The sequence below is a fragment of the Crinia signifera genome, chromosome 7, assembly GCF_055691185.1.
Source record: "Crinia signifera chromosome 7, ASM5569118v1, whole genome shotgun sequence".
NCBI lineage: Eukaryota > Metazoa > Chordata > Amphibia > Anura > Myobatrachidae > Crinia > Crinia signifera.
This window is the reverse complement of record NC_139223.1, coordinates 91,320,632-91,464,810: the sequence shown is the minus strand read 5'-3', so window position 1 is coordinate 91,464,810 and position 144,179 is coordinate 91,320,632. Positions and strand designations below refer to the sequence as shown.

The 144,179-nt window shown below is 43.5% G+C and overlaps 1 protein-coding gene across 1 annotated transcript; it reads left to right on the top strand.

Annotated features, from left to right (window-relative positions):
• Positions 1 to 52,180: 52,180 nt before the first annotated feature.
• On the top strand, positions 52,181 to 108,500 carry CAVIN2 (caveolae associated protein 2). The gene is made up of 2 exons (XM_083153495.1): positions 52,181 to 53,004; positions 100,442 to 108,500. The coding sequence occupies exons 1-2, from the start codon at positions 52,507 to 52,509 to the stop codon at positions 101,219 to 101,221; spliced, it is 1,278 nt and encodes a 425-aa protein (XP_083009621.1). The 5' UTR covers positions 52,181 to 52,506; the 3' UTR covers positions 101,222 to 108,500.
• Positions 108,501 to 144,179: the final 35,679 nt, after the last annotated feature.

The window sequence follows — 144,179 nt, the reverse complement described above, 5'->3', positions numbered from 1 at the left end:
TCATTTCTCTGTCCAATCCTAGAAAATGATGGACTGAATCTGATTGGTTGCTATGGCCTATTGGTAATACCAGTAGATAAGCGGTGGCCGCTGCCGATGATGCGGGAGAGCACCGCTTATCGCTGACTCATACACACACTGAAAACAGCTCAAGCAACAAAACTTGATATGCTTTAAGCTCAACGTTGCCGTCTTGTATGGGCCTTAAAACTGTATGATGTGGCCACATCTTCACTGTGTTAATATTAAAGTATGTGCAACTTATTTTACAGATTATAGAATTTGTGGTTTATGAGCATTTTTTGCGAGAAAAGAATCAGTTAATAAGGAGCAGCCAAAATGATATTTCAGAAATATGAAATCGTAAACAGATGAAATTACAGCTTCCCAGTGAGTTATGGGGTAAGAAGCTTGCCAGATGTTTTGATCTGAATAATAATTTCCTAACAAGAGAATGAACATATCATTAGTAATTTTATTAATAAGTACTGCAGAAATGATGGTTTCCTGAATTAAGTAAGTTACTCTAGGACACCTGCTAAAACCGTGTTATTATATTAAAATAATTTGACAAAGTAAAGTGTCTTATTCTGTATGTAAATGCAGTATGTCGACATAAATACAACAAACATTGGGGTTATGGTATTCAGTTGGTATATCACACCCAATCTCCCATCTAAAGACAGGAGATCATAGGACAGTATTCAATTGACCTATTTTTTGCACATATCATGTTAACTACGGTCAGGTTTAGTGACGCATTCGCCCATTTAAGCTCACCACCCCTGGGGATAGCGAGCTGAAATGCTTGTGAAAAACTATTGAATACTGTGCATTGTGATTAGAGATGTGCGACGGGCACTTTTTCGGGTTTTGGTTTTGGATCTGGATCTCCCTTCGTGTTTTGGATCTGGATTGGTTTTGGCAAAACCACCCTTGTGGGTTTTGGTTTTGGTTATGGATCTGGATTTTTTTTGGAAAAATGCTAAAAATTGCTAAAATAACAGATTTTGGGCCTGTTTTTGCCCCTAAAGTATTATTTAGCTCAACAACATTAATTTCCACTAATTTCTAGTCTATTTTGATCACTTCATATAGTCCGTCACACTGGACACTGGATATAGTCCGTCACACTGGACACTGGATATAGTCCGTCACACTGGACACTAGATATATGCCGTCACACTGGACACAGCCCGTTACACTGGACACTGGATACAGCCCATCACCCTGGACACAGCCCCTGGACAATGGACACAGCCCCTGGACAATGGACACAGCCCCTGGACACTGGACACAGCCCCTGGACACAGCCCCTGGACACAGCCCCTGTACAGTGGACACAGCCCCTGTACACTGGACACAGCTCCTGTACACTGGACACAGCCCCTGACACAGCCCCTTGTATTATGGACACTGCAGCCCCTGTACACTGAGTGTATAGTCAGCAGCACTGCAGCCCCTGCGTGTGAGCACTGCAGCACCTAGTTTACAACAAAATAAAAAGCACAGAGCACGGAGCACGGAGCACAGATCCCAACCACCCTCTTCCCTCTCCTATAATGGAGTGAAGATGGCGGGTAGCACGTGCGTCTTATACAGAATCAAGATCCCGCGAGAATCCGACAGCGCAATGATGACGTTTTGCCTCGTTTTCGGTCTGGAATTCAGGCGGAAACTCCCGAGCCGGCTCGGATCCTGGCTAGGATCCTGACTCGGATCACTATATTCGGATCTGGCGGATCCCGGAGCTCCGGACCCGCTCATCTCTAATTGTGTTGTAGTTAAAGATGACAGATGCAGTTATTTTTAACATTGGTCTCTAACTATAGTATATGCAGAGCAATGACAAGTGTAGGTGATGTGATAATGGGGGACATTTACCAAAATGGATTCGTAGAAAAAAGGTGTATTCGTAGGCAGAAATACACCTTTTTTTTACGAATTTGTATTTTTGGGATTTACAATCCCAAAAATACAACAATTCGTAGTCCTAAAGATGAAACATTCGTATTTGTATTTACAAATACGAATGTCTACACCATCGATAGGATACGACAGAAATCACCATTCAAAAGAATGGTGGTTTCTGATTTACTAAGCAGCCGTACTGACAATACGGCTGCTTAGTGGTGTAAAACACCCACGCAAATACGACAGGAAAATAGAACACCATTTTCCTGTTCTATTTGCGTTTTAGCCTGCACGGATCAGTCAGATCCGTGCAGGCTTCAGTGTAAAAAAATAGAAAAATAAATAAATAAAAAAAAAAACGGCGTGGGGTCCCCCCCACAGCTATAACCAGCACCAGGCTGAAGGAGCCGGGGCCGGTAATTAAAAATCAGGGAGCCCGACAAATAGGGGTTCCCCGATTTTTAACAACCAGCCCCAGGCTCCAGGTCCGGGGCTGGTTCCCAAAATACGGGGGACAAAATGAAAAGGGGTCCCCCGTATTTTAAGAACCAGCCCCAGGCACAACCAGCCGGCAGGGTAATGTCACAGCCGGGGGACACTTATAATATAAGGTCCCGCGGCCAAAACATTCTCCCTACCGACCAGTCAGCCTGGCCAGGGGCCCTGGGGGAGTGGGGACCCCCCCAATGAAGGGGTCCCCCCCCTCCAGGACTTACCTGACCAGGCTGAAGCCTGGTGCTGTCCTCGATGCCCCTGGGCGGTGGGCATCGAGCTGATAAATGGTGTAAAAAAAAGATGAACCTATTGTTTTTTACTGTGGCACTACAAGTGCCAGCAAGCCTCCCCAGCAAGCTGGGACTTGGAGAACCACAAGTCCCAGCCTGCTGGGCATTAAAGGGCCCGCTGGCACTTGTAGTTCTACAGTTAAAAAAATAGTGCACAAAACACACTGACACACTTTTAAAATAAAACTTTATTACACACAAAGCCCACACATACTAATACTTACCTATCTTCTTCCCATAGGTCGCCCTGGTCCTGTGTCGGCGTCTTCTGGTCCTGTGTCGTCTTCTTCCTCCATGTCGACCGTCGCTGTCGCCGTCCGGATCCGACGAAATCCATTTGGGAAGCTGTGGAAGGAAACCATACTCACCTGTCCCAGCGCGACGTAGTCCAGGTAAGGGTCTTTGCAAAAAAACAAACCGACACCCGAATCCAAGCGGACACGACGGAGACGCACGTGTGTTTGTTTACATCGTGCGGCTCCGCCTCCCGAATGCCGCTATTGGCCGCCTTGCGGCCTAGCGGCTCCTGATTGGCCGCTAGGCCGCAAGGCGGCCAATAGCGGCATTCGGGAGGCGGAGCCGCACGATGTAAACACCGTGCGTCTCCGTCAGTCCGGTCTGGTTTCGGGGTGTCGGTTTGTTTTTTTGCAAAGACCCTTACCTGGACTACGTCGCGCTGGGACAGGTGAGTATGGTTTCCTTCCACAGCTTCCCAAATGGATTTCGTCGGATCCGGACGGCGACAGCGACGGTCGACATGGAGGAAGAAGACGACACAGGACCAGAAGATGCCGACACAGGACCAGGGCGACCTATGGGAAGAAGATAGGTAAGTATTAGTATGTGTGGGCTTTGTGTGTAATAAAGTTTTATTTTAAAAGTGTGTCAGTGTGTTTTGTGCACTATTTTTTTAACTGTAGAACTACAAGTGCCAGCGGGCCCTTTAATGCCCAGCAGGCTGGGACTTGTGGTTCTCCAAGTCCCAGCTTGCTGGGGAGGCTTGCTGGCACTTGTAGTGCCACAGTAAAAAACAATAGGTTCATCTTTTTTTTACACCATTTATCAGCTCGATGCCCACCGCCCAGGGGCATCGAGGACAGCACCAGGCTTCAGCCTGGTCAGGTAAGTCCTGGAGGGGGGGGACCCCTTCATTGGGGGGGTCCCCACTCCCCCAGGGCCCCTGGCCAGGCTGACTGGTCGGTAGGGAGAATGTTTTGGCCGCGGGACCTTATATTATAAGTGTCCCCCGGCTGTGGCATTACCCTGCCGGCTGGTTGTGCCTGGGGCTGGTTCTTAAAATACGGGGGACCCCTTTTCATTTTGTCCCCCGTATTTTGGGAACCAGCCCCGGACCTGGAGCCTGGGGCTGGTTGTTAAAAATCGGGGAACCCCTATTTGTCGGGTTCCCTGATTTTTAATTACCGGCCCCGGCTCCTTCAGCCTGGTGCTGGTTTCGGCTGTGGGGGGGACCCCACGCCGGTTTTTTTTTTATTTATTTATTTTTTCTATTTTTTTTTACACCTTGCAGCCTGCACGGATCTGACTGATCCGTGCAGACTGCTAGAAATAATTCGTATTAGCGGCCGTATATACGGCCGCTAATACGAATCATTACACCATCGGAGGGTTACAAAGCAGTCGTATATGACTGCTTTGTAACTGATCCTCCGGAACACGACTTTGCATACGACTTAAACAGTCGTATGCAGTCGTAGGGAAAATACCAATACGAAAAACTAGGTTTTTCATATTGGTAAATTTCCCCCAATATCTCTATAAACAATGTGAAATGAAGTAATTTAGAAATGTATAGTGGGAAGCATCCTTATCACTGATTCAGCGTTATGTGCTAATCCATTCTTTGGATGGACTCTGCTATATATATTGGGTACTTATATGTTAGTTAGGCGCCCACTATATTTAGTACGCTCATACCCCCACTATCCATGTCGGCATGGAGTTGATTTTCTATAGTGTGGTGAGTGCAGTGAGCCAACGAGCCAGAAGCCTGGCGAGCACAGCGAGCCCCGCGAGGGGATGCGGAAAACTAAGCAAATAGCTTAGTGGGCACCCAAATAACATATTAGTACCATATATTGCTCTGTGCTGCTCTGTAGCTGAGCATATGCAACTTAAAGCACCTACAGTATAGGCATTTCAGAGTCGTAATCATCCCAGACACATCTCCATTTGTGTCTAAATTGGTGTAACTAGGTGCCGGGTAGACATTTTGTGATTGTGAAGGTGGAATTGCAGACTACTCAGAGGTGAGTGTAACATAGTAACATAGTAATTGAGGTTGAAAAAAATACTTGCATCCATCTGGTTCAACCTAATAAAGGACCCATTATGTGGTATAGATGTGATATCACCATTTTAGTATTACCATCTGTTCTAACTACGGCTGAATAGTGATTAGTTACTCTCAGGGCAGATGGTGACACCCTATCAGGACCTGGTGCTTTCCTTGGTTTGGCCATCTTGAACATCTCTTCAACCTCGACTTGAGTGACCTGGAGTGACTGGAGTTGGCTTTCGACATTTGGGGCAGCACAGAGGGTATGGTTTGGCTCACTTTTTCAAACCTGCAATAGAAGTTGTTCAGCTCATCAGCTAGGTCTTGGTACTGTACAAGGAGGTGGGTTTGAGTGTTTTCTTGTAGCTGGTTATAGATTGCGTTCCTTTCCACACAGATACAGGGTCATTAGTGGACAGGTCATTTGTCAGCTTGTCAGAGAACGCTTTTTTGCTAGCCTGATTTATTTTGTTAGGGAGTACCTGGCTCTTTTGAATTGTGCTCTGTCCACTGCTATAGGCCTCCTCTTTGGCTCGGCGGAGTTGTCTGAGCTGGGCGTTGAACCAGGGCTTGTTGTAGTTGAAGATGCGGTAGGTCTTGGTGGGTAAACACATATCCTAACAGTTGCTTATGCAGGATGTGATGGTGTCAGTCAGGTCATTCAGGTCAGTTGCCAAGGCTTCAAAGACCCCCCAGTCTGTGCAATTGAGGCATGACTGGAGTTTCAGCTTAGCCTCGTTAGCCCATTTCTTAACTGTCTTGATGATAGGCTTAGCTGCTCTCAACTTCTGCATATAGGTAGGGAGTAGGTGGATGAGGCAGTGGTCAGATAGTCCAAGTGCAGCATGGGGGATTGACCGGAAGGCAGACTTAAGGGTGGTTTAGCAGTGGTCAAGGGTACACCCTTCCCTGGTGGGGCACGTGACTTGTTGTTTGAACTTGGGTAGCTCCTGGATTGGGTTAGTTCTGTTGAAGTCACCCAGCACTATGAACAGAGAGTCTGGGTGTTTTTGCTCCATGTCAGATATGCTGGTGGCCAGGTGGTGCAGGGCTTCCTTTGTGCAGGCAAGGGGGGATGTACACCCCCACTAGGACAATTGAGGCAAATTCCCATGGGGAATAGAATGGTTTGCAGTTGATACATAGTATCTGCAGGTGAGGGCTGCATGATTTGCCTAGGATTGTAACATTGGTGCACCATCTATCATTGATGTAGAAGCAGATGTCACCACCCTTTGTTTTCCCTGAGAGAACTTTGGAGCGATCAGCTCTGTAGAGACCAAATCCTGTTACAGACACCATATTTTCCGGTCACACAGTAATCCAACTCTATCCAAATTTACAGGTTCTCTGATGTAAAGTATAGCAATGTATCCTTGTAAGCCTAACATACCCTACCTCCCCCCCTCCCTGCATGCCCCCCTTTCCCACTGACATGCCTCACTACCACCTCCCCCAACCCCCATCCCCCGAGACAAACAACACATACCCAGATCTGCAAAGGGACAATTGACATAATGGCTACTAGCAGGAGGTCCTCTCCTACTCCCATAATTATCCTCATAGACAAAAAATTAGGAAAGTCACTTATCAGGCACTTGGAATCCTGAATTTGCACTGTTGTCTCCAATTCACTTAGCACATATGAAAGAATAATTGAATGGAATAGTGAAGTACCAAAACACACCATTTAATAACAGCAATAAAACACAATAATTAGTTCCGTAGGAACTGAGATCTTACCAGTTCCAAGTGCACTTAAACACAGTCCCACAAGAGCGTTTCAGCTGGGCACTTTCAGTGTTGAGATTCCGATCCTGCAGTCTCCTCAAAGCTTCATACACAGTCCACCAACACGTTTCTTCCTTGTTTAAGTGCACTTGGAACTGGTGAGATCTCAGTTCCTATGGAATCCGGTAATCCTCAGTCTCTGTTTTGCTGGATTCGGCATGAAAAGCCGGCGGTCGGGATCCCGGCGTTCAAAATCCCAAAGCCGGAATCCCGAACGCCGAAATCCCGACAAAGGGGGAAGTGGATCGCCCCCCCTTGCGGGCTCGCTGCTCTCGCCACGCAGCGGGCCCAGTGCCTCGCTAGACTCTGCACACTAATTTATTCTCCCTCCGAGGGTGTCGTGGACACCCATGGGGGGAGAAAGTGTTGGGTTTTCGGCGTTCGGGATTTCGGCGTTCAGGATTCCGGCGTCGGGATTTTGAACGCCGGGATCCCGACCGCCGGGATTTAAACTGCATCCCGTTTTGCTTTGGGTAATTATGCACTTTATCTACAGTGCTGATGATTTTATATGAAGATGTGTTTTTAATTATTGTGTTTTATTGATGTTATTAAATTATGTGTTTTGGTGATTGACGTACTTCACTATTCCATTCATTTATTCTTTCATATGTGCTGAGTGAATTGGAGACAACAGTGCAAATTCAGGATTCCAAGCGCCTGATAAGTGACTTTCTTATTTTTTGTCTACTGTATGTGGTGTTTGGTGAAGGTTCTTTTGAGAAACCTTAGTGGGAAGTTCATTAATTGGCAGCTGGATGTGCAATAGACCCTTTCTTTACCCCATGTTCGCATTCCCATAATTATCCTATATGAACTGTCCCCCAGTGATATAACATTGTTAACTACTAGGTCCTTCCTACTAGGTCCTTAGATGAAAGCATCAATTAAAATGCATAATTTACACTTTACAACAAGATCCTTGCAGCCCTGTGGCTTAAGGGAGCCCATTGACAGTCACCATTCCACCACTTAACCAGAGAAATGGGGGAGAAAAAAAGAGGGAGGAGGAATCCAATAACCAGTTTAGGTATAATTAATACTACTACTCTTTAGGCCATTAACCCCCTTCAGCTTATTTCTAGAACCCTAGACCCTGCTCCTTGCTTTTATCTAGAGTTCATTGTATGCCCTTTCAGGAATTTGCAGTCCAGCCACTCTGCCACCTCCTTTGGCGTGAGGAAGAACTTGGCATTGCCCTCATGTATGCCACGCAGTTTGGAAGGAAAGATCACTGAAAATTGCAATTCTAGTTCTCTCAGATGTTTCTTGATGGGGAAAAAATTGTGCTCTTTCCCGCTGTACTCCTCCTGCATAGTCTGTGAAAACAGATACCCATGTATTATTCCACATAGTGGTCCTTTAAGTCTGGGCAATTTCAGAATAGTGTCCCAATTTTCACCATCTTGATATTAATGTTTTCAATGTGTACAAATAATATGATAGTCTAGCATTTTCAACCATTTTTCAAATTAGAAAGCATAGTGCAGTAAGTGAAGTGGCCTTTTTATTATACTGCAAGACATGGGATTCACAACTTAAGTGATATACAAGTAAAAGTATAGCGTATGCCACCGCTGAATGCGCAGAGTTGTTAACTCCAGCACGAAGATATTATTACTAAACCTATAGATTATACACATTAGCATAAATAGATCAGAATTTTGCTCCCATGACAAGTAAAGGCCAGGATATTCTCCTACTGGATAATAATTCATTAAATAAGAAAATATAAAAAGCTGGTAATGGGTCACAAATTCCATTTTTATTTGGTTGAAGAAAACAAATTGTACTGTAGTGGCCAATATGCTACTTTACTTAACTATAATTTCTTATTCACTCCATAGAAAAAAACTAACAAGAATACAAGAACCTCTGGTGTTGACCCACAACTAATAAATAATCATTTATAAAACCTCCTCCCACCAAAAAGGAATGTCCTTATTATACGGCAGAATACACTGTAACATTATAATTCATATTTCATTTCACCCTAGTAATTATGGCAGAGTGGAAATCTAGACCTTTCATAGAGTTTTCTTCTCCAGAACCACATTTCCCTTCTACTGCCCTTCATGATCCATACTCATTATGTAATAAGTAACTAAGTAGCAGTGTTTTATTGTTCTTATTATTATTCATTATTTATTAACAGTTTCTTATATAGCACAGCATATTCTGCTGCGCTTTACAAAAGGAGACAGTGATACAACAAACAGGGTATTTACAGACAGTCAAAAGGTAGGAGGGCTACCTGCTATCAATTGTGTCTACTGCATTGCTGTACAACCAGACACCTGTCGCCAGATTCCATTTTGACCTAGGCGTACGTTGGCTACTGTACCATAGCTGTAATGCCAGTGACATAATTATTCATTGTGAAAACATTTGATCTTTTGAGATGTCTTTTTTCCCCTTCTTTGTAACATATTTTTTTTTCAAAGGATAACATGCTGAAGACTTTAGTAGCGAGTGCTTTTAAATGACTATTGTCATAGCTTCCTCTTAGGAAACACATGGGTGTTAGCTTAGATGGCTTCCTGAAGAGTAATATAAACCAAGGCTAAACGATAGTCATCTTTTAATTAAAAAACAGCATGAGAAAACAAAGAACGTGCTTTAACCTTGCTGCTCTGTGTTGTTGGCTTCTGAATAATCCATTTTCTAGCACATAATGGAAAATAATGGTTCTCTGCATTGCGTTTTTGGCCCACATTTAAAAGCCTTTGTCTGTTAAATAGGAAATTTTTGTATTCCATCCATTGGAATGAGAAACAAGAGGGGTTTCAATGGGGACATATCTCATGATATGCCGTACTTGAACTTCACAAGACTTGGCCACAAGCTTATGTAAACTGTTTAAAATTCTAGCTATTTTACAGGCATATGTGTAACTTGAGTAAGGGCTCAAGACTGTCTTAACAAAATGAGGTGCCACAGTACATGAAACTAAAAGGTAGATTTATAGGCAGTGAGTGTGTGTAAGTGTGCATTACCTAATTATGTTTTATTACACTTTTTCATCTGTGCAAGTTTCCTCAAGTGTACTTTATATTATCTTTCTCTAACTTTGCCTAAAATCCAAATAAAATAAAACAATATTATAAAAGGAAGATATGTCAATAAGTTGCTGAGGAAAGTGAATTTTAAATGAATGTCATAATGCATACTTACTTTAACATGAGGATGGCATTCTTACAATATCCCAGCAGTAGGGATGCCTGCTGTTGTCAAAAGATCGACCCCAGCATCTTGATACCGAGAATCCTGAAAGGTGCTCCATCGAGGGCATCTGCGTGTACAGCAGCCCCTGTGTCGTTCACAGCAGGATCCAAATGTGACCACTGCTCTTCCAACGAAGTTCTGTGGTGCACACTCTGCTTCTGCAGGTCCAGGTAGTTTCCAATAGCCACAGAAGGGTAGGTGACTCTCCTGCATCCCAAACACTTAAGTGGGACCCACAGATGAACACTGATCCATGTTACAGAATCTTGTGAGTCTAAACCTAAAAGTTGGAGTTTGTCACACCAAACTCCAACTTTGCCTCCAAGCAACTAGGATGAACTTACACCTCCAGGCTCCACAGGTGTCCTAACCCTCTCCCCCTACCGCTTATACCTAAGCCTCCCTTGTAGCAGCCTAACCCAATGTCCCTTGGAGCATGATCCTAACCCTCCTTGCTAGTGCCTAAACCTAACACCTGTACCACGCAGTCTAAACCAAACCTTCCCACCCTGCAGCCTAACCCTAACCAACTTGTAGTGCCTAAGCCTAATCCCCCTCTGAAGCCTTACCTAACCTTCCCACCCATAGCCTAACCTTCAAATTTCCCCACTTGTGCCTAAACAAAAAAAAAACCTCCCTGCCACATGTTAGACCACTCTGCATACTCACCGAGTGGAATGCGGCTTTCGATATTCCAGTGTCAGCTTTCTGATCCCGACTACCCAAATCTAACTCTCTCTGCACATGTTACATTTGCCCAACCTGCGCTGCAACATGGTTTTGTCAATTAGAGAAAAACCTTGCTTTGTGATCCAGGGCGGGTTGCAGTAACATCCACTGCCCCCAGGGCCGGTGTAAGGCTTCTCGGCACTCTAGGCAAAACGTCAACATACAGCCCCCTCAAGAATGTAACTCCCAGAGGCAATGGAGATGCCAGCCTCTGGACTAACAGAACTAAAGGGGCACCTGCATGTACAGAAGCTCCTGTTCGGTTCACAATGGGATCCTAGTGTGACCGCTGCTCTTCCACTGGAGCTCTGCAGTGCACCCACATAATTAACTGTCTGTATCCTAGGATTCGGGACTCAGTGGTGTCCTCCAGATCCTGGCACCCTAGGCAGCTGCATAAAGCTGCCTAGTGGTAGAGCCGGCCTTGGCTGCCCCACTTTGCCACCCTCCACCGGCTACCACAGCAATACTAATTGCATATACTCTAACATGTGTGATTATTATCGCAAAGGTCAGATTTTGCTGTAAGAGCTGCCATTTGCGAAGCACCCGGCAGAGGGTGAGCGGGTCCCCAGCGGCCCCCTCCTCTTCCTACTCGGCTGAGTATGTCCATGCGGGGTGGCGGGAGTCCATGCAGGGCGGTGGTGGATTGGGGTTAGACGCCCATAGTCTTCTATGGGGTAACCCGGGGACGCGCATTGGGATGAAATCTGGATTGAAGACAGTTAACACTATTCTTATGCAAGCCTTCTCAGCAGTGGTGTAACTATAGAGGGTGCAGGGGGTGCAGCTGCTACGGGGCCCGGCGAGTTGGAGGGGCCCGAGGGCCCAGCAAGCCCCCTGCACCCTCTTGAATTTGTACTAACCCGGGCCAGACAGCGCAGCGGCGGTGGCGGGTTGCACAATGAAGGGGGAGGAGGGCCAGTTGATCCAGGCTCTCCCCTTTCCTACTCCCTCTGGTGGCACTGGTTCCGGGGCTCCACGTCACAACCTAGTGACCAGCCCCGGCGTGTAAACGAAACCTAACTGCTGCTATAGCAGCAGCAGCGCGCTGTGATGCTGAGGCACGCCGACGCCACTACATACATCTGCAGGGAAGCTAGCCACTGGAGCCGGGGCACGGCGGGCAGGAGGCACAGCACCTGTAGACCCGGTGGGAGGACGTCCGCGGAGATCCGGTGGAAGGGGAGGCCTGGCTGGCCCTGTATACCCGGCAGGAGACCTGGCCCTGGAGACCCGGCGCTGCTGGACTGGAGGTAACCAAACTTAACTAAAGGGAAAGTGGAAAGGTGAAGGGGAGGGAGCAGAGAAAGGTATAAGCGACACCCCTCTCCCCCTCCTTTCATTTACTGGAACATTGGGTATGGGATTATTGCCACTGTCACGATGCTTTCAAAGCCCTGGCTGACTTCACTCACTCTCTGTCTCCCCTTCTCTCTCTTTCCCTCCTTCTCTCTCTTTCCCTCTCTCCTGGTCCTCTCTCTCTCTCTCTCCCTGTTTCCTCTCTCTCTCTCCCTGTTTCCTCTCTCTCTGTCTCCTCTCTCTCTCTCTCTCTCTCCGTCTCCTCCATCTCTCTCTCTCTCTCTCCGTTTCCTCTCTCTCTCTCTCTCTCTCTCCGTCTCCTCCATCTCTCTCTCTCTCTCTCCCCCTCCTCCATCTCTCTCTCTCTCCGTCTCCTCCTCTCTCTCTTTCTCTCCGTCTCCTCCCTCTCTCTTTCTCCATCTCCTCCCTCTCTCTTTCTCCGTCTCCTCCCTCTCTCTTTCTCCATCTACTCTCTCTCTCTCTCCGTCTCCTCCATCTCTCTCTCTCTCCGTTTCCTCTCTCTCTCCGTTTCCTCTATCACTCTCTCTCTCTCTCTCCCCCTCCTCCATCTCTCTCTTTCTCTCCGTCTCCTCCCTCTCTCTCTTTCTCTCCGTCTCCTCCCTCTCTCTTTCTCCGTATCCTCCCTCTCTCTCTCCATCTCCTCCCTCTCTCTCTCTCTCTCTCTCTCTCTCTCCATCTCCTCTCTCTCTCCGTCTCTCTCTCTCTCTCTCCCCCTCCTCCATCTCTCTCTTTCTCTCCATCTCCTCCCTCTCTTTCTTTCTCCGTCTCCTCCCTCTCTCTTTCTCCGTCTCCTCCCTCTCTCTCTCCGTCTCCTCCCTCCCTCTCTCTCTCTATCTCCTCTCTCTCTCTCTCTCCGTTTCCTCTCTCTCTCCGTCTCCTCCATCTCTCTCTCTCTCTCCGTCTCCTCCATCTCTCTCTTTCTTTCTGTCTCCTACCTCTCTCTCTTTCTCTCCATCTCCTCCCCCTCTCTCTTTCTCTGTCTCCTCCCTCTCTCTTTCTCCGTCTCCTCCCTCTCTCTCTCTCTCTCTCTCTCTCTCTGTCTCCTCCCTCTCTCTCTCTGTCTCCTCCCTCTCTCTCTCTCCATCTCCTCCCTCTCTCTCTCTCTCCGTCTCCTCCCTCTCTCTCTCTCTCTCTCCATCTCCTCCCTATCCCTCTCTCTCTCTCCGTCTCCTCCCTCTCTCTCTCTCTCCATCTCATTTCTCTCTCTCTCTCTCTCTCTCCCTCCATCTCCTCTCTCTCTCTCCCTCCATCTCCTCTCTCTCTCTCCCCGTCTCCTCCCTCTCTCTCTCTCTCCGTCTCCTCCCTCTCTCTCTCTCCGTCTCCCTCCGTCTCTTCCCTCTCTCTCTCTCTCCGTCTCCTCTCTCTCTCTCTCTCTCTCTCTCCGTCTCCTCTCTCTCTCCGTCTCCTCTCTCTCTCCGTCTGCTCCGTCTCCTCTCTCTCTCTCTCTCTCCGTCTCCTCTCTCCCCGTCTCCTCCCTCTCTCTCTCCCCGTCTCCTCCCTCTCTCTCTCTCTCTCCCCCTCCATCTCCTCCCTCTCTCTTTCTCTGTCTCTCTCTTTTTCTGTCGGTCTCTCTCTTTCTCTGTCTCTCTCTCTCCCCCCTGTCTGTCTATCTGTCTGTCTCTGTCTCCCCTTCTCTCACACTCCCGTGTCTTTACCCTTCTTTCTTTTTCTCAGTCCCATGCATTCTTTAAAAAGGACGGCATCCCGCACAGTCACTGAACTTGGGCGACAATGCATTCTGCCCCTTGTCTCCCCCCTTACATGATGTGTGGCTCCGCAGCATCGCTATCGCCTGATCAAATAGAAAATGCAGGCAAGAATATTTTTTCTTTACTGTGTATTTGGCTGTGGCTCTGACAACAGTAGGGGGGCCCCGTTCAAGATTTTGCTATGGGGCCCACAGAGTTTTAGTTACGCCTCTACTTCTCAGATCAAATATTTGGCGGTAGGGATTGTGTAACTGTCACATAGATATCAATAAAAAGTAATATAGACTTTTCTTTGGGGATAAGAAATCATCTATACAATAAGCAGTAAACTATCATCTCAATGCAAGAACATTATTTAAGACAGTAATCTTCTTGTATAATGTACTGAGGACAAAGGAAGCCTAGGAAACTGCCAAAGCTTTTTGCTATTTTAGTTAGTGTAAGCAGAGTGTTAGGTTCCCTTACTATTTAGCATAACAAAGCTACAGCAGTGTTATGTCGGACAGAGCAGGTTTTGAAAACATTTTATTATTAATCTAATCACTGGGAGTTTTCCACAACCAGAATCCAAAGGCAACTGCTTTGCTGGTCTGATCTTTCAGCAAGTCCAATTATTATTATTTCTTATAGTATTGCTTATTCATAAGGCACCACAAGGGTAATATGTAACAGCACTAATAGGGATAAGAAGAAAAAATACAATATACAATATGCAACCTGTTACAGACAAATTCATAGTTTGTTACATATACAGTGGCTTTCAAAAGCATTCAAGCCCTTGCAAAGGCAACATATTTGTCTGTATTTTAAATGGAACCTAAGCTACAGTAGGTACAAACTATGGGATTTTTGTGGTTGCACCAAAAGCAGAGCTCTGAGAGGCAATGGAGGCATCTACCGCCGGGCTCCAGCTCCCAAGGGGGCACCTCTCCTCCCCTGCAAGTTTAAATCAGTTAATTGAAAGTTATTGGCTGAGTTCTGAAATACATATGTGTTCTCTCTATATATAGATAGCTAGCTAGAAAGATAGATGATAGATAGATAGATAGATAGATAGATAGATAGATAGATAGATAGATAATCTTGCTTCCAGTTCACTTGGACAAATTCATGCCACTGGATTGCGCCAAGAATAGGCCCCAAATATTCTGCCAGTAGATGGTGTCAATATTGGTGCTACACACTAAGCAATGTAAAAAAAAAATTGGATTTTCTGGTGAATTTGCATATGTCTGCCCACAATGGGGATGTTATAGTCACAAAAAATATAGGTAATAATGGCAGTTATCGAGAATGGCCACACACTACACAATGGCCTAATTCAGACCTGTTAGCAAAGCTGCAATTTTTGCAGATAAACAAAACCATGCTGAACTGCAGGTGAGGCAGATGTAACATGTGCAGAGAGAATTAGATTTGGGTGAGGTATTTTGTTTCTGTGCAGGCTAAATGCACTACAAATTACATTCAATTTGAACACACCCCACCCTAAGCTAACTGTCTCTGCACATTTTGGGGGAAATTTACTAATATGAAAAACCTAGTTTTTCGTATTAGTATTTTCCCTACGACTGCATACGACTGTTTAAGTCGTATGCAAAGTCGTGTTCCGGAGGGGGATTTAAAAAGCAGTCATATACGACTGCTTTGTAACCCTCCGATGTCGTATTCATTCATATTAGCTGGCCATATATACGGCCTCTAATACGAATTTTTCTAGCAGTCTGCACGGATCAGTCAGATCTGTGCAGGCTGCAAGGTGTAAAAAAATTAGAAAAAAAAATATATATATAAAAAAAAAAAAAAAGGCGTGGGGTTTCCCCACAGCCATAACCAGCACCAGGCTGAAAGAGCCGGGGCCGGTAATTAAAAATCAGGGAACCTGACAAATAGGGGTTCCCCGATTTTTAACAACCAGCCCCAGGCTCCAGGTCCGGGGCTGGTTCCCAAAATACGGGGGACAAAATGACTAGGGGTCCCCCGTATTTTAAGAACCAGCCCCAGGCCAAACCAGCCAGCAGGGTAATGCCACAGCCGGGTGGAGACTTTTTATACAAGTCCCCCCGGCCAAAGCATTCAGCCCTCTGGCCAGTCAGCCTGGCCAGGGGTCCTGGGGGAGTGGGGACCCCCCCAATAAAGCCCCCCCCCCTCCAGGACTTACCTGACCAGGCTGAAGCCTGGTGCTGTCCCCGATGCCCCTGGGCGGTGGGCATCGGGCTGATTCTGGTGTAAAAAATAGAAGAATAAACTATTGTTTTAAACTGTACAACTATGAGTCCCAGCAAGCCTACCCTGCAAGCTGGGACTTGGAGAACCACAAGTCCCATCCTGCGGGGCATTAAAAGGCCCGCTGGGTCTTGTAGTTCCACAGTAAAAAAATTGTTAAATAAAAACACACTGACACCTGTAAAATAAAAGTTGAATACATACATTACACACACACTGATACTTACCTATCTTGATCCCGTACGTAGGTCCCAGAGTCTTGATCCGGTGCCTTGTCCTGGTTCCGGATCCATGTCGCCATTCTTCTTCATGTCGATCTTCATGTCGGCGTCGCCGTCAGGTCCGGGTCCGAAGAAATCCATGGTGGACCTGTGGAAGGAAATCCAACTCACCCAGGTCCTCCATGGAAGTTCTTCTGGCTTGGTCCAGGGCTTCTTCCTTCTTCTTCCATCTTCTTGCTTCTTCTTTAAGCTGCCGGGCGACTCCAGCAAACTCCCCGTCTGTCAGAGCTGCAGAGATGTTTTCTCCTCGGCGTCTAGACTAAGAATGAATTCTAGCCAATCAGGAGCCGACTTTACTGGCTCCTGATTGGCCGCTAGGCGGCTCCTGATTGGCTAGAATTCATTCTTAGTCCAGACACTGAGGAGGAAACATCTTTCAGCCTGGTGCTGGTTATGGCTGTGGGGGGGCACGCTTTTTTTTTTTAATGTTTTTTTTTTTTTACACTGAAGCCAAATACGACAGGGAAAGCAAGGTGTATTTTCCTGTCGTATTTGCGTGGGTGTTTTACACCAATTATTCTTTTGAATGATGATTCCTGTCGTATTCTATCGATGGTGTAGACATTTGTATTTGTAAATACAAATACGAATGTTCCATCTTTAGGAATACGAATTGTTGTATTTTCGGGATTGTAAATCCCGAAAATACAAATGTGTAAAAAATAGGTGTATTTCTGCCTACGAATACACCTATTTTTTACGAATCCATTTTAGTAAATTTCCCCCTTTATATCTGCCCCACATGCAGGGGGAAATTTACTAAGATGTGTATTCTACTTCACATGTAATGTTGCTATGGGCAACCAATCAGAATCTACTTCTTATTTATTTAGCACCCTCTAGAAGATAGTAGACAGGATCTGATTGGTTGCCCATAGCAACATTACATGTGAAGTTAAATACACATCTTAGTAAATTTCCCCCGCAATGTAAGATGGTTTTGTCCATCTGCAAATATTGTAGCCTTGCTAACTGGTGTGAATTAGGCCCAATATCTGGACCTTGTGGCTGATCTTTTCTGTCAAATTTAACCGAATTGAAAATCAATGGATTAGCTGGAGTTTTTTTTACCTTCTTACAATTTTAACATGGAAACCCTGATGCTTACACACTACATAGAAAAACATGGCAATTATCCAATAATTGCTTAGTGCAGGGCCGTTTCTACAGGCGGACAAGCCGTGCAGCAGCCCAGGGCGCTGCACGGCTTGTCCACCTGTGTTAAACAGCCGGGGCGCCCCGCCGGCAGCTGAGCTCCCCCCAACGCCGCCGCCGCCTCCAAGTTCCTCGGCTCCCCCTCTAGTCTCCCCGTCCGCAACGAACAGGCGCAAGATGATTTCCCAGAGGAGGGGAGCGCATCGCGCGTCTCTCCTTCCCCTCGCTCTCTGTGTCATTGGGCTGTTAGCCAATCAGAGGAGCTCACGGGCTGGCAGCCAATCAGGAGCCAGCCCGCGAGGTATGAATGGCTGACAGCTCAGGGACACAGTGTGAAAGCAGCAGCAACAGCGGGCAGCGGCGGGGGACTGAAGGGGGAGACCCCGAGAGACAGTGAGTTGTGCTGCTGGCACTTTGGGGGCATGTGTGGCACTGTCGGGGCATATTTGGCACTGTAGGGGCATATGTGTGGCACTGTGGGGGCATATCTGGCACTGTGGGGGCATATCTGTGGCACTGTGGGGGCATATGTGTGGCACTGTGGGGACATATATGTGGCACTGGGGACATATATGTGGCACTAGGGGCATATTTGGCACTTTGGGGGCATATATATCTGGCACTGTGGGGGTATATATGGCACTGTGGGGGCATATGTGTGGCACTGTGGGGGTATATGTGTTGCACTGTGGGGGCATATCTGGCACTGGGGACATATCTGTGGCACTAGGGGCATATTTGGCACTGTGGGGGCATATATATGTGGCACTGTGGGGGCATATATATGTGTGGCACTGTGGGGGCATATGTGTGGCACTGTGGGGGCATATCTGCCACTGGGGGCATATATGTATGGCACTGTGGGGGCATATCTGCCACTGTGGGGGCATATTCGAAAACGGCATGAGTTGTGCGGCAGCGGCATGTGGGGCATAATGTGTAATAGGCATTACGGTGTGGTGAGTATTGTGTTATTGCCATCACAGTGTGGGGTGTAACGGGCATCATAATATGTAATTGTCATCACAGTGTGCGGCGTAGTGTGCGACAATGTGTAATTGTCATCACGGTGTGCGGCGTCATGTGTAATTGGCATCACGGATAAATAGTGTATAATGATTTAGTAGCCTGTCATTGTTTGGCCTTGATCTGTGAGGCATACTAGGTCACTGTGTGGGCCTTTATATTTTTATGTCACTGTGTGGCCTTCAGCCTGCCAACTAAAGTGCGGGAGTACAATGACAATTCTTGCGGTAACCAATGTCTGGACATGCAGGTTGCAAAGGTGAGATGTAAGGTAATTGTTTTCCTGCTAGACCACGCCCTTATATTAAGCCACTTTTAAAAATAAACCACGCCCTCTATTTCGGCGCGCCCAATTTCTTCTATGTCATGTTAACTTTTTTTGTGTGTGTGTGTGTGTGTGGGGGGGGGGGGGCACATTTTTATTCCTTTGCCCTGGGAGCTAAGTTGTCTAGCTGTCGGCGTCCGGATCCGACGAAATCCATGGAGGAAGCTGTGGAAGGAAACCATACTCACCTGTCCCAGGGCGACGTAGTCCAGGTAAGGGGTCTTTGCAAAAATCCTATCCAATCAGGAGCCGCAAGGCGGCCAATAGCGGCATTCGGGAGGCGGAGCCGCACGATGTACACAGAGTACCGTGTGGCTCAGCTATTCGGTCTGGTTCGCGTTCTCTGGGTTTTTTTTGCAAAGACCCCTTACCTGGACTACGTCGCCCTGGGACAGGTGAGTATGGTTTCCTTCCACAGCTTCCTCCATGGATTTCGTCGGACCCGGACACCGACAGCGACGTCGACATGGAGCCAGAAGACGACACAGGACCAGAAGACCAGGACATCAGGACCAGGGCTACCTATGGGATGAAGATAGGTAAGTATCAGTATGTAAGGGCTTTGGATGTATTTATTTTTAGTGTGTGTCAGTGTGTTTTATTTTACTATTTTTAATACTGTGGAACTACAAGACCCAGCGGGCCCTTTAATGCCCCGCAGGCTGGGACTTGTGGTTCTCCAAGTCCCAGCTTGCGGAGGAGGCTTGCTGGGACTTATAGTTCACCAGTATTAAACAATAGTTTATTCTTTTTGTTTACACCATTCCATCAGCCCGATGCCCACCGCCCAAGGGCATCTGGGACAGCACCAGGCTTCAGCCTGGTCAGGTAAGTCCTGGAGGGGGGGGGATCCCTTCATTGGGGGGGTCCCCACTCCCCCAGGGCCCCTGGCCAGGCTGACTGGTCAGTAGGGTGATGTTTTGGCCGCGGGATCTTATATCATAAGTGTCCCCCGGCTGTGACATTACCCTGCTGGCTGGTTTGGCCTGGGGCTGGTTCTTAAAATACGGGGGACCCCTAGTCATTTTGTCCCCGTATTTTGGGAACCAGCCCCGGACCTGGAGCCTGGGGCTGGTTGTAAAAAATCGGGGAACCCCTATCTGTCGGGTTCCCTGATTTTTAATTACCGGCCCCGGCTCCTTCAGCCTGGTGCTGGTTACAGCTGTGGGGGGGACCCCACGCTGGTTTGTTTTTTTATTTATTTATTTTTTCTATTTTTTTTTACACCTTGCAGCCTGCACGGATCTGACTGATCCGTGCAGACTGCCAGAAACATTCGGATTAGCGGCCGTATATGTGGCCAGCTAATACGAATCATTACACCATCGGATGGTTACAAAGCAGTCGTATCTGACTGCTTTGTACATTCCCCTCCGGAACACGACTTTGCATACGACTGAAACAGTCGTATGCAGTCGTAGGGAAAATACTAATACGAAAAACTAGGTTTTTCATATTGGTAAATTTCCCCCTTCATGTCTACATGCATGCAACTTTTGAGACTAGGGGGTCTAGGTACTAAGGGGATGATTCTGGTTCACACAGAGTGAACCAAATTTGGCCCCTGCCCCGATGGTCGGCATTTGCGCATGTGAAACTAGCCTCGATGATTTACAGTGTCACCGGGTCATTCGCAGCAGGGAGTCACCATGAAAACCCTGGTCATTCCCATGGGTACATGGGCAGGCAGCTGACGTCACTTGACATTTCAATATCATCAAACACAGATGGAAAAGACAGTAACAGTTATTGCTTATGAACACCTGCATGAATAAGCAATGTCAAGGAGTTTTAGGAGAACACAGAGATTTTGCTATGTCAATGTACAATGGGGCAGATGTATTAACAAGAGATAAATTCAAAGGGGATTAAGAGAGAATCACCTCCTAACTGCCATGTTACAGGCTATGTATGAAAAAAGTCAGTAAGGAGCTGATTGAATGGAAGTTTATCTCTCCTTTTCACCCTTGCATTTATTTCTTGTTAAGGCTTAATACATCTGCCCCAATGTTAGGTCAACAACTGCAAAATTCTCTATGGACACTAGATGGTGCATACAAGAAGTTATGTGCATTTGTCACATGACAAGTATTGCTTTCATTCTTTCTTTGTGTTTCTGTGTTAATATTGCATGATGCACAATAAAAACACAATATTTTAGGATTTTTATTAATTTTATATTTATTAATTTATTAATTCTGTCACTCCTTAAAATCTTGTCCACAGGATTTATATATTTACCAAAAGCAGAACATAGGAGATATCACAGATACAGTCTGTAGTCTTCTCCAATTTATCAAGTTCCGGAAAGCCAAGATGGACTGCCAGTCTCGGACTTGGGCTGCTTTTGGATCTGGCATTTGTAATGGCACATGACAAAGGTGCGTACATGCTAGTTACAGGGTGTGCGGACGCTGTTGATGGGGGTGTGCCACATGTAGGGGGCATGACCTTGTGCCACGCACACCCGCTTCAAAAGGGGTAGACAAATAGAGATCATGAAAGCTGTGCTGCTCATGGATATCTTGTCTCTGTGCCTAGACCGGGCCCATCTGGAATTTGTCAGGGCCACAGCAGGTTCCATGACAACTTTGTAAGGCTCATGGTGGACAACCAAAAACATCACCAAAATTACTTTCTTGTGCTTCAAGATAACCTATCCACATACAAGTCAAGGCTAATGAAACCTCAATGCTAGTATCCAAAGTGAAACCCACAACTGGTTGCACACTAAACAGGACAGCAGACAAGTAGCTCAGGAGAAACCACATCATTTACAACCTTAATTACCTCACCTCAAAGGAGGTTGTCCTGCATCTGCAGCACCAGCCAAAAAGCTGCCAGAACCTGTACCAGCTCCATGAGTGCGAGGGAATCCAATAGGTGTCATCTACAAAAATAAATTAATAACAAAACAATGAATGTTGTTTATTTGTGTTAATAACACTTTTCTATTAATGTTGGCAATGCTTAATAATTAAAACTTTTTTTTCTACATAACAATGTTTATTTACAAAGTATGAGTTAAACTCTCTGCAAGAAGACTATTTGGTTTGCTTCTCAATTTTAAGTCAATACTGAAGTATTTTTGATATATGTGAAGTTTAAGGAAATAACATAGATATATATTACACAAAGAGCAATGTACTTACTGTATTTTGAATTAGTTCAATACAAAGTAACATAAGTTCGAAAGGTAAAATAATTATGCATTGATGCATATCATTAGTACTAGACTACGTAATGTTTTGAGCACACATACTTGCCACAAATATTGGAGGATAGTTTGTAGCAAATGACATATTTTTACTTATTTTGTAGTGGCAGTATGAGCACAATACTAGATGTATTTTTGGTAATTGTGTATTTGCAGGGCGCCCAGTAAGCTATTTGCTTAGTGGGCTATTCTGCGTAGTGAAATCGCATCGCATCACATGGCACGTTAATTTATTCACTGCACCCTGGCATTGCATCGATCGGATTCATTTTTGCGTGCGATGTGATTTAGCACAACAACCCCAGTATATACGTCTATGTGATGCAATGGTATTTAGCACACCCCCACTATCCACGTCACCCCGAAGCGTGGCGAGCGCAGCGAGCCCCACGAGGGGTCACGTTACGCGTCTTTCCGGCCTTTTCATACCCCCACTATCCACCTCGGCGTGGCGTTGATTTTATAAAGTGTGGCGAGTGCAGCGTGCCACGGAGCCTGAAGCGTGGCGAGCACAGTGAGCCCCGCAAGGGGACACGGAACACATGTAAAGTAATCCGCATCCGCTCGCCACGCTTCGGGCTCGGTGGCTCGCTACTCTCGCCACACTTTCTAAAATCAACTCAACGTTGACGTGGATAGTGGGGCTATGAAAAGGTCGGGAGGACGCGTAAAGCACCCGCTCGCCACGCTTTGGGCTAGCGTGGATAGTGGGGGTGTTTCAGGAACACATTCACACCTGCCATATCATACATCTGAGACAGTAATGAGGACATGTGTTAACTGTTAACTGGATTTTACTTAATAATAAAGAAGAAAAAAATCAAATGAACAAATTACAATAATATCAATTTATCAAGCACAAAGACAATAATAAAACAGTAATTCTTCTGATTCTGCATCAGCCTTTGGGAGAAACATTTTAATATGGCAGCGCCACTTGCACTCCTTCATATTTAAGCGCATTGGGTGTCCATTAATACAAGTTTGTGTCAGTGGCAGCAAATGGTGCTGCTGGAAAAAATACACAGACTCCTCCTCTGTCTGCGACAAGTTGAACATTGTGACAGGTTCTGCAGCAGCCATTACGCAGTCACTTCACCTCACACTGAGTACAGTAACTGCGTGACAGGGACGCTGACTCTCTGCCCACGGGAACACTACCCTACTTCTGACTGACTACTCTATTTACGCTGGCCGCTCCAATACTACGCTGATTCTGACAGCGCCGCTACGCTAACTGCGTGCCATGCGATGCGATTTCACTATGCCTGTGTACATATTCAAATTGGGCGCCCTGCAAATACACAAGTACCATATTTTTATATTTCTAATATTAATTAATGTTGAAATAAACTGCTGAAGTCAATCAAATCAATGACTTGCTGCCTTACCTGTCCTCTTAATTCTGTACACCAACTGTCATCAGATGGTACTAACTCCACTTCTTGCTGTCTTCTTCATCATTATGGTGCAGATGTTGCAAACATGTCATGAAAAACAGCAGCAGAACACAAATTTAGTCACCTTTTAAGGACAATAAACAAAAAGCCACCAGATTTATCCAGACACAAGAACCAAGATTTCATTACCCCAAACATCACTGACTGACTGAGTGACCTTATATGCATGATTGTATTTGTGCTCAGCAGGGTTATAGGAAATGACAAAGTAAACAGAAGCCAGGTGAAACAGCCATACCCTGCATGACCTGAAACTGTAGTTAGAAATGTAGTTACAGAGGGGTAGATTTATTATAGCGGCGCTAAGAGCGCTGCTATAACACTCCCTGCTTCGCCTCATTAGCGAGGCGAAGCAGGAGGGGACACCGACAAGATCTACTAAGATCTTGCCGCTGAAGCGGGGGAGCGCTAACTCCCCCCTCCGGCGATGTCCCCTCCAGCTGACAGCACGTCAGTTAACACTGACGCGCTGTCTGCTTCTCCCGCGGCTGGCTCACTGCGCATTCGGGGGATCTCGCTACTCACTCGAGATCCCAGCGCAGCTCAGAGCCAGCAGCAGGGACAGCACTGTTCCTGCTGTAGGCAATGGGGCATCGCCGTCTGCAGCTGTCAAAGTCGATAGCTGCAGGCGGCGGAACGGTCAGCGATGCTGACCGTTCAGAAATTAAGCAGGAGGCAGGCACGCATGAAATATCGTAGCTGCGCTATGCCTCCTGCCCTGCACTGCCACACGAAAGACACCCGCTCGATGGGTGTCATAGATCAGGGGAAGCGCTATCCCCTGCAATAACGCACGGGGATAGCGCAGATTCCCCTGATCGCCCTTTCATAAACCTACCCCAGAGTGGTTTATGTGTTTGCATTACAGGGAAAATTATATAGACAGATACCCAGCAACCACCAGATACCCGCATTTGTCTGGCTTCATATTTGCCAAAGAAGGCTGACTGGGTGAGGAGGAAGGAGTCATGACATGCGCCAGGGAAACCTGCATCAACACTCTTGATTTTAAGATTTGCATCACAAATCACCTGCACATAAGTAGATTGCACAGGATGTCTATTGAGATAGATGTGTTAGCTCCTCCTTTGTGGTCTCATCAAAACATTTGTGCAATTAAATGCACCCAGAACAACAGACTAAAAGCTGTCAGTATCCAGAAGTTTATGCGGGTCTGACACAGAGTGTGAGGGTGCTGTTTCAGGGCTTAGGTCCAGTTTAATGAAAAAGTTAAGATTGAGCCAGCATATATATGTATGACCTAACCATCAGCCAAAGTGTTTAGGTTCAAATGATCCCTAAAAAAGGCCTTGCAAACCCCTCCCACTGACACACCTTCACCGCTCACCTTTTCCTCATTATGAAATGGGTTTGTTCCTTCTATGGCAAACTCATGGCTCAGTAGTGCGGTTCCCTCATTGAAGGCTGTTGTATTCACACTGTCCTGCTAGGAAATAGATGTTTTTCTTTGAATGGATCAGCAAAGGCATTTCTATGATGGGTGCGATGCGTACAGTGCACATGGGCCCCTGAGTCCAGGAAGGCCCACACTGCACACATGTTTCAATACATACCTTTCTGGAGTCTCAGAGTGAAAATGGGAACCATAATCCTGGAGACCTACTGTATTTGTGGGCAGAAGACTCTGGCACAATGTCTCTACTAAACCAAGGAGAGGAGGAGGCCATCTCATAGTCTGCATATGGTACACCTCCACTGTGAAAACACTCTGCCTCGCATGCTTTATCAACTTCCTTCCTTAAGTGATTTTCAAAGTGCATTTTCACATTTAGCCTGTGCTCAGCAGAGGCTTCCAACACCACATAACACTGCAGCTGCGGACCTCAGTCCCAGCTCAGTGATTCACATATATTAATACATTTAAAATATCTTTATTTATCCCATTTTGCCCAGCTCTGGGCTCCCTTGAGCCCTGCAGCCCAGCTGCAGGGGTTCCTTAACACTGGACTGGCTGCGCTGGGGAGCCAGCTTCCAACCAGCGATGCCCGGACTCTTGGCAGCGGTAGTTCCTAGTGCGCTGCTGTATAGCAGCGGCTTCTGTAGCGCTGCAGCCCGGGACAGCTTCTCCAAGCACACTGCTTGGCCATGCCACATTCCTTCTCCACTGGAGAATGGGAGGTTATAGCCGGACGGCACCAGGGTTGCCGGAGGGAGACCGGGGCCACGGCGCCCATACACAATGTGAATAAAACATTTTTTTACTTTGGCGCCAAGCACCCCTTGTCCAAGATCGCGCTGGGGCTGAAGGGGTTAACCCTTTCAGCTCCACGGCCACCATGCCCCACGTGTGCCGGGGTCTCTGTCCACAGTACTGTGTTCAATTGTACTGTGTACAATTCTGGTCGCCATATCTCCATATAAATACATTAGAGACTGTACAAAGAAGGGCAACTAAAATGGTGCATGGCCTACATCACAAAACATACCAGGAAAGACTAAAAGATCTTAATATGTATACTTTGGAGCAGAGAAGGGAAAGGGGGGACATGATGGAAACTTTCAAATATATCAAGAGCTTTAACAAGGTAGAGGTGGGAGACATTCTTCACAGCAGAACAAGAGGACATGCACTGAAACTAGAGGGAGGAAGATTCAGGGGAAATCTGAGGAAGAATTACTTCACAGAAAGAGTAGTAGATAAGTGGAGTAGCCTCCCATCAGAGGTGGTAGTGGCAAATACAGTAGTACAATTTAAACATGCTTGGGATAGGCATATTGATATCCTTACAAAAAAATAAGGATCAAATATGGTTTGAGGTAATGTTTAAAAAAGGGGCAGAATAGATGGGCCGCAGAATAGATGGGCCAAGTGGTTCTTATCTGCCATCAAATTGTATGTTTCTATTTTTCTATGTAACTGTAGTTTCAAACTGTAGCTGATAACTAGTAGTAAGGAATTACAGTATACTGTATTCCTGGATGAATTGCTTGCACTTCATCCATTAAGGTTACAGTTCTACAAGACTTTTTCCGCAAATGGGTTTAAAATTATTCTTGTCTGCAGCGTTCAATCTAAGTAATTTTGGATGTAGTCACTGCTATTATTGCTCTTCTTTTCTAACTCTGCACGGACTAGTGATGAGTGATGTTTGTCTACTGACCTGCAGTTTTAATAATGTGATGGGGCAATCATGGTCTACAAACTAATGAGCTATACCTTTATCTGTAGTGTAGCCACAATGAGTGTGGCTACATCTGTACTGCCTCTTGTGCCAATTGTCTGTGGATGGGAATCTGCATCACAACACTCTGGTTTCACCTGTGAGCCAAGGCTGCTGGAAGCTATATAGTAAATGCATATTATTTATGATGAGCTGTGCAACACTGCTGATTTCATCAGTCACCATAGGCGAATCTAGGGGGTGGTCCAGGGATGCACAGGACCACCCATTAGCCCATTTTGTAGCTGAGGCATGGGGCTTTCCAACAAGCCCAGTCCTGTTTCTCTAGCCCCTTGGGAACCGGAGATACTGCCAGGCAAAGCTGGAACGTTTTCCCTATAGGATAACATGGGACCCGCTAATTCCGACCCCCACCCATTTCAACGGCTGCCAGTTCCCCCTTTGGCATCACTGAAGCTCAAGGTTGATCTCAGTCGAACCCAAATCGCTGGGCCTTCAATCTGATACCAGGCTGGATCCATATGGGTTAATTGGTTCCAGGGATATTAAGGTTAAACCGTTTTTTTTTTTTTTTTCATTTCTTAAATGTAATTTCATGACATGTTTATGTTCTTTGAGGACAGATTTCTCTGGAACCAAACAGCCCAGTTTCACGGGATCAAAATCATTCGAAGCCAACTCAAAAGTTCTTCAATATGATACTGGTCTCATGTAAATGGGTCATTTAGTTCCGAAGATAGAGCTGGTTGGTCAAAGGGGGTTAGGGAGAGGGTGTGTGGCACAATGTGTAATGGGCATTATGGTGTGTGGCCTTATGTGTAATTGGCATTACGGTGTGTGGCTTTATGTGTAATGGGTATTATGGAGTTTGCTAAAATGTGTAATGGGCATTACTGTGTATGGTCTAAAGTGTAATACCACACCCCTTTTTGTGATGCCACGCCTCCTTCCCATGAGGCCACACACCCTTTTTGCTACACGGCTACACCGCGCAAAGGTCCCCCTACTATTATGTCTAGAACTGGGACCACCCATTACCATAATTCTAGATTCGCCTATGTCGGTCACCATTAGTCTGCCTCCCAACTACTTCCAGTGGTCCCAGCACCTGACTGTTAATTGTCCCAGTGCATGCATATACAGCACAGAATGTGACCTTATTGCTTTCCATGCTGAAAGACACAAAGTGTTCATCCAAGCTCTATATCATGGGGGAAGGGGGGGGGGGTAGGAGAGGGCACAGAAGTCAGTCCATGACAGCTCTGGCAGGGTGCCGCAGCTCTGAGATAGTCTCATATTTAGGATGTGTAGGGTACATGTCATAAATAAGGTACAGTATGAGGCTTACAATTGTGGCATATACTGCCTTTTTCTGTGTCATATTCTAAGTCGTAAGCTATGTCAATATTCAAGTAAATGGTTTATATTGTTCAACCGTGCATGTCTCTAATTTGCTAAAAACTCACATTGCACATGCATCCCTTGGTGTGTGCATACAGAGTTGCATTACCGGTTAGAGGGATAGGCTTTGCCTCTTCTGTCTACCTTGTCCTCACATCTCTGATCAAAACTTACTAAATTTCCTTCAGTATATACTTTGTATAATGCCCAAAAGAACCTTTGGGTTCATATATGTGTGTAAATTGGGCTTTGGTACTTGCCAGTTCCTCCCCAGCCATTTACCTCACCGCATATAACTGTTTTTTTAGCTTTGTAGGCATGTTGCTGAATGGGTTGGGAACTCAGACACTCAATCACTCAGGGGCGCAACTCCCAGAGGCAATATAGGCTACTTCCTCTGAGCTTAAGCCCTGAAGAGGCACTTGCATGTAAAGCAGCATCTGTGGGGTTTACAGCAGGATCCACTTGTGAGTTAATCGACTCTATACCAGGAGCCCTGCTAACATCTGCAATATGGGACAGGACGGCTTCTCCCTGGTACCACTCAGGCTCGCTGCAGCAAGTAATGGTGCTGGACTCTGGGATGATACACACAGATGAATGTGGGCACACACCATGGCCCTTATTCTGAATCGGACGGTACGGCCCGCGTGCGGCCGTACCGCCGATGTTTTTAGTCTGCACATGCGCAGAGGTCAATCTGCGCATGTGCAGCCCCATTCGCCGCAGACGTATTTCGTCCGCCGCAAAGGGGGCGTATAGGGGCGTGAGGGGCTTCATACCCTCATTTCCCTATGTATACGCCCCGCGTTTCATGGGCGTTCCCATGCAAACGCGGGGCGTATGCATGCTAATCAGGGTATGACGCCACTGATGGGGGCGGAAAGCTGACGTCGCCGGATGTCAGCTCTCAGCCCCCATACAAGCTATCACACGGACGATTGTCCGTGTGGTCTCAGCTTGCGGGAGCTGCTGTGGCGTGCGGCCCTGCCTTCGATGGTCGACGACCATCGAATGCAGGGGGCAGCTCCCACCATGGTGGAGGCGTACGCCCCACCATTTTTATGCGGATCGCCAGCCGTCCGTGTACGGACGGCCGTGGCGATCCGTCTCGTGGGCGGGGATTGGTTTGTGCGGCCGGAGCACCGTGTGCGGCTCCGGCCGCACCAACCAGAATAAGGGCCCATATTTGGGGTGGGGGGCACCAAACTCCAACTTGCCTCCGGGCAACAGAGATGAACTGCAATCTATCACTCACAGGAGGCCAAATTCTGATGAAGAATCAGATTGATGTTTTGCCTATGGTGCTGAGAAGCCTAATATCGGTACTGAGTATAAGGTTTCATACTCCACAAGAATAACGTCAGCAGTTGATCCAGAACTCATGACTAAAGGCCCATACACACTTGACGATTTTCAGCTGAAAATCGCTCAAAACAGCCGTTTTGAGCGATTTTCGGCTCAAAATCGCCTAGTGTGTATGGCACAGAGATTGCCCACTATCGCTAGGAAAGTGGTTCATCTGCTGGTTTTACCAGCAGATGAGGCGATGATGGATGGTTTTTCATCCATCATCGCCATGTGTGTACGCCTGCCGGGCTGAAAGATTAACCACTTTCAGCCCGGCGGACCGCCCCGCTGCCTCCCCGCCCCCTCGCCCCCCCGCCCCCTCGCCTGTCATACTCACGCCTGTCAGCTCTCCCTCTGGCCGGCTGTCGCTGCTGCTCCCCGGCCAGGTTAAACACCCGGCTGGCCCCGCCCCCCACCCTGCACAACACGGAGCAGACAGCACAGAAGTGCTGTCTGCCCAGCTAAACACACTGACCACCAATGTTTATATATTTCTGCCCACTGCCACCAATGTATTAATTTAAAGGCAGCAAATATTATATATATATATATATATATATATATATATATATATATATATATATATATATATATATATAATATATATATATTATATAATATATATTATTATATATAATATATATATTATTATATATATATATATATATATATATATATATATATATAACGGACTTTTCAAATCAAGTGAATCTTTGTATTATGTCATAAATATAAAAGCAGTTTCGACGACGTTTCAAGACCAAAACAACGGTCTTTTCATCAGGTCCATACAATCATTACATCGTGCAAAATGTGGTTGCACGATGTAATGATTGTATGGACCTGATGAAAAGACCGTTGTTTTGGTCTTGAAACGTCGTTGAAACTGCTTTTATATTTATGACATAATACAAAGATTCACTTGATTTGAAAAGTCCGTTATATATATATATATATATATATATATATATATATATATATATATATAATAATATATATATTATATATAATAATATATATTATATAATATATATATATTATATATATATATATATATATATAATATTTGCTGCCTTTAAATTAATACGTTTGAGTGCCGCCTCTTCTTCTACTCTGGGACCTGAAAGGGAACCTCTGTGGATACCAGTACTGTATATCTCTATATGGAAGGCACCCCGGCATTATTCCAGTGGTCCTGAGTGCCAATCCCCTCTCGCTTTGTATGTATATATATATATATATATATATATATTATATGGCCAGGTAGCGCCCCAGGCGGGGGGGGCGCTCCGGCACTACTCGCTCCACTGGGGAAGGGGGTGTGATGCGGGTGCCGCGTTGCTCCACGGGGTATCGCTCCGAGGGAGGGAAGGGGCTGCGGGTGATGCGGCCGGCGCTGCATGGCTCCACGGGGGGAGGCTGGCGGGTGATGTGGTGAGGGCTGCCACGTCGGAACCCTTGGAATTCAAACCCAGCCCATTTATAATGAAAGATTTTCAGCAAAGTCTTTCGCCCTTCTGAAAATCTCTTGCTCTTTGGGGACAATAGCTCAGTGTGTACGCACTACTTTGGTGAAAGATATATCTATCAAAGATTTTGGCAAAGTCTTTTGAAATGAAAATCTTCAAGTGTGTATGGGCCTTAAGAGATGCTGCAGGAAGCTGAAAGCAAACTATGTTAAACCTTTCCATTTACATGGCAAAGGTGATGTATTTAACATTAAGGCAGCTTTTCTCTATATTGCTGGAGAAGCAGATAAAACACATTTGTGACCTCACTGACACATTATCCCTAGAGGAGAGAGCGATACCGACACACAGTCTGAATTAAACATTTTTGAGAAACATTGTGCTGCCTTGGTTAAATATTCATCGGAATTGCTTGATTTTCTTATACATAGAACAGTGAGAGTTAATGGAAACATATTGTAAAGTATTTAAATGAAGGGACTTTGAAACCCCACTTATTGCTAACAAACACTTGCGAAATCTCAAACATCAATTAACCAAATATTTAAAAAAACTAAAAAATGAAAGTATTGATCACAAAAAGAAGACAAATGTTACAAATGTAAGAATTATGGAGAATGGAGGTGTTTCTGTATGGAACTAAATATTGATACCTATAATTATTGATACCTTTTAATAGTTACAACGAACGTCCAGGTACAAATATAGGAAAAGCTATTGTTTGATCATTTATTAGAAATAATACATCAGTTTTTAAGTCTAAAGAAGTTTCACCTAATCATTGGTAGAATATATATAAATATCAATTTTTAATCAAATATCACTATAATGCTAATTCTGCTCAATTTATGTGCAAATTTGGCACCATTTATGCAACATTAAAGTTCATTCATTATTGTGCTTTCTATACAACCAAACACTGGGCTTGATTCAGATGTGGTTGGAGGTGCAATCACTGCTGTATACAAGGAAGCACCACCAATGCACTACTATACTAATGGACTAAAAGTAGGGGATCTGTTGCACTAGACTGGGAGGTTTATATTTATTGTGAGATTAATTGGTACTTATGTAATATCTGGGCTCCCGTTTTTCTTATGAGACCGCGTGCGCTCGCCACGCTTCGGGCACGGTGGCTCACTGCGCTCGCCACACTATATAAAATCAACTCCATGCGTAGTTGGATAGCAGGGGTATGAAAAAATGGGGTGCATTTAACATGGGAGCCCAGATAATACATAAGTACTGTTTAATTGGCCCCCTATTATATTGATTGTTTGGGTGTACTCATGGGTGTTAGGGGTGTGCTACCACGGACAAAGGGTTTAAGACTGGATTACTTAGAAAAAGAAAGGTATGTCTTTTGGTGGTGCACCATTTGCAAGAAATGAATCATAAAATATACCTTTTATTAATTATATTTAAAAGCTGCGAAATATGACAAACAACATATAACATAAACACGTTTGTGTGAATTGTTTGAAAGTCCCGCAGCTTAATCAGCAGTTATAGGTTTGATGGCTTTCTGTAGGATTGTATGGCAGGAAAGATGTTGGTCATGGACTTCTGTATAATCTAACACTTGATGTGTAGTATTACATTTGGTTATATATGCCGACAAGTGTAGTTTAGTTCAATATAGTGCAGAGGCACCAATAAGAACGTTATAGATGCTGCTTGTAAATACAGGAAACTGGTAATACAGAAAAAATATATATATACAATTTAGTTTTTAGTTGTTGCAGAATCTGTTACTTTAAATGTTACGTTTACTGGTTCAATATTAAATACAATGTGGCCAATGCCTATTCTCTACAGTTACCAGAACTTTGCTGAATTACTGCATACACACAAGTCTATTAGTAATCACAATAACCGTGCTGATAATGTGCCCCGCCTTTGCCGTCAGCAGAGTCTCCCTATATGGGGGATACAGACTGTGATGCAACCCGGCGTTCACTAGCCATCACTCTCAGTGCCATGCGGCGGCTAAACTGAGACTATGGACGGTTCTGCTCTAGGGTACATTAGAGTCCTGAAAAGGACTAGTATTACAATCACACAAAAAAACAATAGTTAGAGCAGTGCTCAGAAGACGTCCGCACAGCGTACGCTTCGCAGATCTTCCTCTGGGTAACCTGTGTTGGTGCCCAGGGCAGGTTTAAAAGGCTAAGCTTTTTTTGAAATGTCCAATGGGGATCCTCCTGTTACTCTTGGTTCCGCCCATATTTCGATTGATTATGGAGATGTTATACTCCGTAATCTCTGTTTTGCGGGTCTCATTACTTTAATAATAGATAGTTTGTTCCCCTGTATTGATTATTCTGTTAACATCCATGGCAGAATCATGAACGGGGTTCTGACTTTTAATTATGATGGTACGAATGTGCTTGTCATGTGTGGTAATGCACATGTGTATCTGACAGCTTGGCAGTGCTACTCACTCCTGTGTGTTAATGGTAATGCTTTTATAAACATATTAGTTTGAACTGGGAAAGTGGCAATTTGTTCGTATATGATACCGATAATTAATGTTAGTTAATTCCATTTGGATGATGTTCCGTGCTTAATTAGATTGATTTGTTCTCCTGATGTAGTTATTAAGATTGGTGTGAGTAAGGGACACCAATCTCCTAGTGTGGATACTTATACTGTGTGATGGTACAATATTATGGTAGGATATATGTGACATGGAAGGGAGACTTAAAGTTAATACGTGTGTGCATTGTGAAAAGGTGTGTAGTTAGTCGAGCGTACGCTTTCGCAAAAAAAAAAAGGGTCCTGAGGAAGCTTTTTTTGCGAAAGCGTACGCTCGACTAACTACACACCTAGTGTGTCTAATACCCCACTTTCCCCTCCCCACTTACAAACTGTATATATATTTGTTGTTGGCTACATTGGGGTTTCCGTTGGACACGGTCCCCAATCAGTACACTGACACGGTCTCTGGCGCCAGAGCCGTGTGTGTCCCTGCCTGTTCTAGATCCGCATGAGCGAGGGAGTGCACACAGGCATACCTCAGACTCAGCTCTGCGGTTGGAACGCAGGTCGTGGAACTACTGGCTCCAGCAAGCCTAACAGCAGCACTGAAACGGCATCACATCCGTTTTTCAAGTGCGTGCTGGTGGCTGCACTAAGTGAGCCTCAGGACTATTGTGATACATTGTATATAATAAAGTTACAAACCTGACTTATCCACATTACATGACTTTGGTAATATAAACAAGTCTTCTGTGCCACACTATATCTATTATAAATAATAACGGGGATAACGGGTAGTGGGGTCCCGCTAGGTGAGGATTCTTATCCTTTTTAAAATCACTATGTGTTGTCCTATATGTTGTCCAGTCCTTTTTATATTTTCGCAACTATTTTAAATGAACTCCATAAAAGTGATGTTTTACTAAGTATTATTTCTCAAGGTGCACCAAGAAAAGGCACTCTTTTCTGTCCTCCTTAAAATGTAATGATACTACATGTGCTCTCATTAATTGGAATCTACCCACCCTATTTACACACCCCTACAATGGATAGTAATAAAAGCGGCAAACATAAACAACCATGGCCTTCCAAGATACCATATATCATTAGGAATTAAAAGAAGTTCCTCCCTTCACATACTCATAGGCAAGATGATATTTGATAGTTAATTTCTAAGGTGTTGATTGACAGTGTGCAGAATGAACAAATACTTAAGCAATTACAATAAGTCAATCCAACACATTGGGGGGAATATTCAGTAGTTTCAGGGGCAAACGCAGGATTTTCAGAAGGGGGTTTCCAGAGGGGCGAAGCAAAGCACGGAGATGGACACTTAGGTGACCCAGTATATTCCAGGTCAGTTAAAGTATTATAGATAGACCAAATGTATATAAATAATAATAAAATAAATATATATATATATATATATATATATATATACACATACAGGGGCAGCAATAGCAGTGTAGAGCCCTGGGCATAGCAATGTATTGGGGCCCCTACCGATCCTCCAGCGGTAGGGGTGGGGGAAGCCTTGATGTCCCACGGGTGTTAGGGGGTATTATATCAACCGCTCAGCATGTAGGGCCTGGATCAGTAATTTCCACTAATTATCCCCTTTACTGCACAGATGGTGGGAGATTGGGTGGGAGAAGGGGGCATTGGGCTGAATGAAGGGGCCCTGATACATAACTTCCAGGGTGGTAGAGGATGTTTAATATGCAGAGGAGGGGTGTATAGTGGAGTGGGCTTATTATTCATAATTTTCTGGTGGGAGGTCAGCTTGCTTGACTGCAGATGTCTCCAGTTCCCGGAAATAGATTTCTTAGATTTTAATGGAATTAAAAATTAGATAATCCCACCTACCAAATGGTATGGGGATCAGAGTTCAGGAGGCAGAGCAATCTGCCAACGAGCATATAAAACTACATAACAGGTGTGTGGAGCTGGAGCAGTAACCTGCTGCTGGAAGGCTGATATCTCTGGTTCTGGGAACAGTAGAGGCAAGCTGCTAGTGACCATTAAAGGAGGAGATTCCTAGCTTTTGGAATATACCCTCAGAAAAACTCTAAGTCAGACAGAACCTGAAATATCTGACTGGGAAGAGCAATTAACAGGCTTGGGGACCACTGCTTTGAAGTCAGATATCTCCGGTTCCCAAGGGCCGATTTTTAAAATTCTTGTACCCATGGAAAGAGGGGACCCTCAGCTTTCAACTTAGACTGGGGGGGTTTATGGGTACTCAGAACCCCCCCTCTGCATGCACTACTGAGTTTAGATACATATATCAAATTCTGATTTACCGTACCTATGCAATTAAAATAGGTCAGGTAAACACATAGGGTAGAATACTCTGCAGTTCAGTTCAGCATATAAAATTGATTTATCTGTTGAAGACAGGGTCAGTTCATTAAGGATTATCTGAAGATATGTCTAAAATGCCAGTATAATACCTTAGTAATGCTTTAATATTGTAGCATTTAAAAAAATAAGACCTCTGAATATAATATGCACATAAATATTATATGCACACAGCTAGACAATGCACACAACATTTCTGGCCACAGCATATGTAAATACAGTAAGCCTTCACTTTGTGTTGGTTGCCCCTACATTTGATTTGGTGCCGCCCACATGAGGCCACTTCTAGAATTTTTCCAGGGCCACTTTTAGTTCACAATCCCCCCCCCCCCCTTTATTATACAGTAATCACTCATCTCAAAAATGCAGTATATTATGTGCATTCATTTATAATCTTTGTATTTATAATGCTCATTCACACTTCTTGCTTATCTCTGGTTCCAGCTCAGTTCTACTAATGTTCTTTTTATCTCAAAACAAAACTTGAAGCAACTGATGGTATGTTGTAACAGGTCACATATTTTCCTTTCCTACATAAGCATTGGAAGCAGAGGAATATGAGTCATTTCTGTTGGAAAGTTTGGAATGACCTTTGAAAAGCAGGTCACATTCCTTCCAAGGTGTATCTCTTCACATGGAAGTGTGTATAATACTAACAAGGGTTTGGGAAAAGCTTGGCACAGTGATTTTGTGCACACATGATAAATAATTTACTATAATAGTTCAAATGAAACATTTAAAAAAAGAATCATAGTAGAAAATGTGAATGTACTACTCCATCCAAACACAATTTAAATGATTAATGATGTGTAAGTGTCCTTTGGCAGACCACTGCTCTTACCTTCAGGCCATCGATGGGCCCAAACCCATGCTGTTTTTCCTTTTTGGGGCAGTACGGATGGTGTAATGGTTAGCATGACTGCCTCACAGCACTGAGGTCATGGGCTCGTTTCACACCATGGCCCTTACTGTGCAGAGTTTGTATATACATTTGTTTACACCGGGTACTCCGGGTTTCATCCCACAATCCAAATATATACTGGTAGGTTAATTGGCCAGGAGTGAATGTGTGTGCGTGTATATATGGTAGGGTATCTAGATTGTATGCTCCACTGGAGTGTGAGTGTTCATATAGTCTCTGTACAGCACTGTGGAATATGTGTGCACTATATACAAAACTGTTAATAAATAATGATATTTTTGGTCTGACTGCACTCCTGTATGAAAAGGACAGCTGTGCTGAGTATCTGGTAGGGCAACAGGGGAACTACTTCCACTAAGAGAAGTGGATGGTCCCTATTGGCACATGTCGCCTCAAACTGGTAACAACGCGTGTGGGAGACGGACGGCCAAGCCCGGACAAAAAATGTGGCTAGTGCAGTGGGAGTAAAGATCTGTAAAAATGGCCAGCTGATGATCATTGAATGACTGTGCATGCCTATGGATGATAACAAGCATGGGCAAGGCCAAACAGCAATAAAATCAAGCATCTATCCTAGAGAATCCACCCCCATTCCCCCAAAACTTAACGGATGTGAGGCCAGCTCGACAAGGTTCGATCCATCCCAACGATTTTCTGATTTCAGAACAAAGCCGAACGTCATCTTCTTTTGGATTTTTGCTAGACCCGGACTCTATAAAAGTCTGGGAGATCAGCGCCATCTTCATTCCATATGTGAATAATATCAGATATCACGGACGTGTCCATGCTGTCTGTAGAGAGCGGATTGTTATGGGGGCTGCCTAAATTAATAAACTAATGGGGGACAAACGAATGGGAAAACTAAAGGGTACAACTACTAAGGTGGAACTACTGAGGGGGGGAACTATACTAAGGGCAAACTACTGAGGAGAAACTATACTAAGGGTGAACTACTGAGGGATAAACATCTAAGGGGGCATTACTAAGGGTACTATTATGGGGCACTACTAAGGGGGGCTGCTATATGGGACTGCTGTGGGGGACAACTAAGGGGCTATTCGAAAAAAAATTTTTTACTGCAGGGCTGCCCAGTGTCCTGCATCAGTCCAGCTGTGCTGCCGATTGTCCTGCATCAGTCCAGCTGGGCTGCCAAGTGTCCTTTATCAGTCCAGCTGTGCTGCCAAGTGTCCTGCATCAGTCCAGCTGTGCTGCCAAGTGTCCTGCATCAGTCCAGCTGTGCTGCCAAGTGTCCTTTATCAGTCCAGTTGTGCTGCCCAGTGTCCGATATCAGTCCAGGGGAGCTGCCCCCTTTTTTTTATTAAAAGAATAAACATTTTGTTTAGTTTTTTTACTGCAAGGGCTGTTACGTGTGCCCTATCAGTCCAGGGGTGCAGTACCAGTCCAGGGGTGAGCGAAGTGTCCCATATAATTTATGGGTGCTGCTAAATATTCCATATCAATCCAGGGAAGCTGCCCTTTTTGTATTAAAATAATTGAAAAAAAAATCTTTTTAGTGCAGGAATGTCACCATGGGCCTTATTCTGATCGGTGCGGCCCGATCAGAATATGCGGCCACGACCGTGCAGGCGACTCCCCGCCTTCCATACGGATCGCCACCTCCGTCCGTACGCGGATATGTGGCGATCCGCATGAAAGTGGACGGGGATACGCCTCCTCCGTCTTGGGAGCAGCCCCTGCATTCGATGGTCGCCGAACATCGAATGCAGGGCCGCACGCTCCACTAGGTCCCGCCACCCAAGACCACACGGACACTTGTCCGTGTGAAATCATGTATGGGGGCGGGCAGCTGACATCCGGCGATGTCAGATGCCCGCCCCCTACACACGCGTCACGGCTTCATTACCATGCATACGCCCCGCGTTTGCATGGGAACGCCCATGAAACGCGGGGCGTATGCATAGGGTAATGAGGCTTAGTAGCCCCTCACGCCCCTCTACGCCCCCTGTGCGGCGTGTAAAGAATACGTGCGGCGAAATCGCCTGCACATGCGCAGAGTGACCTCTGCACATGCGCAGACGATAACCATCGGCGGGACGTCCGCATGCGGAGAAATCCGCACCGATCAGAATAAGGCCCCATGTGTGCAATATAATTCTATGTGTGCTAGCGTGTGTGCTGTATCAGTCCAGAGGTTCCATCATCTGTGCCGTATTATTATACAGTATGTGTGCCATATCAGGTCAGGGGTGCCACCATGTGTGCAGTATCAGTACAGGAGTGCCGCTATGTGTTTTGAGTCAGTCCAGGGAAGATGCCCTTTTATTTTAATTAGAAAGAAGAAAAGTTTTTTGGTTTGTTTTTTTTACTACAAGTGTCCCATATAATTTCAGGGGAGCTGCCCTCTTTTTTAATTAAAAGAAAAAATAGTTTTGTTTTTTTTCTTACTGCAAGGAATGTTAAGTGTGCCACATCAGTCCAGGGGTGCTGTATCAATCCAGGGGTTGGTAAATAGATTGTGTGATCAGTGGCAAACGCAGGATTTTTAGAGGGGTGTTTTCAAATGTAATCCAAAGTCTCCCACACTGCAGCACATTGAAGTAAGTACAGGAGTCTGGGGGAGTGGTAACAGCCCTGAAAATTAGACTTTTTATACACTGGATACAGTATGGAATGCAGTATTAATATGCAGGGGCGGATCCAGGATAAAATGACAGGGGGGGCACCATGATAAAAGAGGGTTTGGGTGGGGGAGGGGTGTGTTAGTGGTGCCAGTGTACACGCTAAGAGAGCAGCAGAGAGAGGGTGGGAATGGGATTAAAAATAGGCCCTGACATTTAAATTACGCAGGCCCACCATGGCGACAAAAGTGAAGGATTAAGTTGTGCGCGTGGCGAAGGCACCCTCCGGAAAAGGGGGTGTGGCCACTCAACAGGGCGTGTCCTTGAGAGTAGTGTAACACACCAAAATTCACATAATGCCACACGGATTGAGCCAAAAATCATAAAATGCCATATGGATTGAGCCAAAATTCACACAATGCCACAGGGATTGAGCAAAAATTCACATAATGCCACACAGATTAAGCCAAAATTCACAATACACTTCATAAACAGGGACATTGTCCACCAAAGGCGCGCATTAAACATTTACACCATAATGTCCATTACAAGTTAAGTTGCACGCCATTATGTCCATTATGTATCATGCCAAACACCATAATGCCTATTAAAAATTATGCTACATAAGTGCTGCTTATCTACATGCTCATTACCAAGGGTTCCATGGTCATTGCGAGGTTTCATGCTCGTTGCCATGTGGGATTACATGCTCTTTGCCCAAGGGGGAATACATGTTCGCGGTAAATGGGGGACAGCTGCCGCCAGGCAGAAGTGATAGCCACTGACAGTGGCAGAGTCTGGCTTTATTCAGTGCACTACAGGTCCCGGCTATTTGAAATAATACCCCTTTCACACCAGAAAATGCATTCCCAGGTTGGCCCCTTTTACATCAGCCTAGTCCCTGCATTTTCTGGTGTGAGGGGGAGAGAAAACCACCCCTCCCCCCCTTTAAACAGTTTTCTAATTTAACCGGCTATATCTTCGGACCCATTTATAAGAGACAAGTATCATATTGAAGAACTTTTGAGTGCGCTTTGAATGATTTTGGTCCAGTCAAAGTGGAACGTTTGGTTCCAGAGTAATCTGCCTTCAAAGAACATGAACAGCCATGAAATTACTTTTCAAAAATAAAAAAAACGGTTTACCCGCAATATCTTTGTAACCGATTGACCGATATGGACCAGCCTGGTATCTTCTTGAAGACCCAGGGATTTGGAATTGAATGAGATCAACCACAAGCTTCTGTGATGCCAGGGGGGGAACTGGCAGCCATCGGAACCAAGTGGGGGTCAGAATTATTGGGTCCCATATTATCCTATGGGGAAAACATTACAGCTTTGTCAGACGTGCCCGGGTGCCCCCCCCCCCCCCGAATCCACCAATGTTAATATATAACAGTACAGATGGTCTGTAGTAGATGCTGATTCAAACATTTAAATAAGATATGTGGTCAGGAAAAGGTTAAACATGCATAAATAAATAAATACACAGATATAATAGAAATTGTACTGTACATTTTAAGCTCATATTCTCCCACCACATGGTAAGGCTCCTGTCTCTTCCTCCTGGCAGCTACTCCCTGGTCTATTGTGATGTTTGAGGGCTCAGATCAACACACAAAGCAAACTTGGTACAAGAAGCTGCTCCTAAAGGGCATGTGCAGCAGCTCAGTTTTGTCCCTTACACTGATGTGGTGGCAGCTCTATTGATCATATTATATACCAGTGCTATTGTTGTCATAATTTAAGGCACTTGCGAAGAGGAGGGGGGGTTTCTGTGCAACCAGAAACCCCACCTGCGTTTGCCTATGTGTGATCACTCCATTGGACATTTGGGGGAGGTAATGGAGGATTGTGTCTTTTTGGTGTTGCCTAGACATTCATAGCTGGAGTGTCTTAGGAAAGTCACTCTAAAGGTGCGTACACACTATACGATATTTAAAATTATATGCACGATAACGATCAGTCATAATAAAAAAAAAGTGCATATAGCGTTAATGATTCCTGCTTGTTAGTGATGCCCTTTGTCATCTGTGGTCACTGACAATATCGTTTGTGAAATCGTTCTAGTGTGTATGAGATACTGTGTTGTTTGAAGTGTTGTCTAGTGTGTATCTAGCTTAAAATAGTTGCTCTGATGGACACTCCTAAATCCATCCCCAGACTCCTGTGAAACTAGCCACTAAGAGTCTGGGGGTGGGCTTAGAATTGTGTGAAGCAGTATTCAGTGCTGTCGATCCCTCTGGGAACCATCCAGCACATATATTGCATACATGATCACATGTATGCTTCTATGTGCTGAGTAGTGCTAAGCAGTCCCCCATGTACTACATGGACAACACTGCAGCCCAGAGGCTGTAGCCACTGAAGATACTAAGCAGCGGCGTAACTATAGCACCGCAGCCCCCCCCCACCCTGGGGGGGCGCTGTGCATAAGGGGGCCCCGGGGGTTGCGGTTCTATAGTTAACAACCCCCACCCAATCCCCCGCAGACTTACCTATCGTGCTGGTCCGGCGGCTCCATTCTTCTGCTGAGGACCACCACAAAATGTCCGCCCCCATATAGCACACAGTTCTCTGAAACTGTCTGCTGTATGGGGGCGGGCATTTTGTGGTAGTCCTCAGCAGAAGAATGGAGCACGATAGGTAAGGCTGTGGGGGATTGGGTGGGGGTTGTTAACTATAGAACCGCAGCCCCCGGGGCCCCCTCATGCACAGCGCCCCCCCACGGTGGGGGGGGGCTGCGGTGCTATAGTGGCTGTGGGGGATTGGGGGGGGTTGCATAGGCGGCGAGGTGGCGGGGCGGCAGGGCAGGGCGGTAGGGGTGCTTGGCGGGGCAGCGGCGAGGGGGGCGCCCCCCCCCTAACAGCGGGGGGGCACCCAAAACGTAGCTACGCCACTCATACTAAGGGTGACATGGCTAGGAAAATACCTGATCAATGAGGCTGACATTTCACTAAAGGGATAATCTGTGCTTCACATGATTGGTCTGATTCTGCAACACTAAATTCACTGTCACTCTCAAGTATTCATACTGTCCTGTAGCTCTGAAAACTGTCCATGACGAACACTATTTTTTATGTTTTTGGCTTTAATCAATTCTGATAATTGCTGCATTTGTTTGGATCTAGATTAATCAGTTAAACAGTAGCTTTTATAATCTTCTAGTTCCCTTTTGTGGGTAACCACAAATTGATTGTTTCTCTCCTTAGCTGTAGTTCTTTGTCCTTGTTTCTTTCTCAATAGAGGAAATCATTCAATCAAAGTTCTGTAGCATTTATTAAAGCTCACTATGAACATATCATATCATAATAATCCACTATATCTAATTATTGAGTATTAGTAAATAATTCTAAATCCTTTAAAGGTTTTTATTATTCTGGTAATAATTAGAAAATGAATAAATGCAATAAATAGTCTACAGTACTGTATTATCTTTTTTTACAATTCCAAAGCTTGCGGTACCAGTGCTTTAAACTATCAATGCTACCTGTATTGTGCAATTGTTTTTAACAAACTTTATTTCATCATTTGTACATTTATTTATTTATTAATGTATTTATTATTTTATGAAGCGGTATATTAAATTGTACTTTAATTGACTTATTCATGTGGAAAACTGTAGGTTTCCCTTATTGGAATTATACAGTATGTCCCTTATAAACACTATCTTCCATACTCAGAGGCATAAATTTACCCAATAGCTTCCGAGCAAGTGTTATATTGGTGCACCACCCTTTAAAAAGTGAAACAAAATTCTGGCCATTCCGGAATGGCCAGTGGGCCAGGGTCAGACTCAAAAGCATTCACATTCAGCATTCTGCAATAGGTCCCATCTCACAGTCAAACAGCAGCAGTAGGTGCACCATCACTTGCTGCAACACAGGTTGAGTGATACCAGACGGAAGCTATCCTGTCCCCTACTGCAGGGTGTTATCAGAGATCCTGGGATAAAGCCAATAAACTATGTGGGTGTGCCACAGAGCTGCATTGGAAGAGCAATGGTGAAATTTGGATCCCACTGTGAACCACCAGGTGCTGCTGTACATGCAAGTGCCCCTTCAGGGCTTGGGGCCGGAGGCAGGCAACCCCATTGCCTCTGGGAGCTATGCCCCAGCCTATACTGTTGATATCCCTCTTCAGAACAAAAGTTTTAAAATGTTATATACTGTACTCACAAATAAATCTGTTCCAGCATCCCTGCACTGCTACCCATTTGCCACAGCCACTAATCGACTGGTGGCATGAATGAAACCCTACTTCACTCCATAACCAGTGTACATATAAAACCATTAGTATGGCTTTACCCAGGGCCACCAAGAGATATGTCAGGCCCCAGTAAAATTTAGGGGGTTTGGCCACCTCCTGTGATTAGGCCACACCCCCAAATTGTTTAGGAGGGTGAAAAAACACTCTGAAATGGAGGGGGAGTGTTATTGTCGTCGTTCCTCCATAAACAGCAGCACAGACACACCTACAGCATGTGCTGCGCTGACAGCAGGCTCAGCATGAGCTCTCAAGCTGTCAGTGAGACGCACATCCTGAGCCTACTATCAGCATGAGAAGAATAAGGACACACTAGTATTGTTGGTCATTATGTACCATATCTGAAAGGTACATAAAGTACGAGCCACAAATAGATCCCCCTGCATATTTATATAGCTTTGCTATATTTCTATTCGAAGATTGTATTTTAATACATTTTTTTTTTGTATTTTAAGATTGCAGATTGGAGTTTATAGTAATCTTGATTGTTTTCATTATCAGCTTTAGCGCTATCATATTTCCTCTTTGCACTTGTACCCTTTGCACTTTTGTTGTGGGGTCCAGGAGCTTGGGGAGCCTAAATCCCACATTGATACCATACCATAATAAATCTGATTCCGAAATTTTGTGTATACTCTGTTACCTAACAACAATACAGATTATTTCTATTATGATGCAATTCACTTCCTGGTACGGACGTGTCACGTGACCAGGAAGTATCTATATTCAGCAGAGAAGTCCTGTACCATAGGTCTATCATGGAGTGACGTCACCCATGACTCATACAATGTGCATGTGACCAGGAAGTTTTTTGTATTCAGCAGAGAAGACCCGAATCATATGTCTATCACGGGGTGACGTCACCCGTGACTCATACAATGTGCATGTCTCCTAACAACAAGAGACGCTACTCCGGCAACAGTCTTATGTCCATAATTATGGCACCGATCGCGGACATCTGTGGTCTGCTTGTGGACTCCCCGTAGATGTGGGGGCTAAAGGTTGGATAGGGTATCCCCCTGTTCATATTGAACAATTATTCTCTGTTTTAATATAAGTAATTATATTCTCTATAGAACAGACTCGTAATATGGTCACATGATCTGCTACTTAATTAATTTACAGATGTGTATGTTTGTTTATTCATTCGTTTTTAGTATAATTCTTATTATTTACCTTACTATGTGTTAGAAATAACTGCCTCCTTATATATTGACTATTGAGTATGTATTTTATATGACGGTTCTCTTGATAATAGAAATAGTTCACACAGGTGAACCAATTTATGTGATTTACTGAGTGGTATATATCCAGCTACCCTGCCTTCATTTGGCACTTGCTCCTGAGGAAGCCGGAGGTTATAAATTATCCAAAGAAACGCGTTGAGCTTTTTAAATATATTGCCATACTGGGACTCTATCATCTGCAATTGAACTGTACTACGTTCACCTTCATTGGACACCTGAAAGACTAGAGGACTATCTGACACATTGGTTAAGTGGTCTTACAAACATTTGGGATACCTAGCCCGATCCCTAAGGACCCACACCAGAGGACAAGTGAAAGGATATTTCAACATGCAGAGACATTGGGTAGATCAAATCATCTTTCTATAGCTAACAAAGGAAATTCCATTGCTTTCTTCAAAGCTCCATAAAACATATGGAGATCATAACAATGGTAATATGCAAAAACTCTTACCCAGTTTTTTATTAATGAGTGACTTATTTCAACAAAAAATATTTGTTATTGATTATACCACCCTTGATATAACTTATGTGATTAATTGATTTTTAGAAAATATAGCGTTTAAAAAAAAAAAAAAGAACTAATTACCGCACTTGTAGTAAAACTTAGCAGGTAATGTTAAGGGGCGTATGAGATGCATGCTACTCCTCTACCATTGGACAATTAGGTCTGGTCTCTGTAAGTTGACTGAGAGCTACATGAGTGTAAATTTCAGTGAGCGTCATGCATTAGCCACGCCCTCTGACGAAGTCATTCTGACGAAACGCGTTAGGGCGTGGCCTGCTGACGCTCACCCTGTTCACCGTGCTGACATTGGGTGGTCTCCTCGACGTCAGCCTCGCTTTTGCTGCACTGCAAGCCAGCATGTGGATACGGACAAGCAGCGTGTGGATACGGACAAGACTCTGAGACAGAAGGATCCCCGGGTGCCCAGCTGTATTGCCGTGGTATTGTTATTCTCATGCCGTGTGGTAACCAGCCCACAGTGTCTTTTATCTTGGTACGGGTCTATACTGTTTGTACCTGGAATTGAAGCTTTTTTATCTTCATTAAATACTCTTTTAATGCACTATGAAGCGCTCCTTCTCTTCCATGTTGTTTGTACAGATCTGTTAACTCCTTGGATCCTGGAGTTTGTTGCCTTATGAGAAGGAAGCAGTGGCTATATAATAGTCTAAGTGCTTTAACCCCTGTTGGACTGCACAGGAGCTTTCTTGGACTGCTGGTCTAGAGAACAAGTGAATATTCAGCGCCTATACTTGTGCTTTCTATTTTGTTGATATATATATATATATATATATATATATATATATATATATATATATTTATATATATATTTATATATATTTATATCGTTATTTTTCTGCTCATCTTTCTGGACAATACATTGTCTACCTCCTTGTTTCTTTGTTTTTTCCTTGTGTGTATTTTTAGGATTGTATTCCTTTTAAACTGATAGGTTTGTATATATTTAAATTTTATTATACGTTTGTAACGGCAAATTTTCTACCACTTACATAGATTCATTCATTGCCCCTGATGAAGTCCTAAGGGACGAAACGCGTCGGAATGCGGATTTGTACTGTATGTGGCACTTTTGGAAAACCCGAAACTGTGAATGAAATCTTATTGCTGGATAAACCTCCAATAAATGTACACTTGTTTTTACAAATTTTCATTGATTTATAATATGTACAGCCACTAAGTGGTATTTTTAGTATAGCGCACCTCTATTCTTTCTTTCTATCTCTTTCCCACTTGTGCCTTTACTAACAGCGAGGTACTATAGAGGTGCTGCTCCTCTAAGCGCATTATTGGGGCCACTACTCCTTTTCTCTCTCTCTCTCTCTCTCTCTCTCTCTCTCTATATATATTATAGTATTATATTATATTACTGTATTATACTGTAAATTGCTGTAAATTGCTAACACTGTATAGCATAATATGAACTGAGGGTACTGCAATGTGGCATAATGTAAATTGGTGCACTGCATTATGGAATAATAATAACTAAGGGCACTTGCTGTGGAAAACACTGTATCATAGCATTTTGTATGCAGATACAGCAATTTTCTCACACAGATTATAGGCATGCCATATATAATTTTAATCAGAATAAGCTGTTTTTGTATCCTTTTCACATTAATTTGCAAATAAGATGCATTTTAATGGGAAAAGACACATTAAAAGAGGGTTGGCATTACTGAGTCACATGGCACTCACAAGTTATGTGTAGTGCGACTTGTAGCGCACAGAGAATAGATGTATGTGAACACGTCTAGTCTTTCTTAAACAGGCTAATGAGATTACATTTTTTTTTTTTGGCTTGTGGTTATGAAGTAAAGTCTCAACTGCTTTAGTGAATGTGGTGAAGTTAGATAGGAAGGATTTAATGAAAATAACTAAGGGAAAGAAAACAACAGGAATACCGTTAAACACCAAAAAAATTTAGTGGGTTAGTTGTCCCAATATCAATTGCTTGAAAAAACCTTCATAAAATATTAGGGAAAAAAGATCCCATTATTTTCAAAGATTTACCTGATGCACCGGTATGTGTTTTCAAAAAAGCTCCAAACTTAAGGCCCATACACACTTGCCGACTTTAAGCTGAAACTCGCTCAAAACAGCCGTTTTGAGCGAGTTTCAGCTTAAAGTCGGCAAGTGTGTATGGACCACCGATGCCCGACTAGCGATTATGCGCGCTCCCGCATCATCGCTAGCAAAGTGGGCCGTCTGCTGGTTTTACCAGCACGTCTGGCGATGATGGCTCATATTTGAGCCATCATCGCCAGGTGTGTATGGCAGCCGGGCTGAAAGATGAGAGACTTTCAGCCCAGCTGACCGGCCGCTCCCGCCCCCCGCCGCCGCCGCCCTCACCGTCGCCTCCTCTCCCCGTCTCCCCACCGGTGTATACTCACCCCGCCGCCGTTCCAACGCCGCCACACTGCCACGCTCCGCTCCTGCGCCCGACAGTCTCCCCGGCCAGGCCACACAGAGTCAGGCCGGAGGAACGCCCCGCCCCCGGCCCCCGGCTCCCGGCTGACATATGCATGCAATCGGACATGGATGAGATTTTAAGCCAGTAATATATAGATTGCTGGCACATGCCAGCAATCTATATATTACTGGTACAACTGGCCACCAATGCATAATGTATAAGCCAGTAATATATAGATTGCTGGCACATGCCAGCAATCTATATATTACTGGTACCACTGGGCACCAATGCATAATGTATAAGCCAGTAATATATAGATTGCTGGCACATGCCAGCAATCTATATATTACTGGTACCACTGGGCACCAATGCATAATGTATAAGCCAGTAATATATAGATTGCTGGCACATGCCAGCAATCTATATATTACTGGTACCACTGGGCACCAATGCATAATGTATAAGCCAGTAATATATAGATTGCTGGCACATGCCAGCAATCTATATATTACTGGTACCACTGGGCACCAATGCATAATATATAAGCCAGTAATATATAGATTACTGGCACATGCCAGCAATCTATATAATACTGGTGCCACTGGGCACCAATGTGTGTATATATATATATATATATATATATATATATATATATATATGCCAGTAATATATACATTGCTGGCACATGCCAGCAATGTATATATTACTGGCACCACTGGCCACCAATGTATAATTTTTATGGCGGCAATGTATACATTGCCAGTGCAGGCTAACAATATATACATTACCCCAGCAATTAACATGTAGGTAAGCGGCACTAATGTGGCATATGTAATAGCCATTACGGTGTGTGATAATGGGCATCATGGTGTGTTGCATAATATTTAATGGGCATCAGTGTGTACCATTATCTGTAATGGGCATTATGGTATGTGACGTAGTGTGCATCACGGTGTATAGCATGCATTATGGCCATCGCAGTGTGTGGCATAACATGTAATGGGCATTACTATGTGTGGCATAATGTGTAAGTGGCATTACGGTGCGCAAAATAGATTTTTTAGCAAAGATAATAAAAAAAAAACACTATAAGGCCGATCAAGAGGCGGGCAGTGGGTGGTTAAGGAGTGGGCCACTGTAAGAGAATATTTCAAAACAAAGGTGGTAACCCTTATTATGGCAATAGATTATACATTGTTGGCGCAGGTGAATGGATTTCCCCGGGTGGGGCGCCGTGTACTTGATCGCTGGGCTATGAATATATGCAGCCCAGTGATCAGTTTTCAATCAGGCACCAAGAACAGAAATGCACTGAAATAAAAGGGCAGTTGCTCCCACCCTTGGATTTCGAACCCCGCCCATTATGTAAATAGCCTTTTTGTATGAAAGATTTTCAGCAAAGTCTTTCGCCTCCTGAAAATCTCTAGCTCTTTGGGGAAAATAGCTCAGTGTGTACGCACTACTTTGGTGAAAGATTTATCTTTCAGAGATTTTGGCAAAGTCTTTTGAAATGAAAATCTCTAAGTGTGTATGGGCCTTTAGAATAAAAATTGGTTAAAAGTATGTGCACAACTTCACCAACATCTCTACACTAATGGCATGCAAATATCCCCGCCCAGTCTTCTCTCATTTTATAATCTCTATTGTGTGCACCTGTCTTTCTGCTATTTCCTTATGGGTATGCTAATGTCACCCTCCCTATGCTAATCACCTTTCTTACCTCCACAGCCTCCAATCCTCCTCACATATCTCTACTACACTCCCCTTCTGTTCCACTGCCTAGGTGTCGCCCTTAACTCTAGGGTTAGGTGGCAAAGTACAAGGGTTAGGGTTAGGCTTGGGGGGGCTTAGGTGGCAGGGTTAAGAGCACACCATTGTGATAGAACTTAGGCCGTGGGGTGAGGGAGCACGTCAGTATGATAGATCGCAGGACGCGGGATGAGGGAGCACATCATGGTGATAGAAAGCATGCCGTAGTGTGAGGCAGTGCATTAGTTTGAATGAGCTCAGGCAACTGGGTGAGGGAGAGCGTCAGTGTGATATAGTGTAGACTGCAGGGTGAGGGGGCGCATCATTGTGATAAAGCGCAGGTCACAGGGTGCAGGGTGAGGGAGAGCACCAGTATGAGAGAGGGCAGTCCATGGGGTGAGGGAGCACTTCAGTGTAATAAGGGGAAGGCCGCATTGTAAGGGAGCGCGTCAAATATGATAAAGCGCAGGTTGCAAGATGAGGGAGTGTCTTAGTGTGATAGAGTACAGGCCGCAGGGTGGGGAAGCGCATCAGTGTGATAGAACTGGCTGAGGGGTGAGGGATCGAGTCCATGTTACAGAGCCCAGGCAGTGGGCTCTGCAACACTGTTATAAGGGGGAGAGCACCAATTCCATTTCTGGTACAGGGCACCAAAATGTCTAGTTACGGCTCTGCATGTCACGGTTAAGGCCCATACACACTGAGTAACTTTGAGCTCAATTTTGTCGTTTGAGCTGTTGTGCGTGCTCCCGCATCATCTTTGGCCACCACCGCTCATCTGTGATTTTACCAGCAGATGAGCGATGGGATGACGGCTTTCTATAGTGCTCTGCTATGGAAAGTCGTCCACCCCGGGAAAATCGCTTAGATATGCAAAAATTGCTTAGTGTGTATGCAATAAGCTATTTTCAGCCCAGAGGTTTTTTCCATCTTCTCTGTCCATACACGATGGGCAAAATAGCCCAGTGTGTATGGACCTTTACATTGTTATGTCTAACCAGAAATCTGTGGGTAGTTTCAAATGTATGCCTTGAATCAAGATGATAAATTTAAGCTAATTATAAGAATTTATTTTTACTTTCAGTCTGTTCCAATATTTTCAAACCATGTTGAGCACAGGCTATCGCTCAGTGACAACTCCTGCCCCCCTGCTATGTACATAAAGACGCTGACAATATTGTCAGATTGAGCTGCATGTACAGATGATAGGTGGGGGGTCAGTAACGGTGCGCTGGAGTGCGCATCGTTAATGATATTGAGAGTACACACTGTCAGATATTCGCGTTGTATTGTTATCGATATTGGTACAGGTTGAGTATCCCGTATCCAAAATGCTCGGGACCAGGAGAATTTTGGATAACGGATTATTCCGTATTTCTGAATATTTTAATATTTCAATTATGCATTTTTAAGTATCTTGCATGTATGCTGTATAAACACATAAAATACACACAAATATATTTTATTACCACATAAAATACACACAAATATATTTTATTTGTTCAAAAAACAAGGTTTCAAAACATGAAACAAAATTTGTGTACTATCTCAGATATTGAAATTGAATGCCAAGCAGTAATTTTCTTGCACATGCCAGTTACATATCATGTCACCAGTAGTGCTGTTACAAATGTCCCCAGTGAGTTTTTAGCAAAAAAATATTTTTTTTTTCACTTTCTGGAATGTATGGTTTTCGGAATAATTTGGATAACGGATACTCGGATACGGGATACTCAACCTGTTTCATGCATATCATACCCAGCTTAACAGTTTTAATGTATGGATTATTTTAGTGTAACTGTGTGCTGCAGAGCTAATAGCTTTCCAAATTGCCACAACAAAATATTGTGCATAAATAAATCCCCTGATACATGTAGAAAGTTCTCTCACATATGTAATCCAGCTGAAACTTAGGCAGTGATTCAGACCTGACCCCTCAGGTCGGAATTCGCTACCCCGGCCAATGTTTGGGGTTTACAAACCCCTGGAGCAACCGCCTTCCGTGTTTCACACTCGCCGGGGCATTCGCTCAATAGTGGGCGGGAAAAGGGCATGCATGGGGTTGATTCAGGGGACCGCCAAGCGTTTTAAATGCAAGCCATAGAAACACTATGGTTGTACCCCTGCGAATGCAGGCGTGTCCATTGCCTGGTTGGCATGGGTGGCTGACATCACATGATGCCAGCAGCCACCCGTATTTCGGGTTTGGTGGGGTGGCGTTTACCTGGTTGCTAGGCAGCGATTATACAGTGCCCAGCGAGCAGTTATGAATCAGGCCCCTAATGCAAAATAGTTATATACAATCATTATATGAATAGTTTATTGATATTTAATGATTTTTCTGCACACATACTAATCTGTCTGTTTGGCTAACCTGTTATCAGTTTTACAATGTCTGATGTTGGGGAAATGTCCCAGAATGCTCTGCTATAGAACACTTAAGCAAGATAATTATAAATATACATTAAAGCAAGCCCTGCCCACCAAAACAATCTCTGTGAAATGTGAGATTTTTAACCTACATTTGTAGAAAAAAAAAGAAAAGAAAAGTTTTGGTTGTGTTAAAGACATCATGATTTATTCCCTTGGCAAATGCAAACAATACTTCTCTCTGAAAATAACTTCATCCAGGAAAAAAACATGTTTAGTGTTCCAGTGTATCATAGCAGCCAGCCAAAAGTTTTCCCCTGCAGCCAAGAGAACAAGAGATGGCTTTTGGCCAACATAGGGTGTTTTCTGTGCCTGCATTAAGTCATTCCTGAACTATGGCATGTTAAAAAAACATAAACCTGCACATCTAGGAGTGCCGTGAGATGAGGGTACGGTACGGGTTGCACTCAAACACTCCCCTGGATCTAAACTTTACTTTTTTGTAGTTTGGATAATTCAACTTTCACCTCCCACTGGGTGGAGCAGAGGCTTAAAAGAGAAGCTGGAATGTAGTTGCTGGCAGTGTTCAGCTGCAGCCTAGTGTACTGTGTCTCATTCTGGGCCATCTAAGCAAACACTAATCAAAGGAACAGAGGAAGAGAAGAGAACATCTGCTGCTCCTACAACACTTTACTTACCATATATCATCAGAAACCACAACAGGACAATTCAGGAGTCACAGTGTGTGATCTGTTAACAGTTGTGAACATGGAAGAAGATGCAATTCAGATAGAGAAGAACAATGAAGACTTTCAGAAGGGTGGGCATCATGAAAGTCAGGAGCTGGTAGTGCCCAGCCACAGCCCTGCAGAATCACCATGCTCTAGCCCTACTCCCCAGCAACTTGTGGCTGCAGACTCCATCAAAGACAGCAATCAGGTTAACGCCATCACAGTTCTCACCCTGCTGGATAAACTAGTTAACATGCTGGATTCAGTGCAAGAGAACCAGAACAAGATGGAGAAGAGGCAGATTGACATAGAAAACTCAGTAAAGGGTATCCAAAATGATATCACCAAATTATCTAAGAGTCACACCTCCACCAGCAACATAGTCAGCAAACTCCTGGAGAAGTCTCGCAAGGTCAGTGCTAACATGAGGGATGTCAAGGATCGTATGGACAAGCAGACGGTGCAGGTGAAGAAGCTGGAGAGCAATCACAATCAGCTTCTCAGAAGGAACAATTTTAAAGTCCTAATCTTCCAGGTCAGTTCCATATATAATATACAGTAGAATCATTTTTGTTACAATACAGGACAGTTCTTCCTTGTTACGGTGCGCCACTACCTGTTCTGCCCAAGGAGCACAAGCTGGTACCCTATGCTGCCACTCCCTTCTTACTGTGCCCAGTGTTTACTTTCTAGCTCTTGCTATGTTACTGGTTTGTATCTCATATTATTAGATCAGAGTTCAGTTCTATTTGTTTAATTTGACCAAATAATAAATTAGATTGCTTACAGTATTATGTTTTTTTTTTTTTTAAGTGGTAATCCTGAAATGACTATAAAGTATTTATATTAGATTCATCGATGAGTGCAGTAATGTGCTCAATGTATGGATTACGTAGTGGAAGTGTATAGTTAAATATTTACCCTAACAAAATGAATTGGTAAGGCAGGCACCAAACATGATTCGAATGGGTGTGGTCTTTGGACAAAACCATACCCCACGAACACCGTAGAGCATCATGGGAATCATAATCCGCAGTATATACTGTACAGGTAATCATTGCAGTTGCATTGGGATTATTGTAATTTTTCTCACTATAGTGACCGTTTGCATTATTATCTGCCACCAACTACTGGCTGTTATATCGCTCTATGCAATGCAATCCTTCTAATTGTCTTATAAAATACAAAATATAGTGGCAACATAAGGGTTTAGCCAATTCAGGGTTACACTTTTTTACTTTGTAACAAATATTTATTTAGCAGACAACAAGGCCACTGTAGTGTTACTAATAAGGGGATGTCTTCTGATAGCATAAACTCAGTATGACCCTGGCTGTCTGACATTGTATACATAGACAGTACCACCTTTACAAAGCACAGCGGTTGTGCCGTGCATATTTTCTTGGTGTTGTATCTCAAAAGCCACCTTGCGCACTTTAACACGCACATCTTCGCTCTTCTGCCATGAGACTGGACATAATGCAAAAGTATAAATGTCAGTCTACATCAATTTAAAATACTTTTCTATTCTCCTGTTCAGATTATTGGGAAGTTCACCTGCATTCCTTGAGTATAGACCAACCCTTCTGGATCCCACCCACTTCTCTAGTGTGTGTGGTCTGGGGCTTGATGACTCAATTTGAAGCAAATAATTCTCTCAATCCCTTGTGCAGTGGCACAAATCACAGCATGAGGCGGGGCAATAAAATCATACAATTTGTTGCAACATGCCCCCAAAAGCTCATACGTAGATAACCCTTAACGGCAGGGCCACTCTGTGGGGCAAGGGGGGTGATGTGGCCATTGCTCCGTGCGCGCGTGCGGGGGGTGCCGGGTGAGGGGATGCAGCGTGCGGGCATTGCTCCATGGGAGGGGGGATCGGCCCTCACCTCCATCCAGGCGGCCCGGCGCACAGGGGGGGATGGTGCCGGGTGATGCGGCCACATCGCTTGGGGGGGGGTGTCGGGTGAGGGGGGGAGTTTCCGCTCACCTCCATCGGGGGGGGGGAACCTCCTGCTCCTTTCTTCTGCCCTCCAGTGCCCGGCGCCCTAGGCAAATGCCTAGAGCTGCCTAGTGGTGGCGCCGGCCCTGCTTAAGGGGCATACACACATAGAGATGTGTGCTAAGCTATTTAGGGTAGGTGATTTCCCTGTGTCCAGATCGCCCATGGAGAGCTAAGCAATTTTGCTTAAGAAAAATAAGGGCCGTGTAGAGGTTCAGAATGAGAGATCGCGATCACTATCTCTGATTCTTTACACACAGAGATTTGCAGTCACTTGCTTAGCAATTTGACTAGATTTAGACTGCATGCACTGACTTAAGTTAGCAGGCGATAGCGACGTGCTGGACCATGCATCGTAATAGCTCCGGTGTACACACGGAGAGATCTGTGCTTACTTTCTCAGCAATCTAGTCAGATTGCTTAGAAAAGAGCACAAAATCGCTCCGTGTGTTCCCCTTACATTACAATCTACCATTTTTTTTACAATATATCATAGTGTAACCTTATTCATGGAAACATTAATCATGATAGGAAGGTTACATTGAGACAGCCATTATTATGTGACTTTTTTTTTTTAAGCTGTCTTTATATCGGTCAAACTGCATATATAGATGCCCACTCAAATGAATCTGAATGGTTTAACATATACAGGACCATATGTAGCAAGCTTCAAAAAGTGATAAAGTTGAGAATGATAAAAAAACCAGCCTATGACCTCCCACCTGTCATTTTTCAAACCCAGCCTGTAACATGGCAGTTAGGAGCTGATTGGCTGGCTGTGTATCATGCTCCACTTTATCACTTTTTGAAGCTTGTTACATCTGGCCCACAGTATGCTATTGTATAGGACAAACTTAGCAGTTAGAGCTCAAAAGTGATTTTTTTTCCTGAAAACTAAAATCAGATCAGTGCCCATTCATTTAGCAAAGGGTGACCCCAAAATACTCTGCACCTCTTAAGGTCCATACACACTGGACGATTTTGAGCTGAAAGCAGCTCTCCTTTACCGTTTCAGCTCAAAAGCCATCCACTGTGTATGGCCCGGTAGTTAACACTGATGCGCACTCCTGCATCATCGTCTCCCACCAGTGGCTGATCTATCGGTATTACCAGCTGAGTGGTATATCCTGCTATGGAAAGCCGTTCACCCCTGTGTATGCACTGGGCAAAAACGCCAAGTGTGTATGCACCTTTAATCTCACTCTGCAGAATGATCTCCAGTACTATATACTATAATCAGTTGCCCCACCTTATTAGTACCACAGTAAGCAGGAACGTCCTCAGATCAACTTCTTTTAACTTCTGCTTCTCTCTAAAGGTGTGTACACACGGGGGGAGATATGTTGCTCAGCAATATATTACTGAGCAATATATTGCTCAGTCTCTCCTTTTCATCAACGACCAGAGATGGTCGCTGATGAAAAGGAACCTCTGCCGGGGGAGCCGCAGAGGTAATCAGCTGGTCGCAGGAGCAAGCTCCTGCGACCAGTGATTAGAATGGAGCTGAAACCGGGAGCGTGCACTCCCATCACTGGCAATATGGTCGCCAGCGACCATATTTCCAGCGATTATAGCCCACGGCTTTACACCTGCATCTCCTTCTGCACACCCCTGTGCTGCGATTCCTCCACACAAATAAATTGCATTCACTTAATACAAACTAATGAAGTACAAATTTAAAGCATTTTCAAGCAACTATGGATTTTACTTAACAACATTTATCTATTGGTGAGATTTTGTTTCCTTTTAATTCTGACTTTACATTTCCCTAAGTATGAAACCATCTGTTCTAGTTTATAGTGGATGATTCAGACCAAAAATGGAAAAGTTGAGTCTTCGCCCTTTCACCTCTGAGCAGTTAATGCTGTGCCCATTTCTGTTTTGTAATTTAACTCTGTGCTGTAAGAGGCTGCCAGTGCAGTCGCCCAGCTTTTCTGTGCAGAAACACCTCCACAAACTCTATAGAACAGCATCATATTTTACACTTTTACTGGTGAATCCGAGGTGTTTGTAGATTAAGATTTCATAAACATATAAATGTTTAGTAACATGCATAATCTAGAATATAAACTGAAACATAAAATTGAAAATTAATCCTCAGTGATGCTTGGAAATTTTCAGATTTCTTGATTTTGTACATAGGAGAGAGCCTGAGCCAGGTTAAAGAAGTATTGGAAGTCAGTTCTTGTGTTATGTGCATGTGGTACAGTATATGGTACATGTCATGGTTGTAGTAGCATGCCTTTTATTACATGAGGTAGATACTTTTGTATTGTAGCAAGGAAATCAAATACCACGCATGACTGAATAGTGATTTGAATTATGATTTGCATCTTGGGACTAATACCTTTTATCTAACCTATACCCATACTTACCTACTTTTGAAAACTAGTTTCAGGAAGATTATAGTTGGTAGCAAAATTTTGCACAGTGCCCCATTGAGGGAGCGTGTCATGCTCCATCCAAAGGGCGTGTCTATTTCCATATACGGAGAGATTGTGAAAAGAGAATGTGCACGTTGCACCTAGAAGCGTGGGTGTGCACCGCTACATCTGAGAGGGAATCTTTTGTAGATGAGCCCCAAAGCAGTTAGTAAGAGCTACTATACTTGCTAAAGTGCTGGGAAATGGTGCTGATGATTCAATGTAAATGTATCTATCTCTCATTCCTTTTTCCCCCCCAAAATGTAACAGTGTAATGTGAGCTAGGTGAAATGAGGGAGATTGCTAGACTGAGGGAGAGAGGGAGATTACTGCTATTTCAGGGAGTCACCTGCAGAATGCAGGATGGAAGGCAACTGTGCCTATTCCATCTTTATAAAGCTATATACACATATAGTTATTGTCATTCTTCTTGCCAAAATTAAAGAACTAAAATCTGGAATAATAAAAGCATATTGCTCAATTTGCTATTCTGGCAGGCAAGTCAGATTGGTGGATATTGAGAGGTTTCATTCTACGTGTGCTCTGTAAATGAGCACACACATTTACAGGCGCATCTATACTTGTGGCTGGGGGATATAACTGGAAGGTAATGGGGCAATTACAGATGGGCTAATTTAAGGGCGTGTACACTGAGAATGTAGACAGGCTTGTGGGGATTTCCCGCTGATTTCAGATGGATCTCTTGCAGGTATAGGCTGAGGCATGTTTGTGCTGATAACGATGACCGATATTTAACCAAGCATATGGATAGGGGGAGGGTGGTCCCATGAATGCGCAGAACTCAGCATACCGTAGATATCTGAATTTAGACATGTGCAAGCAATGAAAATGCAATTGCTGCTGCTTTGTGTGCAAGACGGATTCAGCCTTTATACTGTGCGTTTGACATTGGGAATTATAATGTACTTATATGTCAGAAGAAATAACAAGTGGGAATGCTATTTGACCTCGCCATCTGCATTTTATTGTGGGTTTTTTTTGCACACTATATAATTACAGATAGTATACTTATTTATAATTAATCTCCTTTGTATGTGATAGAATGCGCTATTATGATGCTGATAAATACCATAATCAATGTTAGTAGCAAATATTTGTGTGAGGGTTTTTTCCATATGTCAAAGGTTACAAAAAATGCAGTCTTGTGTCACTTTTCTGTATGTGGTGTAAAGGGCCAGCTCTAAATATTTGACATTCCTTTTGTGCATAGAGACCCAGCCCAGGATAAGACTGCTGCATTGTTGTGACACTGACAGATAGGCAGCAACTTGGCCTCGCAGAGCCTTTCATGGAAGTAATACATTTTCTTACACATAAATTGACATTTATGAGTTATTTTTTGCAGTTTCCAAATCACAAGCATTTGAATAAATATACACTAAAGCACTACAGCCACGTCTATCACCATCATTTTGAACATCTAGTTAATAAAATAACAGCAGGTATAAACTTTTTTTCCTGAGCCTAAAGGCAGTTACATGCCTCTACAATCATGGAGCCGATCACCCCATATTGGCACTATAAATGTATTAGGTGTAGCAGGAGTGTTGTTATCCGAGAAACTGGAATTAGCATCTGATGAGTTGATGGACTGCTTAAACATTTGATTCTAACCTCTAGATCCCATAGGAGAATGTATGCACTGAGCTAAAAATAGCTCACTGTGCAAGGGGTGTACAGTGATCGGATAATCAGAGTGTTTATCTGTTCTGCAGCAAGATCTGCACAGTGTGTCCCAGTTTGTGACAAATGGATTTGTTTAATACTATTCAAACTGATTTTACCATGTATGTGTTCCATGGCGCACACAAATATTTATTGAAAGTTCCTTTGAAAATGAAGTATAAAGGCCAGTGTTTTAAACCGCCAAATCATTAGATTTATCATCTAAAACAGTGGTTCCCAACCCTGGTCCTCAAGTACCCCCAACAGTGCATGTTTTGCAGGTCTCCACACAGACTCACAAGTGCTATAATTAGCTCCACCTGTGGATCTTTTCAAATGTGCCGGAATAATGAGTGCACCGGCCGGGTGACCTGGAAAATGTGCACTGTTGGAGGTACTTGAGGACCAGGGTTGGGAACCACTGATCTAGAAGTTTGGAGGGTTACAATGCATATTGCTGGTGATGTGCAATTTGAAACCCCTAAATCCTAGGATAGGGTGAGCCACCATTGCCACATCCACTTGAGGGGGAGCGGGGGGATAGGGTGGTCTGTCATCAGGTTTTAATTGGCAGTTTGTATATTTACAGTAGATAATAATCAGGATGGCAATTTACAGGTCCTTTTGGGAAGTAGCAGTTTGGAAGTGATAAATTCAGTGACTATAAAACACATTGGGGGAGATTTACTAAGATGTGTATTCTACTTCACATGTGATGTTGCTATGGGCAACCAGTCAGAATCTGCTTCTTATTTATTTAGCATGCTCTAGAACAGACATTCCCAATCACGGTCCTCAAGGCACACCAACAGTGCAGGTTTTAGTGATATCCAGGCTTGAGCACAGGTGACTTAATTAGTACCTGAGGGATTCTGATTAAGCCATCTGTGCTGAAACCTGGATATCACTAAAACCTGCACTGTTGGTGTGCGTTGAGGACCGTGGTTGGGAAAGCCTGCTCTAGAAGATAGTAGACAGGATGTGATTGGTTGCCCATAGCAATATAACATGTGAAGTAGAATACACATCTTAGTAAATTTCCTCCACTTACTGTATCAGACAGAGGTAATTATGGCAAGTCCAAGTGGGATGAGATTTATCAGTTTGCTATTGGACGCTACATTATAGCGCCACACCCATAGGGATAGCTGAGTAGTTTCACCAACATTAAAAAGTATGTGTGTATCCAGCATTGCATGTATTTACTACAGTGCATATATTATGTTTATATTTCCTCCAACATTAAACCCTCAACCGGTGATTGTTTTTTCTTTTTATATTTAATCATGATCTTGCCAATATCAAGAGATCCGCAAACATGTTTCATCCTATATCTGACTCTCCAGATTAAAGGCATCATTGATAACTTCATAATGATGTTTGCATCTCCTCATGGAATGTTATCTAACATTGCAATCAATATACCTATGTGATAAGCAATACATATTGCATTCATTTTTCTCTCTGGCAGGTGACGAAACCTGGAAAGTACTATGTGACTATGCCCTCAGGTAGTAAAAAATCTTATAGAAATTCCCACACTTAACAAAACTGTCTGTCAGCCTTCTACATGAGGACATTGATAAATGACAGGTTTTACCTTTCAGAGCTGGATCTGATGCTACATGGGTTAAACAACATTTTAAACTTCTGCTGTTTTGTTTTTCCTAACATTGTCCTATGATTGGCTTTGAGCCAAAACCAGCATGAAATGTTTTCGTTCAAAACATTTATGCTATGCCTCATTGGATGACATACAGTATATGTGATACAGAGATATAATCATATTTTCCATACTTCAAGACAAGACATCATTTGTCAGAAAGTATCCTGGTGTTTTTATATAAAAATGTAAGCGTAAAACTTTAGAAATTGAATAATAATTACTGTAAAACTCTTTAGAATTGAAGAAATATACAACAATGATACGAAATTGATAAGTGGGAAAAGAAACTGCATTCCAAACAGAAACCATGTAGTTTATAAATTAAGATATCATTTACCGGCTTTTTGAGGTATTACTGAAAACAAATGAAGGTACTTATATGTTAGTTGGGTGCCCACTAAGCAATTTGCTTAGTGGGCTATTCTGTGTAGTGAAATCACATTGCATCGCATGGGCCATTTTAGGGCCATGCGATGTGCGATGCAACGTGATTTTCCTATGTAATTTATTCACTGCTCTCTCAGCCTCTGGCCATCGCACCGTATCTGCCGCAAAATCGCATGCGGTTTTATAGGGTGTACGATGCCATGGCATTAGGTATACAATAATATAAATGTATGTCCTAAAATTAGGTTTAACGCCCCCCCCCCCCCCCCCCCCTCACTATCCACGCCACCCCGAAGCGTGGCGAGGGGCGGCGGAACGAGTCCTCTGACTTTTTCATTACCCCACTATCCACGTCGGCGTGGAGTTGATTTTATATAGTGTTGCAAGTGCAGCGAGCCACCGAGCCCGAAGCGTGGTGAGCGCAGCAAGCCCTGCGAGGGGATGCGGAATACATGTAAAGTAATCCGCGGGCCCTCGCTTCGGGCTCGGTGGTTTGCTGCGCTCGACACACTATATAAAATCAACTCCACGCCGACGTGGATAGTGGGGGTATGAAAAGGTCGGAAGACGCGTTCCGCTGCGCTCGCCACGCTTCGGGGTGGCGTGGATAGTGGGGGGGTGAGTAAAAGCTATTTTTAGGACATACAATCATATCATTGTATACCTCATGTAATGGCATTGCACACCCTATAAAATCGTATGCGATTTTGTGGGAGGTGCGATGCGAATCGATATTGTGGTGTAAAATAAAAAAAATTAAATGAAAAAAATTGCATCGCATGACCTTAAAAAGGCCCATGCGATGCGATTTCCGTACATTACCGTCCGTATGCTAATTGGGCGCCCAACTAACATATAAGTACCCAAATTAATATACAGTAGGAAGAAGTGCATGCTGCAGTACAGGGTATGAAAAGTAGAAGTTGGAGCAGAGATCCATTACAATAGGAAAAGCACAGGACTTCTCGAGTGGCATGCACTTTGGACCAGATACACTAAGCTTCAAAAGTGATGAAATGGAGTATGATAAACAGCCAGGCGATCAGCTCCTAACTTACATGTCACTGTCAGACTGTGCTTGAAAAATGTCAGGTAGGAGCTGATTGGTTGATTGTTTATCACTCTCCATTTTATCAATTTTGAAGCTTAGTGCATCTGGCCCTTTGTACTTGCTCCACCTCAGCACCCTGGGGATGGCACAACTTCTCCTTTCTTAGTACAGATACTATAGCATCCTTAAAAAAATTATCTGATTTTATAAATTATCCTGCAAGTGTGTGTTAAGGTGCCAACACATATTAAGATTTTTTTTTTAAATGATAAGGTTGATTCTGACCAATCAGAATGACCAACCATTTAAAAACTTACCCCGTGTGGGCTTGATGACAATGCGGTGCCCATAATTGGGCCTGATTATCCCTTCAGCAGGTGGAAAGATGAAGAACCTATTCTGCAGGATCATGGCCACATCATTCCATGTGTAGGCATGATGAACGATGTGGCAAACAGAGAGAGGGAGAGAGAGAGAGAGGGGCCATGGTGGGCAGGAGATTTTAAAAACTCATATTGAAATGAATAGGGTGGCCGCTGATTGGCTAAGAAATATCCTGCCCGCCACTGGCCTCTCTCCCATCTGCCAGAGGCAGGGGTGCTGGGGTGCGATGGAGGGCAGAGAGAAAACCCTCCTGATCGTGTCCACACAGAGCAATTGACTAATCCCTCTGATCGTTTACTGAATCATTCTGAGTGTGGCCATGATCAGGGGTGTTCTGGATTTCAAGGGAAATTAAATACATATTGCATTGGATCCCATATCTATGCATGTGTGGGCACCTTTACTGTTTTAAAAACTTGACAGTTTAAGTGTTATATCTGTTTGTAAAATGGCGGTTGAAGGGCCCATCAAGGGAATGCACTGGTAGGTGCCCATGCTGAGAGGCTTGGCTAACCATTAAGGTGGCCATACACACGCAGATTTATCTGCAGATCTGTCTGGTTGGAATAAAAACATGGTTATGGATGAGAGCAAATGACAGTTGACCATTTGCTTGGAAAATGCTGGAAAACTGACAAACTGTCACTCATCCATAACCAGGGCCGGCGCCACCACTAGGCAGCTCTAGGCACCTGGAGGGCGGCAGTTCGCCCCTCACCCCCAGCACTGTGGTACCTGTGTAAAAAAAACTTCCGTCCCCGGCGTCCCTGCTGAGTGCTGGTGCGTGCAGGGGTGTCCGTGCCGCCGGGGGAGCCTGCGGCGCTGTTATTGTGTATAAGCTTGTCGCGGCCGGCGGGGTCCCTACAGTGAATAGAAAATAACTAGCGCTATGCCCCCACCCCGACTCGCCTGGGGCGCTCCGGTGCCTTGCACCGGCCCTGTCCATAACCATGTTTTTGTTCCAACCATCCAGATCTGAAGATAAATCTTACTAGTGTATGGGCACCTTAAGAGTGCATAGTCTAGGTCCCTTGGTACATATGTTTAGTAAAAACTGCTAGTGCATGAATTAGTGTTCCAGAATAGTAACAGCAATGCACTGTGGAAAAAATATAGTCCAGTATAGTATAAGGTAACATATGTATAATGTATACTTCAATTGCACAGTCTGGAACCTGATCCCTAGAGAAGGGGAAAATGGGGGTTCCCCTTCTGCCCATATCGGCCTGTCTGTGTTGGGATAATATACAGTAGCATGAGATCTATTATATAATTTGCTACTGTGGCCATCTAGCAGGTGCAAATTGAGCTTCATGATATCTGTACACAATTACTCTTTTCTGACAAAACTGTACGAAGGGAGGCCAGGGAAAGACAGAGATTAGGGGAAATGTGGGCAGAAGACAGAGAGATGGGGTGTCTGGGTAATACAGATGGAGCAGGGTGCAGAGAGACTGGAGGGGGCAGAGATGAGATGGAGATAGATGAGATAGAGATAGAGAGGGAGACACTGAGGTGGAGAGTCAGAGATGAAATAGAGGGACAGATAAATGAGGGGTGGCATATTGACAGACAGATGGATGGTAGTAGGGACAGAGAGTAGAGAGAGATATACATATGGGGGTTGGGGAGAAGTTCAGAAATTATGGGGACAGAGATGAGAGATAGAAAGCAGGTACAGACATAAGAGAGAATGAAGAAGGGAGGGGAAAATAAAAGGGTAGGACTGTGATAGATTAAAGAGAAAGAAAGGTTCAGTTTGGCAAATATAGGATGGAATCCCTTCCAGGTACTTCCTCCAATAGAAGTGGGGGGTATGATGTCCCTCCGCACAGATGGAATATCTGAAGTGAACATCTGGTCCTCGGCAGGCAAATTAGAGAGGTGGCATTCCTCCACAGTTGTTTGTAAGCCTGCACACGGGTCCTATGTTCCAGAGTGGCACCAACGGATGGAGTTTCTGCTACAATTGCGGGAGCACTTGGAGACACAATTTTAAGGATGAGATGGGTATAGCAGTGCTTCTGTTGTACCAGTTTCCAACTTGTTTCGATGCTCATGCAGCTTGAAAAAGCTACATTTGCCTACATTTTGTACCTAATTTTTGGCATCTCTCAGAAAGGAAGTCCACTAGGTACGTCCTGTTCAGCATGATCAATTGAATAGAGACTTTGCCATTAAAATGATGTAATCTGCATCATTATGTAGTGGGGCAAAAGGACATACTGTAAAGGTGCAGCTCTTATAATCAGGCCACATTCACTTCATAAGATAGAGGATGCTCTATTTTCTATTTTTAAAGATGTAAAATATTTGTACTACATGCACTTTGTCACACTTTATTTTTATTGTACTTTGAATGCATTGGTTTAAAGAGCTGATCCAGCCATTTAAAACATTTCAGTCATTAGACTTTATAAGAATTGAAGTACTTTGCATATATGTAAATAAATAATATAATCTGATATATGTTCTCGCTAATGGTACCTATCCACAAATCATACCAGGTAGCTCTATATGGCCTGCCATGAACAATACTACAGAGTCACATTATTAATATTGTTGCTCCGTATTTAACAAGTTTGCATTTGTTTCACAGTATGAATGTGCCAAAAAGCACACAGTAAAGGTATCCTCAACAACGCTAGCTTCCTTATGTGACACAATAATGTCCAAAATGGATACTATGGGGGAAATTTACTAAGCTAAATTCGTAATAAATATATAATATAATAAATATATCTTATATTTGGCATTTACTATGCCAAAAATACGATTATTCGTATTGTAGGGACATTCGTATTTATATTTACAAATACAGCATCGATAGAATACGACTAGGAATCACCATTCAAAAGAATGGTGATTCCTAATTTACTAACCGGCCATATTTGCAATACGGCCGGTAATTAGGAGGATATGCCTGCTAATTTTCCTGGCATATTTGGCTTCAGCCTGCATGGATAAGTCAGTTCCGTGCAGGCTGCAGTGTGGGAAAAAAAAAAAGATAACAAATAAATAAATAAATGTAAAAAATGGCGTGGGGTCCCCGCCCCCCCTCCCACGGCCGTAACCAACACCAGGCTGAATGAGCCGCCGCTGGTATTAAACAAAAAACAAAAAAAAAACAGTTAACCATTCAAGTAGGGCTTCGCTGTTTTTTTTTTAATCGGCTACAGGGCCGGGGCTGGTTCCCAAAATATGGGGGACAAAATGACTAGGGGTCCCCCGTATTTTAAGAACCAGCCCACGGCCCAACCAGCCAGCAGGGTAATGCCACAACCGGTCCGGATTAAAGGAGGTTCAGGACCATCGGTTGCCAGCAAATCGGTGGTGTACCTGTAGCAGTTTTAGAAAATAAAGATCCAAAACCAAAGCACGTGAGGGTCCTTTTGCGAAGTAAGAACCAAAGCACAAAATGAATACAGGTCCAAAACCAAAACACAGGTGTTGGCACACACTGTAGTCTAAATGTAACAAATTTCATGGCGCAGAAATTTTGTGGGTTATAGCTAAAGTTGTAGCACAACACATTTTAGTATGTACACTGATTATTATTTATTTATATTAGGCATAAAACCTATTTTATAAAAGCAAAATCTTCATTTCTGCTTCTACAGTCATTTTGGTTCTGCAAAATTAATTTGTAGCACAAAGAGATTTATTTTGTGGCACAACAAACACTTATGTGCTTATGCTGAATTATGTAGACAAAATGACTAATGACAAACAGCACCCCATACAAGATCTCACGCAGTATTTCCATAAAAAAAAAAAAACTCAGTCAAGAGATGCAGAATAAATCTTTCAGGTTTCTCTGACAGTAATATACATATAACACAGCATTTCAATCTTTTTTTCTCCCCAGCATAACTTTTCTTGCAGATAATTTGTCCACATTTATGTAGGGCGAATAGACAGGTACAAATTTCCAAATTTCTCTCACTGCTATACAATTACCAGAAAACCAGAATTTATATTTATTAGCCATACCATTTTTATACAGGTTTGCAGACATAAGAAAGTATAGGAGGATGATAATATTCAGAATTGAACAATCAATCACTTCTACGGCCTAAAATTCCAAACCTAGCATGAGGTAATTTGATTCCTTAATTCACTGAAATTCAGTGTCGATATCCATAAATCAAGTGAGCACGGGAGACAGAAACAAGTCTTTTTATAACATTGTCACTGGATGATTCAGATTGCAATTTTGCAATACCATACAAATGGCATAATTATGAACTGCATTATAGAATACCTTTCTGTTTCTTTTACTGTACCTCACACACATCATTCAGGTTTTTAATACTTATTTCCAATGTGAGGCAAGTTGCACGGAACCTAATTGTTAATGTAAAATGAGTTATTTTTCTTTATTAGAAGCCACTGTTCAGATAAAGTATAACATAAATACAAAATACCATGTGGACACTTTGTGATAAATATAAGTAATCTGAAAACATTCTGTAGAAAATGAAATAAGATCACAGGAGATCCGTTCCATATAGCAATGAATAGGTTAAGCAGCAAGGACACAGTGAATACATCAGGATAACCTGCTTGCTGCATAGTGATTATGCCAACTACAATAGCATTGGGTGATATCTTCTAGTGTATTAAAAAAAAGTTAATTAGAAAATCATTTTGTTATTAAACTGAAACTAGCTATCTAATGGATCCATTCCAGCGTCTATGTGAAAGCTAGTAGGCAACTGGTATAAAAGGCATTTTACAACAATCCTTTCCAGTTTTTTTTTTATTGACTGTCACTGTGCCAAGTTAACATACCTGCCCATCATCAACTTCATTTCAACACCAATTTAGGAAACATACAGAAACAGTTGAATTAATGATGGAGGTATTGCTCTAAAGTGGTATTTCGGTAAAATGTTTTCACTATCCAGCCAGATTTAAGATCTTGTAAAATAAATACTTTTTTTTTCTGAGGGCATTTCCCAGCAGCAAAATGTGTACATGTCCTCATAATGCTGTACACACAAGTAAGAACAAGCATGCACACTAAAATCTACTCATGACCCCATGAATTGAACATAAATTTAAAATAATGAACCATGAACCTATGACTTCTGTATTCTTCAGATCACTAATTTTATCTTTACTGCAGAGGTTCCCAAACCTTTTCGAACCAAGGTAGCCTAAAGTATAATGGATATTTACATGCTATACCTAGTCCAATAGTTTCTTTTAAAGAAGAAAAAAAAAAAAATATATATATATATATATATATATATATATTTATATAATATATATATATATATATATTTATATAATATATATATATATATATATTTATATAATATAGAACAAAAGAGGAGTACCCTTTCAATGCGCTAGATAAGTATTTTAGGCAGCACTCAGTCAGTCCCCCCTGTTAGTGGGGGAAGTGGGAAATAGAAGAAAAGCAGAAGACAGAGCACGCCACTACCTAAGAAGTTCCACCACAAGAAGAATCCAAGCTGTAGTAATGTACCGACAAATCACTGTACAACAGTTTTAATATAATTTGTTTAAAAATACAATAAAAACATTTTCATCTGTATGCAGTCAGTTAATCGATTCAGTACATCCAGGAAAACACCCAACGCGTTTCGTCAAAAACGACTTCCTCAGGGGTAACGTTCTAGGTGGTGGAAAGAGGCCATATTACTTACTTTATATACACAATATTAAATGATGACGTTTTAATACTGAAAATGTACATACCTGTAGGTAAATGAACCATATAAGTATTAACTCCTGGTAAATATCTTACCTAACAGAATATAGAAAGATGCAGTTATGCATCAGCATTATCATGTCAAGGGACATTATTTGTTTCTCATTGTCCACATATTTTTAATTGGAAGATACCGGCACTGGTTTTACCTGTTTACATTGACCATAAATAGTTAGGATTGGTCCTGGACCACCAACCCGGGCCCCCCTGCAAGTGCCCCGAGGCCCTCCAGGGTGTCACTGCACACAGTTTGGGAACCACTCCTTTACTGTATACTGCACATGACATCCTGTTCCTGCTTGCAATTTGCAACAGAAAAGGCAGTCTGTAAATTTGGCCATACACAAATCCGAGGAATTCCATAGAGCCTCACATGCGATATCTCTGCAACTGCCTGTTGGAAGCTGTTGGGATCCCAAGCGTCTGGACCATTTACAGTATGATACATCATATGTGGTTCTTTAGCACAGTGGTTCTCAACCTAAGTCCTCAAGTACCCCCAACAGTGCTCGTTATCCAGGTCACCTGTCATTATTCACTGACACATTGTAAAAGATCACAAGTGGAGCTAATTATTTCAACTGTGATTTTGTGTGGAGACCTGAAAAACGTGAACTGTTGGGGGTACTTGAGGACCGCTGTTGAGAACAACTGCTTAAGCATACAATGGGGCAGATGTATGCATTTCTGCACTTAACGCTAGGTAACTGGGGGGATTACGTTTTCCCTAATGTATTACTATCGCACCTAACGTGCGCTAGTGACAGCCCACCGAGTTACGCTCACCTGCAATCCCCCCAGTGATTAGCAGCCAGGGCAGTGTATGAACAGCTGCCCAGGCTTTAAATTGCAAGCGTCAGAGCTAGCATTGTCCTATCGCTCACTGCGGGGACAACACTAGCCCTGCTGCTGACTCAGAGCTGCGCTGGAGATCTCGCAATAAAAGCAAGATCTCACATATGCCCATTGGAGCTGGCCGGAGACAAAGCGTGAGTGCGAATGGACGCCGATAAGGATAGCCGTTGATGCTGGGCATAACAGCTCTCCTTATCAACTGGGGGTTTAATACATTTGCCCATAATGGGTTCCCGCTTCTCCACATTAAGCAAGAGAAGCGGGACCCATAATATTTAAAACGTTAAGGGCAGATTATAAACTGCCCCATTGTATCATAAGCAGCCCCAGCAAGTGCTTCTGGATCAGATAAATCTTAAGTGTAGCACTTGCAATCTCTGGGACCAGGCATCAGATCGGAATCGGGGGTTAGGCACATACAATTTGGGCACTTTTCACCCGATTTCTCAGCCTGGAATCAGGTGAAAAATGGGCATCTCAAATAATACAGTATTTACTCATACAACTTTAGCCTGTAACTGTTTGCAGCTGCATGTTACAGTAGTTTGTTCTTTATAAATAGCATATAAGATTCTGGGAGTTAAGATATAGTGTTGTGAACTTGAATTTCATGCCTGAAATATTGTTCAAGATTTAATCTCAAGTAAAGTTTTGCCTTTTGGGAAAATGTGAAAATAGAAACTTGAGACAAAGCTTTTCACCCGTTACAGCCCAGTCAATGCACTGCTACCAGTACAGACCTATCCAACAGTATGGAAGAGTAACTAGAACTCTGTTTTCACTTTTGGAACATTGTGCTTTTAATGTGAAATGCAACTTCTCTAACCACTATTGCGATTTCTTAACTTTTTCTATACAATATTATTTTTAAATGGGCAGGTTACATATTAAATACAGGTTAAATATCCCTTATCCAGATATCCCTTTTCCGAATTATTCCGAAAACTGCAGGTTTTCAGAATGTCCTTTTCTTTTTGCCATCCCTTTAGTATGCTGCTCGCTTGTCGACTCAATCAATGTGCCCCCACTGCCCACCTTGATAAGCATTCCCGATACCAATGAAGCATTGCGCTGTTGCGCCAGTGATGACATGATGTCACCGGCACGATGCATCATTGAGAGCGGGGATGCCTCTGAAGATGGATGCCAGGAGATGACTCTGAACCAGGTAAGTATAAAATAATTAAAAATATTCCAAAATCCAGAATAGTCCCTTATCCAAAATGCTTCCGGTCATGAGCATTTCGAATAAGGGATTCTCATTGAGAATTTCTCAACCTGTAATACTGTACCTTAAGTACCACAAGTGTGTAACAAATTAACATTTATTTACTATTTTAACTGTATTTTATATAACATTACCTTTAAAATACTTTGCCATCTGATCACTTTGGAAATTATGTCCCTCAGAGTGCATCAAGAGGTAAACATGAAGATGATATTGGATGCACATGATCACTTTTGTGACATTGTCCAATAGTCAGAATACCTACGGTGGAATCCCCAAGGTCAGAATCTCACCAGATCCTACTGGTTAATACAGATGGAGCTGGCCTCTTCTTTGCTGGCGCTGCGCTAGCACCAGAATCTGACGAAGAGGCGCCCCATCTGACTGAGATGCACGTGCGTCTCACACACACGCGCGTCTCAGTTTCCCGTTGGCAGGGGGACGGGAACCCTATCCGTCTCCGCTTCAGGGAGACAGACAGGGTTGGGGGGGGGCGGCAAGGCGGCGGGGACCCCGGAAGAACCTCGGCGAGGCGGCGGGGACCCGGGGGGAGCCCCGTTGTAAGGCGACGTGCGCGCGTGTCCCCTTACGGCGGCTGGCAGGGGATGGCGGCTGACAAATCTTTCGCCATCCCCTGCAAGAGCAAGACCCGCTCCATCTGTACCATGTATTATGGTTAGGCACTGGGGGTGTTAATTTGCCCATACACTAGTAAGATTTATCTTCAGATCTGGCTGGTTGGAACAAAGACATGGTTATGGATGAGTGACAGTTTGTTAGTTTTCGAGCATTTCCAAGCAAATGGTCAACTGCCATTTGCTCTCATCCATAACCATGTTTTTGTTCCAAACAGCCAGATCTGAAGATAAATCTGCGTGTCTATGGCCACCTTAAGGGTTAGGTTACAGGGTGTAGAATAGGGTTAGTCTGATGGGGAGGTAAGTTAGGGTTAGGCTGCGGGAGGAGACAGTTATGGTCAGGCTTTGGGTGGGGATGGTTAGGGTTAGGTTGTGGGAGTGGTGGGTTAGCTAGGGTTTAAATAGTTATCGGAAGTCATCAGGATTTTCACTGTCAGGATACCAGGATACTGAATCGTGGGATTCCATACCCAACCCATTCTTATATAAATTCTAGTTTTTGAATCTTTTGGTGTGTTTTAATTTCTGAAGCTGCTAATGAAATATACACAAAATGTCCTTGTGAACTTAATAAAAAAATTCAAGATGGTTGCAAAATTTGCACCTTCATGCCCACTAACTTGTACATTTTTTAAATTGCAAGCTGATTTTTCATGTTGAATGATAATGTTACAGCCTTAATTTATAATATATTTGTTTTAAAGTTAATTATAAATTATTAAATACGCAATAATGCAAATAGTAGCTAGTTAAATGTGATTTATTATATTATTTTTACTAACAATCTTTTAAGATTTTTTCATTAAATAATAGTGAATCAGGATTAAATATGTACTATATACCTGATTTGATAATCAGAAAACACAATATTGGGGGTATTTTTACCGTAGCTTTATACAGTTTTCAAAAAAGACTTTACTGTGTTAACGCTTTAGTATTTGTGTAAGAAGTAATACAAGAAAGCAGGAAAGTTTTTTTTTTTATTTATTTTTTTATTATTTTTATTTAACAGAATAAAACCAGTATGGGTCATAGAGAGAGAGAAATAGAGGAGCCCTAGTAGTTCTTTTGTTTTTGGAGAACAGTTTAGGCACAACATTTTATTTCCTGTCATGAAGTTATTTAGATGTGGCATTTTCACTCCCCCAAAGAACAAGTTTTGCAGCAATTTGGAACCTTGAGAGTTGGGGTATCATTTATAATTTAGCTTCGACCAGTTTTGCATTTTCATGTTGCCCTTTCCAGGCAAAATATTAAATGTCATTAGATTCATTGCCCACACAAAATTGGCACAGTGTTGAAATTAGTCCCTCTACACCACTGGTTCCCAACCTCGCTCCCCAGGTACCCCCAACCGTTTATGTTTTTCAAGTCTCCTCACAGAATAACAAGTGAATACTTAGCTCCACCTGTGGATCTTCAAAATGTTTCAGTGAGTAATGAGTGCACTGTCCACCTGGGAAATGTGATCTGTTGGGGGTGCTTGGGGACCAGGGTTGGGAACCATTCCACTACACAGTAGACTAATAAAAGGATTAATTAATATTAAATTAGAATTTTTTAGGGGAGTAATAGTGAAAAGTCAATTTGATGTCAATTTGATGTCCTGTATTTGTGTTTGTGTGTGTGTCTTCTGAACTACTTGAATAAAACAAATTTTGATTTCTCCCTAGTTTGCATATATCAGTGGTTCCTAAACTGTGTGCCATGGCAATCTTATCCCTCACCAGATAACTGAACCTAACATTAGGTTGTGAGTTGGTCTCTTTTTATACGATTGTGGCAATGAATCAATGAAACATGTACTTGATAGCAGGTCCGATATGATGTGCAGTTCCATGCGCGTAATGCGAGTCGCACAGCCTGCCGGAGAGACATATCCGATCCCAGCCAGCCAGTAAGGTTTGGCTGGGATAGTATGCAATATGTTGTATGCAAAAAAGCAGCATACAATATATCGCATGCGTTCCTGTCTAAGGGGGGGGGGGGGGGAGAGGTGGATCACTGGCAACTTCTACACTCTGATACTCTACAATGCTGTAACTCAAGAAAATTTGGAACCACTGGTCTACATTTCCAGTGTTATTTAAATAAAACATGAAAAAAAAAATGGTACTTGTTTCCTAGCACGGCGCCCATCGCATACCATCGCATGCCGTATTTAGTTGTGTGCGATGCGATCTTCCCATTAAATTAACAGGAGTGCTTGTACAATGAAATATCGCATAGCATCGCATGCCAGCGAATGGCATATGATGCGATGCGATTTTTTATTGTACAAGCACCCTGATGGGTGCTTACAATGTTAAATGCACCCCCATTGTCAACGCCACCCCCACTATCAACGCCAACCCGAAGCGTGGCGAGCGCAGCGGCGGTATGCATCCTCCGACCTTTTCATACCCCCACTATCCACGTCGGCGTGGAGTTGATTTTAGATAGTGTGGCGAGCCTGAAGCGTGGCGAGGGGACGCAGAATACGAGCCCGAAGCGTGGCGAGCGCAGCGGAATACATGTAAAGTAATCCATGTCCCCTTTCGGGGTTCGCTGCGCTCGCCACGCTTTGGGCGAGGTGGCTTGCTGCGCTCGCTACACTATCTAAAATCAACTCCACGCCAACGTGGATAGTGGGGGTATGAAAAGGTCGGAGGACGCGTACCCCCACCGCTCGCCACTCTTCGGATTGGCATTGATAGTGGGGGTGACATTGACAATGGGGGTGCATTTAACATTGTAAGCACCCATCAGGGTGCTTGTACAATTAAAAATCGCATCGCATGCCGCTATATTACATGTGATGCAATGCGATAAGATGCACTTCTTTCAAAATCGGGGGCGCGTGCTAGGAAACAAGTACCAAAAATTCCATAATGCTACCCCCAAAAAACAAATAATAAATATACATACATACATACATACATACATACATACATACATACATTTATTTTAAGGCAGAATACGAAATATATATATTTTTTATTATGTAAAACAAGGGGATCTCTTAAACTTAATTTTAGATTTTAATTTTAAAACGTATTTTTAGAAGATGCATACTAATTTGAGGTTTATTTTTCTGTTTTACAATTTCAGCGAATCTCCACATCCAGGTAAAACCTATTTATAGCTTATTGCTAGACCTAGGGGTTTAGCATAATAGCTTTGCGGCACAATTTCCTTATTTCAGAACTTTTCCCCTGTCCATTTTGCTGGTCATTAACTCCTGAACCTCAGCCAACCTAGCATCAATAAACAGTAGTAATCTCATTAAGCGTTCCTACTCCGGGGTAAAGTGACTATGTGAATAGTGCTTAATTAATTGTCCACAATTATTACCTGATGGCTTGAATGTTGGAACGTTATTTGTGACTTTATCACTGTGTTGAAAAATAGACTTTCTTAAAGGCATAATTGGAAATGCTAGCTGTGATAATTATCTGCAAATAGTTGAAAATGCCTTGGCCACTCCATCATGTGTGAAACCCTGATGTACCAAACAAGGCTGTAAATTTACTCAGCTTCTTACTTAGAAAATAATATACATTTTGAGTTCTGAAGGTGTGTGTTGAATAATGATGGACTTAAAGACGTTTAGGAAAATACAGTACAATAACTCCTTTTGCAAAGTTATGCTAAGAACAGTCCTGAAATAAAACTTTAAGTGATTGCGTTTATGTGCTAGAAACCAACGAAGTTCCATTACTCAATCTATAAATATAAGGTGAGATGTCTATGGTAACGAGGAAACAGAATGGATCTGCAATAATAATTTAAAGTCAAGATCAAAGGAGTAATTATGATCAGTTAAATCCAATTTCAATTTTACTTCAACAATATAATAGCTCCATTATCATCTTCCTTTCATAAGATATGCAATATAGTTAATGCTGTATGAATAGGGAATTTTAGATCCCTTCATTTGACTGGTAGTAATCTATAATCCAGTGGTGTCATGTCACGCAGTGCCCGTGGGCACTGCTTCGGCTCCTGCGCCTTCCAGGTGCTTGGCCGAGGGATCTGGGGGGCAGCCTGCTCTGGGGGTCCTGGTCGCTCAGCGGGTCCGGCGGCGATTCGGGCACCGGCTCCCGGGACTGGGCGCCCCCATCTTGGCCGGGTCACATGTCCCGCGGGCTGGGGAGTGCTTTGTCCCCTCTGTGGAGAGGGGTTGGCTTGCTGGGCTGGGCAGGGCTATAAAATGAGCAGGCTGTTAGCTTCAGTGCTGGTGCTACAGTGTAGCTGACCTCAGCACAGTCCTGCAGCAGCCTCCTGTGTCCTGGTTTGGTACTGCGGTACTGGTTCTGGTTAATCCTCTTTACTCTGCCTCTGCCTGATCCCTGAACCTGTCTATTAAGTTCAATTATCCTGAAGCCAAGTCGGTCCTGTTTAAGTTCTATTATCCTGAAGCCAAGTCGGTCCTGTTTAAATTCTATTATCCTGGAGCCAAGTCGGTCCTGGTTAAAGTTCCGTTTTAATACAGCCACGCTAGTCCCGTTGAGTCTCGTTGTCCAGAAGTCCATCGGCTATCTATGCTTCTCTGCCATTCCACTACAGTTCCGTTGTCCGTCTGAACTCCTTCTAAGTCTGCTATCTCCCGGATACGTGAGTTCTCCTGGCGAGGGGACGCGACCTGCTGTCCAGTTGCAGCGAAATCCAAACTCCCTTGCGGGGGTCCATGGCGAAGACCGCTGGGCAGTTAGGCTCCACACCCTCGCTACGGAGTTTCAGTCAATACTTGCCTCCGGAGATTTATGCGAAGATCTTATATTCAGCCCATGAAGTTCCAAGCACCGGCTGTGCAGTCTCCTCCAGAACAGACACCTGAGGTGGGTCCTAAACCTCCGCCGCCAGTGACAAGTGGGTGCAACATGGAGTATTTTACAGAAGTAGAAGAACTTGGATGATTGGTTAATATAAATGTTGAAAGACATTTGATTTCTACAATTACTAATTTATTATTACCTTCCCCGGTCTTTCCTCCACATGAGACTGGCCAATAACTGCTTTTACTGTATATTGGTTTGTCACATGCTTTTCTCACCATCAGTTATAATTGTTTTTTCACTACCATATATATCACTTTGTTCTCAACACATTTTATTGTAAGCTCTTTTATACTTTTATGGCAGGGAGACACTCTGAAATATTAGCAATCTCCTTGGCTTCCAGAAGAATCTAGCTATCTCCCTAATTGCACCTGCTGTACAGGGCCATCTTAATGATTGGGCTTGATGGGCAGTTGCCCAAGGGCCCAATAATGCTTGGGGTCCAACCAGGCGCGCACTGGGTCGGAGAGCATGGTGGAATGCACAGACCCAATAACTTGTCAGGCGTTAGGGGGTCATTCGCATGGGGGGCGTGGAATAATGAGTTAGTGGCACTAAGTTAGTTACCACCTCCGAGTCCTGTGCAATCGAGGAGGATGTTCCATAAATCATCGGTGCCGCAGCTATTTCCCTGTCATGTGACACCGTCGCTGCCTGCACAAGCCTCTGACATCGAGCCATCCGGCACACTCGGCGTGGGAGGAAGACGGTGCGAATGAGAGCCGTGCCAGCCACCAGCACAAATTGAAGAGATGCCATGGCCCACGCCGGCACTGCATCCCAGCACCACAGTCTGGTCCACGGCGCAATAATATTGTTGAGGAGGGAGAGGCGAACAGGAGCTGCAGCAGCCAGCAGTACAGTTAGTGATGCCACACAGCCCACACCGGCAGTGCACATGCAAATTATTACCAAAATTCAGAGGTACTGTATGTTGGCAATTATTACTATGTATGTGCACAGTCAGTGCCACTTAGCGCAAAGTCTATAGTTGTGGTTTTTTTTTGGAGGGATGGGAGGCACCAAACTGCCTTGACCCAGGTGCCAGAAATCCTAGTTTCAGCCGTGGTATGTGCCCCCACGCCAGTACAATTCTAACACTGCGGGGCCGCCAGCATAATTACAGACCCTGTACAGAATCAGGCCGAGCGGGAGCCCACAGCTGGCGGCATTTAGTAAATCATTCTGACACTTATTCTGTGGGCTCCCGCTCAGCCTGACTCTGTACAGGGTTAGGACTCACTAGATGCCACAGCCCGCCAAATCTCCAGCTCCGCGGCCACCTTCAAGTTCAGAGAGCAGATGATGACTGCTTTCAGTGCGGTGACTGGACTGAGCGTCCGGAGGGGGAGGAGAAGCCACAATCCCCTCTCCTCTCCTGATTGCTCCAAACGGGTAGCAGGGGCAGGCGACAAGCCAGAGAGGTGCTCCACTCCACTGGTTTTCCCCCACTGCCGTTAGTGCCTCCTCCTGCACTATCACAGAGGCCGAGCATGCTGGCAGTGTGGGGGGGTATTGTGGATTTAAGGTGTGACGCTGCGCCCCTCCTACACCTGTAGCATCTGTCATGATGCCTACAGCTACCCGGATATGCAGATTACAGGAGTGCTGGTACACTGTGCGTCTGCAGCCACGGGAAACATACATATAACCCCCCCTGACAAAGAGCAGGTAAGCCCCCCTGGCAACAAGCATGTAGCCCTCCTAAGCAATGAGCATGTAACCCCCCAGGCAATGAGTGTAATCTCCCTCAGCAACAAGCATGTAACCCCTGGGCATCAAGCAAGAAACTCCTGGCAACGAGCATGTAGATAAGTGGCACTTATGTGGAATAATATGTCATGGCCATCACGGTGTGTAGTATATTAATTAATAGGCATTACAGTGTGTGGCATACTGCTGTCACTCACTGCCCATCACCCTCACCCATCACCCGCATGCTGCTGTCACCGCTGCTGTCACCCTATCTATCTATCTATCTATCTATATATATATATAAATATATATGAGCGCGATGACAGCAGCGTAGGTAGGGGCCCCACTGCACTGCTTTGCCCGGGGCCCATAGTGCTGTTAAGATGGCCCTGCTGCTGCATTGGCTATTCATTTAGAAAAAACTAAATTTAGTGGTTATTTATATTGGACCACTTGTGAGTAGAGATGAGCGGGCCCGGATCTCCGGGATCCGCCAGATCAGAATATGGGGATCCGAGTCAGGATCCGAGCCGGCTCGGGAGTTCCCGCCTGAATTCCGGACCGCAAACGAGGCAAAACGTCATCATCGCGCTGTCGGATTCTCGCGGGATCTGGATTCTATATAAGACGCACGCGCGTCCCGCCATCTTCACTCCATTATAGGAGAGGGAAGAGGGTGGTTGGGATCTGTGCTCCGTGCCCTGTGCCCTGTGCTGTGATTTATTTAGTGACTGATTTTTTATTTTGTTGTAAACTAGGTGCTGGAGTGCTCAAACGCAGGGGCTGCAGTGCTGCTGACTGCACACTCAGTGTACAGGGGCTGCAGTGTCCATAATACAAGGGGCTGTGTCCAGTGTGTCAGGGGCTGTGTCCAGTGTCCAGGGGCTGTGTCCAGTGTCCAGGGGCTGTGTCCATTGTCCAGGGGCTGTGTCCAGGGGCTATGTCCAGGGTGACGGGCTGTGTCCATTGTCCAGGGGCTGTGTCCATGGTGACGGGCTGTGTCCAGTGTCCAGGGGCAGTGTCCAGTGTGACGGCTGTGTCCAGTGTACATGAGCTGTGTCCAGAGGCTGTGTCCATTGTTCAGGGTGATGGGCTGTGTCCAGTGTCCAGTGTGACGGCTGTGTCCAGTGTACAGGAGCGGTGTCCAGAGGCTGTGTCCAGGGGCTGTGTCCAGGGTTACGGGCTGTGTCCAGTGTACAGGGGCAGTGTCCAGGGGCAGTGTCCAGTGTAAAGTAAGAGAAATAAATAAAAGTAATAAATAAAATAAAAACACATTTTTGGAGGATGATGGAGGAGGAAATAGTGGGAGATCAGCAACCTGATAGAAGTGCTGAAGCTGGTACCACCAGTCATGACAAGGCCGATACCTCTGTATTTTTTTGCTCTTTGGAGCATTTCTCTTTTTTTGGGGTAGTTTATTAAACTGCCACCCTGTCTGCCCCTGCAGTGCCGCTCTGCTTCCAAGATGTGCCAGGTTGGAAGTGTAAGGTCCACATGTATGTGATGCCCACTGCTGTCGCTTAGCTTAGTCATCCAGCTACCTCGATATAACCTTTTTGCCCAACTATTGTAAATGAAAACAATTTTGTGAGCTGTGAAGTGATCAAAATTGACTAGAAATGAGTGGAAACTAATGTTTTTGAGGTGAATAATACTTTAGGGGCAAAAACAGGCCCACATTCTGTTATTTCAGCCATTTTTAGCATTTTTTCATAAAAATCCAGATCCAAAACCAAAACCCGCAAGGGTGGTTTTGCCAAAACCAATCCAGATCCAAAACACGAAGGGAGATCCAGATCCAAAACGAAAACCTGAAAAAGTGCCCGCCGCTCATCTCTACTTGTGAGTAAAACACAATTCATGACCAAGCCATGAAAAGTATCCGGATGGTTTCATCGACAAGTATATATATGTGTGATCCCTTAATGTACAGCTCTGTATACTTTTTGAGTGCTTTATGAATAAACTAGTAAGTAAAAATACACATTATTGCTGTTGTAGGACTGCTGCTTCCAAATGAGTGATGCACGGAGTCTACAACTTTAAACCCCCCTATCACCCTTATGGCAGGCAAAATCAAATCCCTGATAACAGACCATTGTTTCCATGATAGCTGGTGCAAAAGCACATGGGTCCGCTACTTTTCATGGAACCTTTGTAATTTCATGTGAATAAGGGTAATTTGTATGAATATGCTGATGTTAACATCAGACTTTTATTGTGATAAATACATATTTTCTTGTGTGGCAAATAACTGTCGCTAATAGGATACCTTCTATTTCTCCGACCACACACAGCACCCAGGTACAAATTCAGTAATTCAGTCATTGTTAGGTAAGAAAAGGAATTTATTGTTCTTCAGTAAACTTTACTACCGCCATGTAAACAAAGATTACCAGTTATTTACCAGTTAAGAATTGGTATTGCATGATATTCCCATATCCTCCCTCCCCCATACATGGACAATTTGTATATTCTTCTTATTATTCTTTATTCAGTTTGTAGCACACGTGTGGGCAGGATAAACCATTTGCATAAAACACTCATCAGATATACTGAGCTTTCCATAAAGAAAACACAAGACAGTGGTGCATACACATTACACTTTTTAGTTTTGTAATTTATTGATATAAAGAAGAAAAGGATTATTTCCATCTATCTGCCAGTAACTGGCATCAGACAGCTTGACATGAATTCCCTGCTGTACTTGGTATTTTACATCTGCTTTCCTGCACATTTTCTGCAATGATGACTTGCCATATTTCCATCCCTTCAGTACCATTTTCTTAAGCTGGCTGCTTTATTTAGCTATGTGTTACATGACATCTAATAGTAAGTATGCAATTCTGCACATACTGTATGAATAAATGTCAGCAGCAACATCAACTAAACATACACTTCAACCAGTGGCGTAACTATGGAGGGTGGAGGGGCCCGAGGGCTAAGCAGGCACCCCCTACACCCATTAGACCTTTTTTTTTATTACGTTGTGCCTCGGCAGCGCCGTCCCGTCCCTCTTTCTTCCCCGTGCCTCCTCTTCCCCCCTCCGCCGGCAGCACCTTTGGTCTGGACAGTGACCGCCACCTGGTCAATGAAGGGGAGGAGCTGGCTAATCCAGCCTCTGCTCTCCCAGACTCCCCCCTGTCTCTTCAACGCTGCTGGGGCTCAACGTCTGCTGGCGTTGGAATAGTGCTGGAAGCCAGATATCCGCGCCGCTGAAGAGATCTGCTGAGGTCGCGGCGCTGATGTGGAGGTAACAAGCCATCTCTCTGGCTATGTCTCTCTCTGCCTCTCTACCCCTACCCATCATTCTCACCCTCCATTCCTCTGCCCCTATTCTTTCTCCTCCCATTATTTTCCCCCATCTATATCTTTCCACCCTTTCCCCTCCCTCTCCTCTCCCTCTCCTTCATTCCCCCCTCTCTCCTCCCTCTCTGCCATTTTCCACTGTCTCCACCCCCCCCCCTCTTTCTCTCCCCCATTCTGTCGCTCTACCTGGCACTGTCTCCCCCAGAATCTCTCCCTCCCTCCAACATTCTCTCTCACTCCTGCTCATTCCCCTCCCTTTCTCTCTTGCTCCTCTCCTTCTATTCTCACATTCTTTCTCTTTTCCTGACCACCCATCTCCCACCAGCATAATTTTTGTCCTTTAGCGGCATGAGGGGGTGAGGTGGGGGGCCCCATAGCAAAAGTTTGTTATGGGGCCCAAAGAGTTCTAGTTACACCTCTGACTTCAACATAGATACATATATAGTATATATGTAAAAAGGATACAAAATAATCAATTACATATGTACTGTAGCCTCATAGTGTGAGAAAAATGACTGCCTGATCCAAACTAAGACTTGAAATGTGATAAAATGGAGAGTGATAAACCACCAACCAATCAGCTCCTGTCATTTTTTAAACATGGCCTGTGACATGACAGTTAGGAGGTGATTGACTGGTGGTTTATCACTCTCCATTTTATCACTTTTCAAGCTTAGTTCATCTGGCCCAATTCCCCTTACTAATGAGCTTTGCCACCTCTTAGATCCCCTTATTTTAACTTGCCTGGAAGAGGTGTACTCATCTGACTAGTTAATCATCCTAAATTAAAGAAGGATATCCTGTATCAGTCATTTTTATCCAACATTATTGTCTAGCTCAGCTATATTATCTGTATATGGGCAGTACGGATGGTGTAATGGTTAGCATTTCTGCCTCACAGCACTGAGGTCATGGGTTCAATACCCACCATGGCCCTAACTGTGCGAGTTTGTATATTCTCCCGTACTTGCATGGGTTTCCTCCGGGTACTCCAGTTTCCTCCCACAATCCAAAAATATACTGGTAGGCTAATTCGCTTCCAACAAAATTAACCCTAGAATGTCTGTGTGTGTGTGTGTACATGTATCAGGGAATATAGATTGTAAGCTCCACTGGGGCAGGGACTGATGTGAATGTTCAAATAGTAAAGCGCTGCGTAATATGTATGCGCTATATAAGACTCTTAGAAGTTGTTACTATAGTTTTCATATTTCATTTTTTTTATCTCCTCCTTGCTTCCTCTAACCATCCCCTATTCCTTTCCCCAATTACATGAAGTAAACCATTGACACCGTTGACCATGGGTTTCTAATTGAGCGCCTGAAGAATTTCTGTGGCCTGGGTGGCACAGTCCTTAGCTGGTTCAAATAATTTCTCTCTGACAGGTCACAGAGTTTCATCGGGAGTATACTCTTCACCACCAGTGCCATTGCCTTGTGGTGTCCCACAGGGTTCTATACTATCTCTCATGCTTTTTGCAGTATACATGCTTCCACTGGATGACCTAAACAGACGTCATGGTCTGGTCTACCACTGCTATGCAGATGATACACAACTGTATCTGTCCTTTGCTCCCGGCACTGATAACACAATAACAACCTTAAATGTCTGCCTAGCTGAGCTCCAGGAGTGAATGAGTACCAGTTGGCTGAGACTGAACCCAGATAAAACAGAAGTCCTGATGATAAATCACAGGACAAGACAGCAGCATAGCCAACTGACCGGTCTTGCGCTGGGGGCACAGCACAAAAAAATTTCTGATCATGTGCGGAATCTTGGTGTTGTCCTGGATAGTGGCCTGACACTTAAACATCAGGTGTCAGCCACAATCAAATCCTCATTCTGTCATCTAAGGAATGTAGCCAGAATCAAGCACTTAATTCCCTGAGAAGACCTGCCTACAGCCATACATGTATTTATATCATCACGCCTAGACTACTGCAATGCTCTCTACCTGGGTCTCCCACCAAAAGAATTGCACCCCCCGCTAAAAAGTTTTGCCCCCCCCCCCCCCTCCGGGTATATATATATCTATAGACACAGCGGTCCGTGCTGAAAATCAGAACATGCGCTCCATAGTGCATGTATCCCCCAACAGCAGGGGCACACAGCCCCTATCCCCATTATCTGGGGCACACAGGCCCTATTCCCAGAGCAGAGGCACACAGGACCCATCCCCATTATCAGGTGCACACAGCCACTATCCCCATTAGCAGGGGCGCACAGGCCCCTATCCCCATTAGCAGGGGCACACAGCCCCTATGCCCATTAGCAGGGGCACACAGCCCCTATCACCATTAGTAGGGGCACACAGGCCCTATCCCCACACCAGGGGCACACAGGCCCCATCCGCAGGGGCACACAGGAACTATCCCCATTATCAGGAGCACACAGGTCCCATCCCCACAGCAGGTGCACACAGCCGCTATCCCCATCTGCAGGGGTGCACAGGCCCCTATACCCAATAGCAGGGGTGCACAGGCCCCTATACCCATTAGCAGGGACGCACAGGCCCCTATACCCATTAGCAGGGGCGCACAGGCCCCTATACCCATTAGCAGGGGCGCACAGGCCCCTTTCCCCGAAGCAGGGGAGCACAGGCCCCATCCCCACAGCAGGTGCACACAGGCCCCGATCCCCATTAGCAGGGGAGCACAGGCCCCATCCCCACCGCAGGGGCACACGGGTCCCATCTCCATTAGCAGGGGCACACAGGCCCCATCCCCATTAGCAGAGGCACACAAATGCGCCATCCCCATTATCAGGGGCACACAGGCCCCATCCCCAGGGGCACAGATGTTGGCAGCATAATGAACATGTAACTTTGCTGCCAACCATGGATGGACAGGCCGGCTGCTGCGAAGAGGGAAGGGAGCGCTGCAGCTAACAGAAGGGAGGACCAGGGCAGGAAGGTCAGCAGGTGAGAACTACAAAACTCCCCCTAACCTCTATTTCTGGTTTCCACGCAGTATATTCGCGTAGCTCTGGATGGGATCCCGTGTCTGTGAGTGGCCGACAGACGGCATAGGCGGTAGTTCTGCTGACTGCTCAGCCAGCGTGTCAGCTTGTTTTTGTATTTTCAGCTGTAAAGACAATGGTGAAGCACTTTGAGTCCTATTGAGAGAAAAGTGCTATATAAATATCATTATTATAATTATTATTAACCCCTTCCCGACATTTGACGTACATTTACGTCATGGTCGGGAAGCACTTCCCGACACATGGCGTAAATGTACGTCATGGATTTAAACTGTCACCGCGTCTATAGACGCGGTGACAGTTTCAACATGTCTGCTGTCCCTGACAGCAGACATGTCCGTGCATGCCCCGGGGGGGCTGCGATGCCGCCCCCCCGTCGGCGATCGCTGTGATTGGCTGTTCAGTGTGAACAGCCATTCACAGCGTTTTCCTGTGTCACCGGCGAATAACGTTCGCCGGTGACACGGGATCAGAGGTGATTGGTGCTGTAAAGTACAGCACCAATCACCGCGGGGTGTAAGGGTGACACTGGTGTCACCCCACCTCACCCCGCCCGCCCCCAAAGGCCGTGATTGGTCCGTCGGTCCGACGGACCAATCACAGCCAAGGAGGGGGATTTAAACTAACGGTGACTGCACTGCAGACGCCATTCCGGTCTGGAAAGCGTGCAGTGCGGTCACCGTACCCCCCTGCCGCCATACTGACCAGAATACTTGCTGCAATACTTACCTGATCGCTGCTGATTGCTTCCTGGATCCTGTTCAATAATTGTGCCTTCCTGTGAAATTGTGCTGCTGCAGTGTACTAGCTAGATAGATAGAGAGATAGAGAGATAGATAGAGAGAGATAGAGAGAGATAGAGAGAGAGAGATAGAGAGAGATAGAGAGAGATAGAGAGAGAGATAGTGTCAGAGAGTGCTATATTTTGTGCTGCTGCAGTGTGATATAGTTATAGATAGAGAGAGAGAGAGAGAGATAGAGAGAGAGGCCTACTGACAGAGTGCTATGGCCCTTATTCTGATCTGTGCGGATATTCCCGCATTCTTACGGAGCGGTCCGCACGCCACGGTGTTTTGCCGCATGCGGCCATCGTCCGTAGAAACGCCCACGTGTCCTCCGCATTCGGACGGACTCACTCTTTAAGAACAGGGCGTGTTTACGGACGACATACAAACCATGCGTGTGCGGGAGAAACACTCCGATTCGGCACGGTATTACAGAGTATTACAGAGTATGCTCGGGAATACCGCATCCGAACGGGAGCCAAGCGGTGCTACCGCACGTAAGCGGAGGATTTACGCCAAACAACCCACTATGAAGTATCTTCTGCAAGACATCACATGACCCACTTATTCAATTACCTATCCTCATAAAAAACTGCTTATTTGGAATTGGAATCAATTAGATTCCAATATATCCTTACAAGCATGCCTAACACATGCATAGCACACATTAACCCTTACAGCAATTGAAGTGCAATGGTTTCAATTAAAGCACTGACAAGCGTCCTATTAGTGAGTAATGAGTAAAGGAGTAGATTGTTATTGGGTTCAGGTGTTAATGGTTGTAGTCATTAGGCGTACGTTCGCCTACCGCATGAACGAGTGGTGTCCGCAAAGCAATAGTACACTTGTGGACACCGCACATTTCAGCCCTTTTTGCTCGCGTGCATTCGGAGTGGTTTCCGAATGTACGCCCCCCAACATAAGTGTACTCCCCCGTGTCCGCCCATGTTTCCGCCCCGTTTTGCCCACTTTGAAACTACGCCCATGTGTCATTCCGCATGACGCCCATAATACGCCCCTATTTCCCGACTGATTGCGGTGACCAGTTTTGGACGGGCTTTGTCCGAACTGGTACCGAGTCAAGGCGTGGCACATGCGCGTAGCGTTCTCCACGCATGCGCAGACGCCGTAAAGACGCGATCCGTAAGAACGCGGTAAAGTCCGCATCAATCAGAATAAGGGCCTATATTTTGTGCTGCTGCAGTGTGATAGTTATAGAGAGATAGAGAGAGATAGAGAGAGATAGAGAGAGAGATAGTGTCAGAGAGTGCTATATTTTGTGCTGCTGCAGTGTGATATAGTTATAGATAGAGAGAGAGAGAGAGAGATAGAGAGAGAGGCCTACTGACAGAGTGCTATATTTTGTGCTGCTGCAGTGTGATAGTTATAGAGAGATAGAGAGAGATAGAGAGAGAGAGATAGAGAGAGATAGTGACAGATTGTGCTATATATTTTTTATATAACTGACTGCTGCCCCCTCCTTTTGTGCTGATCAGTATAAATTAACTGATCAGCAACTTTTTGGGGGCGCAGGTTTTTTTTAATATATAGATATACCTGTCAGTGCTGCTGCTGCAGTGTCATAGAGTGATAGATAGTGATAGATAGTGAGAGATAGAGAGATAGAGAGAGATAGTGATAGAGAGTGCTAAATTTTGTGTCTGCTGTCCCCGCCTTTTGTGCTGATCACTATATCTGAGGTGATCAGCAACTTTTTTGGGGGTACAGAGGTTTTTTTTTTTTTTATATATACCTGTCAGTTGCACCAAAGGTTGTGCACCTGCTGCACCTCACTGGTAATCAGTGTCGCATCACTGATCACCTTTTTTTTTTGTGTGTGTGCTGTGGGGTATTTTTTTAATTTTTTTTTTTACACACACTGTGATTTTGTGGGTGTCCTGTGGCCGCTGTGCGCTGATCAGTGACGTACATCACTGATCATCTCTTTCGGCACAGGGTTGATCTATTTTTTTTTTTTTTTTTGATCAAATTCCTGTTGCCTTTGAGCGCTGTTCAGTGACAGACGTTACTGACCAACATCTGTGCTCAATTTTTGGCGCAGGACCTTTTTTTTTTTAACCCCTTCCTTTTTTTTTTTTTTAACCCCTTCATTTTTTTTTTTTTTAACACCTTCATTTTTTTTTTTTTTTATTGGTATAAAGTATTTTTTTTTTTTTCTGCACCACATACACACTACACACTACATACCCCCCGGATTGAAATAAAGTTTGTGCCCCCCCCTACACTATACACGTGTTGAAACATTTCACTACCGGTAACACAAAAATAAAAATGTCCTCCCAAATGTCCTCCCAAATGTCCTCCCAATCATCCAGGAGAATGTATTCAGTGGAGGAGGCATATGCCATGCTTGCTTCTGACTCTGACACAGCCAGTGATGCAAGCGGGGAATTTGAAGGATTTGCCTTAAGCTCCTCTTCCTCCTCTGCTGATGAGGGACCCCCTCAAAGACGCCCCCGTAGATCAGCTGAGATTCCCCCCCCAATAATTGATCTAGTATGGACCCCACCACCAGACAATTTTGAGCCCCAGGTTCCTGAGTTTTTGGCCATGCCAGGAATCCAATTTGATTCCACAGGTCTCAGAGAAATTGACTTTTTCAAATTATTTTTCTCTGATGATTTTATAAATTTAATGGTGGACCAAACTAATTTATATGCCCAGCAGTTTATTGCTCAAAACCCCACGTCATCATTTGCTAGGTGGACCCCTGTAGATGCAGTAGAGATGATGACGTTTTGGGGTCTGGTGTTTCATATGGGCATAGTAAAAAAGCCAGAAATTAGGCAATATTGGAGTACAGATGTTCTGTACAGTACTCCATTTTACCGTATGGCCATGCCCCGGACTCGATTTGAGACAATTCTTAAATTCATACATTACACCGATAATGCACAGTGCCCACCCAGAGATGATCCCACCTTTGACCGGCTATTCAAAGTCAGGCCGGTCATTGATCATTTCAGTGCCAAATTTGAAGAGGTGTACATCCCTGAAAAATTTATTTGTATCGACGAGTCCCTTATACATTTTAAAGGAAGGGTTAAATTCCGCCAGTACCTTCCCAGTAAGAGGGCAAGGTATGGCATAAAAATGTATAAACTGTGTGAAAGCACCTCAGGGTACACCCACAGGTTTAGGGTTTATGAAGGGAAGGATTCAAGAATTCAACCGCCAGAATGCCCCCCCTCCCTCGTAGGTGTTAGTGGGAAAATTGTCTGGGATTTAGTGCACCCCGTCCTGGATAAAGGTTATCACCTCTATGTGGATAACTTTTACACTAGCATCCCCCTGTTTAAGGCCCTTGGTTCAAGAGGTACAGCAGCTTGCGGTACTGTGCGCAAGAACCAAAGAGGCCTCCCAAAAACGCACATTGCCCAAGTAATGAGAAGGGGTGAAAGCAGGGGAATATGCACCGAAAATATGTTGTTGGTCAAATATAAGGACAAGAGGGATGTCCTTATACTGACAACAATTCACGGAGACAGTACCACCTCCGTCCCTGTACGAGGTACCAGTACCCACACCTCAAAACCTAATTGTATCCTGGATTACAATAGGTACATGGGCGGAGTGGATCTTTCAGATCAGGTACTGAAGCCGTACAGTGCCCTGCGGAAAACAAAAATCTGGTACAAGAAGGTGGCCGTGTATATCATCCAGATGGCACTGTATAACGCTTACGTGCTATTCCGTTCTACCGGCCAGAGGGGGACATTTATGCACTTTCAAGAGGAAGTCATAAAGGGCCTAATATTTGGGAACCAGCAGGCAGAGGGCCCCAGTACTTCTAGTACTGGCCCCCGTATTGTACCAGGGCAGCATTTTCCTGATGAAATCCCCTCCACTGGAAAAAAGGGCAGGACACAAAAAAGGTGCAAAGTTTGCTATAAAAAGGGAATAAGAAAGCAAACTATTTTCCAGTGTGACACTTGCCCCGACAAACCCGGCCTATGTATAAAGGAGTGTTTTAAATTATACCACACATCTATGGAATATTAGGTTCATAATTTCACCGTGCTTCGGGGGTCTTGCTAATGCCACATAGCACCCACCATTCATTCCACCAGAATCTGAGCCGCAAAATCCAAAAATCACTCCTTCCCTTCTGAGTCCTGCCATGCACCCAACTGGTATTTTTTGGTCACATGTGAGGCATTGCCGTACTCGGGAGATATTGGGGCACAGATTTTGGGGTGCTTTTTCTCCTTCATACCTTCTGAAAATGAAAAATTTTGAGCCAGAACTGCATTTTTGTGTAAAAAATGTAATTTTTCTTTTTCACTGCCCACTTGTATCAAAATTGGTGAAACCCCTGGGGGTTTTAAATGTACACTATACCCCTAGATGAATTCCCTGAGGGGTGTAGTTTTCAAAATGGGGTGACTTGTGGGGGGGTTCCACTGTATTGGTGCTTGGGGGGTCTTGCTAATGCGACATAGCACCCACCAAAATTCCACCAGAATTTGTGCTGCAAACTCCAAATATCACTCCTTCCCTTCTGAGTCCTGCCACTTTTTGGTCACACATGAGGCATTGCCGTACTCGGAAGAAATTGGGGCACAGATTTTGGGGTGCTTTGTCTCCTTCATTCCTTGTGAAAATGAAATATTTTGAGCCAGAACTGCATTTTTGTGTAAAAAAATGTAATTTTTCATTTTCACTGCCCACTTGTATCAAAATTGGTGAAACCCCTGGGGGTTTGAAATGTACACTATACCCCTAGATGAATTCCCTGAGGGGTGTAGTTTGCAAAATGGGGTGACTTGTGGGGGGGTTCCACTGTATTGGTGCAACATAGCACCCACCATTCATTCCACCAGAATCTGTGCTGCAAAATCCAAAAATCACTCCTTCCCTTCTGAGTCCTGCCATGCACCCAACTGGTATTTTTTGGTCACATGTGAGGCATTGCCGTACTCGGGAGAAATTGGGGCACAGATTTTGGGGTGCTTTTTCTCCTTCATACCTTCTGAAAATGAAAAATTTTGAGCCAGAACTGCATTTTTGTGTAAAAAATGTAATTTTTCTTTTTCACTGCCCACTTGTATCAAAATTGGTGAAACCCCTGGGGGTTTTAAATGTACACTATACCCCTAGATGAATTCCCTGAGGGGTGTAGTTTGCAAAATGGGGTCACTTGTGGGGGGGGTTCTACTGTATTGGTGCTTGGGGGGTCTTGCTAATGCGACATAGCACCCACCAAAATTCCACCAGAATCTGAGCTGCAAAATCCAAAAATCACTCCTTCCCTTTTGAGTCCTGCCATGCACCCAACTGGTATTTTTTGGTCACATGTGAGGCATTGCCGTACTTGGGAGAAATTGGGGCACAGATTTTGGGGTGCTTTTTCTCCTTCATACCTTCTGAAAATGAAAAATTTTGAGCCAGAACTGCATTTTTGTGTAAAAAATGTAATTTTTCTTTTTCACTGCCCACTTGTATCAAAATTGGTGAAACCCCTGGGGGTTTTAAATGTACACTATACCCCTAGATGAATTCCCTGAGGGGTGTAGTTTGCAAAATGGGGTCACTTGTGGGGGGGTTCTACTGTATTGGTGCTTGGGGGGTCTTGCTAATGCGACATAGCACCCACCAAAATTCCACCAGAATCTGAGCTGCAAAATCCAAAAATCACTCCTTCCCTTTTGAGTCCTGCCATGCACCCAACTGGTATTTTTTGGTCACATGTGAGGCATTGCCGTACTCGGGAGAAATTGGGGCACAGATTTTGGGGTGCTTTTTCTCCTTCATATCTTCTGAAAATGAAAAATTTTGAGCCAGAACTGCATTTTTGTGTAAAAAATGTAATTTTTCATGTTCACTGCCCACTTGTATCAAAATTGGTGAAACCCCTGGGGGTTTGAAATGTACACTATACCCCTAGATGAATTCCCTGAGGGGTGTAGTTTGCAAAATGGGGTGACTTGTGGGGGGGTTCCACTGTATTGGTGCTTGGGGGGTCTTGCTAATGCGACATAGCACCCACCAAAATTCCACCAGAATCTGAGCCACAAAATCCAAAAATCACTCCTTCCGTTCTGAGTCCTGCCATGCACCCAACTGGTATTTTTTGGTCACATGTGAGGCATTGCCGTACTCGGAAGAAATTGGGGCACATATTTTGGGGTGCTTTTTCTCCTTCATACCTTCTGAAAATGAAAAATTGTGAGCCAGAACTGCATTTTTGTGTAAAAAAATGTAATTTTTCATTTTCACTGCCCACTTGTATCAAAATTGGTGAAACCCCTGGGGGTTTGAAATGTACACTATACCCCTAGATGAATTCCCTGAGGGGTGTACTTTGCAAAATGGGGTGACTTGTGGGGGGGTTCCACTGTATTGGTGCTTGGGGGGTCTTGCTAATGCGACATAGCACCCACCAAAATTCCACCAGAATCTGAGCTGCAAAATCCAAAAATCACTCCTTCCCTTCTGAGTCCTGCCATGCACCCAACTGGTATTTTTTGGTCACATGTGAGGCATTGCCGTACTCGGGAGAAATTGGGGCACAGATTTTGGGGTGCTTTTTCTCCTTCATACCTTCTGAAAATGAAAAATTTTGAGCCAGAACTGCATTTTTGTGTAAAAAATGTAATTTTTCTTTTTCACTGCCCACTTGTATCAAAATTGGTGAAACCCCTGGGGGTTTTAAATGTACACTATACCCCTAGATGAATTCCCTGAGGGGTGTAGTTTTCAAAATGGGGTGACTTGTGGGGGGGTTCCACTGTATTGGTGCTTGGGGGGTCTTGCTAATGCGACATAGCACCCACCAAAATTCCACCAGAATCTGAGCCGCAAAATCCAAAAATCACTCCTTCCGTTCTGAGTCCTGCCATGCACCCAACTGGTATTTTTTGGTCACATGTGAGGCATTGCCGTACTCGGAAGAAATTGGGGCACATATTTTGGGGTGCTTTTTCTCCTTCATACCTTCTGAAAATGAAAAATTGTGAGCCAGAACTGCATTTTTGTGTAAAAAAATGTAATTTTTCATTTTCACTGCCCACTTGTATCAAAATTGGTGAAACCCCTGGGGGTTTGAAATGTACACTATACCCCTAGATGAATTCCCTGAGGGGTGTACTTTGCAAAATGGGGTGACTTGTGGGGGGGTTCCACTGTATTGGTGCAACATAGCACCCACCATTCATTCCACCAGAATCTGTGCTGCAAAATCCAAAAATCACTCCTTCCCTTCTGAGTCCTGCCATGCACCCAACTGGTATTTTTTGGTCACATGTGAGGCATTGCCGTACTCGGGAGAAATTGGGGCACAGATTTTGGGGTGCTTTTTCTCCTTCATACCTTCTGAAAATGAAAAATTTTGAGCCAGAACTGCATTTTTGTGTAAAAAAATGTAATTTTTCATTTTCACTGCCCACTTGTATCAAAATTGGTGAAACCCCTGGGGGTTTGAAATGTACACTATACCCCTAGATGAATTCCCTGAGGGGTGTAGTTTGCAAAATGGGGTGACTTGTGGGGGGGTTCCACTGTATTGGTGCTTGGGGGGTCTTGCTAATGCGACATAGCACCCACCAAAATTCCACCAGAATCTGAGCTGCAAAATCCAAAAATCACTCCTTCCCTTTTGAGTCCTGCCATGCACCCAACTGGTATTTTTTGGTCACATGTGAGGCATTGCTGTACTCGGGAGAAATTGGGGCACAGATTTTGGGGTGCTTTGTCTCCTTCATACCTTCTGAAAATGACAAATTTGGAGCCAGAACTGCATTTTTGTGTAAAAAAAATAATTTTTCATTTTCACTGCCCAGTTGTACCACAATTGGTGAAACCCCTGCGGGTTTGAAATGTACACTATACCCCTAGCTGAATTCCCTGAGGGGTGTAGTTTGCAAAATGGGGTCACTTGTGGGGGGGTTCCTAACTTTTAGCATGTTATGGTGCCTAGAAACCTACATGGTGCCTAAAAAATAATCTCATAAAAAGGAGGCTCCAAAATCAAGTAGGTGCTCCTTCTATTATGAAGCCTGTGGTTTGGTCACCGTGCACACTAGGGCCACATATAGGATATTTATGAAAACAAAAGAATTGGGGGAATCAATTTTTAGTCACATTTCTCTAGTAAAATGTACTGTGTTCCTTAGAAAAATGTATTAAAATTGCAAATCTGCAAAAAAAAAGAAATTTTGAAATTTCACCTACACTTTGTTTTAATTCCTGTGAAACACCTAAAGGGTTAACAAACTTCCAAAATGCTGTTTTGAATACTGTGAGGGGTGCAGTTTTTGAAATGGCATCATTTATGGGGGTGTCTCACATACAAGTCCCTCAAAGTCACATCAGAACTGAACTGGTCCCTAAAAAAATCAGTGTTTGAAATTTTCTTGAAAATTTGAGAATTTGCTATTCATATTGTAAGCCTCCTAGTGTCCCAAAAAATTAAAAGGAAGTTGAAATAATGATGTCAACATAAAGTAGACATATGGTCTATGTTAGTTATTCACTATTTTGAGTGGTAAGATTATTTGTCTCACAAGCAGAAAATTTAACATTTTGCAAATCGCTAAATTTTCCATTTTTTCACGATATTTTGGTATTTTTCACAAAAAAACACAGACTGTATCGACGAAAATTTACCACTAACTTGAAGTACAATGTGTCACGAAAAAACAATCTCAAAATCACTGGGATAAGTAAAAGCAAAAAAAAGTTATCCCCACTTAAGTGAGACATGTCAGAATTGAAAAAAAGGGCTCTGTCAGGAAGGCAAAAACAGGCTCTGTCAGGAAGGGGTTAATAAACCCTATTCTCTGTGCACATTACATATTGCTTCATACAAAACCTTAGTTCCACCTTTTACAAATTTTATCCATGTTAAACCCCCCCCCCCCCTTTTTTTATTTGACACAGAGTACACTGATTATATGTTTGTTAAACCCCATCATTAAAAATGCATTAAAAAGGTTATTTATACATCATCTATTTTATAACAATTGCAATTTGTATTTAGACTTGCAGGTGACTTATGAGTACATTTTTATTAACTTTTGACTCCACCCACTTTGCATAACCTCACCCAACACGTTTTGTCACATAGCACTTTTTAGTTGTGTTTTTTAAATAAAGCGACTCTCCAGTCTGCCAGATGTTTTAGACACAACCTTGTCACAGTAAACTTCTGTAGTTGAATCTAATGAAATGATCGTATGAAACACAGATTTTCCCAATATTTGCTGGAGTATTTCACTATAGCATCACATTCCTAAACCTAACAAAATGCAGGCCAATTTTCAGTGACTATTATGTGACTTGTAGCGTAATGTGCAGCTAGTGGTCATGAAAATAGTTTTTAAGCCCCAATGTACAGTGAGTCAGTATGTTTTATTTGTAATTTTCTCTGCTGCCCTGTATTTATTTATTCTTGTCTCCAATTATCCTATATAATCTTATTTGACATTAAAAACCTGTCCTATATGGAAATATATATTTTTAACAATTATAGTTTCAATCTTTTTTTCTCAAACATTCCCAGTACTCCTAGTTTATCACATTTGTCTGGTCAGGCTTGGCTTAACACTAGTAGATTGTGTTTCATCTATTGACACATTTTTATTATTGTGGATTTTGTTTTAAAAACCTTTTTTTACAATTTCTTTGAACAAAGGGGCAGAGCCTGCTGAATATAGGCCCTTATTCTGGTTCACTCACAAAAGCAAATTCCTTCTAAATGGACAAAACCATGTGCATTGCAGGGCGGGAAACATGTGCAAAGAGAATTAGATTTGGGTTGCGTTTTACTTCAAATCCCGCCTCTGAATCAACGCTGCCCTCCCCCTCTGGGGGTATTGCCCGCATCACAACCACCCCCCTGGAGTGCGGGCAGCTGCTGCAGTATCGCCCGCAAATCCCCCCCGTCCCCCGGAGCGCGGGTGCCCGCCGCAGTATCACGCCCCACCCCCAAGCACAGGGGGGGGGTGCGGCGAACGGAGGATTTGCCTGGGGCGAGGGGGATGGTTGCACCGGCCCTGAGTGTATGGCATACAGTATTTATTCACACAATACAGAATTGCTTTACTGTACATATGTACAGTAAAGCAATTTTTTATTCAAAATATTGGAAGCATGGCATAATGGAATATTTCTGCTGAATTAATTTTCAAAACATTATTAATACACATTTAATAGATATGTAGTCATCCCATATAGAGGACCACCTACTGTATGTATGGAGATAATGCATTGCATACAGTATACTGTATCATTAAGATACTGTTACCAATGACTGTGAAGTAATTTCAAATTCACTGAAAGGAACACTTGATTTAAACTACAAGATGAAGGATCTATTTTTGGTTTAAAGGCTATTTTTTCCTTCATTCAAAATTGGTATTTCATTATAATTAGAGACAATGATTTGTGCACAATTTGAAATGGACCTGGTTAATATAACCTTTCTTATCAAGCAATTATATGCTTTAAGACTAGCTAGAGATTCTTCCAATCCTCTACCTTCCTGTAATAAAGCATTAAATTAGTATAATTTCTACATTCTCGTGTTAAAGCAAGGCTTTTTAAGAGTAATCTAAATTTAGTGCAAGCTCTAGAAGATAATTACATTTTCTACTCTGCTGCTAAAATAGCTATTAGTCGTCGCAGTTGGTTATACTCTAATTGATGCTTTTTTCCAAATACAAAACAGTTAACCAAGTTTTATTATATATAAAAAATTAGGTACTTTTGTAGTTTCACAGCAGCACTGCCCCTGGATCGCATCGCATGTGGTAAATCGATTTGCATGCAATGCAATTTAGCACACCCCCACTATCCACATCCACATCCGCCAGAAGCGTGTGAGCTGTTCATACCCCCACTATCCACGGCGGCGTGGATTTGATTTTATAAAGTGTGGCAAGTACAGCGAGCCACCAAACCCAAAGCGTGGCGAGCGCATGCGGAAAACAATAAACGTAATACACGTCAAGTAATACGTGGGCGCTCGCCACGCTTTGGGCTCGCCACATTTTATAAAATGAACTCCACGCCAACGTGGGTAGTGGGGGTATGAACAGTTCGGGAGGATGCATACCGCGTACGCGCGCCACGCTTCAGGCTGACATGGATAGTGCGGGTGTGCTCCGCAGGCAGTGCTGCTGTGAAACTACACAAGTACCAAAAATAATACCAATGGCACAATTGTATAGAGAATTAAAAAATTAAACCAACGGTTAAATCCTTGGGGGCAAATACAATTAATCACTTTCATTCCCCCTCCCCAGCGGCGTGCGATATTCAGGCAGCCGCAGGGTGGTCCATTAGACATAAGAAATTTTGTCACAGTAATTTCTATAGGAATTGCTGTAAAAAAAAATTCTACTTTAGAGCAGGCGAAAAAGTCAGGGAAATTCCCTATTTCAAGGTAAATTGGCATGCAATGATTGAGCTTGTCGAGTACATCTGCCAGGCACCGCCGTTGACGATTCCGAATTACCTACAAGAAGCGGCTTCGCCTCTCACCTCCCCCCTCACACTTTCCCATGAAGTAAACTCCCATGTCCCAAACACGGTACAACAGCAGTAGGTAATGTTAAAACAATGAAAAAACATTAAAGGTTCGGGCTCTTTTTCCTTCTATGCCCCATCCCGTCTGTCACCCCCCCCCCCCATCTGTCCATCTATACCCCCATATGGTGATCTGGCTGTATGCTTATGCCCCTGTCTTTCCTCGCCCTGTCTTTCCTCAAGTCCTTCCCGCTATACAAACTGGTGCTGTAGCTGTTTGTTCATCTACAGTATGTCCCCTTCAGTCCATTTATGCCCCCATCCATCTGTCTATACCCCCATATCATGCGCTGTGTGTTCATCTGTCTTCCTATGCCCCTCTAATATGTCCATCTATGCCTTCTCCTGTCAGTCCACCTGTTCATTTACGGCCCTTCTTGTCCGACTGTCCATCTATGTCCCAATATGGTGCTCTGTGTGTCCATCTGTCAGTCAATGCGCCCATCTGTTGGTCCATCCATCTTTGCCTGCAACCCTGTCCTGTACTGTAATCAAGTGGTGTCTCTTTCTCTCTCTCTCTCTCTCTCTCTCTCTCTCTCTCTCTCTCTCTCTCTCTGTATGGCACATGTGTCTTAACATTGCAGGTGAGAGTTCGATGTTTTTTACATAAATTTGATGTGGTCTCGAATTACCCTATGGGACAGTAATAGACATCTGTACCACCCCAGGGTTTTTACTGCATATTTAGATGAGAGAATCCCGCCCATAGATAGATAGATAGATAGATAGATAGATGATAGGTAGATTATTTCTGTAAGGTAGGAAATTTTCTTGAGTAAAAATAAATATCACACTAAATTACAAAAATAAAAATCAGTTTTTACAGAAGCCATCTTTTTTTTTGGGAAGAAATCCAGAGGCACTTTACAAAAAATGGACCTTCTGTTAAAATATTACTTCTGTTTGTGAAGTGACTTTTACCCAACCTATCATTTGCCAGGCCTCAAACCTATACGTTTTGGAATTTTGCTAGGACTTATTTTATTTATTTATTAACAGTTTCTTATATAGCGCAGCATATTCCGTTGCGTTTTACAAAGGAGACAGTGATACAACAAACAGGGTATTTACAGACAGTCAAAAGGTAGGAGGCCCTGCTCGCAAGCTTACAATCTATAGGGAAATAGGTATTGATACATAAAGATAGATACTGTATTCTTTATTGCATCGATTCCACCAGAATGCAAGGTTCTGTGACTGGTTTTGGAATTTGATAAGCTTGCCTGAAGAGATGAGTTTTTAGGGAATGCTGATAAGTTTGGAGACTGGAGCAGAGTCTTATTGTGCTTGGGAAGACATTCCACAGAGTAGGTGCAGCCTGAAGAAAGTCTTTCAATCGGGAATGGGAGGGAGTAATGAGTGTGGATGAGAGACGCAGATCTTGGGAGGAGCGTAGAGGTCGTGTTGGAAGATATTTTTAGAAAAGAGAAGATATGTATGTTGGTGCAGTTTGGTTTATGGCTTTGTGTGTAAGTAAAATAATTTTGTATTGAGTACGGTAGAATACATGAAACCAATGAAGTGACTGACAGAGTAGCTTTGCAGACGATGAATGTCTGGCTAGGAAGATTAGCCTTGCAGCTGCATTCATTATGGACTGTAATGGTGAGAGTCTGTATTGGGAAAGGCCAATAAGGATACTATTGCCATAATCAATGCGTGAGATGATGAGAGCACGGATTAGAGTTTTTGCAATATCTTGTGTAAGGTAAGGGCGAATTTTAAATATGTTTTTTAGGTGCATGTGGCATGATTTTGAGACAGATTGAATGTGGGGTACAAAGGAAAGTTCAGAGTCAAGGATAACACCTCGGCAGCGAGCTTGAGAGGTAGGAGTGATTGTCATCTTCTCAACAGCAATAGAGATATCAGGTTGGTAACTACTATTTATTGGCGGAAATATAATTAATTCTGTTTTTGAGATATTACGTTTGAGGTGGCGAGATGATATCCAGGATGAAACAGCAGAAAGCATTCAGAGACACAGCTCAATACAGATGGGGACAGGTCCGGGGAGAATAGGTAGAGCTGAGTATCATCCACATACAGATGATACTGAAATCCAAAGGAGCTGATTAGTTTGCCAAGAGATGAGGTATAGATTGAGAAAAGCAGTGGATCTAAAACTGAACCCTGAGATACTCCAACTGAAAGAGGTAGCGAAGAGGAGGTTTGAATCAGAGAAACGAACACTAAAGGAGCGGTTAGATAGGTAGGAAGAGAACCAAGAGACTTAGGGATTGTAGTGTTTGTATGAGAAGTGTGTGGTCAACAGTGTCAAAAGCAGCAGATAGATCTAGAAGAATTAGTAGTGAATAGTGGCCTTTAGACTTAGCAGTGACCAGATCATTCACAACTTTAGTCAGTGCTGTCTCTGTGGAGTGTTGGGCACGAAAGCCTGACTGAAGCAGGTCCAGTAAGTTGTGCGAGTTAAGAAAGCGTGTGAGGCAAGTGTAGGCAAGTCTTTCAAGTAGTTAGTAGGTGCATGGAAGTTGAGAAATGGGAAGGTAGTTTGAGAGAGAGCTCGGATCAGAATTCTGTTTTTTCAGAATCTGAGTAATAACTGCATGTTTGAACAATGAGGGAAAGACACCAGTAGAGAAAGAGAGGTTACAGATTTCAGTTAAGATTGGGATGAGCACAGAAGACAGAGATTTACTTATTTGTGAGGGTATACAGTCAAGAGGAGAGGTAGTAGAGAGGAAGAGAAAAGTACAGATACTTCATCTTCATTCGTGAGATCAAATGAAGTAAATGCGTCAGAGGGCTCCGGTATGGAATTGAGCAGATCACCAACTGAGTTGGAGCATAACAATTCATCTCTGATCTTGTCACTCATCCCTGAAGTAGGAAGCAAGATCTTGTGCATGGATAGTGGCTGGTGGCTTGGGTGAGGGAGGGTTGAGAAGGGATTTAAATGTATTAAAAATACATTTTGGGTTAAGAACTTGAGCAGATATTAGAGTTTGGGAATTTTTTGTTTGGCAGTTTCCAGGGCATAACTATAGGACTGGTAGATAGTCTTATATGTAAAGAAATCCATTGGACTGTGAGATTTCGGCCATTTAAGATCAGCTTTGCGTGAGAGATTTTGTAGGTGTCTCATTAATTTAGAGTGCCACGGTTGGCGTCTAGGCCTACGTGGAGTGTAGTGGGTAACTGGAGCCACTTCATCCAGGGCTGTTTTTGAGAGTTAGGTTTAGGTGTGATACCGCCATCTCAGGAGTAGTGAATGCAGAAATAGGAGCAAGCTGTTGTTGCAGTGAGGAGGAGAGTACTTGAAAATTAATATCCTTAATATTTCTGCGGGCTTTAGGTGGATTAAAGTATTTCAGTGTTTTTGAGTTAGAAGTACTAGAGGACAGCGTGCAGGAGATAAGCTTGTGATCTGAGAGAGTGAAAGGAGTATTGGTGAATTCAGACACTGAGCACAGCTTAGTGAATACCAGATCAAGGCAGTGGCCCTCCCGATGAGTAGAGGAGTCAGACCATTGGGAGAGGCCAAGAGAGGAGGTTAGAGAGAGTAGTTTGGAGGCATGAGCAGCAGATTTTTGGCTATCAATAGCAATGTTGAAGTCACCCATGATGATGGTTGAGATGTCAGAGGAAAGGAAGTGAGGGAGCCAGGCAGAAAATTCTTCCAGAAATCGTGTTGGCTGCCCAGGTGGGCGATAGATAGCTGCAACATGCAGCAAGAAAGGATTGTAAGTTCTGCTGGAATGTACTTTAAATGATGTGAATGTGAGTAATGGAACCTGTGGAAGAACTGTGTATGTGAAGTATTGGTATTTTATGTAATTAAAATCCCTTTTTCGCATTAGTAATCACACAGAGCACCAATTATTGCATTTAGATTAGGTTGACTTATTTGTAAAGGAGCAGCTTTCTATGGATCATTATCGCTATAAAGTACCTCATCATATGATGGGTATTGATCATTGGATAGACAGACATTAGGTCTACAAGCATCAGGTTGGCCACTGCAGTTCGACATGCATGAAGGTCACCATGGGTTAGGTCAACAGGGACATTATGTTGACACAAGCATTCGGTCAACATGGGGAAGGTCAACAGCCAAGAGGTCGACATAGGATTTTTTTTACTTTTTTTGGTCCCGAATGTCGATACAGTTGACATGGACACTAAAAAAGTGCACCACATCCCCTCGCAAGGATCGCTGTGCTTGCCACACTATTTTATTCCCTAACCACTCCCTAGTGGATGGTAGGACATGAAATACCGCCTGTCGGCTCAAAAAAAAAGTGAAAAACTCCATGTCGAAATTTTGACTGTGAAACTTCCCCATGTCAACTTAATGTTTGTGTCAGCATAATGTCCCTGTCAACCTAACCCAATTCGAGTTTCAGTCATGTCAGCCTTCATGCATGTAAACCTTCAGTCATGTCGACATAATGCTTGTCAACTTAGTGACCATTTACCTATATGACACTGTGAAAATCTTTGATTATGTTAACTGCATCATAATAACTGGAAGGAAAGACTAAGGAAAGTTTCTTCAAAATATCATTTGGCCTTCAATAACAATTGATTTATTACTTTGTTTTTATAAATTTGGCATTAGAAGAAACTATGTGTTAAAATTTGCCTTTAAAACTGTGCTGTGGTTTCTTATATTGCTACTTCAGATTCTATAGCATTTACATTTTAAATTTAATAAAATGTGAACAGCTGTTCTGTTGTTTTGATGCCTGAATAATGTTTGTTAAACATGTGTTTTGCCAAATATGCTAACATAATCTATTTTATGTAGGAAGAAAATGAAATACCTGCAAACGTTTTTGTGAAAGAGCCAACACCGGTGCCTAGCATAACAGAAGGTCCTGAAGACTCCATTGACCCTAACAAGTCTCAAGAGGAGACCATGCACACGATTGACCTTTCTTCAGATGATGAAATTAATCATGAAGAAGATGGGCATGACGACAGTATAGATGAGAAATTTGGAACAACTAGAGCTGAAAAAATGAAAAGATCCAGTCTGAAGAAAGTCGATAGTCTGAAGAAAGCATTTTCACGTCAAAATATTGAAAAGAAGATGAACAAGATCAGCACTAAAATTGTGTCACCAGAAAGAAGAGAAAAAATTAAAAAGTCATTTACTCCTTCCCAAAATAAATCTTCAAAGGGCTCTTCATTTAAATCTCCAATTACCTTTAGCATCAAGAAATCCCATGATGAGGAGACAACTGTGGAGAGTGAAGAAAAAGCAGCGAATGAACCAGCAGAAGAACAAGCTGTGAATGACCAGCATGATACTCTGGTGGCTGAGAAGGCTTCTGAGGTGCTGCCTCCAAATGAGGAAGTAAAAACAGTGGAAGACTCAATAGACCGCGAAGCCAACATAGAAGAAGCACAAGTTTTGAGCAAAAACATTGAGCTTTCTATTGTGGAAGATGATGAGGATAAAGAACTGGACTTTGAAAGTGAGAATCCATTTAGCCCTGAATATAAGCCAAAGGCTGAGGAATTAGAGGAAGCGTATGAAGTACCTACTCCATCAACTGGTCTCCAAATAGATCAAAGTGTATAAATGTGATTAATATACAAACAGCTGGTTGCAAGTGGAGATTTACATAGAAATGTGTTCAGGTCCATTTCATGCAGAAGGTTGTGTGATAATGGGTGCTTAAAAAAAGTAACTCCGTGAGGTTCAAAAATATACTTAGAGGATGGACCCTATACATAAAAAGGCTAGATTAGTAGTGATCATCTAATCATTTAATTGATAATTATTTACAGGCAAATTTTATTAGAATACTACATCACCTATTCAATCCTAATATTACTGTTTTTAATATAGCCTATATTATACTGTAGTTGTAGTAAACATGCACTGTAAAACATGAGATGGGCCTTAGAACTAGCCTGTATTATTTCTGCACCAAGCTGTGCACACACCACCATCTATGATAACCCTTAAAGGGTTTTTCTGAAAGAAGATATTTTAACATAAACAGTTTTAGAAACTGAGATAGAATCACTCTTCTCAAACCTCGTTCTCTCCATGACTTCTCTCATTATAATAAATGGGACCAATAATTAAAAGAACATATGATTTTATTTTTCGTATCTATAGAAGATGAAAAGGAAAAATGTTTTAGCCTAATGACAGTAACGCTAACACATTATTCCTTTTAATGGTTTACAGATAGTTTTATTCTGTTTGTCTTTTTGACAGATCTACAGTAGCAATCCTTACACAAAGAGCAAATAACAATGATTGTATTATCTAGCATATTAGCAGACAGACTAAACTGTAATGTTATGTATTTATGGATACACAAATGGAACAAGTTTATTTGAGGCAAACAGCACAATACAGATATTGATGCACAGAACTCAAGGCATGCTTACCCCACCCATCACCATTACATGCATACCACAATGAGCAGAGATATGGGATGTGGCAGAGTAAGAACAAGAAAAGAGTTTTCACCACTTATGTCTTTTATAAAGCTACTGCACCGTTAGTGGGAGCCTGTAATGTCTGATAAATGTCCATTTAGAGAATATGCAGCCACTATACATTATAAGGACACTTTTTTTTTTAATAGATTCATTGCAGTAGGGACAAATGTCCCTTGGAAGGGGTAAACTTGTCAATGGGAAGAGATAAACTTAATTTACAATTAAGTTATGTTGGTTACTAGTACAGCCATAATATATCTAATATACATATAGCTGCAACTATACATTTTTATGCCTTGGGCAGTAATTGCACCTCTGCCACCTCCCAACTCACAATACAAACCTAAAAAGAAAGGCTGCATATATAGCTCTCATGTTAGCCTCACTTTTGCTCCATCACACTTCTAAGCATTGGCCATAACTATAAATCAATCTCTAGCTTTAAAACTATTGCCTAGTCAATCTTTGTCGCTGGCCTACAGTACCCTAGAAATGTAAATAAAAAGCCTTACACTGTATAAATTGTTACACATTTGGTTTTGTGTTGGTCTTGATGCAGTTACAGTATGTTACCCTTCACGGTCTGCAAATGGCTATGGTGCTAATGGGAGCTTTGCTTTGGGTCCACTAATGTTCTTAATATGAAAAATGTGCCCTAAAGTATTATACTTAATATCCAGTTTATATTGTTAGTTAGCTATTAAGGGGAAGATTCAAATAAGTGCCAAGTCCTTTTGTAGCCTTGTCCGATATGTTTCTGCACACTGTTGCATATAGTATGGTACAGAAAATATGGCTTCTATGAATTACAAGCTATGTTTAGTACCAGCAGCATATTGTGGATACAAATCATGTGAGGCTTTAGGACTTAAATGACTCTGCCCTTAAGATTTTGAGAGTAAACTTTACATCAACAGTTTAGACAGTACATTACACAGTGGATCCGATACGTAATGCCGGCGGTCGGAATGCCGGCGGTTGGAATCCCGACCGCCGAAATCCCGACATGGGGGGGACGTGGATCGCCCCCCCTTGCGGGCTCACTGCGCTCGCCACGCAGCGGGCCTGGTGCCTCGCTACGCTCGGCACGCTATTTTATTCTCCCTCTATGGGTGTCATGGACACCCACGGAGGGAGAAAGTTTTGGGATTTCGGCGGTCGGGATTCCAGTGTCGGGGTTCTGAACGCCGGGATCCCGACCGCCGGCAAATTGACCGCATCCCTACACAGTATATACCAGCTTGATGTATTCATCCATCGCCTTCACACTATGTCTTCTTCACATAATAGGCAAGTAATATAGAATATTATATAGAAATTCCATTACAGAATAGAACATGCGAATTAAAGAATTTGTCAGCACAGATTCTCGATATATAACTATCGACATACATAGACACTGCTACGTCTCTTCACTTTGTATTTATAAACATTTTAAAAAATGCACTTGACATTTATATGCGCTTTATAAATGTATATATTGATGTGGTATAGTAAAGACTACATCAACTGATAACTACTGTAGCACATTGGGAAAGTTATTTCAATAATGAAAAATTGATTTATATTCATGATGGTTACAGCATGTGTGATGGTGAAGTCATTGTATTTGCAAGTTTTTTTATTTTTGAAAATGTAAACAGAGTGATTTTATTAGATACTTATTATATATCTACAAGAATTATTTTCATATAATAACATTAAAAGATTTAATTAATAAATATTTTATTACAATAGGGGCATTAGTCTACCCTTTTGTTCTATTGCACTAAAAAGAATTATCACCTGACACATAATCCTGATGATCTAGATCAACTTCAAAAAGTAAGAAAGCCCTTATTAATAGGAGAATATTATTTGCCTACTCTCCCAAAAAAGCCAGAAAGTTTCTGAAAATTGTGTGGCACTCCCGGCCTTCTGGCAAAGTGAGTAAATCTCCCACATATGGCCTCAAGCTGCTGCCAAGCCGCTCCCTTGTCAAGTCAAGTGAAGTGGGTAAACCTGTCCTGTGATGTCGTTCGAGCACAATTGCATTGTTGAATCAAGCCCACTTTCCAATGCCCATAATCTTAAAATGTTAAAATGGGGGTGTGGTCACAGTGATGCAATCATGTAGCCAAGTACCCACAGCCTATTAAGCCACATCACACCCCTACACCGCCTCCCAATATACAGCACTACCCCCTCTATGCTGATCTTTGCTGCCAGAAAGTCAGAACGGATTGGGAGTAAAGTATATGTGTGGCTTTCTTGTACTATAAATATATCATGGCTGCCACGGTGGGGCAGACTTTTAGGAGAGAAGGTCTGGTCACTGAAAACAGTATTAGTGCAGGTGGGCTGAGACAAAGCAATGAGTGGGGGGCTGACATAGTGTTCAGGTAACTAACCACTGTTTTCCATAGTTGAGAACACTGAACCTTGAAAAGTTATATAGCCTTTAACATGAGAGTTGGCGTAGAATCTGATTGGCTGGTACTTTATCATTTTTCAAGGTTTAGTACATTTGGTCCTGTATTACCACCTTTGACCTATTCAGAATCACGGAGATTGCAGAAGTAAATTTACGCATATTTGGATATGTCCGTCCTATTCGGAGTCGGATGCAGCTTGGCCGGCCCTGTCTGTCAGCGAAAAAGGGAATTTCAGGACATAAACCGGGTGTCAGAAAAGCAATTTTATGGAACCACCCTAACTTGTGGGCAAGGCCGGTGTAAGGCTTCTCGGCCCCTAGGAAAAACTTTATTCTACTGCCCCTCAATACCCACTTTCCAAACCCTCAAGTGAAAGTGGAGGCAGCATATTTCATTTCCACAGCTGCGATCTGTATTGATGCACAAGGATGTCTTTTAAATTGGCATCCTTTATTTATGTATCAAAAGCATTGCAACAGTTGGACGCAATCTATGCCTACTCTTCTGGATTCTACGGGAGACACCAGAATTTTCAGGTATCCTCCCATATCCCCTGGAAGACTTGGCAAACCTCCTGCATCTCTCCCACTTACTGGTGAAGTAAGCAGAATAGGGTAGATAAATAACTTGAAACAGCTGTCAGCTGGGAGGGGCAGGAACTAATGATTTAATTATATTGTAATTGCATAATTTTGGCCCCACCCCCTATATAAGTTATGGCATTTTATGGTGAGGACCAAAGCCTCATAATGTAACTGGTCTGTTGCTGTCCCCATCACTGCCCACCTGCTCCTCCTCTCTGAAATTATCCTGGAGAGAATTGCAATGGCTGAAGGTATGACATAAATAACAGTAAACAGGCTTCAGAGGGTCCCACGACTACAGTGAGACTTTGCTTGAGATTTATAAGCAGTCCACATGTCTCTTCAACTATCACTGGAGGCCAGGATGATCTCAGACAGCTACTTTGTTTTCTCACTGTACATTTTTGTGCATAAATATTTAAAGCAATACTTGATTTTCCTTTTTATTACCAGTTAACAAAGGAGTGGGAAATTCAGACTAAGCATAAATCCTCCCAATAAAGGGCTTAAATAATACCATCATGCAATAGCACAAATGTGTTGAATAAGCCACAGTAACAAGTGCATCTCAGAAATGGAAAAAAACTCTAATTGGTTGATATATAAAAATAATTGTAGTATTTTATAAGCACTATAGTTTACACTAGAAAAATGAAAACAGAGGAAGAGCTCCTTAATCTGGTAGAGAACACTGAACTTTGGTTATCTGAATTCAAATCTTTTGTTGATATTTTTATGTTGCGTTTACAACAAGATCTGTTAAGAACTTTATTTTAATTTCCAAGTGTTGCAGATCTACTGTATATCCATAACATGAAAAGTGAAGTATGTTTTTTTGACTCCACATACAGACGGAGCATGTTTAGACAAGACAAGATGTGTTGCAACACTCTTAACAGCATGGCGGAAATGGCACAATAAACTAATATTGCTACTCTATGTTAATGGTAGCAGGGCATGTTAAGCACAAATGCCACAATCAGCACACTTAGTAACTGGTTCTCAGTCGTTCATCTACATACTGTACAAGGTGATTCAAAGCACATCCATCATCTTAGATTAATATTTTTATAGCGTATTAAGCAGTATGTATGAGGCTTTCACTTATTTTCTTCCCCCCCCCCCCCCCCCTGCATATATTTGCCAGTGGTAGCAGTGTGTGTGTGTGTGTTTGTATATGTGTGTGTGTGTGTATATATAATTATATATATATAAATATATATTTATTCGGCGGCGGCTCTCTACCAGTAACAGAAGTCCCACACAGGTTTAAAGACCTGTGTGGGACTTCTGTTACTGGTAGAGTGCCACCGCCGAACATATATTGCAAACCTGGAAACAACATCCAAGTTTTGGAAGGCACCGCCATTGAGTATTACTGCATATATTAATAGGAGTGGAGTTGAGTGCTGCTGACCACAATCTTATATATATATATATATATATATATATATATAGATAGATAGATAGATAGATAGATAGATAGATAGATAGAGATATATAGATATATACGGTATATGACTATATCATCTATTACTTACAGTACATTAAAAGCAGATGGTAGGGTTGGCATGCTCTTCTACTGGGAATGAAAGTGTGATGCTTGGCTGTAAAACTATAGCCAAACACCGTACTGCCACTGATATGAAGAAAGAGCCACCACCAATGGCCCCACATCTCAAAAGCTGTTGTATGCTTCCTCTTGATATCAGTGCTCTGAGGGAAGTGGGAGGGAACCTCTGGAGCATAAGAAACACTTATTTTCAACATGAACACAGACTGTGAATATGGGGCCTTATGAATTTTTAAAGCAGTAGGTGTCCAAAAAGTTACTGTTCTGCTCTACGGGAGGTTTTGGTCCTCCCTGAGCTCGCCTTAGGACATATTATGGTATGACAGGTGTGCCACCTCAGTCAAACTTCCCACCTGCCACTGTAGCACATTCAAGGCCTACTTCATCCATTGAACGTCTGTTGCTGGAGAAGCTCAGATGTGATAATAGGCAAACGCATTAGTGTGCACCTGGTATGTATGAGCCCTGAGATGCTTGCTTTTAGACACTCACCACTGGTGATTTTAGACATTTCATCATCGCAACCACCATTGACACCTGCAACTGTCTTATGGCAGATGCAGAAGCTGCTAGGCATCTGAGAATGCAGCAGCTTTCACTGACATTCCTATTACATACTGTACAAACAAGACAGATTTTTTTGTGTCAGGCCACCTCCCATAAATGCCTATAACTTTGCTTCTTGATTTCTGAAACCATCGGTCACATATGCACATAGGCAATAGTGCTTTTGTACGCAAAGAGGGATAATATAATAGTGGGCTGAGCGTAGTGAAGGTACGCGTTACACTAAATGGGGGTCCATGTCGACAGTTGTTGATATTGACACCAAAAATATGTGAAAAATTCATGTAAATCTTTTCATGTATCTACATTTTACATGTTGACCCTGTCGACCTATACAATGCCGACCTGATGACCCTGTGAACCTTTTGACTTTGTTGACTTATTGCATGTCGACCTTTTAAGGTAGACCTATAGACTGTCTAGCTAGACATTGTCTATGTAATATTCCACACCCTTAACAATACATTCAGTCTAATTTCATCTATATCATTTGATCACCTTTATATGCAAAGTAGAACACATTTGTATAGCCAACAGCACATACAGTAACAAGAGAAATACAACTTGTGCAAAAGGTTTGAATTGCCCAGAGCCCTTTGTAACTGTCACGCAAGCCTTGTTCTACAGAAAGCAGGCTGTATAAGACTATTGCCGCTTCCGTTTCATATGTCCCTCTCAAAGGCACTACAAATGGAACATTATACTGACAGAGACATATTAATAATGTTTGAGTATGAAGTATCAGGATTTATGTAAGGTTATATTTCCAGGAGTCAAAATGCAGTAGAGTGAAACCTGTGATACTGCAGATGATGCCGGAGAAATGAAACACATTATCTTTTACTTGTATTCTACAAATATACTGTACAATATCTCCTTTGTCCTGTATCACATTCTAATATTCTTAAAGAAAATGGCAAGTGTGCATGTAATAATGTGAATATTTCTGTTTATTTCCTGTGTGCTTATATGTGACATTAATCTATGTAGATGTCACCTGGCTTGTTATGCATCCTGTTAAAGATAAGGAAGCTAAAGTTTTACATGTGTTTTTTTTTTTTTTTTGGAATGAATGTGGATATAAACAGTTATGCAATTATGCAGAGATTATATAATATGCGTGAAAGCTGAAGCTAAGCTTACAAAGTCTCACTTAGTTTAAATCGCACAGTATGATGTTATATTTTTCTATGCATAGTAGCTTAGCACATCTGACGCTGTAACAAGCAATATATTGTAAATAAATCACAAATGAAATTCTGACATTTTGTATTTTTCACAACTTTAAAACTGTATAAATACATTCTCAAAATGTGTCCTTTTTACAGCATATGCACGTCGCTTACGCAAAGCCATTATCCTTCAGGTGTATTTGCCGGGAGGAGGTTTATCTTTTGTACCTGCTGTGTTCCCTCTAAGCTGTGCACATGCACACAAATCGCTGAGCGACAGAGCGCACAAAGGCCGCCTGCCCACATTGATAAAGGCTAATATAGCAAAAGCCTGTAGAGAAGAGGAGACTGTTAACAGCAGTGGTCCCCTTTTTGCAGTTGTGGACTCAATTAATGTGTGTTGTGCTGTGTTTTGAATGTTTAATATCATTTTTGAAGTAAAGTTAACACAAATGCTGAACGTCGTTTTCCATATATATATATAGTATGCTGTCTTGGAGTAACCCTTGACTCCTCTCTCTCCTTCAAACCACATATTTAGCACCTCTCACAAACCTGCCATTTTCATCTAAAAAATATTTCCAGAATTAGACCTTTTCTCACTCAGGATACCAATAAGTCCATTATCCACTCACTGATCATATCCAGGCTGGACTTCTGCAATCTCTTTCTAACTGGTATCCCTGACAAATGCCTGTCTCCACTCCAATCTATCCTCAATGCTGCAGCCCGACTCATCTTCCTCACCAAACGCACTACCTCCACCTCCCCTCTTCTACAAGCCCTTCACTGGCTTCTCTTTCAGAATTCAATTCAAACTTCTTCCACTCACTTACAAAGCAAGATTTTTCACGTGCTGACTCCCTTACTCTGGATCTCCCCCTCAGACTCTCCACTTCTATACAGAACTTCAAACGGGCACTTAAGATCCACTTCTTCACCAAACCCAGCAAACTGTCCTCCTAACCTTCTGTTCCTCGCTCTGTCAGCCCCTCCTGTGTCACCCCTGTCTGTCTGCCCCTCCTCTTTAGAATGTAAGCTCTTACGAGCAGGGACCTCTTACCTCATGTGCTTATCCTTTCTTAGTTCAGCAGTCTTTGACTGCACCAAAGCAAGCTGTTTGCTGCCACCTGTATACTTAGAATCTTTTTAGAATCATGGCACCCTAGAGTATTAACAAAAAATTCTCGGCACCCCTAGGCCCAACAAAATAGATATAAAATTAAGTAAATTGTGTTTAAATGTGTATCTTAGGGTCAGTTATGTGGTAAAGGGCAGGATTTGCTTCTGTTTGTACACATAGTTTATGATTGGCAGCCACCAGCACTGGTTTTGTCCATAAATAATTGATCATAAATAATTTGAATTGTCCTGGACCCCCAACCTGTGGCACCCCTGCAAGTGTCTGGAGGCACCCCAGGGAGCCTAGGCGCACATTTTGGGAACCACTGATTTAACCTGTATTTTTCCTGTATTATATTCAACTGTAAGTCACTGTTTTCCTGTTTTGATTATGTGTACTCTGTAATTGGGCGCTGCGGAACCCTTTTGGCACCATATAAAAAAGCATAATAATAATAATAATAAAGTGACAAACAAAAATTTAAATTCCCTTCCAAAGTTGCACAGCCAATATGTTTTGTTGCACACAGCCTTCGTAAAATTAGAGGGAACATTGCCTCCCAGGCATTAATACACAATACTGCTGGTTTTAGCAGCAACTCGGTCTTACTGTGATTGGCCTGTATCAAAACACCAAAAACATTCTGCCTATTGAGTCACAAGGACTTATAAGCGTCAGATGCACATAGGACTTCTTTTGGTACTTATGTAATATCTGGGCTCCCGTTTATCTAATGAGACCACGCTCGCTCGCCACACTATATAAAATCAACTCCATGCGTAGTTGGATAAAGGGGTATGAAAAAATGGGGTGCATTTCACATGGGAGCCCAGATAATACATAAGTACCCTTCTTTTGTACATTTGCATGCGGTACATTCCAGGGTTTGGATGCAATGGGTAATGCAATTTTAAAATCAGCGAGCCTATTGGCTTCTATCGCAGCTTTCTTCTGTGTGGAATCAGACAAGACCCTTCCACACACCCCCCCCCCCCCCCCTAGAATCCCCCGTGCCGGGCACATCATTCCGGTTCCAAAACCCGGAAGTCCTATCATCATATCTCTTACCGCAAGAGCCGTCTTCATGAAATCAGCGTTAGTAAATGCAAAATTCTCACCCATTGTCTCCTGTGTTAATCACCAAAATGCCTACGATAGATCTGATCCTCACAGAGAGGAGACAGCACTCCACAGGCTAATTTCTGACAGATGACAGTTCTTCCAGGAACATGTCTTATCATAGCTAATAGAGCACCCCTTTAACATACTCAGGGCCAGATGAGCTAAGCTTCAAAAGTGATAAAATGGAGACTGTTAATCAACTAGCCAATCAGGTCCTACCTGTCATTTTTCAAACCCATCCTGTGACATGGAAGGTAGGAGCTGATTGGCTGGTGGTTTATCACTCTCCATTTTATCACTTTTGAAGCTTAGTACATCTGGCCTTCAGTGAGAGGCTGAGTAGCATCTAAGGGCTGTGTACATTATTTGTACATATATACTGCTTTATTGCTTCTTTAAGTACAATATCAATCAATAATAAAGAAACCACAACACTATACATGTAAACTAGTGGCAGTCCACATCAAAGTCCAAAACTAAAAGAAGCGACAGCACTACACCATCGGCACACCCAAATTCTTTCCAACATTAGCGGGATCAGTAAACCCACCGGGGACTAGTGTGGGTTCACCAAACCAGCTGCAGATCAGCCCATCCCTAAGCAAAAGTGTAGCAAATCAACCATACAATGTGCACAATCTCTAGAACATTTGTGTATGAGCAGTGACTGACTGCACTGCTGAATCGGCCCTGGCATTTGTGCACCGGCATGCGTGCAGATGCCACACTTGTGCACGCTGCCTCTCCCAGCTTGCAGGAGAGAGGGAATAGTGGTGTGTGATGCCCTCCTCGCTCCTAGAACTCAGTGGCGCACAGAGAGAGCCGCTAGAGCCGCCACAAGTCCATTGGTTTTCTCTGTACGCAGATCGGGAGGCAGAGTCTCCACTTTGCAAATAGAAATAAGCCCCTTTGGCATTCGCCAGTAGTGCCAGATAGCCAGTCCAGCCCTGTGTATGAGGGTATGAAGTTATGATATCAATTAGTGGTTGTAACCTTAGTAGCACTCTGTTGCTGCAGTTGGACAGATGTTTTGTGAACACACTCTTCCTTAGCTACAGCTGTACCCATGGAAACAAACTATGAAGCACACTGATTGTTTCCATAACTCCAGCTGTAGCTAAGGGAGGCCAGTTACTGTATTTGAAACATATCTGCAAAATTACGCAAGTTTCAATCCCTTACTTCAGGCTGGAGTCCACTTTCAAGTTTGAAAAGTTATTCCAGCATACTGTAATAAGTGTTTTAATTAGGCAAAATCATTTGATACCATTCAAGATTAGTTATCCTTTAAGCTCCAATTGACAGTACTGTTGTTTAAAAAGCTAGAGATAGAGATAGAGAAAATGCCTGTTTTGTGCTCTAAATAACCTTGAATGTTAAAATTGTAGCAAATCATTCATCTGTAACTTAGACAAAATACGTTTTAAGACCACAGACTTCCGCTAAATTGCTTTCATTAGTCTGGCTTGTACCAGTTTGCTATGGGTTACAAAACAGAGAATTATTTGCCCTTCTTATTTCTCCAAGGTTTACACTTCATAATTTCCTGCACACAGTTTCAAGCACTACTGGGTTGGAAGATTCAATATGATTAGAGTAAATATTTTCATGGATCATAGACTCAACTAATTTTAAGCATAACAAAGTTTTCTCTATAGGAATAATGTTACAAATATATATTTTTATTAACGTTAAATTTGATTCTAAAATTAGCTGTCTTATGTTGCTTCATTTTGGTTATTAAAGGCAAATTTAACACAACACCATTGTAAATCCCAACTTTGAATTAGTGCTTGGTAGATATGAGCTACTGTATTTAAAAAAAAAAAAAAAAAATTTAAGTTTTAACTCTAATTTTGTTGATAGAATGTGCACAATGCAGAACTGATGCAGAGAATGCACATATGTCAAAGCAGAGCATTTTGGGCCTGATTCAGACCTGATCGCTAGGCTGTGTATGTTCACAGCCTAGCGAACAGGTAAACCCTGAATGCCAGCTCCCTCCCCCCCCCCCCCTCTGCACCATTCGAATCTCCTCTCTAACAAGCAAGTGGATGTGTACGCAATCACATCCCCTGGTAGGCGGTGGCGTGGGTGAAAAATCATTCAATGGTTTCGACGGTTGCTCCCCATAGAATGATTATTTTCACCCTTTCACTAATAAAAGTCATTCTGGCCACAGATCGATGAAATTCGGGAGGGGCACTCATGTTCGGCAGGGCGGCAGGTGGCGCTGACCTGTTCACTAGGTTCCAAGTGTACGCCGCTTATTGAATAGGTCTGAATCAGGCCCATAGGGGGTGCACATGGTGCGATTGTGACTATATAGTCAAATTTACCTAGAAGGCTAGCCAAAAATTCACAGTGTTAAACATGCAGCCAATGCTAAATCAGAATTGCCTAGCAAAAAAGATTGTGCAGGCAAAACAAAGTTGGGTATATCACAGACTATCAAAATGCATCTAGTTAAAATTGCTTGATCAACATAGCTAAGTCAAAATTGGCCCCTAGCAAAAATTGCACCATACAGTATGTACACGCCTTATGAGAAATGCTAAGAACACAAGACAGAAGGTAAGACACTAAGGGAAAAATGTATTAAAGAATATGACTGTCTCAGTCCTATTCATATTTTGTATATGACTGAATACGACTGTTATTGGAGGAGTATTTCATTTACACATTCGTATGCTTAAGCATAATTTACAAAGGTTTTGTATTTTTTTTTAATTCATGTTTTTCGATGTTGTATTTTTTGGGAGTATTTTTTTACAACTTGTACTAGAACACGCCTAGTATACACATGGTAAAAGTCTGATTTTGTGAAATACACCTGCAAATTAAGGTGTAATTTTTTTGGAGTATTTCTTTAAAACTTGTACTAGAATTTGCCTGGTATACGTTCGTATTTTGAAATACAACTTGATAGTAAATTTCAAAATTAAATTGGAGCAATGTAAAATTCAAGGCGTATTTTTTCGATGGCGTACTAATTCGTATTTTTTAAAAATCAGAATACGAAAGGTTGTTATGGTAGTAAAATACTAACGTTATTTCACATTAGAAAATTACAAAAATACGAATACGCGCCCAAATATGAATGAATACGAATACACCAATTCCTACCATATTTTGCTTAGAAAATTTCCCACTAAGCTGGTTATCAGAATTCTGCATCAACCATTCAGGTTTATGACGCTTTCAATATTAAAAGAAAAGTTAAAAATAATAAATGAAAAATAGGCAATGTATTTTTATCAGCATATGTTCACCAGACACTGCTAGTCCGGTGCCAGAATTCTGAATGGTATAATAAAGGCATGTGTGTAGTCATGGTGTTACGCTGGTAAATTTGCACAATGTTTAAATATTTGCACCAGTGTTAATTAAATTCTGGAAATATTTAACTGGTTGTTAATAAACTGACAAAAATGGTTCTCATGGCTGTGTCAGCAATGAGGGATACCAAGAATAATAATAATATAAGCCACACCATGCAGCACACTTATGCAAAATATATAATCGGTTGACCATAGGTGGGTTCTCCATGAATTATTTATATATATATATATATATATATATATATATATATATAGATAGATAGATAGATAGATAGATAGATAGATAGATAGAACAATGGTGGACGGCGGCACTTGAATAATTGACACAGAAGGCCCACCTCAAACATGCGCTTATTTCAGGGGTAGGGGACATACAAATAAACAGTGAACATTTAATAAATGCAACAATCTGAGAATCATACTACTTGCATTAAAGAGGATTGTTATATTAAGGTGTTCTAGTTAATTTTTTCAATAAGCCCTTTGGGCGAGATGGTCCCTAACCGAAAAATCCACTCCGACTCCTTCCGTAGCAATTTTTTTGGTCTATTACCACCTCTCATGGATTCAGTCACATTGTCAATAATAAAATACCGCAGGTCAGAAATGGAATGACCCGCTGATTTGAAGTGGTGGCCCACCAGGCAAATCAGGGTCAGTCTTGATAATGGGTCAAAGGGCAATGGTGGCATGCCTAATGATAGGACTGGCCGTTGAAACGTACTAGACCAGGGTAATATGGCCGTAGTGTCCTTGTCCCGGGATCTAAATAACTGCGACCTGGGCATACCCAGAACTTGTTCTTTCTGGTTTCCTAGAGCAGGGCCGAAACTAGGTGTTTCGGCGCCCGGGGGGCGGCAGTCATTTGGTCGCCTCTCCCCCTGGTTGGCTGAATTCAGCCAATCAGCGTCCGGCGAGTCTTTTCAAAATCTGCTTCCCGCCCACTGCCCGGCAGCGCTAGGAGCCGGAGTTAACCCACCAGTCCCCGGACCCCCGCTGCCTGTCCCCGGGACCCCGCTGCCCTACCCGGGATCCCGTTGCCTGTCCCCGGACCTGCTGCCAGGAGTCCCAGGACCGCACACTAGCGCCCCCCTCCCTCCAGTGCCCAGTGCACGTGACCCCCCCTAGTTATGGCCCTGCTTAGAGTAGCCAGATCATAGCCTCTGAAGGGCCATCTTGTTCTTTCCTCTATTCACAAACTTTTGAATGAGGTCATTGAGCCTGGAGTCAACCTCCAGCGGATTGCTCATTATTCACCTTACCCAAAATATCTGTGATAGCAGCAATCCACGTTTAAGAGCAACGGGATGGTGACTGTTGGCCATCAAGAAGGTATTGCGATTGACGTCTATGAAAAAGACATTGGTGCTGATTGTATTATCTTTTATAGATACTGCTACGTCTAAAATATGAATGCTAAAAGTACTCTAGGAGGCGGTGTACTTGATCGTAGAATCCCCTTCGTTGATCTCAATCAAAGCTTTGATAGGAGATCTGGTCCACCCGTCCATAGGACAAAAATATCATCAAAATAACGAGTAAATAATAGTAAGTAACAATTAATCTCAGGCCTATCAAAAAAAGGTTTTTGCTCCTGTTGAAACCTGAAAATATTGGTGAAAGAGGAGGCCATAGAAGATCCCATGGCACACCCTCTTTCCTGTAGGTAATATGCACCATCGAATAAAAAATATTTACATTTCAAAGTTAGAAATAACAGCTTAACAAATGAAGCATGATCAAAGATGGATATATCCAGGTACTGCCCGATGAATGCTCTCACAGCCTCTACACCCCCATCATGTGGGATGGAGGTATAGAGACTGCAATCATCAAGGCAGACCATGATGGTTCCATCAGGCACATTTCCAACATTACTAAGTAACTTAAAAAAACTAGTTGTATCTTTGAGAAAAGAAGGCTTAAGCAGCAGAAGTGGTTGTAGTATAGTAAGTCCAACAATTGCGCAACTGGCTGATATAATGAGTCTCATGCAGATATTATTGGACGTCCAGAAGGGGTCCTCTCATTTTTGTGAACCTAGGGCAACGAGTACAATACCGGTACTACCGGCCATTCATTGTACATCGCTTTAAACACTTTTGCAGAAACAGCTGAAGATAGGATGTTATGTAATTCCTTTTTGAATTTGGCCGTAGGGTCAGATGATAATTTTGTATATACCCTCGTATATGCAAGTTGGGTGTACAATTCATGTCGGTAGTCTGTGATGTTCTGGACAATTATGGCTCCGCCTTTGTCGGCGGGCCTAATAATGATGTCTTCCTATTTCCCCAAGGCACTTAATTCTTTTGATTCTGCTTCAGACAGATTCTTTTTAAATTTAGCTGGAGCGGAAGAGAATTTTGTCACGGAATCATCGAGAAGTCTCCCAAATGTGCGTATTGCAGCATTATTTGAAACAGGATCTAACGTTGATCTTGAATATGGCACCAGAATGCCCATTGTAATTGCAGTGGATACCTGGGAAATATGAGACAGTGGAGGTGGGATTTGACACCCTGTTGTGGGGCTGTCCTACCACCCTGGACCGTACTGCACGGGTCCAAATATGTGTCACAGTGGAGCTAGGTGTGAATATATGTACTCTCATTAATGTTTGTTTATTTTTTCCTTTATGTAACCAGCCCCAGACCATGCCGTAACTGACATGCCTGTCATCCTCGTCTAAGGACAGTGTGCCGGGTACTGTTTCCGGTTGGTGAAGCACAAACTTCAGGTTGCATAGAAACCTCTCTGTCTGTGTGCTAGCCGGAAGAGGACGGTGACCACTTCCGGCTAGCACAGGGTGGCGGTGCGGGGCATGGGGAAGCGGCGTATGTACCGGGAGCTTGTAAGTATTTAAATGTTATATGTGTGTATAACTAGCTTCCACATTAATGTTTGATTCCAGACATGCTACTGTATCTGGTCTAAAGCTCACAGCAGACTATGCTTTTAAAAGTGAGCAGTTACAATACACCTGTCACTAATCATCTAGGGAAGTGTTTAACATAAGCTATGAAATATAGGTTAAAACAGGGTGCATGAGAGAATGTGACCACAATAAGAATAATTAAAAAAATAATCTAATCAACAATATACAGTAAACATCGGCACTCACCTTTCCTAGTTTTGGGGTGCCCTATGGGTTGTGAACTTGGCTCCTGCTGCTAATGAAAACTGGCACTCTAAAAATGGCTGCCCCCATACAGCAGACCATTTTTAAGGATGCTAGAAGAGGCTGCCGGCAGGTGTCAGCAGCAGGTCCTGGCAGGCGGCAGCAGGTAACAATAGCCCCGCAGACCACCCGGCGCCCGCACTTGCTCAGAGCCTGCCTGCTATTGTTATGCCACTGGCCTTTTTTATATATATATATATATATATATATATATATATATATATATATATATATAGAGTGTAGGGGGACGGCGGCACTCGGTGCAAGAAATGACTCACGCAGTAGGCATGTATTACCAACGTTTCGTGGCCAGGGTTGCCACTTTATCAAGGTGGCAACCCTGGCCACGAAACGTTGGTAATACATGCCTACTGCGTGAGTCATTTCTTGCACCGAGTGCCGCCGTCCCCCTACACTCTACATTTGGCTAGCGGCTTGCACTGCTCAGCCTTGGAAGGCACCGGCTTATTTACCTCTTTCCACATCGCTTGCTGGGAGTGCCGCCGCCTCCACCCCTATATATATATATATATATATATATATATATATATATAGCGAACAACTGGAACAGAGGTGACACTCAGTGGGCTTGATAAAGAAAATCTTTTATTCACAGCAAACTGTGTATCTCCAACGTTTCGGAGCAAACGTGCTCCTTTTTCACCTTGAAAAAGGAGCATGTTTGCTCCAAAACGTTGGAGATACACAGTTTGCTGTGAATAAAAGATTTTCTTTATCAAGCCCGCTGAGTGCCACCTCTGTTCCAGTTGTTCGCTACAGATTTTCCCGGGAAGGCACCAACGGCAGTTGCTTATATTTGGATAAGAGTGCCGGGCTGACACCGTTGACTATATATATATATATATATATATATATATATATATATATATATATATATATATATATATCCAAGAGATCCACACACAGTGGTGTAGAAGCAGAGCACTCTCCACAATCACAAATCAGCCTTGTGATAAAAGCAAAGAAGTTTTTAATCCAACTGGGTCAACACAGTTATAAGGAAATCAGAAGTATATATGCCCCGACGTTTCGGTCCCAACATGGACCTTTATGAAGGAGCCTAAAATATACAAACAATACATAAGACATTTACATTGGATGCATATCATGCTGAAAAAAAAGAACATGCAGCAATGTGTGAAAGCAATAGTATAGTTACGTTTTTCTGAAAGAAGTCACATAGTCAGCGATGTACGAACAGCCTGGATACAGACAGGGTCAGCCAGCTGATCTGACTGCCCTCTGGTCCGGCTATTTATACCATTGGTAAGGGGTGTGATAGCTGCGCAGTGCCACAGACACGAGTCTGTGTAGCGCTATAGCACTTCCGGTGAAACCGGAAGTGCGTCGGCCGGAAGAGGCCTTTGGAACGCAGTTGGAACGCACATGCTTCCGGGTTTCGCCGGAGCTGTGCGTAATATAGGGATTATATACAGTCTACAGCACGGGCGTTTATAGAAATCAGAGGTTGTAATAGCTATTAAATAGCAGTATATATTAAATGCTTAAACCGCGCATATGTTTAAATAAACAAGGTATTAGCCGGATCATTGCAACTATAAGGACCAGGGTGAAGGGATGGGTGGGGAAACTGCAATAGTGGAATTGCTAAGTGAATGGATTCAAAACCCGGAGGAGTGACACTGCGCTGTCCGGGGGTGGGATGTGCTGAACCCACAGTGGCAACTAAATTAACTAGTTGTCCACTGTTTAGTGATTAGGCTGTGTTAGAAGTGGGGGGAGACCCCATAAAGATATTAAGGGGTGTAGTACCCCGATCTCAGGTGTGCATAGGTGGGGTATTCTGCGCTTCAGGGTGATGCTGGAGGGGAGAGGGAGAGAAGGTTTAAGGGGTGATGTGGATGGTTTAAGGTGGTGGGAACAAGAAGGGGGGTGAAGGGGGTGGGGGTGGGGAGGGAGGAGGGGGAAGGTGGAAGAAACCAGAGGTGGTCTATAGGGGTCGTAATATAATTACGTATAGGAGTGCCCCTGTTAATATAAGGGCACACATTTTGGAAAGTCAAACAGTGGGCAAGACCTTAGGGGAAACGGTATAGGAGTCTAGGCATAGGAAAAAGCATTATAGACAGGTCATCACATATGAATATGAGGACACAATATAACAACCACATCATATAGAGTTTATCTCAAGAAAATAGACAGGGGGTTATTTTCATTGAGTCCTTTGGGGGCAAGGGTGTCCAATCTGTAGATCCATCGGCTCTCGAGTTTTTTCAAGGCTAACCCACGGTCACCCCCTCGAGGGGGTGGGGGTACCCAGTCTATGATGCGGCAGCGTAGGCTCGAGTTTTGGTGTCCTGCAGCTAGGAAATGGCGAGGAACGGGTAGTTCAGCTTTTTTGGTTTCCAGGGCCGCTCTGATTGAATTGCGGTGATTAGCCATCCTTTCTCGAAACTTTCTTGATGTCATACCAACATAAGCGAGGCCACACGGGCAGTGGAGGAGGTAGACAACATGGTCCATTTGACAGTGCAGGCGGTACCTGATCTTAATCGGTCTGCCTGTATGAGGATGTGGAAACGTGGGGCCGGGGGTAAGGCTATTGCAGGTGGTACAGCCTGCACACCGGAAGCAGCCGGGTCGTTTTGAATGGAGCCAAGTGGTGTTGGTGTCTGTCTGTGGGCTTGCGGTGGGTCGCATCAGGAGTTCCTTCAAGTTAGGTCCTTTTTTATATGCTACCATAGAGGGACCAAAGTTCTGCATCTTCAAGTTCTGATCTGATGCCAAAATCGGCCAGTGTTTCCTCAAGCTAGTCTGGACCTTTGATGATGTATGGTCATACTTGTTAACGAAAACCATTCGCTCGGGTTTCGGGGTCTGTGTGTCAGTTCGGGAGTTGTTCATTTTATTTCTCGCCTTAGCTAGGCATCGCTTTAAAGTTGTTCCTGAGTATCCCCGCTGTTTAAAACGGTCAGTCATCTCAACCAGTTGAGTTTCCATAATCGCATTGGACGTATTGTTACGCATCACTCGCATAAACTGGGAGATTGGAAGGTGTTCTTTAAGAGTCGGTGGGTGCTGGCTGGATGTAAGGAGGAGGGTGTTTCTGTCCGTGGCCTTACGGTACAGGCTGGTTTGTAGTCTACCCTCGGAGATACGGACCATGATGTCCAGAAAGTTTATTGAATCCTTATCGATGAGGTGTGTAAATTTGGTGGGATGATCCTTGGCATTCAGGTGGTTGACCATATCAGAGAATTCATCGGGCGAGCCTGCCCATATCAGAAAGACATCATCAATGTATCTTTTGTAGAATTTAATCTTCTCATGATATTGAGGTAGTATGTATTTATGTTCATAATCAAGCATGTATGTACACGCATAGGAGGGTGCCAGGTTAGACCCCATCGCGGTCCCAGACACCTGGATGTAGTACTTCCTCTGGTACATGAAGTGGTTGTGGTAGAGGATTGTTTCAGCCAGTTCAACCAAGAAGTCAGTTGGAGGTGTTAGTATCGGGCGTGCATCCAGTCTAGACCTTAGAGCTCGGAGGCCATCCGAATGGGGGATCACAGTGTACAGGGAATTCACATCCATTGTAGCAAGGAATACATGTTGAGACGAGATGTCGACTGTTTTCAATTGGTCAATGAAGTCAGATGTGTCTCTTATATAGGTGTCACTGGAGGTGACAAGTGGCTGGAGGTAATTATCCACAAAGATAGCCAGCGGCTGTAGTAGAGACCCTCGGGCCGAGATGATGGGCCTGCCAGGAGGGTGAGAGTGCGACTTGTGGACCTTAGGCAAGGTGTATATAATGGGACACACAGGATATTCTACCGTCAGGTAGTCAAGTGTGTCCTTGGTGATACAGTTGGTTGTCAGCCCTTTTTGTAAGATTTTGTCAATGACCCGTTTAAACTCAGGTATGGGGTTGTGTAGAACATGTTTGTAAGTTTTGCTGTCCTCTAACTGTCGGACCACTTCTGAGTGGTAGTCTGACCAGTTCTGGACTACCACACCTCCCCCTTTGTCCGCCGGTCTTATTACTAGGTTGGGGTCCCCTTTCAATTCCTTGAGTGCCTCTCGTTCCGTCCTGGTGAGGTTGTCGTACCTGGGTTTAGAAGGTGCTTGTTGGGCATCCCTTTCTATTAGTCTCGTGAAGGTCTTTATACTGGGGTTGGTAGACATGGGATCGAACGTCGAGGGTTTATGGAATTTAGATCTGGGGATTTCAGATTTACTGTCGGCGAATTGTTCTTGCAATCGTAGTTTGCGTCCAAATTTGTAAATGTCTATGGTAGTGTCAAATCCGTCGTGGGGGTGGGTGGGTACAAAAGAGAGTCCTTTGGACAGGAGGGAAGTCATTGCTGGTGTCAGTTCACGGTCAGAGAGATTAAAGACTAATTCTGAACCTGTTTGCGTATTCGCTTGCCGGAGACGACCGCAGCGGGGGTGTGGGCGCCGCCCCTTCCTCTGGGGGTTTTTCCCGGTTTGATGGAACTGCTGGGGCCTGCGTCTAAAAAATCAGACTGGGATTCTGATTGTTCGTTTTCTGACGCTGAGGTGGAGGACCCAGTGTTAAACTGGTAGGGATTTCTTTGGCGTCTCTGGCGAAAATGGCGTTGTGGGCGGGCGGACCCTGAGTCACCCACCAACCACCTGTAGACAGTGTGATTTTTATAGTCGGATGTGACTACCGCAAGTTTGTTGCGTTTGAAAGAGATAAGGTCTTGTTTATATGCTTCAATCTGGGTTTTGATTTTATCGATAAGGTTACTGTTTTTATCGGTTTTTATCGTGGCCAGGTGGGCGGTGTTAAATTCGTCTATGTCTTGCTTTACTTTTTTGAGTTCAGCTCCTACCTCCTCGACCACAAGCAACATTAGGTCGAAGGAGCATTTGTTCAGAACCCCAAACCAACGACTGCAAAATGTGGGGTTCCGTCTGCCAATGGTGGGGACGTTAGCAATCCTAAAGCCCCTAGGGATGAATTTTTTTCTATAATATTCTGATAAGAAATGTCCGTGAAGAGACAGGTCTACCTCGCGTTTCTTGATTTTTAGGAGTCTTTGGTAGAGGTCGGTTGGTGACTCAGTGGGTAGTGAGTCAAAGTCAGAGAGGTCAAATAGGACTTTGTCGGCATCGTCGTCGGTAAGGGAGACTATGCCATGTTCGGCTTGTGAGAGTAGGACGTCATCCAAAAAACCCCCTGTGGCCATACTGGTCGGGAACGGCGTGAGAGAAAATGGGGGAGAAAAAACACACAAACAAACACTGCACACATAAACTATAGGAAATGGGGGAGGGGAATTGTCCTGGTCGGTATAGTCATGGGCAGCAGTTCAGAGTGCTGACTCCTGGTCGTTAGGTACCAGGTTTAAGTGTGGGTGTCAGGTCAAGAGGTCAGTGCCTCATTATCTAGAAAACAAAGAAAGACCGCACTCTCACCCAAATATAGACAACAGTGGGGTGCCCAGCAAAAGGTACATGCAATAGCATGCCCCTTAATACAAATCCAAGAGACCCCCCCCCTTCTTGTTCCCACCACCTTAAACCATCCACATCACCCCTTAAACCTTCTCTCCCTCTCCCCTCCAGCATCACCCTGAAGCGCAGAATACCCCACCTATGCACACCTGAGATCGGGGTACTACACCCCTTAATATCTTTATGGGGTCTCCCCCCACTTCTAACACAGCCTAATCACTAAACAGTGGACAACTAGTTAATTTAGTTGCCACTGTGGGTTCAGCACATCCCACCCCCGGACAGCGCAGTGTCACTCCTCCGGGTTTTGAATCCATTCACTTAGCAATTCCACTATTGCAGTTTCCCCACCCATCCCTTCACCCTGGTCCTTATAGTTGTAATGATCCGGCTAATACCTTGTTTATTTAAACATATGCGCGGTGTAAGCATTTAATATATACTGCTATTTAATAGCTATTACAACCTCTGATTTCTATAAACGCCCGTGCTGTAGACTGTATATAATCCCTATATTACGCACAGCTCCAGCGAAACCCGGAAGCATGTGCGTTCCAACTGCGTTCCAAAGGCCTCTTCCGGCCGACGCACTTCCGGTTTCACCGGAAGTGCTATAGCGCTACACAGACTCGTGTCTGTGGCGCTGCGCAGCTATCACACCCCTTACCAATGGTATAAATAGCCGGACCAGAGGGCAGTCAGATCAGCTGGCTGACCCTGTCTGTATCCAGGCTGTTCGTACATCGCTGACTATGTGACTTCTTTCAGAAAAACGTAACTATACTATTGCTTTCACACATTGCTGCATGTTCTTTTTTTTCAGCATGATATGCATCCAATGTAAATGTCTTATGTATTGTTTGTATATTTTAGGCTCCTTGATAAAGGTCCATGTTGGGACCGAAACGTCGGGGCATATATACTTCTGATTTCCTTATAACTGTGTTGACCCAGTTGGATTAAAAACTTTGCTTTTATCACAAGGCTGATTTGTGATTGTGGAGAGTGCTCTGCTTCTACACCACTGTGTGTGGATCTCTTGGATTTGTATTAAGGGGCATGCTATTGCATGTACCTTTTGCTGGGCACCCCACTGTTGTCTATATTTGGGTGAGAAAACGCGTTAGGGCGTGCCTTGGTGACGTTGTTGCCGCTGCTCACCTGTGCCTCTCCACCCTGCGTCTGTTCCTGCTTGTGGGTCCGACACGCTGCGTCTGCAGCGGGAGATCGTGTGTCCACCTCAGAGCCCCGGACGGTGGTAGGAGTTTGCCAGGCTATTTGATATATATCACGTGGTAACCAGCCCACTGCCGTTTTACCCTTGGTACGAGTCTTGTCATATGTCTCGGTATCTTGCTAATTTGCTCAATAAATTGTTACTGTTTCACACTATGGAGCGCTCCTCCTTTACTCTTTTTTGAACAGATCTCCATTATCCCCTATGAGTCCGGGGTTTCACTAAAGAAGGAGCTGCAGTCCCGAAAATTTGGACTTTGGTGTACTTGTCCAAATAAGCGCTGTCTTACTGGACTATTCTACTGGTTTATACAAGTAATCCATTCAGCGCTAATTTGATTCACAGACTTGTTGTTTCTATATATATATATATATATATATATATATATATATATATATATATATATATATATATATATATATATATATATATATATATATATGTGTGTGTACAGTCCTAAATTGCCCTGTACTGTAAATCAATATTTTCTTGTTTAGTGCTCATTTATGTATTGTTAGACACTGCAGAACCCTTGTAGTGCCATATAAATAAATCATAATTATAATAAGTTTGACATTGACGAAAATACAATGCAAGGAAAAGGTCGACATGAAAATGGTTGACACATAAAAAGATTGACATGAGGTTTTTGGGGGTGTACTTTTTTTTAAGCACATGGAGCCCCAAGTAGTGTATCACATCACTCACCATGCTTCATGCAAGGCGCTCCGCTACTGCTGCACTGAGCATACTTTGCCATTCCCAATAATTGTCAATGTGCACATTAAAGTATGAAAAGTGAAATACCGTTAAATCAAAGTTAGGAAAATTAGAAAAAGCGAATGTTGACCATATGATGTGTCAACACTTATCATGTCGACCTTTTGACCATGGCAAAGTAATGCATGTCAACCAATAGTAGCTGATTGTTTACCTTATAAGTGTCGATGTAAAGTCTGGATACTGAATATATGGCATTACTGAGGGCATATGGATCACTACTGTTGGAATATATGGGGCAATATGGTTGGGGCATACAGAACACTATTGACAGGGCATTTGGAAAATTACTTCAACTATCAGTCAACTGCACAGCAGAAGGATGCACCGGCCAAGGCATTGTACCTGGCAGATTGTCCACTGCTGGACATACTGTACTGTTGGGTGTGTTTAGACTTAATATATGTGCCCCACCTCCTCTCCTGACCATCCAGGGGAGGGCAGGGAGGTGGTACAGTATGCTGCTGCCATGCAAACAGGAGTAGGATAGGGCATAAGAGTTGGTATCGAAGTTAGTTCCATTGAGTGGGAAGCGTTTCCTGAGGCGTAATAGGTTTAAGCTGTATTTTCAAAATCTCAACTAGCAGGGTCCAGCCTCCTACTACCTGTGCCTAGTGGTCAGGTCAAGCACCAGAGCAGGGCTGAAGGCCAATGTGACAAGCATGCTGAACTGGACATCTGACATCTACTGCAATGTGGTGTGAATGCTCCACCCCGGATCAAGCAACCCTGGTTACAACGGGTTGAACACGGCTCTGACCCGGGTCGAGATGCAGTGTGAATGGGTAACTCGGGTTGAGCGACCCGGGTCCCATTCACAGGATAGAGGAGGCAGCGCTGTCAGGTTCAAGAGCTGCCTCCTCCCCAGCCCCCTGTTGATGCACCAACCCGCCTCCTCATGGCATCAGCAATGGACAAGTGTTCTTATCCCAGGAGTGACCTGTCATTTGTGGTCTGAAAGGGGTATTACTAAAATGAGAATTCTATTTAAGATGGGATGTTGCCCATAGCAACCAATTGGAATGTACTTCTTATTTCTTTAGCACCATCTAGAACAGGGCTGGGCAACACCGGCCCTCCAGATGTTTATGAACTACACATCCCAGCATGCCTTGCATCAGTTTCAGCATGGCCACATAGCAAAACTTATGCAAAGCATCCTGGGATGTGTAGTTCACTAACATCTGGAGGGCCGGTGTTGCCCAGCCCTGATCTAGAAGATAATAGATCTGATTGGTTGCCCATGGCAACATCCCATCCCGCGACTCCTGTTTCTCTACCATATTGCTCTGTAGTTCGGCCTTCCACATAATTTGTTAACACTGTTACTTGTGTCTCGCAATTATATTGTACCATTGTTTCATTTGCCATTGACTCTGTTTGTTCTTTAATATTTGCTCTTCTACCATGTTGTTTCCATTTACACACCCACTTTCATCCGCTTTACTTGCTTTATGATATCTCCTTTCACCTGTAACCGCTGTTCTGCATCATAAACCTGTTTTCCCATTCTTTGCCAATAACACTGATATTCTTTGCTCTCACATCCCCTGTAATTTCCTTTTTAAGGTTTTGGCACTATGGGCCTGATTCAGCTTTGTAAGCCAAAAAAGTACACAACTGGGCAAAACCATGCTTCACTGCAGGTGGGACTGATGTAATGCGCAGAGAGCTTTAGAGTTGGGTGAGGTGTGTTCAAACTGAAATCTAAATACTGTAGCTAAAGCAGTCTAATGTCTTTTGGCTATATGCAGAAGCAGAAAGTTTTTTCCCCTGCACAGAAACAATTTAAATGTATTTGCTCCTCTTGCATTGCAACTAGGGTGGCCAATCCCTGGATCACCGGGATCCTGGGATTTGTCCCTAAAAATGCCGGTATATGAATCCTGGGATTGGACCTTCAAATCCTGGAATTCCAGGATTTGCTGTGCATGCACATATCTAATCCCGCAAGTGCTCAGATCAAGGTGTGGATCGGGTATGGGTGGTGCAGCCTGCGCATTATGACCTCTGACCATCACGCTGCACAGGCAGCACAGCCCATTCCTGCTCCAGACCGCACCTCTAAATCCCAGTCACAACATCCTCTCCTCTCTGCAGCTTCTGCCACCCACCCTCCGACTCTGCTGCCACTGCTGCCTCTCGCCTACTCTCAGAGTCACCCCTGCTGCCTGCCCTGCTCCTGGGCACCCATGTTAGTAGATAAGTGGGGCGGGCTGCTGGCTGCTGTGGGGGTGACAAGGCTTTTTTTTATTAGAATTGTCAAACCTGGGATCTTGGGAATCCCGGATTGAGCATTTTACAATCCCGGGATTGAGAAAATGGTCTGGGATTGCCATCCCTAATTGCAACATGGCTTGACTTGTTTTTTTGCTTTACTGAATTTGCTCCTGTGTTCCTCCCCCAAACATCCGACTACCCCATTCTCACGCAATGCCTCATTTCTACCCTCCATCAACAAACATAACAACAAAAAAAGTTGGGGTTTTTTGGTACAAAAACTTAGCACATTGATCTGACCAAAATTATTCCAGCAACCGCATTCGTGAATAAGCAACTGCTACACCGATATATATCTGTACTTTATGACTAGATTTCTAATAGTGCAGTTGTTCAATTCTCAAACAGCTTTAATTTCTACAGACCATTTTATGTTAATAGAGTATAAGAAAAATATTTTGCAGTCCACTATTGTGTATCATTATGTGTCCAGACCTCTGATAATTTGTATTTCACACACAGGTGTTTTAGATGAATAGATTAGAACTATTTGTCCTTTGTAGGCAGTGTGTGAACTTGCATATAGCTGTGACTTGTCATTGCAGTTGCAGGTTATGCAGAGTTGCATATAAGCTTAAATACTACACGCCCTTTTCTGACACACGTTTGTATTCTAGTAAAGAGTGGGAGCCAGCACACACTGATGATGATGATGATGAACATCAAACCAAGCTCACAGATAGGGGCAGCCCACTTGTAAAGATACAAGGACCACACCGTGTGAGCTGGGCCAGCAACAGAAATTTTGAGGCCCGGTACATTGATATCTCTGGGGGGTGCCGGATGACTGACTGGCAGTTGGGATTCCGACAGTCATTACACCAATGTCGGAATCGCGACTACTAAATCCCCGACAGAAGGGCAGCGGCTATTCTCCCTTGTGGGGGTCCACGACCACCATAGAGGGTGAATAGAATAGGTGGCGAGCGTAGCAATCCACTGTGCCTGCAGCGTGGTGAGCATAGCGATCCCGCAAGTTGCTTTCTTTGCGCTCAACCCGATGTCTGAGTCCTGGCAGTCGGGATTCCGACATCGGGCTAATGACTGTTGAAATCCCAACTGTCGGTGTGTTATACCACACCCATCTCTGCCCCCCCCGCCCCCCATCCAGATTTTTATTACATTGCATATTAAATGTGTGTTTTTGTTTTTTATAAAAAAAATACACAGATATTTAATATTCACTATGCAAAGTAATAAAATCTGCTGCACTACTGCTGTGCACCACCTGTGCTTTGATATTACTACTTGCAGAGTGAATATTTAATTATCTGTTTGTGTGTAGAGGTAGTGTTTGTAAATAATAACTGTCTGTTCCCACAGAGAAGGGTAGTCACAATAGCAGAGGCGGTGAGTATTACCTGGGACTTTACATATATGGCATAACAGGGGGCATTATATACAGTATATGGCACTATGGGGGGCATTACATATATGGCACATTGGGGGGCATTTCATATATGGTACTACAGGGGCACGTGTTGTGTATAATTTCAGGGGTGCCCCATGTGTGCAGGAAAGGCACAATCACTCTCTAATGGACAAATCCATGTACACTGCAGTTGGGGCTGATGTAACATGTGCAGAGAGAGAGTTAGATTTGGGTGTTTTATTGCTTCTGTGCAGGATAAGTACTGGCTGCTTTATTTTTACACTGCCATATACAGTAGATATCAGTTTGAAGTACGCCGCCCACCCAAATCTAACTCTCTCTGCACATGTTACATCAGCCCCACCTGCAGTGCATATGGTTTTGTCCATTAGAGAATGATTGTGCCTTTCCGAGTGAATCAGAATAATCCCCACAGTGAGTTCCTCTTCTGAGAACGTACTTATATGGCATAAGCAGAGTACAACACAAAAATGTTTACATTTCAAGTAAAAATATAGCTATAGTGGGAGTGACTGGGCCGTCCCTGCACTGAGTTACACTGCCTCAACCTTAAGGATGACCATTGGCCAGTGATGATTTCAAATCACTTTTGACTTTGATTGTGAAAGAACCAAATGATTTCCTGCCATTTATTGAATCTGTACACGTGAAGGTTCTTTTTAATTATTATTAACTTTTATATTACACCAGTATATTTAGCAGTGCTTTATATATATACTGTATATATAGAGAGAGGTGTAGAGTCGGCACTCCCAATTGTGAAGAGGTAGATGCCCGGGTGCCCTCAATGGTATAGAAACATTGGTAGGGAAGCTGAGTCACTCCAGGGTCTTTTTATGCAGGTTTTATTGTAGATACATCAAAGATACATGTGCGGCAACAGGCCAACGTTTCAATGCCGCTCAGGACATTTTTTTCAAGGCGCCTGCCACATGTAGTAAAGACAAGACTAAATACCCGCTGTGAAGCTGGGAAACAAATTTATACTTACGATCCTGCAGGAGGCTGTCCGGCGACCAGGTATGGATGCGGTCTCCGTTTCCGCTGGCGTCCACGTTCCCGTCCATTGACGTCATCAGTGTGTGCCAGCAATGTTCCCTCTAATTTTACGAAGGCTGTGTGCGGCAAAAGATTTTGGCTGTGCAACTTTGGAAGGAAATTTCAATTTTTGTGCGTCACTTATATATAACTGGAAAATGGCGTTCAGCATTTGTGTTAACTTTAAATGTTTAATATCATTTTGAAGTAAACATTCAAAACACAGCACACAATGTAGTTAATGGGTGAAACACACATTAATTGAGTCCACAACTGCAAAAAGGGACCACTGCTACTTTGTGCGCTGTGTTGTAATGTCTGTGCGCACACTCGTTGAGTTGTGTGCGCGCGCACGTGCGCACAGCTTAGAGGGAACACTGGGTGCCAGGCAACCAGATACGTTACCTTAGCAACCCTCCGCTCACACTATATATATATATATATATATATATATATATATACAAGCATACTGTATTTGCTCAACATATAACTGCTCTGCAAAGCATACCTGTAAGTCATTAATAGCCCCTAAATTCATGTGATTGGTCATGACCTTACTGTTATTGTAGTGAATTCTCTTTTGTGAATTGGTGTTGAATATTCCATGATGGTTATTAGAGCACATACTGTACAGTAGCAATTTTTCCAGCATACACCTATCTATGTTATAAAGTGTCATACGAATGATCACATGCTTCAATACTGCACCATGTGTCATTGTCTGGTATCTTACTTTACCTCATTGATATTCTTGTATTTGACTCCCTATTGAAACATACTCTGTTTCCTTTGAATTTGCATAAACGAGGACATGAAAATGATACTGGGCTATGCAAGGCAATTCATTTTAAAGTGTCAACTAGAGTGATGTTTTAGGCAGTACAAATGCAAAATGAATTGTATATGTAAATTCCCTAGTGAAATTTCTTTATTAAATCAATAACATAAAGGACATTTAAATACACTTGCTGTTTGAGTTAGCATAATCATACATTAGTATGTACAGCCAATGATTAAAATGGATGTTACACATGCATTATCAGATTTTTAATAAATTGTTGCCATAAATTTAAAAGCATTTTAAATACATGAATTTAACCCCTTCCCAACATTTGACGTACATTTACGTCATGGTCGGGAAGTACTTCCCGACACATGGCGTAAATGTACGTCATGGCTTTAAACTGTCACCGCGTCTATAGACGCGGTGACAGTTTAAACATGTCTGCTGTCCCTGACAGCAGACATGTCCCTGCATGCCCAGGGGGGGCTGCGATGCCGCCCCCCCGTCGGCGATCGCTGTGATTGGCTGTTCAGTGTGAACAGCCAATTACAGCGTTTTCTGTGTCACCGGCGAATAACGTTCGCCGGTGACACAGGGATCGGAGGTGATTGGTGCTGTGAAGTACAGCACCAATCACCACGGGGTGTAAGGGTGACACTGGTGTCACCCCACCTCACCCCGCCCGCCCCCAAAGGCCGTGATTGGTTCGTCGGACCGACGAACCAATCACAGCCATGGAGGGGGATTCAAACTAACGGTGACTGCACTGCAGACGCCATTCCGGTCTGGAATTGCGTGCAGTGCGGTCACCGTACCTAGCTGCCGTGATATACTGACCTGATCCTTGCAAAATACTTACCTGATCACTGCTTGTAGCGTGCTGGATGCTTCCTGGATCCTGTTACTACTTGTGACTTCCTGTGTTGTGCTGCTGCAGTGTAATAGCGTTAGATAGAGAGAGATAGAGAGAGATAGAGAGATAGAGAGAGATAGTGTCAGAGAGTGCTATATTTTGTGCTGCTGCAGTGTGATAGAGTTATAGATAGAGAGATAGAGAGAGATATAGAGAGAGAGATAGAGAGAGATAGAGAGATAGTGACAGATTGTGCTATATATTTTTTATATAACTGACTGCTGCCCCCCCTTTTGTGCTGATCAGTATAAATTAACTGATCAGCAACTTTTTGGGGGCGCAGGTTTTTTTTTAATATATATACCTGTCAGTGCTGCTGCTGCAGTGTCATAGAGTGAGAGATAGTGAGAGATAGAGAGAGATAGTGACAGAGAGTGATAGAGAGTGCTATATTTTGTGTCTGCTGCCCCCCTTTTGTGCACCCCCAGCAACTTTTTGGGGGTGCAGGGGTTATTTTTTATATATATAACTGTCAGTGCTGCTGCTGCAGTGTCATAGAGTGATAGATAGTGAGAGATAGAGAGATAGAGAGAGATAGAGAGAGATAGTGACAGAGAGTGATAGAGAGTGCTATATTTTGTGTCTGCTGCCCCCGCCTTTTGTGCTGATCACTATATCTGAGGTGATCAGCAACTTTTTGGGGGTGCAGAGGTTTTTTTTTTTTTTTATATATACCTGTCAGTTGCTGCCAGTTGCACTGTCAGTTGCACCAAAGGTTGTGCACCTGCTGCCCCTCACTGGTAATCAGTGTCGCATCAGTGATCACCTTTTTTTTTTTTTTGAGGGTGCTGTGGGGTCTTTTTTTAATTTTTTTTTTACACACACTGTGATTTTGTGGGTGTCCTGTGGCCACTGTGCGCTGATCAGTGACGTACATCACTAATCAGCTTTTTCGGCACAGGGTTGATCTATTTTTTTTTTTTGATCAAATTCCTGTTGCCTTTGAGCGCTGTTCAGTGACGGACGTTACTGACCAACATCTGTGCTCAATTTTTGGCGCAGGACCTTTTTTTTTTAATTTTTTAACCCCTTCAATTTTTTTTTTTTTTTAACCCCATCAATTTTTTTTTTTTTATTGGGATCAAATTCCTGTATAATTTTTTTTTTTTTCTGCACTACATACACACTACACACTACATACCCCCCTGGTTGAAATAAAGTTTGTACCCCCCCTACACTATACACGTGTTGAAACATTTCACTACCAGAAACACAAAAATAAAAATGGCATCCCAAATGTCATCCCAAATGTCATCCCAGTCATCCAGAAGAATGTATTCAGCGGAGGAGGCATATGCCATGCTTGCCTCTGACTCTGACACAGCCAGTGAGGCAAGCGGGGAATTTGAAGGATTCATCTTAAGCTCCTCTTCCTCCTCTAGTGATGAGGGACCCCCTCAAAGACGCCCCCGTAGAGCAGCTGAGACCCCCACCCAATAATTGATCTCGTATGGACCCCACCACCAGACAATTTTGAGCCCCAGGTTCCTGAGTTTTTGGCCATGCCAGGAATCCAATTTGATTCCACAGGTCTCAGAGAAATTGACTTTTTCAAATTATTTTTCTCTGATGATTTTATAAATTTAATGGTGGACCAAACTAATTTATATGCCCAGCAGTTTATTGCTCAAAACCCCACATCATCATTTGCTAGGTGGACCCCTGTAGATGCAGTAGAGATGATGACGTTTTGGGGTCTGGTGTTTCATATGGGCATAGTAAAAAAGCCAGAAATTAGGCAATATTGGAGTACAGATGTTCTGTACAGCACCCCATTTTACCGTATGGCCATGACTCGGGCTCGTTTTGAGATGATCCTTAAATTTTTGCATTACAACGATAATGCACAGTGCCCACCCAGAGATGATCCCACCTTTGACCGGCTATTCAAAGTCAGGCCGGTCATTGATCATTTCAGTGCCAAATTTGCAGAGATGTACATCCCTGAAAAATTTATTTGTATTGACGAGTCCCTTATACATTTTAAAGGAAGGGTTAAATTCCGCCAGTACCTTCCCAGTAAGAGGGCAAGGTATGGCATAAAAATGTATAAGCTGTGTGAAAGCATCTCAGGGTACACCCACATGTTTAGGGTATATGAAGGGAAGGATTCAAGAATTGAACCGCCAGAATGCCCCCCCTCCCTCGTAGGTGTTAGTGGAAAAATTGTCTGGGATTTAGTGCACCCCTTCCTGGATAAAGGTTATCACCTCAATGTGGATAACTTTTACACTAGCATCCCCCTGTTTAAGGCCCTTGGTTCAAGAGGTACAGCAGCTTGCGGTACTGTGCGCAAGAACCAAAGAGGCCTCCCAAAAACGCACATTGCCCAAGTAATGAGAAGGGGTGAAAGCAGGGGAATATGCACCGAAAATATGTTGTTGGTCAAATATAAGGACAAGAGGGATGTCCTTATACTGACAACAATTCACGGAGACAGTACCACCTCCGTCCCTGTACGAGGTACCAGTACCCACACCTCAAAACCTAATTGTATCCTGGATTACAATAGGTACATGGGCGGAGTGGATCTTTCAGATCAGGTACTGAAGCCGTACAGTGCCCTGCGGAAAACAAAAATCTGGTACAAGAAGCTGGCCGTGTATATCATCCAGATGGCACTGTATAACGCTTACGTGCTATTCCGTTCTACCGGCCAGAGGGGGACATTTATGCACTTTCAAGAGGAAGTCATAAAGGGCCTAATATTTGGGAACCAGCAGGCAGAGGGCCCCAGTACTTCTAGTACTGGCCCCCGTATTGTACCAGGGCAGCATTTTCCTGATGAAATCCCCTCCACTGGAAAAAAGGGCAGGACACAAAAAAGGTGCAAAGTTTGCTATAAAAAGGGAATAAGAAAGCAAACTATTTTCCAGTGTGACACTTGCCCCGACAAACCCGGCCTATGTATAAAGGAGTGTTTTAAAATATACCACACATCTATGGATTATTAGGTTCATAATTTCACCGTGCTTCGGGGGTCTTGCTAATGCCACATAGCACCCACCATTCATTCCACCAGAATCTGAGCCGCAAAATCCAAAAATCACTCCTTCCCTTCTGAGTCCTGCCATGCACCCAACTGGTATTTTTTGGTCACATGTGAGGCATTGCCGTACTCGGGAGAAATTGGGGCACAGATTTTGGGGTGCTTTTTCTCCTTCATACCTTCTGAAAATGAAAAATGTTGAGCCAGAACTGCATTTTTGTGTAAAAAAATGTAATTTTTCATTTTCACTGCCCAGTTGTATCAAAATTGGTGAAACCCCTGGGGGTTTGAAATGTACACTATACCCCTAGATGAATTCCCTGAGGGGTGTAGTTTGCAAAATGGGGTCACTTGTGGGGGGGTTCCACTGTATTGGTGCTTTGGGGGTCTTGCTAATGCGACATAGCACCCACCAACATTCCACCAGAATTTGTGCTGCAAAATCCAAATATCACTCCTTCCCTTCTGAGTCCTGCCACTTTTTGGTCACACATGAGGCATTGCCGTACTCGGGAGAAATTTGGGCACAGATTTTGCGGTGCTTTGTCTCCTTCATTCCTTGTGAAAATGAAAAATTTTGAGCCAGAACTGCATTTTTGTGTAAAAAAATGTAATTTTTCATTTGCACAGCCCAGTTGTATCAAAATTGGTGAAACCCCTGGGGGTATGAAATGTACACTATACCCCTAGATGAATTCCCTGAGGGGTGTAGTTTGCAAAATGGGGTCACTTGTGGGGGGGTTCCACTGTATTGGTGCTTGGGGGGTCTTGCTAATGCGACATAGCACCCACCAACATTCCACCAGAATCTGAGCTGCAAAATCCCAAAATCACTCCTTCCCTTCTGAGTCCTGCCATGCACCCAAATGGTATTTTTTGGTCACATGTGAGGCATTGCCGTACTCGGAAGAAATTGGGGCACAGATTTTGGGGTGCTTTGTCTCCTTCATTCCTTGTGAAAATGAAAAATTTTGAGCCAGAACTGCATTTTTGTGTAAAAAATGTATTTTTTCATTTGCACAGCCCAGTTGTATCAAAATTGGTGAAACCCCTGGGGGTATGAAATGTACACTATACCCCTAGATGAATTCCCTGAGGGGTGTAATTTGCAAAATGGGGTCACTTGTGGGGGGTTCCACTGTATTGGTGCTTGGGGGGTCTTGCTAATGCGACATAGCACCCACCAACATTCCACCAGAATCTGAGCTGCAAAATCCCAAAATCACTCCTTCCTTCTGAGTCCTGCCATGCACCCAAATGGTATTTTTTGGTCACATGTGAGGCATTGCCGTACTCGGGAGAAATTGGGGCACAGATTTTGGGGTGCTTTGTCTCCTTCATTCCTTGTGAAAATGAAAAATTTTGAGCCAGAACTGCATTTTTGTGTAAAAAATGTAATTTTTCATTTGCACAGCCCAGTTGTATCAAAATTGGTGAAACCCCTGGGGGTATGAAATGTACACTATTCCCCTAGATGAATTCCCTGAGGGGTGTAGTTTGCAAAATGGGGTCACTTGTGGGGGGGTTCCACTGTATTGGTGCTTGGGGGGTCTTGCTAATGCGACATAGCACCCACCAACATTCCACCAGAATCTGAGCTGCAAAATCCCAAAATCACTCCTTCCCTTCTGAGTCCTGCCATGCACCCAAATGGTATTTTTTGGTCACATGTGAGGCATTGCCGTACTCGGGAGAAATTGGGGCACAGATTTTGAGGTGCTTTGTCTCCTTCATTCCTTGTGAAAATGAAAAATTTTGAGCCAGAACTGCATTTTTGTGTAAAAAATTTAATTTTTCATTTTCACTGCCCAGTTGTACCACAATTGGTGAAACCCCTGGGGGTTTGAAATGTACACTATACCCCTAGATGAATTCCCTGAGGGGTGTAGTTTGAAAAATGGGGTCACTTGTGGGGGTTTCCTAAATTTTAGCATCTTATGGTGCCTAGAAACCTACATGGTGCCTAAAAAATAATCTCATAAAAAGGAGGCTCCAAAATCAAGTAGGTGCTCCTTCTATTATGAAGCCTGTAGTTTGGTCAACGTGCACACTAGGGCCACATATAGGATATTTATGAAAACAAAAGAATTGGGGGAATCAATTTTTAGTCACATTTCTCTAGTAAAATCTACGGTGTTCCTTAGAAAAATGTATTAAATTTGCAAATCTGCAAAAAAAATTAAATTTTGAAATTTCACCTACACTTTGTTTTAATTCCTGTGAAACACCTAAATGGTTAACAAACTTCCAAAATGCTGTTTTGAATACTGTGAGGGGTGCAGTTTTTGAAATGGCATCATTTATGGGGGTGTCTCACATACAAGTCCCTCAAAGTCACATCAGAACTGAACTGGTCCCTAAAAAAATCAGTGTTTGAAATTTTCTTGAAAATTTGAGAATTTGCTATTCATATTGTAAGCCTCCTAGTGTCCAAAAAAATTTAAAGGAAGTTGAAATAATGATGGAAACATAAAGTAGACATATGGTCTATGTTAGTTATTAACTATTTTGAGTGGTATGATTATTTGTCTCACAAGCAGAAAATTTTACATTTTGCAAATTGCTAAATTTTCCATTTTTTTACGACATTTTGGTATTTTTCACAAAAAAACACAGACTGTATCGACCCAAATTTACCACTAATTTGAAGTACAATGTGTCACGAGAAAACAATCTCAAAATCACTGGGATAAGTAAAAGCAAAAAAAAGTTATCCCCACTTAAGTGATACATGTCAGATTTGAAAAAAATGGGCTCTGTCAGGAAGGCAAAAACATGCTGTGTCAGGAAGGGGTTAAGGAGCCACAAGAGAAATTCAAGTTAAATAATAATATATTTATTATTATCAATAATAATAATAATAATAATAATAATACTGGTACTTATATGTTAGTTGGGTGCCCACTATAGTTACTACGCTCGTACCCCCACTATCCATGTCGGCATGGAGCTGATTTTATGTAGTGTGGCAAACGCAGCTAGCCACCGAGCCCGAAGTGTTGCGACACGCGTAACTACGCAAATAGCTTAGTGGGCGCCCAACTAACATATAAGTACCATAATGATAATAATAATAATAATAATAAAAAGAAGAAGATAAAGAAGATGGGTTGTACCTGCATGTTTTGTAGACAAAGGGCCTTATACAGAATGATGCACTTGCATTCGCAAAGGGAGCAATGTTTAGCACATGTGCATAATCTTTCATGTGCATTTGCAGCTGCTTGGTGCGAGCAGGCACGCTGAATTGCTTATTACCTGGCCCATTTGCACATAGCAGTGCGGGCTGTGACCATCGAATTATTTTGTCCCCACACGCAAGACTGCGAATGGATGTTTATGCTAAATATCCCTTTGCATGCGTGCAGGAAAATAGGCGTGCAAGGGGAGTGGGGGGCGGATGGTCACACGGCCAATGGCTGGCGTTTAAATGACTTGCAAAGCTGCAAAATTCGCAGCTTTGCAAGTCAACCAGAATCACCCCCTAAAAGTGATATTTAAGGCTTGTCACTAGCAATACTATGCTTGAATACAGTTTTGCTAGCAAAACTCCAGCACTCTGTTTATCCCTCCTTGGGGTCACTTGCTCTGGTGCCTTCCTAGGAGGATTGTATTTCCATGCACAAAACAACATTTGGAAGCTGGCAGTTAGAGTAAAAAAACAACAAAGTCATAACACAATATGACACAACAAACATGTATGTTTATATTGGAGATTTGCAACGTCCTCTTTTGTGTTTTGTGTATGGTTTTGGATCAGGAAGCATAAAACAGCTAAAATCACCATATTGTTTGTAGGCCAAAAGGCAGCTGGATGACGATGCAAAGTGACACTAGAGGGTGGCACAACAACGTGGCCCATTTAGGATTGGCATTGCAGCAGCAGACAGAATGCCTCTTTTTGAATACTAGCCCCAGAAGAGCACATAATGCAAATAATAAAGTTGAATAACCCCATCATTTGAGCAACAGGTGGTCCCCCAGGCAAAATCTGGCCAAGTTCTCCAAATCATACAACCTCCATTTTTGATGACTTTTCACGTTATGAGAAGAGGCAAGAGGAAGAAGACAATGAGAACAAAACAAGCTGCCAATAACACCAAGTGGCAAGCAAAGGCTAAGCATTGCTCCGGGACTACAGAATGCATCTTCAGTTGCCTTCTGACCTTACCTGGCTGATAGGGCAGACAAAGAAAAGAGGTGCAAGATGTAAAGTTTTTCCTTGCAGCCCCAGTTGCAGGAGAAAATGAAGAATGAGCTGTTGCCGTGTCACGATCCGACTTTTGCTGACAATTTTGTCACCAGCAGGTTTATGCACCTCTGATACAATGTAAGCTTTAAACCTAGGATCGGGCATGCTTAACAAAATATAGTGCTCAGATATCAAAAGATTGACTACTCATGAATCCTTCCAAAGAGAATGGAAGGCTCTATCCATAAGTCCTACATACTTGGTGGAATCACTCGATTTAAGCTTCTCCTTCAATTACTTTTATTAGCTGCTTCTGCTAAAGCCGGATGAGGGGAATTTCCTGACTCAAGCTGGCAGTGTCTGAACTGACTTCACGTGTGTCAAGTTCGAAGGGTTGGAGAACCTTGCACCACACGGTGCTTGAGTCAGGTGCATTCCCCCTCCTTTGTCATAGGTGGATGTATAGGCTTAAATAAATAAAAATATAAACAGTTGGAATTAATTTTACTATTGTTGGTATATATAATAATGCGTAATCTTTCAATTTATTTGCATAAAGTATATAAAAAGTAAATATATAATAAATAAAAATAAATACAGATAATATATAAACTTATTAAGTAAATACACTACTGATGGATAAATGTGCTAATACACTAATAGCATTCAGCATAACCAGGTCCGGAATAACAATTGGTTAATGTTCTTGAGGAACCACCTTTAATTAAAGTGCCTTGTGCTAAATTGGGATACTATCTCACTCTAGATGATTCTGGTGTAAATCTCCTTTTGTAGCTGATTGGCCGATATTGCTCCTGCTTTAGATTAATACATTTGGCTTGCAAAGATGAAATAAAAGGACTTTGATGGGTGGTGCTCAATTGTAATAGTCCCACAGGTTTGCTCCGGGGATCCTACACACTGTCCGACAGCAGCAGTGGCTATGTAGGAGACACACGGACACACTATCCGGCAACGGCAGCAAAGATGTTGAAGCACCCGGACAGCTCTAGCTACGCCGGCCTGGCAGCTGTCGCCTGTTGACAAGCTGCCGATGACATATTCAGCAGGGAGCCAGCCGTCCTTCTCCAACTCCGAAATGACGAGGACAGGTGCGTTAGAGGTGGCTGTGGTAAGCAATGGGTAACACCACATTGTAGCAATATAAATAGTCGGCAAAAGGAGGTTCACCCAGAACACTGAAAGATGGTAACAAGTCCGGTCAGCTGAATGGTGGGGATATATGTAAAGAGCCCCAAAAACCCTTAATGCGTTTCATTTAATAAATAAAATACAGTAAAATAAATACAATTAATTAAATGGATATAAAATAAAATATATTAAAGCAGATGAAAACAGGGTAATACTCATTTCACACTAAACAAAACAGATCACTATGGATCATATAGAGATATGACATCTGGAGTGATTTAGGATTCATTATGAAAGCTACAAGGAAGTGGAACCATGTTATGAACTTTTTATATCAAGAGAAAATAGAGAAAAAAGTTTAACAGCAATAAATAAGATGTATATAGAAATATATAATGGTAACCAAAATGAATCAGATATAATAAAATGAAATGAATATGATGTGATAACTTTGATATGGTAAAATAGAATAACTGACTAAAGGGCATTGATACAATGAACTCTGAACATTACTGCATCTCCCACACCACCCACTATGGAACATTACTGTATCTGCCACACCAGCCCCTATATAACATTACTGCATCTCCTACACCAGCCCCTACATAACATTACTGCATCTCCCACACCAGCCCCTATATAACATACGGCACCTCCAACACCCCCTTTATCAAATTACTGTATCTCCCATAGCAGCCCCTACATAACATTACTGCATCTCCCACATCAGCCCCTAAATAACATTACTGCATTTCCCACATCAGCCCCTATATAATATTACTGCATTTCCCACACCAGCGCCTATATAACATTACTGTATCTCCCGCACCGGCACCTATATAACATTTCTGCATATCCCAAACCAGCCCCCACATAACATTACTGCATCTCCCACACCAGCCCCTATATAACATTACTGCACCTCTCACACCAGCCCCTACATAACATTACTGCATCTCCCACACCAGCCCATACATATCGTTACTGCAGCTCCAACACAATCCCCTACATAACATTACTGCATTTCCCACACCAGCCCCTACATAACATTACTGTATCTCCCACAGCAGCCCCTACATAACATTACTGCATCTCCTACACCAGCCCCTACATAACATTACTGCATCTCCCACACCAGCCCATACATAACATTACTGCATCTCACACACCAACCCCTACATAACATTACTGCATCTCCCACACCAGCCCCTGCATAATATTAATGCACCTCCCACACCAGCCCCCACATAACATTACTGCATCTCCCACACCAGTCCCTACATAACATTACTGCATCTCCTACACCAGCCCCTACATAACATTACCGCATCTCCCACACCAGTCCCTATATAACATTATAGCATCTCCCACACCAGCCCCTACATAACATTACCGCATCTCCCACACTAGTCGATACATAACATTCTTGCATCTCCCACACCAGCACCTACATAACATTACGGCACATCCCACACCCCCTATATACATGTATCTCCCACACCAGCCCCTATATAACATTACTGTATCTCCCACACCAGCCCCTACATAACATTACTACATCTTCCACACCAGCCCCTACATAACATTACCGCATCTCCCACACTAGTCGATACATAACATTATTGCATCTCCCACACCAGCACCTACATAACATTACGGCACCTCCCACACCCCCTATATTACATGTATCTCCCACACCAGCCCCTATATAACATTACTGTATCTCCCACACCAGCCCCTACATAACATTACTACATCTTCCACACCAGCCCCTACATAACATTACTGCATCTCGCACACCAGCCCCTTTATAACATTACTGCACCTCCAAAATCCCCTATATCACATTACTGTATCTCCCACAGCAGCCCCTACATAACATTACTGCATCTCTGACACCCCCTATATCATATTTCTGTTAATTCCACCCTCTACATGATCTTACTGCATCTACCACACCAGCCCCTATAGAACATTATTGCACCTCCCACACCAGCCCTTACTTAACATTACTGCATCTTTCACACAAGCCCCTACATAACATCACTGCATCTTCCACACCAGCCCCTACATAACATTACTGTATCTCCCACAGCAGCCCCTACATAACATTCCAGCATCTCCCATACCAGCCCATACATAACATTACTGCATCTCACACAACAGCCCCTATATAACATTACTGCATCTACCACCCCAGCCCGATACGTAACATTACTGCATCTCCCACACCAGCCCCTACATAACAGTATTGCATCTCCCACACTAGCCCCCACATAACATTACTACATCTCCTACTCCAGACTCTACATAACATTATCACATCTCCCACACAGCACCTACATAACATTACTGCATCTCCTACCTCCAAGTCTGTCTGTTGTTACCCAGTTTGTCTTATCACTCTCTACTATTGTAAAGCGCAACGGAATCTGCTGCGCTATATAAGAAACTGTAAATAAATAAATAAATCTCCCACACCCCCTATATCACATGTATCTTCCACACCAGCCCCCATATAACATTACTGCATCTCCCACACCAGCCCCTGCATAACATTACTGCATCTCCCACACCCCCTATATCACATTACTGCAGCTACATAGTGCCACACATACCCAGTTTGGGAAAGATCCCATTGACATACTGATATCTCCGGTAAAAAACGTCCTCTGTTCATTGAGATCTAGGGGACAAATTTCCAGAATATATGGAGTTCTTAACCCCTTGAGTGGTGGGTTTTGCTGGGGCAGGACAAACCTATTAGGGCACGTTTGTCCTGCCCCAGCAAAACCAACACACCTTTGCTCCGGCGTTAGTATGTATGTTAGTAGTATGCCGGAGCTCCCCTGCCGCCGCTGCCCCAGCCATCTGTCAGTCATCAGACAGGCGGCAGGCTCGGGGATGTTTCGCGGCCGCTCGGGAGGACTCTGGTGTTTGAACTCTCCCGAGTCCCCCCGCCCCGAACATCCCCAAACCTGCCGCCTATGTCACAACAGTATGGTGATTGGCGGCTGGTGGCGGGAGAGCTCCGGCGTACAATTGTCGGGTACGCTGGAGCGGGGGAACCAACAAGAGTGGTGGGGGAGGGGGGCGGTGATGGAGGGGGGACCCTTAAAGGTAGTGCGCCAGTGGTGCTCCAATGAAGGCACCACTGGCACCCACCTACTACATAGTAGTATGCCCGGAAAGTTTCCGAGACAACCCGCTGCGGCAGAGGAAAATTTCCAGGCATACCACTCAAGTGGTTAATTACCATAATAACTTGTATTTATTTGATTCGGTACTTGTGGATTATCACGGCTCCCATCGCATGCCATCACATGCCATATATATTGGCATGCGATGGCATGCGATTGGATGCGATTTTTGCAGTTTTTTTTACAAAATCGCATGCGATCGCATCGCATGCGATTTGTTCGCATGCGATTTGTTCACATGCGATTTGATTTTGTTTTTTAACAGAAAAGCATCCAAATGCATTGAAATTAGTATGTCATTTTTGAGGCTGTACCACCCCCACTATCAACGCGAACCCGAAGCGTGGCGAGCGCAGCGAGCCGGCGAGGGGCGGCGGTACGCGTCCTACGACCTTTTCATACCCCCACTATCCACGTCGGCGTGGAGTTGAGAATAGAAAGTGTGGCGAGCGCAGCGGACACCTGTGAAGCCCGCGAGGGGACGCGGATACCTGTGAAGGTATCCGTGTCCCCTCGCGGGGCGCGCTGCGCTCGCCACGCTTCGGGCTCGGAGGCTCGCTGCGCTCGCCACACTTTCTATTCTCAACTCCATGCCGACGTGGATAGTGGGGGTATGAAAAGGTCGTAGGACGCGTACCGCCGCCCCTCGCGGGCTTGCTGCGCTCGCCACGCTTCGGGTTCGCGTTGATAGTGGGGGTGGTACAGGCTCAAAAATGACATTTGGGGCCATTGAACATGTTTGCTACTAATTTCAATGCATTTGGATGCTTTTCTGTTAAAAATCGCATGCGATCACATGCGATGCGATTTTTTCCCATGCGATGGCCATCGTGGGAGCCATGATACTCCACAAGTACCTTTGATTCTCTTAAAAGCAAATGGGAATTTAATTTGGGGGATATTTCTAGTGAACAATGGGCCCACATACTGAGCTCCACTAAATATACTACTCCTTGTGTTTGGTACCAGCATATACACTTAATATTACACATAGGGTACTGTATATCGTACTCCTATATCTCTCTATAAGGCAAGGCTGAGATCACACTCCTTCTGCCCAAAATGTGGATTGGAAGGAGCTGATTTTTGGCATATGTTATGGACTTGTCCACAATATCTACTTTTTGGTTGAAGGTATGGAACGATATAGTACTTACTGAACCGACCCTCCCTATAGTTTCAGCCAGGCTGTGTATATTTGCATTAGATCTAGAAGAGATACATTCTTCAACAATTTATCAATATGTTATCTGTCTTACTACCTTGGCCAAAGTTCTGATAGCCAGAAAATGGATGGCCCCGGAATCACCTAATATCTTTCATTGGAGGGCATTGGTCAACGAGGTATCAGGACATGAGAGGGTTATGTATAAGAGCAGGGCCTGATTTGTGCCTAGGCCAGTGAGGCACCGGCCTCAGGGCGGCACCAATTAAGGGGCGGCAGGCAGGCTGACATTCTGTTAAATAGCAGCATGGCACAGCATGTGGGCAGCGGCGAGTGACGAGCGCCGCAGACATGAATTATCATATGTCGCTGGCAGCGCCGCTCGTCACCCGCCACTGCCAACCCACT

Bases quoted from the DNA above. Each gene is read 5' to 3' on its own strand.
- CAVIN2 (XM_083153495.1), top strand. From the start codon at position 52,507: ATGGAAGAAGATGCAATTCAGATAGAGAAGAACAATGAAGACTTTCAG. The intron at 53,005-100,441 runs GTCAGTTCCATA...TATTTTATGTAG, and splicing joins TTAAAGTCCTAATCTTCCAG to GAAGAAAATGAAATACCTGC.